The following is a 138,253-nucleotide window of genomic DNA, read 5'->3' on the forward strand; positions in this document are numbered from 1 at the left end:
GGAGGAGGTAAAACAGCTTCCTACGCCCGCCGCCGGTGAGCGACAGCGGGAAGCTGCGGCGGCCGCTCGCCCTCAGGCGGGCCCCGGAGCGGCGGCATGTTGGCGGAGCGCGCCTGGAGGTAACGGTCGGGGCGGGCGCCTCCTCCGCGCGGTGCCCCCGGGCTCGGCGGGACAGTCTAGCAACTCCGCGGGAGGGAGGGCGGTGCGCGCTTGTCTCCCCTGCCCGCTCTGCGGTGTCCCCCGCTCCCCCACACCCTGCAAAGTTGCGCGCCGCTGCCAAGGCGGTGTCCGAGCCGCTCCGAAGGCTCCCGCCGCAGCGGAGCCAAACGGGGCGGACGCCCGGTGCTGGGGCGGGTGGCGGCAGCGCTGCCGGGGCTCCGTTCCACCCAGCACGCGGGCTCCCCGCTGCGTGAGGGGGAGCGTTTTCGGCTTTGTTTGGTGGTGTTTCTTTGAGGTTTGTTTTGTTTTTCTTCTTGCCAGCTCACTTAGCATCTGTCCGCCTGCCGTGGTACCCACGCCAGCCCTTCGGCTGCCTTGGTTCTTTTCCCCCTTTCTCCCCTCCCGGACTTGTTCCGTGCGGCGCTGTTGCCCTCTAGTGTTTGCGGGCTTTCCTTGATTGCTGTGCTGGGAAGCCAAATTAGTCATCGTAGTACAGTAATCGTTAATAAGGTGAGGTGTTCGTTGCTACTTGGGCTCCCAAAACCCCGTGCATCGATGGGTGTGTATTACTGCTTGTTGCAGCAGTGACGCGACCTTTGGGAAACGGCAGAAAACTTCTGCGCTGTTTAAATCGCTCTTTGATGAGCCAGGTAATTGCGTCAGGTTTTGGAGTTGTGGTCGTCTTTTCCTTTTAATAAAACGGAAAGCGGAAGATAAGGGGTTTGTGTGCCCGCCAGCATCCCCACTCGGGTCTCTCTGAGCAATGAACTCTGCCTTATTAACTCTTTATGCTCGGGTCGTGCTTGGCAGCTGTGAGAGAGAAATAGTGGTACAAGAGAAGGGGAAGTCGTGGTACAAGCATAGACAAGAGAACGTGCCGTACTTTTTGTCTTAAAGACTTGGGTTTAGTCTTTAGATAATTATATTTCTGCAAGTGCTGAAAAATTGCTGTGCTTGTCCCAGAAAAAAATGTATGAGATGTAGTGTGTGTTAAGATTCTTTGGTAGAAAGTACTGAGTGAAGGTAAAACAGTAATTTGAAGACCAAGCCCAACCCAAAATATTTAATATTTATAAATATCTTTTAAGGTCAATTTCTTGTGTATGAATTCCTATCCTGTAAGGCTCTCCAGTAATGCATGCAGCAGTGCAACATAGAGCTAAGGATAACATAGGTACAATAGAAGCTGAAAACTGCTTGCCCAAGGACTCGAAAAGGCTTTTCTATCTGCCACGATTTTTGTTCTGCCTAAGACATTCCTTTTTCTTTTTTTTTTTTTTTAAATACATGTGAGAGAATGTAAGCCCTTCAATATTCATGTTACAGGGCTTGTTATGATACTGAGGGGTCTCAGTGACTTCCCTTGACAGTTCATGTCTCATATCACCCTCTTTTCAAGTTGAAAATGTCTTCTTATTATGCAGTTGTAAGATCTCATTCTGAATACTTCAGTCAGTAGAATAATGTCATGCATAGGGGTACTCAGTGTTTGGAGGCCAGTTTCCTATTTTCATAAATGATTTAGAAACCTGAGTGCTTCTCTCCTTCCCTGGTTTGGTTTTCAAAATCGCTTTGCTGCTTCCTACCATGTCATTCTCATATCCAAAGATTTTTATTTTAGCCACACTAGTGCAAGGACTTTAGAATGCTTCCTTTGTTCAAAGCAATTAAGTAGCATTCCAATCAGTGTAGATTTAAATAGCCATATTAATATGCAGAACAATATGTCTGGGTTTTTTTGTGCAATCCTCATTTAAAACTTATCCTTCATTTAATATATCAGTAGTGTGTTGCTAACACCGTGGTAGCATCCAGTTTGGTAAAGAACAGAACCAGAATGTAATGATGGGGATTATAAGGAGAGGAAAAAGAGACTTAAAAATATGTCCAGGTATATGTAACCAGTCAAATGTAATATAGCTGAATAATGTTGATGACTAACCAGCCTTGAACTTGCTCCCTTATTTTGGCAGTCCTTGATGAGAAGGATATTTAACAATAAATTTTTTAACAATAGTTTTTTGTGTCTGCATATAAGCATAATGTAACTTTATTGTTTTTAATCAAGGGTTACAGTAAACAGTTGCCTCTGCACAGGCCTGAGGTAAGACTAAACCAGTTTGGGTTTTTTGGGCTTCGAAAAATGTGATTAAAGAACAATTTTTCCTTTGCTTTTGGGTATTTTAGCTCAGCTCCTTGTTTTAACCTTGATAGGTTTTAACATAATGGAATTCAAGAAACAATGTTTCTTGTAGTTTTAAGAATCTTATTGATATTCATGATGCAACTCGAATTTATTTTTTAGAATTGTCTGTAGCTTTATGTGTCTGTCTTTATGTGGGTACCCACTTCCTTATGTGAACATCTATTACTGTATGATGATGTGAACCTGAAATTGGTATCATTTGGGGGATTTTTTTGTTTGTTTGTTTCATAAAACATAAATACCAGTTACGAAATGGAATGGTCAGAACCGTATTTCTTTTCAACTACTGAGCCCAGAAAACAGTATGTTTTTTCTGCTGCATGGAGAAGCCAGTTGTACAAAGCCCGCGGAAAGGAGCTGCACCATGAAAGTCTTAGTGCAGGAAATACACCAAGGAGGGCACAATGCTTGTGGGGCTTCCATGACGCTCGCAGAGCAGAGACTGTCAGCAGCTGCCCATGAGTCTGAGCCCAGGGACTGGGTTCCAAGCTGACTGCAAAGACTTCTGGGGAAGCTGCTTAGGAATTTATTATATACATTTTGCTGCCAAAACCCACAAAAATTAAGACTTAGGATTTTGTTCTTTATGTTCACTTACTGCATCTCATTAGAAACGTAAGTGGCCAGCCAGTGTTGTCTGATGCAAGTATTGCCTTTAGGGTTATTGTGCTCAAAAGATTAATAGAAGTCATGAATTTGGTCATTTATGCCTAGCAATGAACCAGCAAACTGCTCATGGTAGGAATTCAGAGAAGTCCTTACAGTGCAATTCAGCTCTTTCGAGTTCATCACGGAATTTGTCCTTTCCTCAGCACTACCTTCTTAGTGAATTAAAAAAGGAACAAATAACCCCCAAACCAACCAACCTGCAGTTGAAGATTTCTATTCTACTCCATCTGTTTCATGCAACTCTGAAGATACCTGTAAACGTGGCTCCCTAGCAGTACTGCTTGGAACTGTAAATCTTCCAGTTACTCCTGTACCCACAAAGTTTTCTTGCAAACTAGTCCTGGGCTGCAGAAACCACAGATGAGAATGATATTGAGCCTTGCTGTATTACAAAAAAAAAAATTGAAAACTTCTTTCCATGACTCAGCTTTCTCTTAGTAAGATACTCTATAGCGAGTCCACAAGTTAAGAGTGAAATTCAAAATATTCAGAGACCTTCATTTTCACAGCAAGGAGGTATTTTGATAGCTCATACTTGGAACAGCATAGGTAAAAAGTTCTGGTCTGAATTTTCAGGTGGTGGCAAGAAAATGCAAAATTCTGGAGGAGACCAAATCCAGATTCTTCTAAAACGATACAGTTCTAGATAAAAAATAATGAGGCAGCTTTTATTGCATTCGGTGGTGGAAACATACTGTGTGAATTATTTTACAGATAGAACTTATTTCAATATTGTCTTTGTGGAACACTGGATACGCATAATATGACACCTGTTTCCAGGTGCTCTGAGATATAGGTGGAACTGTACCTGCCTTTCATTGAACTCCACGTGACGCCATTGAAATCAGTGAGCTAAGACTGCTTGTGTTATCTGTGGGTCTTCTTTGTGTTTTTTCACTGAAACAATGCTAACAAGTTTGAACTCTTGTGAAGAGTTTCTAGACTCTTTGATTATTTCTTTTTCTTTGAGGCTTTTGCTTACACCTGGATTTTTATTTTTCTATTGCTGTTCAAGCTATCCATGACTACTTTATTCTTTTGTAAAATACTGTATTCTTTTTTCATGAAAGTAAGACTCCGTAAATGCTGTTCTGAAATGCTGCTTCTAACAGCTTACTCACTGCCGATCCATTCTGAATTATGCCCTTTGGTTTTACCGTTGGAAGCAATAACAGACAAAGACTATTTTCCCTGAAGCCATGTTTAAAGTTGTGATAAAGGTCACTATAGAGGTCTTGATGGGTGTGTTGCAGGTGATGCACCCCAAGGTTCTCTATACTGCTGTCAAGTTGGGTGGATGATGGCTTATTTTAGCACAGTGCTGTAAGATACCAGTGGAATATCTAGTAAGTACTGTTGTTTGTAGTAAAATGCTGCTGTTCCTCTAGGAAAGCAACTGCACCATGGCAAGGTTTTGAAAGTATTTTTATATTATTAAATGCATGTTCTCATTGTGTTTGGTTTTGGTATTTTGGTGGTTTTTTTCTTTCTGTGTAGTTGTTGAACCCTTGTCATGCAAAGCAATCCTTAAATGAATGAAAATTACATAAGCACCAAGCAGATTCAAGAGAGCCGAATTTAAAAATTGTGCCTTGTTCTCTTCCACTCCCCTTCCTGTCCTTGGGTTGCAGTCCTTCCCTACTATGTCAAACAACCATCTAATCAACCCACTCTTGCCATAAGCTTAGAGCACTGTAAACTTTTGCTGTTCAAGGCAGGGTTTTCACCTTCAGATGACTGTCAGACACATAGGGTGGTAAAGAAAGACACTGCTAAATCATGCTGCTAGAATATTTCTCTCTTTGGCAGTTTTTGTCATAAGAACACCTCTGGTTGTACCCATTTGGGATGGAGTTTCTTTGCCACCTGGCTTCTTACTGTATTAAATATCTCTGCTGCTATCTAAACTGATATTCTTTAAGCTAGTGTGACTAGCTTAAGCTAGCTTTAAGGGTTGGACATCTCAATACTTAAAATGTTCTTTGAGTTCTTCTAAAGGTTCTTCCAGGTTAGTGTTTGGCCTTTGTTCTTAAACTTCTTTCTAGATACATGTCTGTAGAAACAGAGAAACTGGGATTTGTGTTGTTTTTGTCTAACACTGATTAATGAGCCTGTTGGGGTAAAAGGCAAGTCCCCCTGTCTAAAAGCTACATGCAAGTGTTTGTGCAGCTGCAGGTAAGGTTTGAGGCTGGGTGTAAGTCCACCCAGAACAGGAAGGGTTATTGTACTGATATGCGTGAGTAGAAGGTGAAAAGAGCAGACTATATCTATAAAGCAGGCTTATCTGGCGAGATGCACGTTTAAAGGGAACCTTAATTATGAATGAGACAGATTATGTACGCTCATTCTGGGTGCTTAATTTTGCTGTTTTGATAAATAGGATACCATGTCATTTCTCTCTTTTTCATTATCTCATTTTCCCACTACTGAATTTTTACTTTGTAGTCATCGTGTACCTGGCACTGGGAGGATCAGTATTTGCGATTTAATTTAATTTGTGGAAGTTATATAGGTGCTATTAAGTATGTTGTGGTTTTTTAACTTTTTTGTAACCCTGAAGTGAAAGGCCACCTTCTTTACAACGTAGGATGAGAAGCTCTTGTGAAGTGGTTAAGTGATGTAAGCACATGACAATGCAGTTTGGTTTTATCTGGTTTTACCTGTGATTTTTTTTTTTTAATTCTTCTTCTACTCCCCCTTTATAATATGTAATAAATATTTTATAAACTTCCTTTTTTATCAGAAATGGACTATATTTTTTCTGTTACCTGTTCCCTGATTCAGGGCTGAAGGTTGTCAGCTGTTCTAGGAATTAAAATTTCCAACAAAAATCCAGTAAACTTTATAAAGGTTTACTTACAAAGCATGGGATAGAGCTTGAGTAGATACCATTTGTCATTGTGCACTCAAGAAAATTTTAATTCTGTCAATCTGTACAAAAAAGTTTGTATTTGATACTAGTTATACTCCTGGACCTTCACGGTATTCACTTTAAGCCCTACTTTATTTTTTAAAAAGCTGAGCATGGAAGGATTGAGCACTCAGTTGGGAAAAGACAACATGAATATTACACGCTTAGCTTACCCTTGTCCTGTTTGCAAACAGCAGTAGAGGTGTACTACATTGTAAAGTTATAATAGTGTGTTCTAGACCTTAAGACCCATAGTAGTTTTCAAAATCTACTGTTAATCTTCCTTTATAGCTTATGGTACTTAATTATTTTATGCTTGTCATACTATTCAGTTGTTTTACTAGAAACTTTTGACAGCAATTGTACTGTTGGCTTGAAAAAATGACTGCTTTCCTTCAGCACAAGTTAAAGCATAAATATATCCTTAGGTTATCTGCCTCTTAAGTTAGCTTTTGATTTGTTACTCCCTCTTCTCAAATTCGAGGTGGATTATTTTATGTACTTTTTCTAATACAAAGAAATACAAAGTGCTTCCAAAAATCTGCAAAAGAGTATGCAGTCCAATAAAATGCTGTTTGTTTACTTGTAATGTTGTGAGGAAAAAAATTTAATTTTCTTTTTAAAATACTCATAGAATACACGTGATGTAGAGTATATCAGTCAGTATATATGCAACAGTTAATATGTGTGTTTTGTTAGGACCTTCTTTGTTCTTCAGAAATTAATGTAAGACAATCTATTTCATCATGTAGACTGATGTTCTGCCAGCTTCTTGTGGGTGGGAGGAGGAGAGTTATATATTCGCTTCGATGTTGAGGTTGTCAGCAATTGTCTATTTGGAGTTAACTTTTTTGGTAAAAAAAAATACAGAAAAACACCAAGTCCTTTGCTGCTCTAACTTGCTTTTCAGTGCCTCATGTGGTATACCCTCTTTTAGTTGATCCTCTGGGCTGAGGTACCTTTGAGATCAAGACATTTGAATGCACGTGGCAACTAGTGGGAGCAGGGAGAAATAACACTACTACTACAAAATTTCAAAAAGAAACTATCCAAGCTTTGAGCTGTTCATTCCCAAACCTCTGTTTGGCAGTGATTTCTTTGCTTACCGTTAGTTTGTGATAATGCTTCACAAGTGTTCTGCCTCAATTAAATCTCTGTTTCTCTTTTCTTCTAGACTATACCTTCTGTAAAGCTTTGTGGAAGATAGATGTTTGTGCTGCAATGGTGACATAAATATTTCAGAGGACTGGAACGAGTTGTTGAGAATCTGTGTTTGTTTTTAATGCTGCTGTCAAGAACAATCTAAGGCAAGTAAACAACATGAGTTTTATCATGAAACTTCACAGACACTTTCAAAGAACAGTTATTTTGCTGGCCACTTTTTGTATGGTGAGCATAGTTATTTCTGCATACTACTTGTATAATGGCTACAAACAGGAAAATGAACTTTCTGAAATCTCTTCGGAAGTGGAATGCGGTGATCTTCAACTATTGCCGTACAAGCTGATGGAGATGAAGAACATGAAGCCTATTGATCCGCTGAGGACAGACCTTGTAGTGCTGGTGTTTGTGGAGAGTCAATACTCAACATTAGGCCAAGATATAATAACCATTTTAGAATCTAGCAGATTTCAGTTTCATATTGAGATTGCGCCTGGGAAAGGTGACCTTCCAGTCCTTATAGACAAAAATAAAGGCAAATACGCTCTCATAGTATATGAAAATATTCTAAAGTATGTGAATATGGACTCTTGGAACAGAGGCCTTCTAGATAAGTACTGTATAGAATATGGTGTAGGTGTTATTGGATTTCACAAAGGCAATGAGAACAGCTTGCAGAGCTTTCAGTTGAAGGGCTTTCCTTTCCATGTCCACAGCAATCTGGGCATTAAGGACTGCTGCATTAACCCTCACTCCCCACTGCTCCATGTGACTAAATCTTCTAAGCTTGAGAAAGGTCCCTTGCTTGGAAATGACTGGGCAGTTTTCCAGATTAATCATACAGCTTATCAACCAGTGATATTTGCAAAAGTAAAGACACCAGAAAACCTTTCGCCACCCGCTACTAAAGGTGCTCTCCATGCCACAGTAATTCATGACCTGGGGCTCCACGATGGAATTCAGCGAGTCCTTTTCGGCAATAACTTGAATTTTTGGCTGCACAGGCTGATTTTCATAGATGCCATCTCTTTCCTGTCTGGAAAGAAGCTCAGACTGTCCTTGGATAGGTACATTCTGGTTGACATAGATGACATCTTCGTTGGGAAGGAGGGAACAAGAATGAACACCAATGATGTACAGGTAAAGTATGTGCACCAACTAATGGTCATTGCAGCAAAGTGCCATTTTTTTTATCTTAAAGTGAATAGTTTTTAATAGTTGGAACTCCCAGGAGATGCAGATCAGTAAGTAGCAGATTCTTTGGGCTGTGGGAGATGCCAGCCTGGCTGGGTGGCTTTCAGTAGTCACTGAAGCAGTTCCTTCAACCTCCAGGCTGTAGGGAAGTCCGCGCAGTGTTGTTTGTACCCATTCCAGGAAAGAATGTATGATAAGACCACACACTAGTTACTATCAGTTGTTTTGTCCCAAGTGATACACAAGTCCCTGCTGAACTAAGTTCTATAGATGGGTTGGTGGGCACCTCTGAATTCTGTTCCCCTTAGTAGATCTGGAAAATAGTCTCCCAAAAGGAAATTGAAGACCACTAGTTGCTAAGAAACTGATAAAGTGGGTAAGACTGGTAGTGTTTACACACACACTGCACCACATCCAACATGCACAATTCTGAAGACAATTGCAGTGTATAGCTCTCTAGTCTGGCCATAGCTTCTATCTGAGCACGTGCTTCAGTGGCATTTGAAGGCTGCACAGGACTTCAAGCTGGACCCAAGAGCTATTAATATGTAAGGTGCCTGTTGCTAGACTTAAAAACATCAGGTAAATGTGGTGAGTATAAGTAAATGTCAACATAAAGTTTGAAGAACAGACTGTTTGAAATAGGTTTCAGATGTTAGGAGTTGGTTGCAGCATTTCACCTTCTTTATCTCTGTTTTATAGCTCTTGCTTGCAAGAAAGGTCCGTGTTAATACTGGTCTTGAAAGCTTGTTTTGTTGCTAAATGACTTCACAATTTTCATTTTAACGTTTTAAGTTGTATGTTCCTGAAGGTGATATTTTGCTCTCTATTGTCCTGTTCAAGTGAGTTGGTAGCTACAAGTCAATAGGCATAACATCTTAACATTATTTCTCATTATGACATTATACCTCACTTTCTTTTTGTGAGGAGCGTTTTTGCGAACAGGGTAGTTAGAGATTACCTTTAAAAACTGGTTCTTGGCTTAGAAGCTACAAATCTGTAAGATGCTGATTGTTGTCCTGTATGTGCTAAAAATAAGGGAGACTTTTCTTAGAACTTTTGTAATGGAAAGAAAAACTGGGAAAAGAAAAGGCAATGACAGCGCTGCGTGCAGTTGGTGGACATTTTTATTTAATTTTTTAACCAGAGGTTTGAAGTTTTTTCAGTGTTAATGTATTAGTCAAGCTGCAGTAACCCTGCATATATTGCTTCCTTAAAAGGTTTGAACTTGTAGTTGTGCTTTAATTTGCTTTAAATTTGCAGCATTCGCTTCTTTCCAAAACCTCCGCATGTGCGGTTATAAAGAAGATACACCTAGGTAAGCGGGGCTTTTCTTATGGAAAGAACTTGCCTGGGAGAGAGCTGGAATAAAGGTGTAACTCAATAACTGGAGTTTCTGTGTAGAACACGATGGCAGCATTTGCATTAAGGGAGTGAGCATGCTTTGAGAATCTCCAAAATTGCAGGGAAGAAAATCTGACCCACATCACTGGCAGAAGTCCTGTTGCTTGGCAGAAACACCAGCTTCTGGTAACACAATATGTGAAGTAAAGCCTGAATAAACCTCTTGCTCTGCTGTGCAGTAGCAGTTTAAAACTCTGTTTTGTATTGTTTCTCTTGGTAGAGTGACACCTTAGAATTGTCGTTTTAGGATAAGATAGAATGATTAATTACCAGAATTACTTACCAGAAAGAGGAGGCTATTGAAACAAATTTGATTAAAGCAGATACAAAAGGATAAGCTGTATTGTTTTGGGAGAATAATTTGCAGTGTGTCAGAATGTTATCTTCCCCAAATGAAACTGTCAAATTAAATAGAAATAATATCAAAGTGGAAATAACTTTTAAGTAGGATAATTTCATTTATACGGAGCTGTGTTCTGAAAGAGTGGAATCTGAAAAAGTGTTCCCTTCTGATTCTTCATCTACTTAAAGTGAAAATGTTCTATTAAACATGTTGTTAGGGCTGTCAGATGCAATGCATCTTCATTACTATTAATATCAAAGGAGTTATCCTCTGTGGCACAATGACATGTGGAGGGAATGAAATAAAATCAATTTGCAGTAGTTGAAAATCCGTTATTGTAAAGTATATTTGTGGATAAATGACATCCTATTAAACAGGAGTGTTTTACTGAGTTCTGCTGCATTGACTGTGACAGAATTGTGTGCTGCAAGTGTGAAAATAGGTTGCTAAATGTAGGCTTTGTGCAATTTTGGTACTCAAGATGAACTTATTTCTTTCATGCTTGTATTTTAAATGCTAGCATTATAGAATTTGGTTTAATGCTTTTTTGTGGTTTTTTTTTAATTTTCTTTGACATGTCTCCTATTTAGTATTTTCTGGATATACTCACATCTGGTAGGCCTGTGAGCTTGCTGAGAGTAAGGTGAATGTTTCTATATGTGCTTTGTTACTGCAAAGTAACCTAAACCACTTCAGAAGCTCCCAACATCCAGACAACCTCCACCGTTGTTTTAGCCCATTCTTCTGGAGAGGAGAAGTATGAAGCTGGAGGGTTAATGATGAACAGATAGAAAAAATAATTACTCATTAATGATTCACTACCTAAGTCAAGAAGGCAGCATTTGTCTTGGGACTTCTGAGAAAAAGGCTTCACTCTGTTGAGTGTGTAGAGAACCTAGATATGATTTAGAAGAATTCGTTAAGCCCCTGAAGTTCTGGCACAAGTTAGGTGAGCAGGTTAAAGCTATGTCTGTACTGTTCTTTGTAAGAGTTAAAGCAGAGGGCCATGTTAACACAAGATTCCCTGCATTATTGATGGGTAGTTGTTATATGGCAGTTCACATGATCACAGAATGGCTGAGGTTGGAAGGCACCTCTGGAAGTCAACTCGTCCAGCCCCTCTGCTCAAGCAGAACTATATCTAGATACCTTTTGACTGTCTCCAAGGAGGGAGATCCTGATCTCATGTAAGATCAGGTTTTCAAGGCAATTTTTTCTTTTGATACCTAAATGAGATTTGTGAAGTGGCCAGAACAGTTAACACTTGGGCATTAGGCTAAACTGCCCTCTTCCTTCAAATTTGTGAATTGGAGATGAGTGCTTAAGAAAATTGCTATCATAAGGTTAAGTGGTAGTTTTATCAATATTATATATTTACCTCAAAAGAGGTCAAGTCAAAAGCAAACCCTCTAAAATCAGTGTCTTCTGCACCTCTAAAGATGAGGCAAAGTACTTCAGCTTGAGCATTTATAGCATTAGGGACACAAGCAAAAGGAAAATCTTTGGACATAGTTTATCAACCTAAGTCCTGTAAAACCAATAAACAGTTTGTATTATTAAACAACAGATGAAGTTTTTTCTAGTTTCACCACAACATCTTCAGAGAAAAAAAAAAAGACCCAAACAACATGAAACTGTACTTAGACCATCGGATTGCCACTGTATACAATCTGGACTACGAGAACATAGTTCTTCAATGCAACATACTGAGTACCTGTCACTGTGCATTGACAATAACCATCCATCTTCATATTTATTTACTTTTTCTTCATCTGTTATAATAGAGATAATGGACGAGAACATTTTTGTAGTCTAATTGCCTCCTACTTGGAAAATAAGCTTGGTAATGTCATCTCAGTGCTCATTTTTCAGTAACTTTTTTTATCTCCTAATGTCTGTCAGGCAGGAGGGACCATTATGCTGTGACAATATTATATTTTATTTTCCTTGTGTCTTTTAGACTAAGAGCCTGTGCAGTGCAAATAATTCATTTAAATGGACATACACAGAAAATCTATCTAGATATCCACAGAATAAGTTTATCTTAAAAGACTGTGATTGTCCTGGCTGATGGTCTGCTAATTTAATTTTTTAATTATTATTACGGTTATACTTTATGAAAATTTTATGACTATATAGTGCTGAGATTTTTCTGAGGGGAAAACAGCTGATAAGGGGATTGGGGGTGGAGAAGGAGAATTTTTTTTTTTCCTGCTGACAGTTTGTGCAGTGCTGGTGATCTAGGCAGTACACTGGTGTCCTTTCTCCATTTCCCCAATACGTGCACTTTCTACATTTCCTTGAGAGCTGATCACATTTTCAAAATTAAAAATTGAAACACTGAAATTAATTAACTTTTTTCCAAATAATTAACTGTGTGATCTCCTCTTGATCGTCCTTTGCTTTTCTAAAGAGACATTTTGAACTGAAGTCAGAATGGGGTATCTCTTCACTTTCTTCATGTAAACCTCATCTTTTTCTACAGTTGTACTTTTTCTTTTGTAATTGCCAAAGAAAAAGCTTCATATTAGTGGTTAGGCAAGGCATCTGTTAGTGTGTGTGCACTGAAATGAACAATACGAGGTTGAATCTGCAGTCTTTCACCCTTGGAGTCATTGAAGAATTGGACAAAGAGCTATCTTTGTGAGTTGTCTGTGCCAGTGTTCTGATGCTAGAGAGGATTTAGCTAGAAAGAATAAAATTGTAGCATTTTAGTTTCCTTCACTTGCACAGTCTGTCATCTTGCCCAGATTGAGGTTTATGATGTAGACATCTATACACGAGCTAGTCCTCTGACTTTCTGTAGTAGACAACATAGAAAAACATCTTCAGACAGCCAGTGCTTAAGTGAATTGCACCTTAATATTATGTATTTGTTTCTTTTGCTCATAAAAGGCTTCTGGAGTGACTAACATCAAATATAAATGTTTGCATTTGGTCAGATCAATCTTCTGCTGTGTTCTGAAGCCAGTGCTGTTACTTTTGTTATTTCCTTTGTGCACTGGTAGCCTGATACTTTGTTTAGTGTAATCTAGGTTTGTTTTAATAACAGATTTCTCCTTTAAGAGAGAATTGTTTATTCACCATATTACAAATTCATCCACGCTATTCAGCACAGCTTGAATCGCCACCGTTGTTTGAAACCCACATATGCTACACACAGTGAAAGGAAATCAGAACTTATCCAAGCTCCCACTTGGATATACATTGAAAAAAATACAGTGACGTAGCTTTTCCATTACTCTTGCATAGGAATAACCTAAATAATTTGCCTCAGAAAAGAGGTTTAGATAAATTTTGTGTTAAGGCAGAATGGCTCAAAGGTGCTGGAAACTCTGAACTGCCAAAGCACAGATTGTTCCTGTCACAGGAGGAAGTCTGATTCTGTAAGTTAATTGCTTCTTTATCTATAGGATCTTGTAGAATGTTATCAGTAATGCAACTATAGATGTTTCATCAAATGTTTCAATTGCAGAACCACCAGAGATACTCATGTCTATTCAGTTACACTGAGCCATAATTTTTCTCCCTCATGGAGGTTGAAAAAACCTTTTTAGTTACCTCTTTGAGACATAATTAATTGACTATTAAGGATTTTTGTTGTGATAAAACATTCTACATTCCCAGTCCATTAGTACCTTTATGCTGTTGTTCGATGTGCTTACTCTGTGTGTACATAAATTTTTTCTTAATTTGACCCAAAGCTCCTATGATATATTATATTGGTTTGGCTGACATAATGAGTAGGAAGCACATTCTGTTCTTAAAAAGGAGGCAATGAGAAAGAATATTAACAACTGTGGTGTTTCTGTAGTGCTCTGATGCTCTAGGAAGACTGATTTAACTTGAGTGAATGGTTTCGAGTGCAGGAGCATGGAATATTATGCACTGCAAGGCAGAAGAAGTTAGGGTTAGATCTCAGAGTAAAAATGGTTTTATATATCTTGTAGGCTGCTACCAGCATATAGAATGCTTCACCAGTCAGTCATCTTAACACTGAATTTCTAAAACCAATTTGGTTTATGTAGCAACTTCTGTGAATTTCAGTGTAGTAAAATTGACAAAACTGCTGCTCATTACAGCCTGGGTTTTGTTCTTAAGAGGAGTGTACTGCTGTTTGAAACAGAAAGCTGGATAAAAGTCCTTGACAAGAGGAGGGTGTCTGCAGAGGGGTGACAGGGATGCAGGAGCGCTGGCTCTGTCTCAGGTACACCGCTTCTGGGGCTGCCAGGGCAACGCTGGGAGTTCTAGGTGTGCCACCACCTCCTGTTCTGCACCTGCATAGGGCTAGATAAAACCAAACCCCATGGTATAAGCTTGGTGCCAGAATTAATTTTAAGCTTATCCATGGTGTATGAAGACAAAAATTGTCGCATGGCAACTGCACGTCTAAGAATAGCCAGGTTCTAAGTCACATCTCTCTGGAAGGCCAGGAGAACGGAGAGGAGGCTGCCCTTTTTGTATGTTCAAATACCCTTGTTCTGTGCTTTATGTTGATCTACATCTAGGTATTGCATGTGGGAAAGACTGAGGTTCAGAAGGGTTTGCACGCAGAGCACTATCTACCTCCCTGGATGTGCATGGCCCTGCCCAGGAGATCTGTAAAGAAAGCATGAACATCAAATAGCAGTGCTGGCATGTTCGTCTGTAGCTGCACAAGATGCAGTACTTTTGCCAAAATGGTAACTATGTTTACACATCCTTACTGGTTGGCTTAACTATCCACATTGATCATCTTGTTTGTCCATGCAAACCTCCAGGCATTTCTTGCCTGACTTCTCTTTGCTGGGATGCATCACTCTTGGGCTTGGAAGAGGTGATCCTTGTGAATTCTAGCCAGCTTTCTTGGGTCCCTCATCCCTTCAGGGCTTTGTCTTGTGGTACTCTACCAAGCAGGTTCCTGAAAAGGCCAAAGTCTGCTCTCCTGACATCCAGGACAGCAAGCTTGTTGTGCACCCTTCTTGCTGCCCTGAGGACCTACAACTCCACCGTTTCATGGTGACAGCAGCCAAGGCTGCCCTTGTGATTCATGCTCCCCATTAGCCACTCCTTGTTGTTGAGAACAAGGTCCAGCATGGCACCTCTCCTCATAGGCTTCTCTGCCACTTGGAGAAGGGAGTTGTTATCGATGCATTTGAGGAACCTCTTGGATTGCTTATGGCATGCTGTGTTGTCCCTCCAGCAGATATCAGGGTTGCTGAGGTCCCCCTGAAACCGGGATGGGTGTACAAGAAGAAAATGCATGTGATGCTGCACATTTTGAGTCTTGTCAACATAAGCTCAGCTCTGGGTTGATCCATCTGGCTGTGAAACTAAAACCTGCCATTCCAAAACTTAGGAAGTAAGTGAAATACGTGTCCAGACATGCCGAATCCTCAGTATGAACTGTAAGGTATTAAAATCAACGGGATAATTTGTCTCCACTGTAAAAGCTTTTTCCATGTTTCAAGATTGACATTCTAAAAGCTGCCCTTTGTTGTGCACTGAGTAACAGTGTTCAGAGAGCAAAACAAGGAAGTTGAAAGCCCTTGCTGGGCAAAGATGTTACAAAGGTAAAGCACCAGACCCGGGTCGGGGTTTGAGCTCTGTCTGTGGAGGCATAGTGAAGAGCAGTTGCATGCTGAAAGCACCTTCCAGCCCTCAGCTATCCTGTCAGTCTTCCTTCCTTGGACAGCAAGTTCTTTTGGTCCGAGGCTCTTTTTGTTCGGTACTTTTTGTTCACAAAGCACTTTGCTAATACACATAATAATAATGCAACTGTAGCTTACCACAGAGCTAGCTCTACAGATTTGTCACTGTACTAGTGGCTGCTGCAAAGTTTGTTCTGGGCTTTTTCAGATGACAAGTTAGCCATCCTACTGCTAACCCAATCGAATAACATTTTCACAACCAACAAATAAAAACACACCGCAGATAGATCTGAAAGTCAAAGCAATTAACTGTAAAATGTGATACCAAACATGGGCCTGCTGCCCTCCTGGTCTTCAGTCACGTCAAGAAGGCACAGTCTGGCAAAAAGAGGATAGACATGGGACTCTTTCATTTGTTTCTTTTACAGTACAGCTGCATGGGAAGTATCCTTTCTTCTTACCTGTTCAGTCTGGAAGAAGTCAATGCAACTGCACAACTGTTCTTGGTGATTATGCTTACAAACAAAGTACCAGAAAAGCAGTTGGTTGCCACTGTGTATCTAATACCACATGAGGTAACAATGCCCTACGTTTTTCCAGTTCCAATTTGTTTCTCTGTATAAACTTCAGTGCTTCTACAAGGTAGAAATGTTACTCTAATTTAAAATCGTTTGACAGTGTTAATACCTTATAAATGATTTTAAAAAATATTTGCCTTTTGGGATAGTCCTAATAGTTCACAGTCCTGGAGATGAATTAATGTTGCTCCTTAAAATGTAGTTCCATATCTGGAATAAATCATAAATTAATTAACACTTTATATGGCAAAAATTATGTTACAATACATATGAAAATAGAAGTAGTGGAGAGGACAAATAAAAGCTGTGCAGAGTTAGGCTTCACAGATTTGTTCCAATTGCAGTCAGTAAATTGATGTGACAAAGGCCCTGCTATGCTGTACAGAGGTAGCAGGTCTGGGAACACCGGTTGCATTTTTGTGGAGCTAATAATTCCTACAGCTCTATATCAAGCTCCCACTCACTCGCCCTTTCAGTGTTGGCTCTCCTGGGAGTAACCCAAGTGTCTCTGCTCCCATTTTAAAGTGAACTTGGACTAAAGATAACTCAAAGTTGCCTTTGATAGAACTCTATTGGAACTGGAGAGGAGGCTGAAAAATAATTTTGCATTTATATAAAAAATGGGGTTGTATGATGTGAAATGTTTCTTATCCTTTGTCCTTTCATACTGCTTTTGTTAAAGGTAATAGAAATGTTGAAAATTGTAATCCTGTAAATATCCTAAAAGCAAGATGAATACTAAAATATCTCTGAGTTTGTAACATAAGCTGGTTGGAAATTTAAGCTGACTATCATATTACATCAGGGAAGTACTTCATCTTACTGACTGAGGAGGTGTCTAGAATGTTGTGCCCAGTTCTGCTCCACTTAACCAGGAATATGTAGAGAGTGCTTTGAGGCACCAGAATAGCTAGGAAATGTCTGAGGAAATAAAGACTAAAGAATTCGGTATCTAATGATGACCAAATCAGAAAGCAATAGGCTTCAGATGTCTGCAAGGTATAAAGAGTGAGGATGGATAAAAATATTTAATGTAAGGCACAGAGATATTTAAGTGTAGGCTGAATAGCCAATAAATGTGGCTAATATCCAAAAGGAAGTAAAGGGTTATGTAACTCTTTAAAAATTAGATTTGGCAAAAGGATATGAAATATGCTACCGGACTGAATATAATATTGGCAGGGAAATTTTACTAAGATGTATTCTCAATCCTGCACAATATAATCAAATATAGAGCTTGGTTTGGATTCCTCTGTGTTGGTTTGAGTCTGCAACTGTAGAATTTGGCCAGCTGGATGTTTATCTAGTTTCTGTAATTGTGTCTTTTAGAAATGCCAACATTCATGCAAAAATAGGAAAGGTATGAATTAATACTTCTAACAAAATCATCCCCCCGTGTTTCACTAAAGTCTTTGGGGTTTTTTTCCCTGCTGAATTATATCCTTTAGAGTCCGTACTATGTAGGAGACAATGAAACTGTCCCAAGTTTTATGAACTTAAAGTAAGTTATCATGTCTTTTCTATGTTGTCTATATATAATCATTAAAATTACGGCTGGAGAAAATATTTTATGCACGCTTATTATGCTTTCTCTTTTTCTGTCATTTGATGCTGATGTAAAAGGGGAATTTCATTCAGCAACTTTAGAATTGCGAATAAAGAGAAGGGAAAATGTAAATATTTGTGATCCTTAGCTGGGGAGCCAGCTGAAGTCTGAATTCCCAGCTGTTTCTGACTTGGGGCTTGCAGGCAGAAAGCAAACCTGAAAATCTTTTTGGTCAAAGATTTTTTTGCTTTTTCTGTCAATGAGTGGGGCCTAGAGAGAAAAAGAGCTTTTTATATGCCTCATCTCACCACAAACATAGATACTTTTAATCAGATACAGTATTAAGAAAAGCACAGGAATCTCACAAGAACTTTCACAAGAAACAAACTAAGAAATATTTGTGAATGGATTGTGTGATTGGGGTGTTGCGCAGCCTGTGGAGCACTGAGTTTATTCGTCAGGCCAGTGGTGTAGTAACTCCATTGTGCTTTACTACACAGGGAGAGCAACTGTCTCATTTATTGGCACTTTGTTCTCTGATATGTAATACGAAGCAGTAACGCTAATATTATGCTTCTCTAGAAGCATTAGTCTTACTGGGCTAGGTGGAAATTATAAGAATCACACCCCACTGTGTTTCTCTTTGATTTGTACCAACATAGCTTCTAGTGTCAAATATTTCTTCCAACCTACCCAAATAGCAGCTTGTTATACCTTCATCTGTGGATCTGAGTTTTCATATGATTGCGTAACAGAATTATATTGTAACTGTAGCCACTGTTACTCACGGATTGTTTTCTGAATACCAGGAAAATATTGTAAAAATTTAAATGTCTTGAATATTGTATACTCTGAGAAAACAGATAAATACCACCCACTATTGAGCTCTGATCATCTATAGGGTGATGTAGACAGAATTTTGAAGTCTTGTTTGTTTAAAATTCTGCTGAGCAGGAAGCATAGGCTTAAGGGTTTATGGAGACAAGTGAGTCGTAGTTTATCCAGGCTTCGGCACTGAGGACCACAGAATACTGACAGTGAAGAAAAGGTAAGACTGAATTTTTTTTGGAAGGCCATATTCACAAACTGTTGGAATTTGATGCGGTGGTTTGATCCTGGCTGGAGGCCACATGTCCACCAAAGCCGCTCTGTCACTCCCCTGTTCAGCTGGGCAGGGGAGAAAATAGATATTGAGAGGCTGAGGAGTGGATTTAAGGCCAGGGAGAGATCATTCTGCAATCAGTGTCACGGGCAGAACAGATTCAGCGTGGAATAAAGGAAATAAACTCTCTAAGTGATGACCCTGCCCTGCATAGCCAGTGACACCAGAGTCGGGTAATGAGAAGTGCAGTCAGATTTTAAAGCACCTCCACCCGCCCCTCCCTTCTCAGCAGACTTCACTTCAGCTGTGACTTTGCTCCCTTCTTCCCGCCATTGTGGCGCAGGGAGGGGCAGGGACTGGTGAAATGAGGGTTTTGGTCAGTTCCTCACAAGCTGTTTTCCTTCGTAGCCTGGGTGGGGTGTGTGGGTGTGCACACCTTCCCCCCTGCTGCACAGTGGGGGTCCCACCCGCAAGAGACAGTCCTCTGTGAACTTCTCCAACATGAGTCTTTTCCCATGGGGCTTCACCTCCTCACCAGCTTGCCCCAGTGTGGGCTACTGCTATGGGTACAGTCATAAATCATAGAATGTCTCTCAGGCCCAGACTGCTCCAGCCTGGTCCTCCACAGATTCACAAGCCTCCCCCCCAGCAAACCTGCTCTGGCGTGGGTCTTGCTTTCTCACTCATCTCTGTGTCTGTCTCTCTCCACGGGCTGCAAGTGCTGGCAGAGGCTTGCTCCAGCGTGGGTCATGGCATTTTCTGTATATCTCCACCTGCTCCAGCATGGGGCCTCTCCACAGGCTGCAGGTGGGGTCTCAGCCTTTTCCATGGGCTGCGGGGGGACAGCCGCTCCACCATGGGTTTCTCCATGGGCTGCAGGGGCATCCTTCTGGCACCTGGGGAGCCTCCTCCCCCCCCTTCCCTGGCCTTGGTGTCTGCACAGCTCTTTACATCTTCTCACTCCAGGGGGAAAAAGCAGCTGCTTGTGGTTTTATTCTCCTAATTCTGATTCCCAGAGGTGCTGTGACCACTGCTGTTGGGCTCAGCCTTGGTCAGCAATAACTTAAGCCTTGAACCAGCTGGTGTTTGCTCTGTGGGGCCTGCAGAGAGCTTCTAGCTGCTTCTTGCAGAAGCCACCCCCCCGCAGACCTTCTTTCTTCGCCAGAACCTATATAGGTATGCAACACTTTTTTTTCCCCTGAAGAAATCAGGTATTTTTAATGTCCCTGTTTTCCTTTGTCAGTCGAGCAATTAAGCAGGACGGGAGTAGACTTAGATGGGACATAAGGAAGGAATTTTTTTATGGTAAGGGTGGTGAGGCCCTGGCACAGGGTGCCCAAAGAAGCTGTGGATGCCCCTGGATCCCTGGCAGGGTTCAAAGCCAAGTTGAATGGGGCTTTGGGCACCTTGGGCTAGTGGAGGGTGTCCCTGCCCATGTCAGGGGGCTTGGAACTGGAAGGCCTTGAAGTCCCTTCCAACTCAAACTGTTCCATTGCACTGCGGGAATAGCAGTTTGGGAAACAAATCTATAGGGAACTAGGTTTTATGGAATTAATTTCTTGTTTTGTGTGCAGGCCATGGAGGTAAAGGTAACCTGAAATCTAAATTGCATCTTTAAGAGCATTGGTATTTTGGACAGAGTAACATAGCCACTGGCAAACTCACCAGAGTGGAGCAGATGGTTTGGCCCAACTGCTGCTTCCTGTGCATTCAGGTGAGGCCACTGTGGTGTCTGCTGCTGAGAGATTAAGCCTGAAAATATTTCCAGCATTGAACCTTCTAGGTATTTTCAGCACTGGGGGCTGCACAGAGCCACATGTTGCCAACGGCAAGGTAAAATGACCCAAAGAGGCAGAGCCAGGCAGTAGGCAGTGGATAAGGAAGCACAGGCTTTGCCGCAGCGCAAGCTCATGGCTAGCCTGTGCAGAGGAGGACTGTCTTTGCTTGGAGAGTAGCCCTTGTCCTCTAGCCAAACTCTGCTGTGCATGTTGGCTGTAGTAAAAACTAAAGCTGGAACTAGCATGTGAGGAAGCATTAACTAAGAAGCAAATGTGCTGTTGATAATGAATGTGGTACTAGGAGCGTGGATAATACTGCTGTTCTTCCTGAGCTGGATGACTATAAAATATATGCACCGTTGGACCGAATAGCCATGATGTTGTTTTAATTTCTATGATAAAATATTGTGCATCCTACCAAACAAGAGCTACAGCTGTAGAAGTGTGGGTTGTCTAATGAGGGGCTACAGCAATGTAAGTGTTTTGCATCCGAGGTTATTGTTTGAGCCTGAGCTTTTGAGGCCCAACAGTTCTTGGTAGCAGAACAAGCATCTACATGAATCAGTGAACAACTCTGACATTTTATCTACTGCCGGTGGCATGCAATGGAGACAAGCCTGACTAAGCAGGCACAGCGAAGTAGCCTAGAAGTGAACTGGAACAGCATCTGAACTGCTCTGTCACCCTGAGAGATGGCGTCTCGTGCTCAGAGCTGAGGCAGCTGGGTGGCTGTGTGTGTGACTTTGCAGGACGGCTATCTGAACCCTTGCATCATGGGCAACAAAACTTCGTTTCCCACTATGCTGGGCACATCAACAATCACCAGATCACAACTACTTGACTGGATAAATATGAATCTAAAATGCATTTAAAATGTCTTCATTTTGGTTTTACTTTGAGTTCTGTTATACACTGAGAGCATACCTCTTCGTATGTGGTGTTTCATAAGCAGATGAAGAGCTCTTAGGCAAAAATGCAAGAGCCAGAAAGTTTTCTATCAAATCCTGTCTGATCAAAATCCAAGGAAGAATATCATATGCAGCAGTAGGGTGTTTATTAGCTCTATTTCAATTGGCCTGGGGGTTTTTTTGACCTTCAATTAAAAGAAATGCAGGATTTCATTTCTGTGAGGTGCAGAATAGCAAGATCATTTAGCTGTTTAGTAATGGTAACCTCTTTCTTCAAAGTACCCTTTAATTAAGAGTGAATAATGCAGAATTTCAAATAGAATTCTGAAAAAACCAACATGCTAATTACTTTATTAAATACTATTGGCACCAAGTATTTAAAATCTTCAACTTACCTTGCCACAATTAGCTTATTCTCATTAGCTGTTATCTCAGCCTCCAAGAAGTGAGAAGCTGGTGAAGGAAGTTAGAAATATGTCTTGGTTATACAAATGTTTTGCTTAGATGAAAGAGCCTAATTACTTGAAAATGTGTAATTGGACCATCATCAGGATTGTTCTTGTATGTGATATAAAAAAAAACAACTCCAGAGGAAGACTCAGTAACATTAAAACAGTGTGTTCTGATTAAAACCCGTTTTCCTTAAAATCATCTGTGATACTTTCCAAAGTGGCTACTTATAATTTTAGTATCCTTTAGGGGGACTTCAGATAACTATTTACAGCATTGCTGCATATAAAATAAATGTGTGGCTCCTGGGTTTTTTTGAAAATCAGGTGCAGCATGGCTTATATTGGACATTGAAAAACACAGATGCACATAGATGAGCTTTGGCCTGGTATCTAGTCATATTGACACTTTGAAAAGAAGCTGGGTTACCTCCTTAATGGTACTTATGGTATTTATTGAAAAGATTCACACCGACTTCAACTGGAGAGTATTAGCCTTAATATTTTAGGAAGTCAGATAAGATACTCAGGCAACTGGATCTGGCAAACAGTCCAAATTAACCTGAGCAGTCAGTGGGAGCTTTGCTTGAGAATAAAGAGTCAGTTTCCAAGGCATGTCTATTTGATAATTTAAAAACAGGGTTGCTCTAGGTAGAATCTGTCCATAAACTACAATAATTTGACAGTAACTGAAACTAGGACCTTTGTTTCTTTTCCAAGGAATTTTTGCACACATTTTCTGTTATAAATTCTACCATGTCACCTGGCCCTTCGTAAATAGGCATCTTGCTAGCATGTGGTACTCTTGAAACTTTTGAAGGAGTTGGTAGACTTTTAATTGAAAGCATAACTTGTTTCTTGAAGCTATTTTACCTTAAAAGTGTTGTGTCCCTTCCCCATTTTAATTTTGTTGTACAAAGTAGGAATACTACGTCTTAAGCTTCCATGGAATCTGATATGTTATAAACTTGGACATATGTATAGTCAGCAGTTTGGCTTTTCCATCCCTGTTTCCTCACTCTTTCTGTTTTTTCTGGATTGTGTCCTGTTGGATACCTTGCTTCCACCAAAGTGCAGAGCAGTGTCTTTTCCCCACTTCCACAGTTTAGGGACTGTTCACAGTTTGTGGTCTACACCAGCTAAATACTTTCCTAGAAAAACTGAAGATTTTCTTTGTTTTCATCTCTTACCTTCTCTGTAGTGTCAGCTCTGTTAGTGAGTGCACAGTCAAAGAAGATTTAAGCATTCTTGGCCTTTTTTCTGAAAGATATTAGAAGTATTTTTTTCAGAGACACCCAGTATACCCAAATCAATTATTCTTTCTCCTGCATAGATTAAATGTTTATGGTAATGGGTGTCAAAATGCTATTCTTAGACATCCAGAAAGAATAGAAGCTGAATTTCAATGATGTTCCAAAATGCATAATTTATCATGCGGGAAACATTTTTTTTCCTCAGAAGCAAAGTAGTCTGTCTAATAAAATAATGATTCTCAGCCATTTGGGACAGACCTTCAGTGAGGCTGTCTGCTGCTGCTTCTTGCTTGGCCGCCTCCAAACACCCCAAGTTCTTGTCCACTGCCTTCTTATCTGGGATTGCTGCCAGTTTTTTGAATGGCTGCCATCACAATCTCAGTGCTGCTCACTTTCAGGCCCCTACCACACTGCTGCCTCAACATTCCTTGTGGATGGCCACGGCTCCACTTCCTGTTTTCTCCCACAGGCAGCGTCCTCCCTCCCCTCCCTCCTTCTCTGCCATCAGCCTTAGCAGTGCCAGGACAAACCTGGGACTGGTAATGACTTCTTAGCAAGCCCTCCATTCGTGCCACACCATGCCAAATACTGTCTATAATGCTGGACACTTTGAGAGTACCTCTCAGTTTAGTTACTGGTGTATAAAACATAATAAAGAACATCCTTCCCCTCTACTCTGCCCTGGTCAGACCCCACATTTCTGGGCTCCCTAGTATAAAAGACAAGGATCTCCTGGACAGAGTCCAGTGGAGGGCTATGAAGATGATTAAAGACCTGGAGCATCTCCCCTACAAGGAAAGACTGAATTAGCTGGGACTGTTCAGCCTTGAGAAAAGAAGACTGAGAGAGGATCTTACTAATGTTTATAAATATCTCAAGTGTGGGACGCAGGGGGAAAGGGCCAGCCTGTTTTCAGTGGTCTGTGGAGATAGGACAAGGAGCACAGGAAGTTCTGTACCAACATGCGGAAGAACTTTTTCACAGTGAGGGTGACAGAACCCTGGGACAGGCTGCCCAGGGGGATGTGGAGTCTCCTTCTCTGGAGAAATTCAAGACCCATCTGGAATGCCTCCCTGTGCGACCTGTCCTAGGGACTCTGCTTTGGCAGGGGGGGTGGACCTGATGATCCCTGGAGGTACCTTCCAACCTCTATGATTTTGTGATTCTGTGATCTCAGAATATATCTGGAAAATTTCAAATACTGATTGTTGAACTCTAAAGAGAAGTACAGCAGTCTAAACATTCTCATTTTTGCGTGCCTCCGATGCAAACTTCAGTCACATGTATGTTGCATTCTGTGATTTGTAATTCTCTTTTCCAAATTCTACTCAACCCTCTTCCCCTCTCCTGCCCCCTCCCTTTTTTCTTTCCCCCTTTTATATGCAAGTGGAATTTGCAATAGATCAAGTTCTGCAGAAGGGAAAGCTCAATGGAGGCAGATGGTGTGTGTACACCTGTGCAGGCAGGACTCTGTTGTCGGGGCACGGATGTGCTCAGGAAAGCCAAACAAATGTCACACAAAGCGCAATGGAAAAGGACGTTGCATCAGTTACAGCCCATTAGACCCCTACGTTAGAACTCTGCTCAGAAGTTAAAATGGCTTTAGTTCTGTTTCTTCCCTCTCTTGTAGGAGTTAAACTAAAGAGGAAATGAGGTTCAAAAAAGTTAAAGCTACCTCTGCATAAGAACTCCCATGGAGGGACTTTGTGGCTTTAATTTGTGCTCTTCCATATTAGACTTTCTATTAATTTGTTTTACCTTATCCGAAGGTCACAGAATCACAGAATCATAGGGGTTGGAAGGGACCTGGAGAGATCAGCCTTCCTAGTCACATCCTTACAGGCCCTGACAACATCCCTATATTCTTCCCAGGTGCTCAGACCCTGTTTCCACAGTTCATAAACCTTTTGCTTCCCTTTGAGTTTACTCATTAGCTCCCTGCTCATCCACACAGGTCTTCTGCCTCACTTTCCCGATTTCTTACTCAAAGGGATGCATCGTTCCTGTGCTTAGAAGAAGTGCTGTTTAAATGCTACGCAGCTCTCACAGGCTCCCTTTCCTAATAGGTTGTGGAGGAGATCAAAGTTAGCTCTTCCAAAATTCAGGGTAGCTATCCTGCTTTTTGGCTTGCTTCTTCAACTCAGGATCTTGAACTCTATCGTTTCGTGGTCGCTTTGTCCTAAGCTGCCCCCAACCTTCACCTCCCTAATGAGCCCATCCTCCTTAGTAAGGTCCGAGACTTTATTAAAGAGCCAATATGGCATTAGAAGTTTTCCTCAAAAACAAAGCCATTCCTAATTTAATGGCTCCTTTGATAGTATTGTTAGACATGAAGTAACATAGCAAGTGTTGAGAAATGAGATTCGCTTCTCAAAAAAAGGAGGAGGAGATAGGCTTTTTGGAAAATTATAAAGATGACCCTGCTTTTGTTACTGACATGAAAGCATGTACTGATCTGAAGTTTAAGATATTAATGCATTAAGATATTAACAGCCTTTTGAACTATTTTGCTTTTCAAGTGGCCAAGTTCTTTCGCAGCTTTTGAGTAGGGAAATGTTGTATATATGTTGGTATGACTACAGAAAGAAGTATCAGTGAAGCAGAGTTGAAAAAAGCATTCTTGATTTATTTGTTTGATCAGCCAAGATGTTTGGGTCTGAATATTTTTGTTGGTGCAGAAAAAAATGACTACTGTTTGTTTACCAAAGCCAAGTAGACACTAGAAAAGTGAAATCATGTAAAGAGTTATCTGAGGACAGGAGGCAGGGTGGTTTCCTGGCTTGGCGATGGGAGTTTTATCCCTGACTTTACTGCTGATTTCCTTAAGCAAGACAGCCCACATCATATGTCTGTGCCTCTGTTTGTCCTGTCTGTCAGGCAAAAAAAACCCAAATAACTGTTTCCTCTGTAAACAAAGTTGATATTTCTGAATGAAAAGTGATAAAAAGATCTAAATGGTACGGTTGTCAGGAAAGAAAGAGGCTATCTGTACAAAGGCAGGAATTTTCCTACATTTACATTGCCTGAGTATTTGAATTAAAGAACAATTTTCCTGGTTCCTTCTGTTCCATTTGTGATCTTAGAGGCCGCTTTCTCCTGAATTCTCAGTTGGTTGAGATCCCATTGGCAATTATAGCAGCTTATGTTTGTGGAGAAGCTTCATCAGAAATGAAACGGGAATAATTTAAACAGGATGATGCCAATCAGTCATCTGAGAATCTGGCTGGATTCCTTGTATTCCCTTCATTATACTATAAACTTGTCAGATACCAGGATTGAAAGAGGTCTGTTGTTTTATTGTTGGGATGACTTTTGTCTGTTCCTTGGATTGTTCCTGGGATTATATTTGACTTGTGGTGAAGAACAGGGTCTTTAATCGTATCTTGAATTCTCCTATTTGATTTCTGGGAGAAGGAATTTCCTAAACTTCATGTGTGAGCTTAGGAAAAGTTGAACAGAAAATACTCCATTGTACATGAAAGTGATTATGCAGCCAGCGTTTTATTTTCCTTATAGTACCGGTGGAAGTATAACATATGTACTAAATAATTATTTATAAACTTGAAGGCTTTACTTAACGGGTTTTAAAAATCTAATCTTCAATCCTAGTGTATTTATGTAACATCTCGTACAGCTACCCAGAGGGGCTGTTCATAAACCAGTCATAAAATATACAGAAAATATCACCAGCTCATAAAACAGCATTTAGAAATGAAATTTCAGGGGTTTCGTCCCCCTACTTTTCTCACTTTCTGTCTTTCTGATAGAAACTCACAGTAATAGGCCCTGCCATCTGCTACTATGTATTTTTCACGAGTTTTAACATTTTGTTTTTAGAACCTGGAAGATGAGTAAAATGTCAAATCACCCAGAAAATAATCATAGGCATGACAACTCAAATTTTACCTCAGATTGTCTGTACAAAAAGTGGTTCACAGCAGGTCTGTGCCTTCCCTCTTTGCAGATAGAGCAGGTGGAGTAAGTGAGCAGGTACACACCGTTGCTATTCCACCACCACAAGACTTTAGAAGATCTCCACTTGATTTTAATGAGAGTAACGTGGCCAAAAAACACCCAATAGCATTGCCTTCAAGGTTTGTTCTGTGGAAGGTGAACTCCAGATTTGCTTCAGAGTTCTGTGTTATTTGGAGTGTTTTATCGTGACCACTGGTCTAAACAAAATGCGGCCACCACGCAGTCATTAAGGTAAGAAGGTGGCAACTGCACTTGCAAAATTAACTCCCAGCAACGATATAAACTCTCTTTTGCTTTAACACAAAACCGTCAGGGACTTTTTGCTGCCCTGCACTCTTCTCCCATTTGAAAGCCTGGGTTTGCGACTCTCCTGCCAGCCCTGTAGCTGCCACAGGCACATCCCCTTCCAGGTCCTATTTCTCTTGGTGTTTCCAGCTGCTCTTCATTTTTCTCATTCTGCTTTTCCATCATGTTGAGACAAGACAGGGGGTGACAAGCTGAGAAGGTGTTAGAAAGGTACAGGATAAGATCTTCAGCTCAGAAACTGCTCACAGTTCTTAATCTGGAGGGAAAGAACTGTGTAGCCCATTCATGCCACTGTGCTGTCAACCTGCACTCAGGATCTCTTTCATTTGACAATATGTACTGTTAACATAAGAAGTGTATAGCCATATCGTTTGCCTCCTACATTTTTAACCGTGCAAAGATAAAATTATTGCACTGAATAGGTTCCCAGCAGCTCAAGGATGCTTTTCATAATAAATCCTCTGCAGATTTGCTGCCTTTCATTAGAATAAGAAGTCTCCTCGGTGATCTTTGCACTCTCAGCCTGTGCAAAAGTCCTTGTTACAGTGTTGGAAGATTTTTTCTCTTAATATTCCACTTCAGAAGTCTTGAGCTTGTTTTCAATGATCTCTATTCACTGCTTTATTTTACTCATTCCTTTAGAAAGTCCCTTGTTCGCAGGACAATTTTCAGGCTTTCCAGTGAAAGAAGATGATCTTTACCATACTTATGCTGCTCTTTGAAACTGCCAGTGCTGTCGTTGCTGGAGCTATGCTCCTGAGGACAGTGGGAGAGGCAAGTTACTTCCAGACCTGGGAGGGCCATAAGAAATAGGAGGCAGAAAAGTGATGGTTCTTTTCCAGATTTAGTGTTGAGATTAATATACATTTGACGTATATGCTTAGGTATAATATTCTGGTCTGCTGAAATGGTGAACAAGACAGGTACTGAAAATTGAAATCACTCATGTTTCGTCAGCCCTGCCAGCAGAACTCTAACTTGCAGCCCCCCAAGATGGGGACAAATGACTGTCCTGTTGCTGCTCACCAGCTCCCCTAAGCACCAGCTTCCCTGAGCCAGCCACAGCTACAAGCTCGTCGAGCTCCCTAGGCCTCAGGTATAGGATAGCACCAGAGAGCGGCTGTGTTCCTGCTTTGGGCAGTGCTCCAGTCTCTCGATGGGTCCTAGTGAAAATACTCAGCTCCGGAAAGGAAGTGCTGGGAAAGGCAAGCACAGGGCAGGGACAGATGCACCAGCTGCAGTGTGTGGCTGCCTCTTCCTGGGAACAGGGAACTCCGCTGGGCCTACTGCCTTGGGTTGATCTTGAGGCTGGTGCACAGGGGAGCCCATGCTGTTGTCACCCCTGGCCTGATGTTGCCACTGTAATGTTGTAGGTATGGTGGGGTAAGGAAACAGGCTTGCAGGTAGAGAGACAGAGTTTGCAAGTGGAGGTTATACTTTTATTGGATCCTGGAAAAGACCTGAAGCACTTACATGTTCAAAAGTTCCTCAGATAAGGTGGATACTGTCTCCATCAGTAAAATGGGTCATATTTTAAGGAACTGTAACTTGACTATTCTGTGTCTATATCTAAAGCTGGGCTTGACTTCCATGCTCACTGGAATAGGCTGCCCAGGGAGGTGGTAGAGTCTCCTTCTCTGAAGATATTCAAGACCCGTCTGGACGCCATTCTGAGAGATATGTCCTAGGGAGCTGCTTTGGCAGGGGGGTTGGACCCGATGATCTCTTGAGGTCCCTTCCAACCCCTACAATTCTATGATTCTATGATTCTATGATTTTGTTGTCATCGTCATTCCAGTTGAAAAAGGTAATTGTAGACAAATTATTCAGATCAAGAAAATATCCAAAGAAAATGTAACTAAAATATGGGGTTTAGGGCACCAAATTGTCATTGAACTTCAAGAATGGAGAGTCTAGTAGACCTCTAAACCTTTGAAAATTTCCAATGATTTGAATCTTTTTGTGCTTTTAATGCATTCACCTTTGATAACATGCTTAGAGTTACTAATTTTAAAAATAGGAATGGTTTAATCACTTTCTTAAAATCATTGTGCTACAAAGTATGTTGACTCTGAAAACTCTGATGACCTTTGATGTATAAGTATTTCCCTTTCTTTCAAAGGTACTTCATGAGTGCAGGCTATTTGGAGGAATGTGCACACCAAGTCTCGTTTCAGAAGAGGCTTTTTGCTTTTCTATGTTGTTTTCTATGTATGCAAAGTTTTATTTTGCATCAGAACACTAGTTTTCTTTGTTACTCCTAGAAAACTGAAAGAGTGAACAACAGCAGAGTGAAAGAGTTTGGGAGGTAACTCCTGAAAGTAATATGTAAATCTTGAGAGTAACAAGTCAAGAAGAGAACACTGAAATCAAAGAGTGAAGCTGTATCTGATGAGTAATAGCTTTCCCCTTTTGTCCTTCATGCTGAATTTTTGTTTGTACTAATTTAGTACAAGTACATGAATGCTGACAGCCAGCATGCTAACTGTCAGAAAAACAAGTCACTTTGGAGGAATTTAGGATTAAGTTCTCTGGTGTGGAATAGATTTTATCTAGCTTCTTTCTGTCTTTCTGGATTACTCTTTTTTTTTCATTGTCGGTGATTTTGAAACATGACTAAAATGCTGTGTATGCACTGGACCTGATCTAGAGAAACATAATTCTAATAGATTCACTGTTCACTACAGTGAATGGAGCAGTGGCTGGGGTCACAAGAGATCTGTTTCATTCCTAACTGTGTCCCAGGTTTACTGAGCAATCAGTGGAAGGTCTTCTCTGGTGTGTGTCTTTGTTTTCCTATATCATGATTCAGAGGCTAAGCCACTATTTAATAGCTGGGCATCTATGAGAAAAATAATGGCGTTTTCAGACTGTCCTTAAACTTTAAATGATAATGAAAATGTTACCTCTTTGTCATAAATAAAGATCTAGTTTTAACTAGCAAAACCAATTGGACATCTTTAAAAATATTTATATTGTTATACTAAATTTCTATGCCAGGTGTGTTTTCTACAGATATGTTTACATGGTGGGTTGTTGGTTGGTTTTTTTTTTCAGGCCCTGCTTGACACTCAGAATCTTTTGAGAGCCCAGATTACAAATTTTACTTTCAACCTGGGATTTTCAGGGAAATTTTATCACACAGGTAAGCCTGAAATGCTAAAATCACTTTATTTTTTATGGTGTTCTTTGTAGTATGAGGAAAGTAGGAATGATCAAGACTAAGGCTCTGAGAGAAGAGTTTCCTTCATAATAGGATAAGTAAAATAAAGAGTCAAGTTGTTCTTTCTTCTAGGTTGCTTTGTGATGTACATTTGTGTGATTAACTGAATCAAATTTGTCTCCTAAAGTTATTAAACTGGATTAACCTTTTGTTTGAGCTGTAGTCCTTGTGGAAATAGCCATGTAGGCAGAGTCTGGAAAGTCTTTGCAGCAATGTTTCTCTTGGGAAGAAAAAAAAAAAAAAGGAAAACCAAGAAAAGTGCTCATTCTTTGAATAATAGCTCAAAAAGTAGAGCAGTGATGTGGAAATAGGAGAGCCAGGCTGTTTCTAAGAGAAAGACTAAGCTCTTCAGAGAAGTGAGCTGTCAGACTATTAAATTTCCTAAATAAGGAATGTTCCCCCCTCCTGCTTCAAGCTGGGACATGCAGAAATGGCAGTCACAGGACCAGGAGGAGATCTTGCAAGAAGCATCCCAAGCTTGGGATGTCAGCTTTCTGTAATGGCTTTGTGTGTTGCATACATGTCATTGGATAACAGCAAAATGAATCCAGGGAGTGGAATAAACACATCTCTTACAGTTGCTTTATAATTTCACGCAATTTGAGCTAGCTCAGACGCTTACTACAGAGCCTTTCTCAGGAAGTGGGAGCCTGGATTTGGCTGTGTAGGATTTGGCAAAGGTATTGCATGTTTGTTGTATAAACTCTCTCAGTTACTGGCTGCAAACTGAACGAGTTGAACCTGTCTCTGTCACAGCCCATCCTTTGCCCTGGCTTTCTTCCTTTTTTGATATGCTTTCTTCTCCCTGATCTCACCATCATTTGACCTTTTGGCATTTGATAGCATGTGAACATCACACAATACTCTGTGGACTCATGTAGAATCTTAAAATCTAATGATCCTATAAGTGTTGACACATCATTACATATATCTGTCCACATTTTTCACTCACTGCTGTAGCTTCCTCAGAGGTAATGAGGAATAAAATCACAACAGTGAAGGTGTGTCAGACAAGGATTTCTGAAGGGATGAGTGTTAGTGAGGGTCTGGCTGTACGTATGCAGAAAGCATTGGAGCTGAACATTTGGCTAAAAGACGGAGAAAGGAGAATAGATGTTGCAAAATGAGAGAGAAAAGATTTTTCAGGTTGTTTTGATCGTTGGCAGAGTAGGAAATCACCAAAGCTGGAAGCAGGCACAGTGTGACAATGTGTTAAGCTACAGGTTGTCAAAGTTCAGCTCATACAGTCTTTATATGGCAGCCTGTTAAAGGATTATTCAAATTTGGCTGCCTTTGACAAGGCTAACCTGTCATTGAAAGTACACTGGGGCTAGGATGAACATCTGGGTTTGGGGGTGATGGGGGTGTCCTGATCCACCAGCTAATTAGACTCTGATGCTTCCCATCCCCAAGGTACACAAGCTGAATATCTGTGAGTAGGTTATCCAGAGCCAAGGCACCAGCCAAGCACTGAGAGCGGGTTGCCGTTGCCATTGCCCTCGGATTACACAAATGCTGTCTGGAGCACTTGGGGTCCTGGGCAGTCCCCACTGCCTGTCCCTGGCAGAGCAGGGCCGGGGCCTAGCCCAGCATGTAGCTAGGGTGCAGCTGCTTCTTTGCAGGCTGGGAGGATCGATGGGAGCATCAAGGTGGGCACCCAGCTCAGGGTCAGAGGACAGGCCTCACTACTGCCTTCTTTACTCCTGTAGCTACAGCAGGAGAGGGGTGGGAGAGCAGCAGGACTGTACACTGCTGCCTTAGTCTTTCCTCTTCATCGGTGGCACAGTTAGAAGTGGCTGCAGGGCCTGTTCCCTGCACCACATCCTTAGGAACAGGCTGAAATGACAGACCTGGGGCCAGAGAAATGCCTGGGTGAGCACTAGCCACCCAGTCTCTTCAAAAGTGCAGATTTCTGTCAGCTCCTGAATAGTCCATGATTAGAGAAGTTAGCAGGGAAGAGAAAATAATCGTACTATTCTGTATAATATTTTGAAAAGGCTGCTGGGGAAAAAAATACTTCCACATATTGTAGGTAATGAAAGGAAAAGAAGTTTGACAATGTGAACGAATTCAGTTTGGATAAGGAATACCAGAAAAGTGTTGCCAACTTTTTAATTTGTACTCCATATTATACTCTTGCATATAATTTCTCCGGTTCTGTCCCTTAGCTACTGGTGTTGCTGATAAGAGCACATGCATGTGAAGATAGTGGTGTAGCATGCATTCAAGATGCCATGAAAATGGGACGCTCAGAATTTACTTGGCTATAATTACTTCAGGAAAAGGAATATGTACTTGGAAACATTTAAAATACTCAGTACTTTAAAAGGTCACATTTTATTATGCTAATGTCTTTTTTATATATATTCAAACATTTGTAGGAATATAATAAAAGCAGCAGAGACTGCTTCAGGGATTCCTTTTCTTTTTCCTTTTTTTTTTCAGGCACTGAGGAGGAAGATGAAGGTGATGACCTATTGTTGAGGTCTGTAGATGAGTTTTGGTGGTTTCCCCATATGTGGAGTCACATGCAGCCTCATCTCTTCCATAATGAGTCGTCACTGGTGGAGCAGATGATCCTCAACAAAAAATTTGCCTTAGTAAGCTACATTTTTAAATTTCACGTAGAATTTAGATATTCAGAAATCATTATTCCTATGTTGTTGGAAAAATCAATCCTTGTAAAATTTGGTTTCATTTCAATTAATTGAAAAAAGGGAAAGCTTTGATAAAGTGCTTTTTGTGCTTACTCGGTTGTGTACTGGGAAAATCCTGTTTCTCTACAGTTCGGATTTCATTCTCAAAGTTTGAATATTTTTTAAATATTTCTAATTTCTGAAAAATTTTGAATGGAAAAATTCTTGCAGAATGAAGAATTAGTATGTTCTCATCTTGTAAGGTCAATACAGATTTAAATTCTTCAATTTCAGCGTTTTCCTAAATAAATTTTTGTCCAAATAACCTATTGTTTAGGTTATTTATTCCTTCAGAAACTGAAGGAATAAATACTCCATCAAAACACGCAAAATGGCTTAATGAAAACACTGCACAGTAGGATTAAAGAAGTGTGCTGCGTTTTCAAAGATGCTTTTCTGTGGTGATACCTTGTAAGATCTTACACATTCCCTTTGGATTGGCTTTATACAAACTCGCTTTGAAAAGCATTGCCTTCACTAATTATTTGATTATAGCAAAGCTCTAACAAACCATACTGTCATACCTAGTACATACTATTTGTCTGAAGAAACTATCCAGCATAAAGACATGAAGTGTTATGTCAGAATATAAACAAACATAACTTGCTGAAATACGTCTACTCTTCCAACAGCCTAATTTTACCTCTCCCTTTTCAAATTATGCTGATTGCTCTTCAGCTAGCAAGCAATGACTTTTTTGCTCGAAAGAGCAGTGTGATTTTGAAATAACCAGAACAAAAAGTATGTGCTTATGGTGGTGTGTCAGTGAGTGGAAGTAGGAAGAAGGTACAGACCTACTATATTAAGCAATTAAAACTTATATTTGAAAACTTCAGAGGGAGGTCTATGCTTTCTTAGACCAGAGATTTTACCAAGTTTGTTGTAAACTGTAGTTGTACTGAGTACAGGCCAGCTCAATTTTAATGTTTCCTTTAAAGAAAACATTACAGTAGAAGTTAAACCCATGAAAATTTACAAATCCTATATCCAAAATTATCTTTTTTTCCCCCTCTGATTCTGTGCACTCTTGCACGTCCACTGGAAATTAAATCAGTCCTTGTAGTTCTGGTGTCACCTTAGACATCTTCTGGGATTAGTCTACCGTATGTAACCATTAAAGTATGCTATTAGAGTAATTTGTATTCAGCCCTCTTTTAGGTAAACTCATCACTTTCTATTTTCTTAACTACTTTCAGTGGTCTTAATGCTTACAGATACTTTATATTAAAAGTTTTTCATGTCTGAAGCTATGTATAGATACATAGGCATGAAGCTACTCATTAAGTTTCATTCACTTTAAACATTTAAATTAATAAGAAAGATAAGTGTCCTGCTCTCTTGAAATTGTCGATGCCTTATGCATTATCAAACCAAATGTGTGTATTGTGTGTTAAATGCTCAACTTGGGAATTACAGTCACTAAGAGACATTAATACAATATAGATGATAGGCTCATAATTAGAATGAAAGATTTTAATTACATATTTATTACTGCATATTGTAAAACTTGAGGGAAACGCCCTTAAAAATCAGACATTTGTTCATAGCTGAGTGAAGGAGATTAAATGGGACATCAGAGAATGCAATTTCCTGCATGTTCTATAAAGATTTTTTTCTGATGTTTATGCATGCTTAGGGGAAGTACGAAAGATAAAAGCAGGAGGAATTAAGATATCTGAGATGGAATTAAATACTATAAAGCTGTGTAACTGCTGGCATATCCATTCTTTATATTCCCATGCAGTAAAAACAGTAGGCCAGGTCTTATTCCTACTTTGGCAGATCACACATAGTGTAGCCCAGCTATAAACCAGCAGGTGACACACTCCCTGGATGCAACGAGGTCACTGATGGGGTGTTTGGCTCTTACCCAGGAGTGCTGGTACGGCCTTCCAAGAATTCCAAAAGCTGCACCTGCCTCAAGGTGGTAAAATTTCATGCCCTGCTATGTGCACCATAAATTGCTAAAGGGAAATCTTATTTCATTAGGTTTTTAAATACAGAAAAAATCAGGTTCTGAACTGTGATTAAACCATACCTGTCTGCTAACTCATGTCATTACACTAGTTTCAAAGTAGCCCTTTACTGAGGGAAAATACAGCTTTCTGCCCTTGAAGGCTTCACATCTCTAATGTCTTATTTCTCATGTTCTTCCAGAGCAGAAGCAAATGCCTTTTTTTTTTGAGTTTGTTTTGAGGTGTTGGTGAAATTGCCATATGTAAATTCTAACAGATACTACTAAAAGTGAACCCTGACTCTTTAGGCTTAGCTTTCCTGCAGTAGACATCTGGAAAACATGAAAAAAGAATTTTACTAAGGACGTGTACCCATTTTTCTTTGAGATAAAACATACACAGGTTTTCAAATTCCTTAGTTACTCATTTATTCAAAGGAAGATACCCAAATATCAACCATTACCTTTGCACACAGAATATAATGAGAAAATATGGTGAAGATGACCACACAAATATTACAAACTCTTAAACAGAATTCAAAGGTTGTGCAAAGGCAGTTTTCCTAAATCACTGCACCACAGCATCATCCAACTCAACTATGATTCTATGATCTCATGGACTGTGTATTATGCTAATCAGACTATCAAAGAAATATCTGCTATATACTGTTCATTTGAAAACTAACCTGAAAGGAAGGAGAAGGGGTGTCAAAATTCATTGGAGTATGTTGGAAAGCAGAAACTGGAAAGAAAATATATTGAATTTCAAGAGGAGGTAACACTAGCAGGGTCAGTATGTAAACAAGATAAATGACAGGAATCTGCAAAAATAGCTGAACTACTAGAGGGGTTAGTCTGCAACATCTGCCTATTAGCCTCAGAATTTTACAAGTGGTTAGATTTTCTCCTGGTTTCAAATGACACTGAAATGGTTATGTTGTTTGTTTTTTTTTTTTTTTTTTCATACGGTTTTCTTTTCCAAGTGGATTTGAGGGCAAATGCAGTGAGTTTCTGTAAAATTCAACTAACAATCCAAGTAATTCTGTAGGGACGTGTAGTGGAAAACACATTTTCATTATTCTGACCGCCAAATGCTACCTTTTGTGTGAATATGGGCCAGGTTTTTTCTCCGAATTCTTAGTCTGTGAGCATATTCCTTGCAAGAACTTGAGAGTGCAGCTTTCTGTTTAATTTAGATTGAAGAAATCAATGTAAAATACATCTGTATCACTCTTCCCTACATACTCATAAAAATATTTATTAAAAGGGCTTTTGTATTAAAATCCCACGTTTCATCTTCACCATGCTGCCTTCCATCTCCTTTACGTATCAGCATGTTCTGAGATCACCGTTATTTGCATTTCAGACCTGTTCTCAATCTCTCACAAACAAAGGATTTGAGAAATGCCAATACATCAAGTCTCTTAGCTTTTTGAAAGCAGTCTCTGTTATGTTTTAGGAACACGGTATTCCAACTGATTTGGGTTATGCAGTAGCTCCACACCACTCGGGAGTCTATCCAGTACATGTTCAACTTTACGATGCCTGGAAAAAGGTCTGGAATATCAGAGTTACCAGCACAGAAGAATACCCCCATTTAAAGCCTGCAAGGTATAGACGAGGCTTCATCCACAAAAATATCATGGTGAGTTTTATTTTTGATGGTTTTATTATAACCAGTCTACCATTTTATGAACAATGTATTTTTAAGTGGAAAAGCACGGTATCCTCAAAGTTCACATTGTGAGAAGCACATATTGCTATGCATAAGTAGCAAGATATATTTGACAGTATCTTGTTAATTAAAATCAGTCTGTTGCTGATGATGTTACTGCTGAGGAAGGTGGCCTCCAGGCACCCTGCTGTTAACAGTTAACAGGCTGTTAACTGTTCTAGTCCTACTGTTAATATGGGTTCAGGGATCTTGAGGAAAAAGTCAACTTTGCATCTTTTAACAGAACATTATGGGTTAGATTTTTAGCAGATTTTAAATTTGCATATTACCATTAACTACAAAAGCGTTATCCAGTTTATGCCATCAGAGAATACAGATCTTGGTGCCTAAATCTTTTTTTAATTCCATTGGTGCAGTCACCCTCATTTGCTTCCTGCTGTACAGAAACGTGACCCATGCTTTGCACTGTACCTTAACCCCACAGCTCGGCTTTGGGCCCAGGAGATCGATCTGGATGCAGGGCAAACGCTCAGAAGGTTGGAGGCAAGGAATACACACACACACACACCCCACACCTTCCTCAAGGCTAGGAAACCGCTTTTTCAAATCATGCAGCTTTTCTGTGTTACATAATTTGCAGTGTTTATTTGCCAGAGGGGTTATGCACAACTGACTCGGAAGGCGTTTCGCTAATACCATCTGGACACTGGGGCGTAGGCTACTTCTGATTCACATACTGGCACTATTCTCTGAGAAGTTTCATAACAACTTTGCAAAATTCCTTGAGGATACGTTCTTGAGGAAGTTTTGTTCTGGACAGTGTAGGAGAGCAGTGAATGGGAAGATTCCCAGTGTGTGCTCTCTGTTATACCTCTGGATGCAAAAGCAGTTTTGGAGGGGATTAGTGCAAGACTGACACTTAGTTTAGAACAGAATTCTCGTATTGGCCTCAAGTTACCATGGATACCACTTTCCTAAGCAAAATAATATTTTTAAAGTTTTGCTCTATTTTTGGATGAAGCAAACTGAAATGATCTCCAGACATTCAGGAAAAAAGTTGACACCATACAGATCTGAGCTGCAGTTTTTTTCTCCTCAAAGCAATAGCTGCATGTAAAATGATGGGTTTGTGGATGTGCTCGGGGGGGGTGTGAAGCATTTGAAGGAGACTTATTGACTCTCAGAATCTCCCAAAAATCTCTTCCATAAATTTTTGTAAAAACATGTCATTTGAAGACATATAGTGAGATTTAACACAAGGACACTGGGGCCAAAAATCTATTTCCAAGAACAGTTGTACAAAACCACCTGTTCTGAGAGTATTAAGCTTTCAGTTCTCCAGGGCAAATGCATTAATATTTTACATCTGCAGGCTTATAGTGATTAATACATTCAGTAATAAAATTGTTTTGTGAGATTTGCCAGAACATTCCCGTCCAGTACAGCTTTATTCCCTGCCTCTGTGAAGAATTATTCTCATATTTCATCAGTGGAATCCACAGGTTTTTAAAATGTATGTGCAAGTTTCTAGCAAACACACAAATTCCCTACATTTTCTGACAACACAGAATTTATGATCTGTGGTCACAGTATCCTGTGTGTTACAGAAAAGATGTTGAGAAATGAAACTACAAGAAATAGAGTATCTACAAAACCACAGTCTGTGTCAAGGAAGGGATTTGTAGGCTTTAAAAGTTTAAGTTGTTATATAATAATATTCTAAATTGGACTAAAATGTTTAAGACGATCACAGTTTAAGAATTATACATGAACATCAATACGCAGCGCTGATTTTTTGTAGAAGATAGACATAGTTGAGATATTCTCCAGTGAATTATTTTCTGAAAACAATGGAAAATATTTTCAAGTTCTGCTCAAAGACTTAACTGAATTTATTAGTTATTTCTATTCAAAAGATTTTTTTCCTTACATGTATTTTTAAAAAGCTTTTGTTTATGTTATTTTTTATTGCAGCTGGTCTTGGAAAACTAGCACAGTTGAAGGAGAAGCAAATCTTTTTATAATGTGAGCGTTACTGGCAAAATTCTTACCTGTCAGTGTAGAATTATTATTGTTGGTCATGCCTAAGCAAAAATGTCATTACTTTCAAATTCCAGTCTAAATTTACAACAAAACCATCGTTCAAATGAAACATGGAAGTGATAGATTGATAATATTTTAGGTTATGTGTCATTATTTTAAAATTTTAGAAATCTTTGGTGATAAGACTTCAAATACTTGGTGTTAGGAGCAGCTGTTAGAGGCAAAGTTAGTTTGAGGAGGTTGCTGAATTGTAGCTTACCGATTGAGATCAATCTCCAGTTTTAAAAAAAGTGTGTTGAATTTTTGGGTGTTCCGATTTCACTGGTAATGTGAATGTTATTTCTTCAGCAAGCACTGTTTATTGATCTGCCAGCATATTAATTCAACTAGATCATTACTGACTTCTGGCAAAGTTATGATGCCAAATCTACACAGAAATGGTCACAAAGGAACGTTATCAAATATCTGTTACTTGTCTGACATTTACTGCCTCATTAAAAGTATAAACATTTTTGGGTTGTGAATTTCACTTGAATATTTTTTTCCTTTTCTTTTTTTTCTTTTCTTTTTTTTTAATTAAATAAATCCAGGTGCTTCCTAGGCAAACCTGTGGCTTATTCACCCACACAATTTTCTATAAAGAGTATCCTGGAGGCCCAAAGGAACTAGACAAAAGTATTCAAGGAGGAGAGTTGTTCTTCACAGTGGTTCTCAATCCAGTAAGTACAGTGTAATTTTGAAATGTTTTTAAAAAATATTTAAAGGAGAAGTTACTGAATGCTTCAAGGCTAATCATCTCCGTCTCCCAAGTAATGTTTATTCACAATGAGCTCTCTGACTTTTTCAATTAACATCTAATATTGTGTGTTTTCTGTTAGTTGTACAAATATAATCTCTACTTTATTTTGAGAACTGTTTTGTTAGTAATGCAGTAGTAGCAGCCTTTCTTCTTTACTTTTGCATGAAACAAGAACTCTGAGATTTAATTTTTAAAAGAATTCAAGCATTAAGAATTTATGTTACTCTGAGACGAGTACTTCAGGTGAAGTCCATTTTCCTGCTCTGCCAAATTTATAATCAGAAATGTTGGGAACACTCTTTGGTTCAGGAAAGTTGTGAGCACAGAACTTGAACTTAAATGTGTTTTGAGAATTTTCAGTTGCTGATTCATAATAGCTTCAAAGAAAAAGATCCCAGTAAATGAACCGCATAGTTAATATATTCATTTCTCTTTAATGGAAGAATAAACAACAAACCGGGCTATGAAACTGCAGAATACAGACAGAAGAGAACAGGATAGTATTCAAAACGGCATGGGATTAGGTCAGTTGTATCAAAACTGACCTTTTAGATGAACTTTGAGGTGAGGTTTTTGTCTAAAGTCTAAATGAAAAATAAATAAAAACTACCGATTTTAAAAATGTAATCACTCGGGCTCATGTTTTCAGAACACCAAAGGGAACAAAACAGCTTTCTGCTCAAATCCTTTGGAATAATAGCCTAAATATTTTGTGCCTTTTTTTATTCTTCCGTAATTTAATGGAAGACCAAAGAAAAAAGCTGCTGTCTTCAGCAACTTATATGTGGGTCTGTTTTTTCAAGCCTCATATTCTTTCCATGTATAGTTTTGGTTCTTTGAGAGCAGTTACTGTGTTTTGTTCTTTTTCATGCTCACATAGCAGAATTAGGAAATAAAAACATCGCTTCCTCAGGACACTTGGTCTCCCTTCTAGAGGATGGCCGTACTCCCAGTCCTAGCTTTGATGATATATAGCATTTCAGGTACAGCATGTAAACAGATGTGAGACCTGCAAAATTCCTTGGATGGAGGATATCAGTACCATAGCAGTGCTTTAGCAGTATATGGATTTCACCTGAGAGTTACTAGCGTAATGAATAAGACTTAGAGCAATACGTTCAGTAACAACATTTTGAGTCAGGACAAACTGTATTCTGTATTGAAACACAGCTACAACTTAGTCAAAAACTATTCTACTGCCTTACAACAGTGATGAAACATCAGGTTTTAATATGGTTGCTTGGGACATAAGCCTTTTGAATTAAAAGACCTGAAAGAATAAAGGGGAAGACAAAATAAGCAGTGAAAAAATAATGATTATTGGTATTAATCATAAAAGTTGTATCATGCCTCCCTAATATCCTTAAATATGAGTATGGTAACGTCTTTTTATATATTACATTTTTATCTTCAATTTGTGCATTAGAATGTAGACTGTATTATCACCTCATTCTGAAAAATAAGACATCCTCAATATAGTACAGGCTAAAAGAACAGAAGTTAAATGCACTATTTTCAAAATTTGCCCACGACAAATTGTTGCAGTCCTTTTAAGGTGGTGTGTCTGGTTTTAAGTGTCTGCTGATAAACAGCTTCTAAAGTTCTAAGCATTAGCCTGGCATGTAATGAATTTAAAAATTAGGGTTTGCATTTGTGGTTTTTATGTAGTACATGTATTTATACCATAATTTGCAAGTCATAGTTGGGCAAAGATTAGGCATTAAAATGAAAACTAAGTAGCTTTAGGAATTTGTCTAATTATGAAGTGGCATTTGGATTTCATATGCTTTCCTATGTTCTTTAAAACTGCAGGGTTTTCTTAATGGGAAGCACTCAGCTTTTCAGAAGATGCAAAAATTCCATTATGGAATTTTATAAATCTTATTTTTCAGTGATGCAAAACTACAAAGCAGAAACTTTTAGCTAGGAAACTAGTGTCAACTAAATAATATTCTCAACACTGAGTACTCAATTTAGTTGCCAAAAATGGAAAATGTGAGTGTAAATTAAATGTAAGTCACAGAATCATTAAGGTTGGAAAAGACCTCCAAGATCATCTAGTCCAACCGTCCCCCTACCACCTATACAACTAAACTTAACCATGTCCCAGGTACCTCATCCAGTCTGTCTTTGAACACCCTGAGCGATGGTGACTCCACCACCTCACTGGGCAACCTGTTCTAATGCCCAACCACTCTTTCTGTAATTTCTCCTAATTTCTAACCTGAACTTTCCCTGACACAACTTTCAGCCATCCCCTCTTGTCCTATCCTTACTTATCTGTGAGAAGAGGCTGACCCCCAGCTCACCACAACCTCCTTTCAGGTAGTTGTAGAGAGCAATAAGGTCTCCCCTGAGCCTCCTGTTCTCCAGGCTAAACAGTCCCAGTTCTCTCAGCTGCTCCTCATAAAACCTGTGCTCCAGCCCCTTCACCAGCTTCATTGCCCTTTTCTGGACAAGCTCCAGGACCTCGATGTCTTTCTTGCAGTGAGGGGCCCAAAACTGAACACAGTATTAGAGGTGTGGCCTCACCAGAGCTGAGTACAGGGGGATGATCACCTCCCTGGTACTGCTGACTACATTATTACTGACACAAGCCAGGATGCCATTGGCATTTCTGACCACCTGGGCACACTGTTGGCTCACATTCAAGTGAGTGTCAACCAACACCCCCAGGTCTTTCTCCTCTGTACATCTTCCCAGCCACCCTGCCCCAAGCCTGTAGCACTGCCTGAGGTTGTTCTGACCAAAGTGCAGGACCTGTAGGACCTGAGACATGTTGAACTTCATCCCATCGACCTCTGCCCATCGATTCAACCTGTCCAGGTCCCTCTGGAGGGCCTCCTTACCCTCTGCCAGATCGACACTTCCCCCGAACTTGGTGTCATCTGCAAATTTCCTGAGGGTCCAATCAGTTCCCTGGGGAACACCACTTGTGACTGGTCACCAGTTGGATTTAAATCTTAACAAAGACCTTCATTACATTTCCTGGTTTAATTTGGATAACTGATGTTAAGTAAATACAGTTTCTGAGGTGTAAGTTACTAGGCTGAGGCTTTTGAAGCTGGGTACCCAACATTGAAATAAATGCCCCCGAGAATAGAGCCCAAAATTTCATTGTAGCTTGTCTGTGTAATGGTAGTTATTTATGAGGGAGGCTCTGCTTCCTTATAATATGCTAGATCAACCACAGTCTGTGGAATAAATCACAAAAAACCACAGGTCTGTATGTGCATCTGCAAGCTTTTGACATGAGAACCAGCATGACTGCCTTGTTCCCAGGGCATTGTACAGTCAGAAGAGCTGCAGGTAAGAAAAGCATCAGGAAATCCTGATCTGCAACTGATCTTTGCTAGTTATATTTTATATGGGAGCTAAGAGTTTGTTGGCATAGCTAATCCTGTGGTTGGCAAGCTGTATTTACATGGTATGCACTTAGATCCCCACACTGCTGGTTTGATTACGATCTGATGGTGGCGGTAAAGTGATCTTGGCAGCTATGCCCGTTGTGTTCATAAGGCATCTAGAATGCTGAAGTGCCACCAAGTTGAAAAAGAGCCTAAGTAGTAATAGAACACACTATCTACTCTTCCAGCCAGATTTTGTATGTGTGTTCTGTTAAAGATCTTGCTGACTTCAGCAGCCCTTAGGCAAGATCATACTATATCAGGATCTCACACAATATGTTTTACAGAAGAAAAGAAGAGCCGCAGCCTTCAGCAGCCCTGTATTATTAGTATACTAGCATTATTTTCCCCACATTATCAGTTGAATAATTGACTTGGAGCTTCTATGACTTGTGCTAATTTAGCCAGGCAATTTTGTTTCAAAGGCATGCATTGTAGATGTCTTTAGTGATAAGCATCTTATCCAGTCAGACAGCTCTTTGTTATTTGAATTTTTTACTATCTTCGCTAGCACAGTACTGACTTTAAGCATTTTAGGAAGTATTTTTCCTGATAAACTTACTGGACTCTTCAGTGAATTCAGATTCATCTATATCTCTCTGCAGTATTCAGTGAAGTTCCTGGATTAATAAAACAAATTTCTGTTTAACATCTCTTAGAATGCAATTCTGCTAGTCTAGGAAGTGAGCAATTAGATTTTGAACTATATATAAGGATGAGGTAGGTATAGACACTGCCATCAACTGTATGATTTCTTCTCAGGTTTGCTAGTAAATCTCTTATCAGTACTGACAAGAGTCTATTAATACTTCCAAACCACTCTGAAAATAATTAGATCTAAAATCCAAGCCAAACTAACCATAGCTGACCTGAACATGCCTTTATAAAAACTATTTGAATGTTTCTTGGTCTGCCACTGTATGTTTTTCCTCATCTGCAACAAGGAACATACATACATATTGTATGTCTGTAGTAGTTACCTGTCTGTGCCATAGCCATTATTTCTCTAGGTAGTTGATGTGGGACATGTAAAATAAAAGAACCGAAGTAATAACTGAGACCAGAACAGTACAAAAAGCACTGATATACTAATATTTTCAGAAACCTAAATTAATAATGAGCTTCTTTTAGCTTACACATGTGTTGCAGCGGATTTAAGTATCAAAATTCGAGTAATTGTGTAGCTAAGGCTACCTATTGAAAAATTATTTGGTATGTGACAGACCTGTTCAATCATTAACAGGCACTTAGCACATCTGACTGTCTTGGTGAATAGCTATACATTTTCCAATAACGAATAAACATACAGGCTCTTGTACACCCTTCATCTTTCCAGGAAAAGTAAAAATTGTGACTGGAACAGAATTCTGCTAAGGACAGCAGTGCGTATCGCAGCATTTTCTCTAATGATGTGCATGTTCTCCTATGAGAGCAGCTATTAGAGGTGAGCTATTAGAGCAGCTACTGTCAGATGGAACACTTGAGATTCACTTACCTGCCCCTCGGGGCTGGTGGAGGTAAGGGGCAAACACACTGAACACATCTTGAGGCTGCTTGGCCAGCAACCTAAGCTGACACAAATGGTGTGTGTTAGCTTACTCTGTGCTACAAAGACAACAGGAAAATGAGTTCACTGGTCTATGAAAAAACTTGCTTATAGTTAAGCCAAGTTAAAAAGGCATTATTGTAAACAGCATGTTATATCTCAGTAAGAGGGGAAAAAAAAAGGGTTCTTATCTGTGGGTTTCTATATTTGGATTCTGTGGAGTATACTGTGGATCTGCACATATTGCACAGCAGTCAGTGGGTTTTTTCCCATTTCTTTTCCAGTGTTGTTCCTGTTAGTGGTGTACTAGGTAGGTGTATCCATGTTCCTCATTCTTTAAAGCATTGGCACACTATGGAAGGAGAAGAGTTGAAAATAATGCAGAACTTTGTAATGAAGTTGTGGAAATCCGTAGTATGTGTTCATCCAGAACACTCTGCAGACTCAATCTTATGTGCAGAACTGGAAGCAGTCAACTGAAGAGGACTATGAAGGACTGAGACTTCAATTTGGAGATAAATCAAAATTATCAAAATTGATTATATATGGAAAGAGATTAAAAACAGAAACAGCTATGAAACTGCATGAAGAACCTAGACAATTAATTAGTGTTACCTGTCCTGAAACATAAAATCAGAAGATAGAAAATTAAATGAGGATGAGAATTTTAATGAGAACTGTATCAGGATCTTCTTCCAAGGTCGTATTTTGCTATCAAGAACTGACTAAGATTTGAAATACAGAATAAAATTTGATTGGATATTCATGCCTGTAGTAGTTGGTAAGACACGAATTCCTTCTAAGCTTCCATTCTTTATGTAACCCTGGAAAGCTGAGAAGACTTTCATAAAGGATTGTTTTTCACACATGTCCCAGCTGTAGAGTATCCTGTACTTCCCTCATACATACCTGCCATCTGCTTCTGTAGACAGCATGTGGCACTAGATGAAAAGGCCTAATGCAGGACAGACCTACTAGTTTTGTTCTTTCTTTTAAAATGGAAAAGCTTACTCTTTTTCTAAGTGCAAAGTTTCAGTAAAAAAAATAAAATTCAGGAAGCAGATCAGCAATATGAAGTATATTTTATATGCTTTCTACCAGTTCTTCAGATATTATTCCTAAAGTTTATTCCAATTTCTTACCTGTTTGGTTTACTTTTTAAATGATGATGTGGAAGCTATATTTTGATTCTAAAATCCAAGTGGTCTAGTAACCCAAATTTTTCTTACTATAAGACTGCAACTTGAATGAGAGACATGGTATAAGTCAATATTGTATGCTTCTCCTTTTCTAGTAGCATTAGTAAAAGTTCAGGTGTCTCAGCTTAACCTTCTAGAAGGCACACAGAAACCAGTCCTACAGTATCCTTTGAACTATGGAAGACACAGATCGGGAGTTTTGCTATCATATAAGATTCGTGCAGAGGGAAAACAAAGGCTCATGAAAATCTTCTATACCTTTTCTGCCCCCAAGAAAACAAGCAGAATAAAATACAGTAATTGCATTGCATACACTTCCTTACAAGGTTCTGTGTGTCTGCAGAGCTAAAGAAAAGAGGAAAATGCCCTGTGGAGAAGAATTTGGTGAAAGCCTTCAAATGGTTGACAGCTCAACAATGAAGCTAATGTGGAGCCAGCTGTGTTCTCCACATACTTTGCAGCAGTACTGATCAAGGGGGAAGACTGTGAATGGCTTAGGCCCTGTGTCTGATTGACCTTAAAATAATTGTAATCTTTGTGTGCATTCAGTTCTAAGTATTATGTTCCTCTAATTTTTACCTCTCCCAAGTTACAGTGAGTAGAGCTGTTATTAAGCTAATTAACTTGCAGCAAGGGAGAAATTATCTCCTCTAGCACTGAAAATGAGAGGATTTATACGAGCATCAGCAGAACCTACTGTATCTTAATGTGACCCTGAACAAGACAAATAGTCGGGCTTTGGGACTATGGGAAAACACAAAACCAAAGGCATTAAGGCTCAAATCTTCCCTTTCTGTCTCTCCTGCTTTGCACTGTCTTGTACTTAATTGTACTGAGTGTGAGAGGCAGGAAAGATGACAGATGTGTTGAGAAGCATGCTGATGTGCAGATACCTCTCTGACCTGTGATGTGTGGAGTTCACTGTGGGCATCCCATGGTAGCACCATTGGCAGCATAGCCTGAGCTCTCTGGTGGGCTGGTTCAGGTCAGCAGGCTTGGCCGTGTCATGGGTGAGTGTGAAAGGCAACTGTTTAATCTCTTCCCTGTTCTCTCATCCTTATTGTAGGAGTTCCCAAGACTTCCTAAAATGATCTGGGGAGTTGCCATGAATTAAGATGGGGGGAAGAGGGCAGTCAGTGCTTCCTATCTGTTCTTCAAAGCCCACCCATAAAAAACATAGTCTTGTGTTTTCTGCAGGGAATAGACAAAGTAGAAAGAACCCTAAATGAATGAGCAGCGTGGAGAGACTGCGTAATAGACACATTAACTAATTAGAGGCAGCTCCTTGTGACAGCATACAGTAAATGCACTGAAGAAAACTTTGCCATTCTTCAGAATTCTCAGATGGAAAGCCCTGTACAAGTGGTTTACAGCCATTAGTGAAGCAAGTCTTTTGGATGGTATTGCCAGTTGGGAAACTGAGTCACAAGGGTAATGAGCAATTTACAGAGAAAGACAAAAAACCCCCTTTGTGCAACAGCTGAAAATAAATTCAGGTTTCCTGACTGTCAGATTAATAATTTAGAACTATACCAAATAGGTAATTTTATGTGATTTTATGAATCTTCCCTGGCTCAACTAGTTGGCTTGCTGTCTTTCCAACTGGCCAGATCCATGGCAACTGTGAAACCAGCAGGGCAGTCTCAGAACAAAAAGGGAGTTCCAGGCTGGAATCTCTCTGGTGGAATTGAACACAGCTTTTTTGGTAGCATACAAGTCTGAAAGGAATATCTTTCACAACTATTAAAAATACATATTCAAACATAGCCTGAAACCTAGCTCATTATTCTATCACTTTGTTAGTCTAATGGAGCAAAAACAGCTGTTAAAGAGTCTCTGAGTACCTGAAACAAAACTATGCTGAGTAACGCGGAGACAATATCAGAACTGCAAACAGAGTGTGCACAATGCCAAATTAATTGGCATATAGGCGTTCTGAGAGTTAGACATACTCTTGTGGCCTGTAAACATTTGTTCAGTAGCAAAAATATAAGCAATATACTAAATCGGTAATGCATCTGCTTCCAGTGCCTAGCAGCGATCACCTAATTAATTGTCAATCATAATTTAACTTCATTTTAAAGTGTTGTGCTTAAATTCATTGAGTTGGGAGGCCTCAATGCTGCCTTTTAATGTTGTTGCACAGATTGGAGGGTGACACAGTGCCCATGACAAAACTACATTGATGACTGATTTACCAGTAAGAATTTATTCAAGTTGGATTGCCTGCAATAGATTTATATGTGGTGAGAAAATGAAAGATGTACCCAATCCATATGAAATGTTTATTACTGATTTTTTTTTCTTACACCAGCTCTTCTAGTTCTAGATTTAAAATGCCAAAATAATAATAAATCTACTTAACAACATCAATGCCACTGCAAGTCTGAGTTCCACTTCCCTGATGCTTGCCAAAGAGGGTGAAGATAACCTCTGCAAAAGGAGTCTTCAGACCACACTCTTGCGGTGTGGTCCAACCCTGACAGCTTAGTGCAGTGGTCTCCAAAGTGGGGTATGTGCACCCCAGGGGGTGTGCAAGGTGATCCATCTGAGCATGAGAAGAAAAGATTGGAACTTCAGTATCAGAAGTACATAACTTATGAATAAATTTACACACATTGGGGGTGCATGATCAAAAGAATTTTAGTCTAGGTGTGTGCAATCGATCAAAAAAGCTTAGAGACCACTGGCTTAGTGGACCACTGGCTTAGTGGACACTGTTCTAGCTTTTTGCTGTTCTAGAGGCTTCTGTGCTTAATTTGTTTCACTCTGCCCTAGATATTGCTGCTTCTTTTTCCCCTGCATTGTTACTGAAACCAGATTGGCAAGTCCTGATGCAGAACATCGTTGGGGAGGTATAAACAGAAAGAGTATGAAGAAGAGTAATAGTGTGATCCAAGTGCAGCCTAATCATCTGCAAAATGTTTGCATAAAATGGAGTTGGAATATGAAGCAAGGTACATTTTGCTTGTCAGGATCTATGGAAGGGGGTGGAAATATTTGCAGGTTGCCCAGCACAAGATAATCACTGCTGTTTTCCATCAGAGGAGCTACTGTTGTTCACCATAAATTATTTCTGTCCCAGCATAGAGAAGCTTCATAATTCACCCTTCCAGACCTTCACAGGGAGGTTGGTGAGGTGCAGGGGGAGTAATCTTCCCACTATCCTTGAATGGTTCTTCTCACCTGTCTTTCCAAACACGGAGACCCCTCAACTCCAGGCAGAGGAAGGCTGGAACACAAACATGGCACAAGCCAGCAGCTCTAAGAGGGGCTTCTCACGCTTGGGGATGAAAGGTAATGTCATTGCTTTGGGAGGCAGGCACCTCTGGTTTTGTCAGGAAAACATTAACTGTTAGCAAGATTGTAGAATCTTAGTTAGTGGTGTCCTTATTGGATACTTTTGATTAATGCAGCATCCTAATATTGTTGATTTTGTAGGGAATGATAGTTATTAAAATACCCAGACTTGTAAAATAACATCTACTGCTAGAAGCTGGGCATCTTACTGCATTTTTTTTTTTGCATTTTGTGTAATTTTTTGTTGAGCATTTATAGTTTTCTCTGTTCTTGATACATAGATTATGGTGGTTCATCTTTTCCTGATAGACCTGATTTAATAGCAGCAACTCAAACTCAGCTCTCATTTATTGCTGTAGAAGCTGTTGCTTCTGATTAGGAACTGGTGTTGTAGTTAGGAAATAGGCACTGTGGAATGAGCATTCAGAAAGATAAAAGCTGTTTCTCCTGAGTATTTGTCCTCATTTCCCTACATCTCTGCAGTACTAGCCAGAATCTCAAATAAAATCAGGGATTGGGAAGGAGAGCGAGTCTGCCCTTTCATTCTGGGGAAGGAGGAGTGCAGAAATGCTGAGGGGAAGCTGAAAGGAGCAGGTCATATGGTTGTAAGGCTCTGTGAAAAGGCAGAGTAAAGCACTTTGCTGCTCTGATCCAAAGATAGGTGGGAGCAAGAACAGAGCTGCTGTCTAGAGGCCATATTTAGTCCCAAAACATCATTTAAAAAATCGTTTGCATTCCAGTTCAGTCCCCTCATGAAAGATAATAAATCCCGGGGAGAGTGTGCATTGAAGTGCAACCAAGACGATAGTTTGTTTATAAGGAACAGCTAAAAAGGGTGAGTCTTCTTGCACTGTGATAAAGAAAATGCTGAGATGCCCTGAAAGAAATTATTTTAGAAGAGGACTGTGATTTCTGTGACTGGAAATAATAAAATCAAATAAGCTCTTTTTAACTGAAAGGGAGGCTAAAATGCTTGTTAGAGTAAATATAAATCCATTCACAGATGCTTCCCTTTTGAAGGAGGAATAAAGAAATATATGTAGCTCTATTTCTGTTTTACAACATTTCCCAGAGGTACACGATTATTGAATAAATGCTGTTGTTTACTGGATCTAGTCTTCAGAGATGCCCACAAAGGTTTCATTTTGTATCTCCTCATCTGTGGGTTTAAGAGACTAAATCTTCAGTAGCATAGAGTGCTAACTATTAGCTGGCACAGAAAGAGTAATCGTTCTCATTAGTTAGGACTTGTTTGAACGAAACAGAATGTGGTACGACAGAACAAACCAAAGCATCATAACTCAGTGGGGAAGGCAAGAAGTAATATTTATGTTTTGTCTTTGTGTGAAACTACACATCTGCACATGGAAGGGGAACGATATGAGTTTCCATCCTGCTGCACAGCTTGGTGGGAAAGCAGGGAAGTGGGGAACAATGCAGCATCCCCTGCAGCGGGGCCAGCGCTAAGGTGAAAACCCTCCAACTGGCACTTGGATATCATTTTCCTCCTGTAGCCAGGGAAACCGGAGGATCAGCTTGTACATCTCTCCCAGTGCTGGGGCTGTGTAGCTGCTGTCGGCAAGTTCTCAGGACCACCCCTAGAGTAGAAGCAGAGGGCTGGCGGTAGAGTAGAATCATCACGTGCTGTAAGCCACCTCTCATGGGGATCCCTGGCCCGCAAAGTGGTCCAAGATCCTTCTCTGAGAAAGGCGAACGCGGCCATTACAGCATCGTGCTCCTATTAGTTACACAGCTTAGCCTGTAAAGACCATCTGCAGCTGAAAGCCAGAGCAAGATGGTTCTCAGGCCAGATCAGGTGAATTAAGCCCTGCATCGGCAGTATTTCATTGTTCTAGGAAGTACAGCATTGTAGTGTGCTGATTTTACACAGCTAGTGGTAGCAATTTTACTAGGAGCTTGTACAGTATCAGCAGGAGGGGAAGAACTTCAGTTTCCTGGATCATTGTCTCAGCTGATCTGTAGTATTTTTGATAACTGTAGCAGTAAAGGAGACTTTTTCTATGATGTGAAGTTGTATATTGGATCATGTATTTGGTTACATAGATTTCTTTACAGGATTTAGTCATTTATGTTTTAATTCAGCATTTGATCATCTTTCTTTTCATTGTAAATAATTAAAGTGTTTGACATTAAAAAAAAAACCCAAACCTGCAAAATGGGAACTAATGTCTCTGATACATTTTTCCCCTTCATTGACACAGTTTCATATGCTGGAAATTATTTATGATGATACATTTTTCAGCCTCCACTCTTGACATTCTTTAAATCACAGTGATACTCCCTTCAGGGAAAAAGTGATACCTATTTTCCCCAGACTAGCAATCTTTTCAAGTTCTTTTGCTTTTTTCTTGCAGTGCAGTGCTGGAGTTGTTGGCAGGTGAGGAGTTGCCGGGAGGTGAACTGACATTATATATGTCAGAGGTCAACCCGTGTGTAGGAAAGCAAGAGGCTGTCAAGGAAACAAGTTAACCTTTTTTTATGGAAACACTGATTGTATTTTTATTGAGAACAACGTAGTCCCAGCAGCTGGGTTCTTCCTGCTTTGAGACCTGAAATAAAATAGGAAACCTGAAAAGGTTGTACATTTGGAAAAATGCTTATTATTGGTTGCCTAAAAGTGAGGGTTGTTTCTTATTTTTTTTCAATCTCACAATCTTTCTTTTCAGATAAGAGTATCCCAGTGATTTATCAGTGCATATCTTCTAATTTTACTTGACTCAGACAAACTGAAGCCCTCAGCTGAATTTTACAAGCCAAGAGATGTCACCAAATGACACTGCTAATAGAAGACATTTTCTGAGTCCATTCACTGCAAGTACTCAGTAGCATTAATGTTTAGGTCCTCAAACACAGAAGTTCAATAGCTTTGAACATTTGATATCAAAGGAAGCCAGTGTTTTAAATGCCTTGAAACAAAAGAATACAGCTGTAGATTTTTTTTTCATTCTTTTCTTTTATTTTTTTTTTTAAATTGAAGGCTGGAAATCCTTTACAAAAGATTAACTTCAGTTCTTGAACTAATTTCAGAATTATGGCTATGATAAGCCTTTTCCTTTTTAAAGTGGCTTACATCAAGTTTTACTTTAAATAGAAATTGCCCATTCATGGCATTAGCAGATTTATTTATAAAAAGAGTTGAGTTTCTAATATTTTAATGGAAATTAGTGTGGAGAGTTTATTTTGGGAAAGTTCTCCTATTTAAAAAAAAAACAAAAACCTTCCAAACCCAGTCACTGCTAAAGAAGCAGGGGTTTGCAGATTTTAGTGTGAGGACAGGCTGTTTCATCAGTGAAAAACTGCTTTGAAAATGGATCATTTTGCAAAACAGAGGTTTCAGTCTTCAGCCCTTTCCTAGTCCCTGCAAGGCCATCCGTGCAGCCTGTGTATTCCTGCTCTGATTACCAGCACGATTTACACACATCCAAACATCCCCTTCCCGCGGGGAACCTTGGTGGGAAGCGTTGCTTCTGTGGGGAGCAGGAGGGTGCATAGGGACCAAGGGATGCAGAGATTTATCGGAGTGGCAATTTCACAGTAAGTTGTTGGAGGGGCAAAATACAAGCAATCCTAGAATCAATGGGCTGCTGACCTTTTATTTCCCCACTATTTTATGCATTGTATTGAGTATTTTATGCACACATACTCCATCAGGTTTCAGATTTTGTTTCTGCATGTGATTCAACTACCTGTCCAGTGCTTGCAGGACAGCTTTGTAGGAGAGAACAGATACTCATCCGGTAGAGCTTTAGGTTGGAGAAAGCGGATTTAAATCACAGCGACAGAGGTCAGCTGTCCTCTTGGTCTTTCACCTATTTACTCTTCCATGACAACAGAAATCACCTTTTTAATACTGCATATGTATTCTATTTGAAGTAAAGCTAGGGGTGTCGGTTTTGCTGTATTCCTCATGAAGTTAATTTACATAAAGATTATGTAAATACCATACAATCCCAGGGTAGGGCTGCATATCCTAGTTCACACAGGGCACATGCTGCCTGTTCCACAATTTGCTTCATGGATTGCATTGAGCTGACTTGAGGAGGAGGATGGAGCAAGGATGGAAAGGTCTATATGAATGTGATCAAAGTCTTGCAGCTGTAGTAAGAGCAAAATGCCAATTTAAATTTATATTAACTGTGGTTATACTGCCATCTAGTGATAAAAGAACCAACGTCTGCTTGCTTTCTTTTTTTCCTAAAGATTAGCATCTTCATGACACATTTGTCTAATTATGGAAACGACCGCCTGGGGTTATATACCTTCGTGAATCTGGCCAACTTTGTTCATACCTGGACAAACCTGAAACTGCAAACTCTTCCTCCAGTTCAGCTGGCTCACAAGTATTTTGAACTATTCCCTGAACAAAAGGACCCTCTCTGGCAGGTAGGCAGGCTTGCTGGTGAAGAGATTGGAAAAAATTATCTTGATGGTGGGGGTTTTTTTGAAGTTGTTTCAGTTTCTTGTAGAGAAAAGCAGTAATGTTTTTAGATTTAGTGGTTGGAACAGCTTACTGAAGCTTTAGTCCATGTGAATATGTTTTCCTGTCATTTAAATCTCTATAGAAAGGTGATGAAACTAATACTTAGTCTTTAGATGTGTAATTAAAATTATTTTTAATTAATTGTATTTATGATTGTATTGTATTTAGAAATGTGGGAAGTGTGGGAAAGGCATAATGTGTTATTGTTCTTTTGGATCTAACAGGAATGAAATATTTGACTGAGAGGTGTATATGCATCTTTTAATAATTGGCCATTAAAGAAATGAGCTTTTTTCCACCTCTGTGAGGAGAAGAGGGCATTCAAAAAAAAGAGCATTAAGACCACAGCTACCTCAATGCTAAAACTGAGTAGCCAAGTAGAAATAGAGAAGCTAGATTAGAAAGTTACTCACAGAGGGCTGAGAACTGCCCAAGCAAGAAGTTTACCAACACTTAATACATCGATGTTACCAACTCTGCCCCTTGACTATCCTGCTCTCGTAAGTGAGCAAATTGAAAGTATCAGGGATGTGAAGACCTCCTAAGGCTGAAGCTTGCACTGACCTTGCAGTTGACACATCTTCAACCCATCACCCAACGATAAGAGCGGAGTCCCCGAGAAGAAACTACCGCACCAAGCGCTGAACACTCTCGTGTTCCCTTTGTCTCGGTGCAGTGCTGCCAAATAACAGTGTCAGAAACTGTTTGCAAGTTGCGTTTCCAAACCAAATTTAAACTGCTTCAGTTGTAAAGCAGCACATGAAAAAAAAAGGATTCAGTATTATGTACTGATTTGAACTGGAAGATCAGAGCATGGATCCTTAAATTATAATTAATTTACTACTTTAGTTTAAAAGCTACAGCATGTAAAGGGTGGTAGCTGTTTCAGTAATGTAAAAGTCAGTAATTAGAGAGCTCATTAGCAATTTTAAGTCTGCTTAATTTGTATGTAATTATCAATTGATTTTGAATGATTCCCACATCTTAAGTGTCAAAGGATGAAATTTGTCTTTGGCATAATTCCACTGAACATACTGACATTTCATGGGAGAAATTATCTTGTCCCGGGGTCTGCTGGGTAGCTCGAACAACTATACATATGTAGGAATGAGTTAGAATGAAAGCCAGGTTTCTTGTAGCATTAAAAAACCCAAAGAAAACCAAAACACTTCAGTGATACAGTTTCTGGCCTGGTTACATTGCACACACATTTCTGAATTACTGAAATAGATCTTGATATATTATATTATAGCATGGTTTTCTGACATAAGGGAAAATTATATGTTTTGGTAGGAATATTTTTACATTGGTGAAAAATTGGTATTTTACAGAAATGTAATTTGCGAACCTGGTCAGTTGTGATCACTGATGAAATTCTTATTTGTTCTTCTCTGTTTCAGAATCCCTGTGATGACAAACGACACAGAGATATCTGGTCTAAAGAAAAAACCTGTGATCGATTACCAAAATTCTTGGTTGTAGGACCCCAGAAAACTGGTGAGTTTTTATTGTATTTCAACAAGATAGGCTATGTGTAAATGCAAATAATAATAATAATACTGATTAAGCACTTCTTGCTCCAACAGCTACATAGAGAGCTTTATCATCTAGTAGCATTTTTAAAAATGTTTGGGTTTTTCCTCCATATAGTTTAATAATTTAATCTACAACAGCAGGCAGTACACATGCTGAAAATGCAGGGTTCCGGTGTGTGTCGGAGTTTTTTGGCTCTGTGTCCAATGAGTAACACAGTGATAAAGAGGTCAGTGAGATTGACACGATCTTGTCAAAGCAGGAAGAGGACAGGACAGCCACTTTTCGAATGGCACAGATCCTTCACCTGCAAGTTTTTCTCTGTCCTGCAAGTGTCTTGTTTATAGAAACTTGTTTAACATATATTTCAAGTCCGAGAAGTTTCTATTGGGTGGTTTGAATTGCAAGGTTGTCATAGTTTATAAATTAACTTAATGGTTAATTTTCTTTGTAACCAGAAAACTGCATGTGTGCTTCCTTTCATCTTCACCAATCCCCAACAGCTCCTGAGTGCAAGATTTTTACATTATTTTTGACAGTCTCATAAAAAACAATAATTACTTTTAAAACACAGTTATTAAAAGTGTGAAAAAGGGATTTCAGCATTGACTGAAACTCCAGTTTCTGTCTTAACTTTGCAGTTCTTTTTAAAAGCAGAGATACCACAGAAGTGGCATAAATCAGCATCCCCTCACTGAAATGAAATGGAATCAGCATCCCCTCACTCGTTTTGTGCATCTGCAGATATGACCAAAAAAAAAATGTGTGTGTGTTATTTTTATTTTATTTATTTTTAAATCTTGGACTTCTATCCTATTTGCAGGTACCACAGCCTTGTATTTGTTCCTGATCATGCATCCTTCCATCATTAGTAACTCCCCCAGCCCAAAAACCTTTGAGGAGGTACAGTTCTTTAATAGAAATAACTACCACAGGGGGATTGATTGGTAAGATGGGTTATTAGTATAAATATAAAAGCTTATATATTGTGAACAATATAAAAATTACATAACTGTTGGTAATGGTAACTGTTTATAGACAGTGAGATAAAAAATAACCTTTAGTTTTCTTCTAAAATGACAAATAAATGTGAATAACAGTCTTACTACAGAATATCAAAAATGCACTAACTTTTGTGAGGCTTTTTTGTAAATATCCATAAATTAATACACAGATAACAGTAACAAAATGTATATTTACATGTGCCTTTGAAGTTAGGGCAGTGGCAGTTGTTACTTGGATTTATTGAGGCAAAAAATATGTTCCTGTTGGAAGTCTTGCTTCTTAGAAAAAAAAGTAATATCGTGGGGAGGCAATTTTTTTCTTTAAATAGGATTTAAAAATAGTAATCACGTAATTTCAAAGGTAATTAGGAGAATGTTACTGTCTTTCTGGGGTTAGAAAGAGGAGTTAAAGGTAAGTATGTATCACAGCTGCCATGTTCACTGTGGCTAATCACCAGATATAGCTACACACAGAAGGTCAGTCTTGATTTCTCTGTCAGAAGGTGTTGCAGTGTAAAGCATAGAAGGTGAAAAGCAGTAACGTGACATAGTGGCTGGGGAGCACCAGTAAAAGATTATTGATATTTTGTCTTGTTTCTTTTTTGTCCCTTGGTTTAAGAGAAAATAGTTTTATTGCCTTTGACTTTGTATTCATCCATAAAATTAATGGGGTGAACACTCTTATGTGGTCTTAGTGCAGATACGTCGGATCCGATTTATTTTTAAAACCCTGTGTTTTTAGGGAGTTGTAATTGTTACAGCAGATTCTTATTACAAAGTGTGGTGAGTCAGCCTGTTATTACCAATAGAGAGGTGCTTGCTGGTGGACTGGGAATTGGAAAGCTGACTCCTTGCTGTAGAGAACTTTGACGTGAGAGAACATGACATGCAAGCGAGGTACACGAGGTCCACACCGATGGAGACAGCCTACCTATAGAGAGACAATTCTTCCACAAAATCGATGTTTTCATGTTGCTAGAAGACCGCTTTGCTGCTTCTCTCATTCTTCCTGGCATAGCCACTTAGCCCTAACACAGAACTACAATTTTTCTGCTAGACAAGCGCCAAACTACCTTCATCTTAACACAGCACTGCTGCGTAACACTCCCAGCAGTCTGCCAGCTCCTTGCTTTGGGCAGACACGTGTGGCTGTTTGTCTGTCTGCGCTACGTGCCCCGCTCACCCCTGCTGGGTTCTCACAGATAATTCTTGGATACTTGGGCCACCTGTTGGTGTGGTTGCTTAACTCTTAGATTTGCAGACGGGTCTCTCAGGCCTCCAGTCAGATAGTGTGTATGTAATGAGCTTACCAAATGATAATTAGATACAAGGTCTCTCCTCATTAGTCCATTAATTGGCTAGGATTCTTCCAAGGCAAGAGTATTCAGAAATAACAATCAGTTCCATTTCTTTTACGGTTGTAGAGATGCAGCTTTTTCCCAGAGCTGAGCCTGACTCAGTCTTTGTCTGAATGTGCATTTAGACCAAGGCTGACTACAGAAGCAGGAAAGGGTTCTTTCAGCCCCTGGCAACCTCAATACTGCTGTCTTGAAAGAGGTATAGATGTATATTGTAGTCTCCCAGCAGAGATGACAGAACAGTAAGATGAGAACTGATCTTTCTGTTGTTGAAATGGAGATGTCTGAATAAATCAGTCATACATTTATTTATGTAAGCATTGTTGCAGGTTTCTTAGACAAGTTGTTCTAAAGCCTTCCCAGCTTTGCTCTTCTTGAGAATTGTTTCATGCATGAGGAGCTGAGTGAGAGTTCTGGTCTGTTCAACAGAAATGCTGAGCCTAAATTTTTGATATACCACTTCATCCAATCTCTACAATTTTTCAGTGACCCCACATCAACTTCTACTTTTTTTTTCCAAATTTGCCATGTTCTCTAAAGAATAGATTAACTTTTTACCAAAATTTAGTGCCATATTTAATGTTAAATGTTACCTTATAAGGTTGTAGTACTCACTGTCTTGTATTTACTCAGTCTACTGCCAGGACTTCGGTCCAACATCATAAAGAGACAATACACCATACAGAGCAGATTTGCCTGTAGCTTCTTTCAAAGCTGAACTGTTTCCTTTGCTAGTGATGTTGTGGTCAAACATTCTGAGTCATTAATTCTTAATAATTTTATTTGTGATCAGAAATTGGTCTAGCTTCATCCTTTTCATCAAATCAGTCCTAATTTGGGGGTGGGGGGGTGGGTGCAAATAAATTTCATCGTTCAGTTAAACAGTATCACGTTCCCAGATAGCTGCGTTGCTATTAGGCAGATATAAACAATAAACTAGCAAGGCAGTGGCAGCCTTTCATTCTGTTCTGTTCAGTTGTCCTCTTATTCCAGCTTTTTTTTTACATAGAGTCTGCATGTGAGACTAGTAATACAACTTTGTAGCAGTATTTTTGAATGTGACCTATGAGCATATTAATCAGGGACCTGCCTGTACATCAGTGTTTCACATGACATCGTTTCGATCTCTCTGATACAACATAAACTACCAGCTGCTACTCTTAAGACTTTGAATGAATCAACTATTATTACTTATATAATGCATAGGAAATAGCCATCTGAAGGCCAGCCAGCTTCTCTTGCACAGTTCTGATGACAAGTATCCATTCACGTGCCAGAGAAGCACAAAACAATAGCAATGTTTGCTTACATATGCATAGAAGTCATAGAGTTCAGTTTCGTTGAACCACTGTAGATTCCTTCCTTTTCTGTAAGTATGTTGTAATCAGTGGCTGTGTGCTAATCATCATCTTGTGAGGTTCCTGTCCTAAAGAGAAGTGCAGGTACCTCAGTCAGTTCCATCCAGCAAGTTTTCTGGCATTGACTACCATGGTCATGATTTCAAAGCCAACAAGAGTGCGTCATTTGTATTAGCAGCAGCTCGCTTCTATGCACAGAACAAGGCCTAAGCACTGGAAGAATTCTCAGTCCTTAGGCATGATCTTCAGAAGAGGTTGTTTTAAATGGCATTTATTTTCTCAATACAGAGTTTAAGCAAAATATCAAGACAACCAACATTTCTCCTTTATTCTTTTTCCCAATGATAATGAAAAGTGATCTGAGGGCCATGGATAAAGAAGTCTGTTTGAGACATAAGAGATTGGTGGAAAAAAACCCTGCAACTTCATAATGGATGAGAAAAGCTCACAAAGAAAACTAAAAGGAATACAACCCATGTTTCCACAATAATGTGACTCATAGAACAATAAGTGAAATATGCTGTCACAGCTTAGAAACCTTAACTGATGAAGCTGTTGGGGATTTTTTTCGATGCATCTTTCCCACATAAACAAGCTCTCTTTCTCTTCTGCACTGTGATCCATGTCAGCAAAAGGCCAAATTTGCAAAACTCATTTTCTACCTTTGACTTTGATAGGAGTTTATCCTGACTGAAAACTGAGAATTCACTAATTTTAATTGTAATGTTTTCATCCTGTTAAGAAAAAAAAAAAAGCTGCAATGTCTGGTTATATGTAGTGAGGAGAAGCAAGCTACTACCAAGTAAAATAGGATCAAAAATATAACATAAACTTCTGTTTGCTTTTATATGGCAGTTGGGCTGTTATTTGAATCAATTCTTCTAGAATAAAACATATTTAACAGATTTGTCAACCTCTGTGTGATGCTTAAGCAATTCTGAGTATGATGTTGCTTTCCTAGGTATATGGATTTCTTCCCCACTCCTTCTAATGTCACCACCGACTTCCTCTTTGAGAAGAGTGCCAACTATTTCCATTCTGAGGAAGCTCCCAAGCGAGCTGCTTCCCTCATCCCCAAGGCCAAGATCATCACCATCCTCATTGACCCATCCGATCGGGCATACTCCTGGTACCAGGTATGCACTTGTGCTTTGAAGAACACAGACGGCCACAAATCAGGGTTTCCACCTTGAATCCTCTCTGTATCCTTTCAGTACATACAAATATAAAGGGTTTGGATAACACAGGCTTTTATTTGTCAGTCAGCACACCATATATGATCACTCATTGGCTGAGGTATCTGTCAATGTAAACCTGAAAGTGTTTCACAGATTAAAATACCAGAAACCATCTTTTCAACAGTCTGCCTGTTATATAAGCATGTAAAAATGTGTACTTACTCGATTAATTTGTGTAATCAGCACATACAAAAATTAGCTTATAGACACAGCTCTCTAGTTCATTTCAAAAATGCAAGATAAATTAGAAACTTTTCTTATGGTCTGCAGATTCCACTGGGAATTTGGCAAAATATATTTTTTCAAAAGGATACAATTCTGAAGGGAATAAAGTTCTTAGAACTTCTGTGACTTATTTTATGTTATTTTTTTGATGAGATGTAATTACAGCCCTGAGTCTGATCCCATGGCTTACCCTGCTTTGGACAGGAGGCTTAACTGGAAACTTACTGAGATCCCTTCTGACCTGAATTATCCAGTGATCTTCAAAAATACCTGTATTCAAACTTGCCTTTCCTGTATGTTTACCTTATGTAAGCTTGAAAAAGAAAATATGAAGAGCTCCTTGAGAGTAGCCCTGCTGGGAAGCACCTGGGTGTCATGGTGGATGAGAAACTTAACATGAGCCAGCAGTGTGCTCTTGCAGCTCGCAAGGTCAATGGTATCCTGGGCTCCATCAGAAGAGGGGTGGTAGCAGGGACGGGGAGGGGATTGTCCCTCACTACTCTGCCCTCATGAGGCCCCATCTGGAGTCCTGTGTCCAGGACTGGAGCCTGCAATACAAGAAAGATGTGTAACTGTTGGAGAGGGTTCAGAGGAGGCCATGAAGATGATCAGAGGGCTGGAGCACCTCCCCTACGAGGAGAGGCTGAGGGAGCTGGGCTTGTTCAGCCTGGAGAAGAGAAGGCTGCGGGGGGACCTCATTGCATCCTTCCAGTACCTGAAGGGAACATAGAAACAGGAGGGGAATGAACTTTTTAAAACAGTAGAGCATGGCAGGACAAGGGGGAATGGACTAAAACTAAAGGAAGGAAGGTTTAGATTAGATATCAGGGGGAAGTTTTTTACGGAGAGAGTGGTGAGGTGCTGGAACAGGCTGCCCAGAGAGGTGGTGGATGCCCCGTCCCTGGAGGTGTTCAAGGCCAGGTTGGATGGGGCCCTGGGCAACCTTGTGTAGATCCAGGCTGGAGGTTGGTGGCCCTGCCTGTGGCAGGGGGGTTGGAGCTCTATGATCCCTGGGGTCCCTTCCAACCCAAACCATTCTATGATTCTATGAAACTGCTAGAAGCAGAGCTTCTTAGTATTTGTGTTTATTATGCCTGATTCATTGGTACATAGCCTGCCACTTGGTTCATTGAAAATAATTGCTTAAACATTCTGTTTTGTTATTGGTATTATCAGTCTAGTTTATTGTTTCTTTTCCTACAAACAATTGATACAAATACTGTGTACCCCAGCATTTTCAATTAATTAATGCAGATGAGGACTTCTTAACTTTAAGTAACCTTTAGTGTAAATAATTATGCATGGCAAGGCCAGCAAGGCCAGGTCAGTAAGAGCAACCAGTTTTGGCTTATTTTCCCAACTTTCATGGTCTGTAAATTTCCAATGATGTCAATTCTTTTACAGCATCAACGATCACATGAAGATCCCGCAGCTCTAAAATTCAGCTTCTATCAGGTGATCACAGCTGGACCTCGAGCCCCATCTGAGCTTAGGGCTCTCCAGAAGAGATGCCTAGCACCTGGATGGTATGCTACCCATATTGAAAGATGGCTAACTTACTTCCCACCTTATCAGGTGAGTAAGATTGTAACTTGACATCCTAATCTTACAGATATGTATGTGTATATGGTATCCTGAAAGTTTACATTAGGTAACGTTTTGCCTGCTATTACTGATCCTCAGCAACATGCTGGATCTACTAGAGCAATTAATATGAAAACATATTTCCTCCCTCCTTTTCATCATTTAAGCATGATGGAAAAAGCAGAGGTATTTCCATGACAGGAAACAAATACTTGGCTAATCCATTTGGGACCCTGCTTCTCTTCCAAATTCACTAAGACTCCAGCTTCCTGCACTGTCAGTTGGTTATTTAGGCATAAAAAACCACATTAAATAAAATCCTCAGGTAGAGCCTGTTTCCCTGAAGATTCATCTCCAGGCAAAAGGGTGGCCCTATCTGAAGTAACCTACTGTGAGCGTGTAAATGGTTAAGCACTTGAAATGAAGGAAAATAAATTGCCTACCTGTACCTGGCTTTCTTACAGAGGTTTTGCATGCTCTGCATCTACAACCCTGCCGTAAGGTTCTTGCAACATCTGCCTTGATTCATATTCTCTAAGACATTTTCTTCATACAATTACGTGGTGTTGTCTGGGTTTAGAAGTAAGGCATTTCATCTAACATCTACCTAGTGGTTTCTGTCTTGCTGTCATTTCCAGTGACAAGCTCTTCAATGTTATTGTGATGAATATAGGTATATGTTTGTGTCTATGAGAATTACAGATATTTCGTTAGACATTAATAACCTTTTTCTTGGCTGGACAAGTCTCACTATATTTCTGGCCAATATGTCTTCTCTTTCTAGATCATGCTGAAAGGAGGAGAAATAGAAGTGCTATTTCTCTGTTGTCACAACAGCTTCCAATTCAATATATTCAGATTTAAGTAACATGCCATTTACCCTGCTCCCAGGTCATTAGTGATGATGACAATTAAAACTGGACCAGTTACCGTTCTCTGGGGCAGTACTCTCCATATAATGAATGAGTTTGACATAGGTAGAAGTTTCAGTTTGAAGCTTGAAATAATGCATTTTGAATTAAACTTCCATTTATTTTTATTTGTTGTAGTTGCTAATTATTGATGGACAGCAGCTGAGAACTGACCCATCTACTGTAATGGATGAAGTACAGAAATTTCTGGGAGTCTCTCCTCATTATAATTACTCTGAAGCCCTAACGTGAGTTAATTTAGTCATAATTTTTATATATACCCACATTCCTAAAATACCAGTTAGTCTGTAAGTAAGCTTGCTGCAAAATAAAGCCTCTCATGCTTGTCCTTGGAGCTGTCAGTAGGATGTATTCTTCAGTGTCTGAAAAGAATACAATTCAGGGTTAGATGTTCTGTGAATCGTTCACTGAGCCACTCAGTCTGGAGCTCAACTTTTACAGAAGTAGACCTCTGAGAAAAGAACAAAGTAAGTATTGTTTGGTGATAAATGCATAAAATCAAAAGGAATTTTATTTCCATAAGTGAAACATGGAATGCTGACGTGCATATACAGAAAGGAATGAATTTCTCTATTTTTGACATGAGCTGCAACACAGTTTCAGCAGTATTAGTTTGCTGAGACCACACCTGGAATATTGGGTCCAGTTCTGGGCCCCTCAGGTCAAGAAGGACACAGAACTCCTTGAAAGAGTCCAGTGCAGGGACAACAAGGTGATGGAGGGAGTGGAGTACCTTCCTTATGAGGAGAGGCTGATGGAGCTGGGTCCCTATAGCTTGGAGGAGGCTGAGGGGTGACATCATTAATGTCTATAGATATGTAAAGGGTGAGAGTCAGGAGGACAGAGCCAGGCTCTTCTCAGGGATGGCCAGTGATAGGATAAGGGGCAGTGGGTGCAAGCTGGAGCCTATACAGGAGGTTCCATGTGAACATAAGGAAAAACTTTTTCACTGTGGCGGTGGCAGAGCACTGGGACAGGCTGCCCAGAGAGGCTGTGAAGTCTCCTCTGGAGACATTCAAGCCTGCCTGGACATGTTCCTATGTGACCTAACCTAGGTGATCCTGCTCTGGCAAAGTCATTGAACTAGACAGGGTCCCTTCCAGCCCCTAATATTCTGTGATTCTGTGATCAGTCATGAATGTAACATCCACTCTGTACATCATAAATGCACATGTACACAAATCCTGTGGATTCTGACATTCAGATTTAGTTGCCCTTAAAATAAGACTGATACATTTATATTTAGTTTTTTGAGTCTTCAGTCTAAAGTTAGGAGATGCATCCTCCTTGCAGTGCCTCACAGCCTTTACATTGCAAAATACTTGTTTCAGGTTTGATTCGCATAAAGGTTTCTGGTGTCAGCTCCTGGAAGAAGGAAAAACAAAGTGTCTTGGCAAGAGCAAAGGTAGAAAATACCCACCTATGGATTCTGAGGTAAACCATCATGCTTGTTGACATTGTACAGGGATTCAATTGCCACATATGGGACACTACACAAAGAAAATTAAGTAGATTATAATCTCATATAATGTCATTACCTTTCCCTACAAATGCAAGTTTCAAGATAGCTCTGGTGTGCATAGACTTTTTCAGTTCTTTATTTCAAATGTGAAGAATTTAAGTAATTAAAAAAACAACCTTTAAAACTCAGAAGCCCTTAGAGAAATTAAATTGGTACCTCTGATTTCCCTGACATTCACTGATAAATCTGTCCCCTTTCCCTGCGTAACCAGCAGAGATTCCACAGCACACAGGGCTGTTTTCCCTCAGTCATGATCAGATATGTGTATTTGTGTCTGGTCCCTTGTCTTTGAGAGTAGCTAGACTATGACAAGTAACACAGACTCTCATATAATCCAGTTTCTACAAACTTTATAAACACCTTCTATTCTAGCTGTAATGTTTAAGTTTATTCTGTCCTGTGCTCCCATTTCATTGGACATTGAAGAGCAGTAACTGTTAATGTGGAAAGGAAGTTGAGATTATGTTTTTTCTCACAGTACTTAAATTATAAGTAAATTTACATCACTGGAATCATACTGATACAAAATCATGGGGTGAGAAGGCTTTTGGACAGAGATAAGACAGGACTGTGTTTGATTATTGTTGTGGTTTTCAACTCTACTTCTGGAAATGGGGTTACTAATTGATGCACACTTAGATATGAAGAAATTTTAGAAGCTTTGGTTTTAACCACCCTTGAATAAATTCAAAATAACTACATCAACTTCGGTGTGATTCCTAATTTACATGACTACCTGAGAGTAGAATCAGATCCTTTGATTTCAGTGTCCATTTTGGACAACCTTTGTTTCTCTTGAAATTCTCTCGGAGTTCAGCTCCTAACTGAAGAGCTTAAACTTGTGTGCAGTAGATAGCATAAAACAATATAAATTTCATAAGAGAAAGTAAAGTTTTGGCACAGGTAAAACAAACTTTGAAACCTAGAATTCACAGCAACTGCAGTACAGCATTTTTTTAAAATAAAAATATCTCCTTTTGTACCCATCAGTGCAGGGCTTTTCTGTCAAGCTACTACCGAGATCACAATGTGGAACTGTCAAAACTCCTACACAAATTGGGACAACCCCTGCCATCGTGGCTGAGACAGGAGCTACAGAAAGTAAGATAGCATTGAAAAAAGGCTTTTTGAAATCTCTCTTCCACACTTCAGTCATCATACCTAAAGTCTCCAGTAGCTACCAGAATGTCTTGTAAGATATACCTCTTCAAAATAGAGTAAGAGATAGAAATTATTTCCATATGCTGGCATGTGGATTGTGAAAATACATGTGTTTCTTAGAGCTCTGGTGGGCCAAATCTTTCTTACAAACATTTCTGGGCCTGCGGATTTGTGGACTACTGTGCACGTACGTGGAAGTTATTCACAGCCGGTATTCACAGCTTCAGAGGTACACGATCTGTCTTATTTCATGGTAAATATTTACATTTTTATGTATCAGTTGAAAAGTATTGTGTCTCATGTAGGTTTTGTAGCCCATTGCTAGACCACTGACAGTTTTTCTTACTATTTGATTATTGTCTTGCAGAAAATAAGAAAACTTAACGTAGCACAAAACACCAAGTGTACTTCTGCCTTTGGAATCAGCTTGCTAATACCCAAAGTTAGATACTAACAAGGGTGAGAAGTACAGTTACCCTATGATTTGGCTGCACACAGCAACAAAACAGGTGAAGCAAAATCTGGAAGCCACAGGCAAAATCAGTGTAGAAAAAACCCCCATACTAACTAAGTCCCATTACCTATGATGATAGCCTGGAACAACAAACCTTTATAATGTGGTAAGGACCCTTTGTCCATAATTACTATGTTTGATTTTGTACCAACTGAAGTGGCAGCAGAATCTAGCTGTTACCTGCACAGAAATTTAGTTGGACATGTGAAGCACAGAATTTGCAGTATAACCTTCATGGACAGTAATGTATTTTCAACAATTGTGAATCAAACTCACGTAGTGCAACGAACAGTCTTTCACACCTGGCTTCTGCGAGCAGCCAGCTCTGGATACTGCGCTCTGGGCTTACATTGCTGTGAGTCAGGAGCCACGCCACTGAAATGAATGAAAAACTCATAAAGAGCAGAAACAGATCAATACTTAGATTGCCTTAATTCACACCACTGTTTTTTTCCCTAATTTATTTGCCTTCAATCTAAGCTTTGAGTATTCCAAGTTCCCTCAACTTGATGAAAATTGTAGCATATTTCAGTAACCTTTAGTTTGCATCAGCTGCAAAATTCCATCAGATTTCAAGATGAAAATACTGGTTCTGGTTCCCGACATTGTAGACTTTTTTGGTTTGGAATATTAGAAATAAGCTTTAGGGGAAAAAAAAAAAAAACAAACCCCACTATGCATAATCATTGTGGAAAATTATGCTCTAATCATGGAAAAAGCAAATACCCAGCCTTCTGTTCATGTGATACATTTCAGTGCTGCATCTCAATTTACCAGTTTAGATGTGAGGTTAAGTCTAATTAATGCTACTTAAAAGTCAAGAAAGATCAATGAAAACTTCAGCAGAGCATGGCCTTACTGCTTCTCCACTGAACTTTGGCTCTGAGTGTTTCTAAAGGCATGAAGATGTAGTGAAAACAAGAGAGATCTACGGTACTAAATGCGATACTTTTTACAGTAGCTTTCTAATGTTGTAATAATTTGTTTTAGGGTGAATAGTTAAAAACACGCATCAAATGGTGGAAAAACTTTGTACGTCTCAGTGCTGTTTTACAACATTGATGTAATCATATAATTTAACTTTCAGAGTAATGGAATGGAAACCAGTCTGTTATTCCCTAAATAGAAAACAGATGTTGAGATCCTTACTGTACTTCTAACTGGTAATCTTTCTTATTTATTGATTTTTGTCTGTGTAATACCTGGTTTTGATAGGCCTGTAAAGAAAAAAATCTAGACAAATTTGATGTATATAACAATATTCTTTATGCAGCACATTTTTGCTAAGGGAATATGCATGATTAATGATGAGGACCTACTAGAGTAGACATTTTTTAAGATGAACATCTTTATTATTTATTATACAGAATTTTCATTTCACTTTAAATATTCACTGTCATACGGATTCATCCTAAAAGCTGACTTGTGTTAAAATACTTGTTATTTGATAAAAGAAACACTCTGGATTCTGAACATCTGTAAAAGCAAATGCTTTGCATGCTGTGGACAGCTCATGCATCCTGCAAGCATCTGTATGGATTTGCTGCAACTAAATTGAATAACTGGAGAAAATACCTGGGGTTTTCATCCTGGCGTGATTGATATTACCCTTGATATAACCCGATGTAACATCACTCAAGCATTTTTTTAAAAATCCACGGGGATTGCACAAAGCTGCTGTTCGTGCACTGCTGCCTCAGTTACTCTATGTTCTTCAAAGAGGCCATTACAAAATAGAAGAAAATAGAAAAAACCTTAGGTTTTCATGGTGAGAGGACCCTCTGCACACAAATTTAGTGCAGGAGGAATGGGCTTCAGCCATATTCATAGTTCATTCTTGGTTTTGAGAACTCCCTTTCAGTCTTTCTCTGGGAAGTCAAGGCCCCCACATTGTCCCAGTGCCCTTCCTAAGGGAGGGAACTGGGAAAAAAAACAATGAGTTCCTAGGGAGACCTTCAGTGGGTTCCTGAGGTAACTTTACCCGAATCAATACCATGAAGAAAGTAACTCACCTTTTTGGTCGGGAGCTGTGCAGCTGGATGGCTGTGATCTTGGGACAGCAGAAGTCAAAACTCCTGCTAAGAGGCAGCTGCTATGCACTAAGGTCTTTAGATATGGGATTAGCTGCTTATGTACGAGGCGAGCTAATCAGACAAAAAGGATAGAAAAGCAAGGGCAACTGCTGGCTCTTCGCAGGTCTGAATTTCTGATGTTTGTTTATTATTTGTTTATACAAAGATGATATGAAGCCACTTATTTTTTCTTTAGAACTGTTCTATTTAAAGATGTTCTTAAATTTAACAGTTAAAAAAAAACAGAGTGACTTTTAAGGTGCCGTCAGCTTGGTGAAGAACGGACAGTCTGAGCAAAGCATGCAGATGACAGCTAGGTTTGTGTTTCCCCAAATCACAGGATGTACATGAGTACAGCTGAGGAAGCAAGTCATACAACATGAATTATCTGTCAAAGCTTAATGTCTTCTATTGACAGTTTACCTACAACCAGTGCTTAATTTACAGAAATAGATCATTAATATTAACACTCTTAAAAAAATACTGACTCAATACAACAAATTTATATTTGCTAATCAAAGTCGGGTGTTTTGTTGTGGTTGGTAACAAAGCCATGGTTTCTGTTCCCCTGGTAGGTAACTGCACAAGCAATTTCTTTAACAAATGCTTGATTATGTGAGCTTCACCTTTATCTTCATAAATACAATTGTGAAATTTGCTTTCTGCAGACATCCATGCCATTCAACATCAACATGTGATTATGAGCAGAAAGTGGCCGTGGGGGGAAGGAGGTGCACACAGAGCCTGATATGAAATCACTTAATTATTTGAGCAAACATTCCTGAAAATACTGTGATATTTTCCCAGTTCTACTTGTGCAGAAAGAATTAGTTTAAATGATTTGCAGACTTTCTTGTACAGAATATTCTTTTTCATTGCTTAAAAATGTGAAACTTCCTCAGGAAGAAATTAAATAGATATTTCAATGTTTATAGATGTAATACTCTTGTCATTCACATTGAATGAAAATTGCTGGAAACATTTTTCTCCAAGTTTTTTAAAATAAAATAGATATTATTCTGATAGTAGCATGGTATCTGAAGTGCAACAATAAACTCTGATAAGAAAATGTAGTGCTGTGTGGAAGTGATTTTTATGTTCACAAAAGTTGTCCTTTCCCGGGTTTGTTAGCAGCTACTGCACCTTGACACTGAGCTACAACACAATCCAGGAGCATGGGAGCAGCACGAAATGTTTTCAGAAATGAAAAATATTGCATGCTCTCTCTGTGAGTGACAATTACTGCTTTATGCAGCTGCTTGTCTTACTGCCTTTGCTTCCTGCTTACTTTTTATTTCTTGTGCCAAAAACTGCTCATGTGCTATGGAAACACTTCCAGAGCTTGCTATTTTTACGATAACAGGCTTTATCAAATTATTTGCCTCGGGGATTCAGTTGTGCCAATGCGTCCACAGGCATGAGAAAACCTTTCTTAGGGGAAACCTCTAAAGATGGTATGAAGGTCCAACAGAATATTCCTGTCCTCAACAAATTCAGAACAGAATAGAAAAGTGTACGATCTAGCTGGGCAAGAGCTGCTTCCTACCTTCATGGAGGTGCTGAAAATAGGGAGCCTGTATTAACAAAATGTTCTGTACGTTAGGGAGAAAGGATGCAACCTATAATTTAGAAGTCTAAGCTTCTTTTACAATATCCATCTGTGTAATCTCTAATAATAATAAAAGGGGAACAGTAAAGTAACAGGTACTAAGGAAAGGGGAAAGATCCTTGCTACAAATAACACCGGCCTGACCTCTGTCTCCAATTTATCTGCTTCTATTGAATGTTTCTTTTCAGTTTTTCCTGTCCCAAAATCCTTAGTGCTCAAAGGCAAAAGTTACTTTTTTTCTTTCTGGACCACATGGATGAAGCCAGCACAACAGTCAGCAACAAAGGACAAATCACAGGAACAGGAAAGTAACTAACAGCTGAAACTAAGGGCTAAGGAAACCCGAATGGAGGAGGAATTCAGGCAAATTAAGGGTGATGGATGTGAAAAGAATATGGTGATCTTGAGTCTTCACCACTCTGTTTTCTGTCAGGTTCTTTCTTTCTTTTTTAATACAGTATTTTCTTTCTTCACGTCCCTTTTTCTGCTCTGGTCTTTTCTTTCTCTTAAGAAACTGAGATGGGGAATAAGGCTCCTGTACTTTCAATTGCTCTGATGTCTATCTGCTGAGAAAAGACGTCAATCTAGTAGCACAAAGTCATTATCAGATCTCATAAGAGGTGAGAAACAATAGTGGCCAGGTTAAAACCATGGGTTAAGGGCTCAGTTCAGAGCTGGTACAAATCCTGTAACCTATTTTACTCAGATCAAATAAATGGTCTCTTTTCAAGAGATGATGAGTCTGCCTCGATTGATGAGGATTGGGTCAGGGATGAATTAAGCTGTCTGGACATCCATAAATCCATGGGTCTTGACAGGATGCACGCAAGGGTGCTGAGGGAGCTGGCAGAAGTCATTGCTAGGCCACTATCCGTCATCTTTCCTAAATCCTGGAAAACAGGAGAGGTGCCTGAGGACAGGAGGAAAGCAAATGTTACTTCAGTGTTCAAAAAGGGCAAGAAGGAGGACCTGGGTAATTACAGACCAGTCAGCGTCACTTCCATCCCTGGAAAGGTCCCTGGAGGTCCTGGGGGGCAGCAGGAGGACCATGAGCCAGAAATGTGCCCTTGTGGCTAAGAAGGCCAATGGCATCCTGGGGTGTATTAGAAGGGGGGTGGTTAGTAGGTCGAGAGAGGTCCTTCTCCCCTTTTACTCTGCCCTGCTGAGACCACACCTGGAATACTGTGTTCAGTTCTGGGCCCCCCAGTTCAAGGACACAGAACTCCTTGAAAGAACCCAGCTCAGGGCCACCAAGATGATGAAGGAACACCTTCCTTATGAGACGTTGAAGGAGCTGGGTCCCTTTAGTCTGGAGGAGATTGAGGGGTTCCCTTATAAACCTTATTAATCTTTATAAACATGTAATGGGTGAGAATCAGGAGGATGGAGCCAGGCTCTTCTCAGTGATGACCAGCGATAGGTCAAGGGACAACGGGTGCAAGCTGGAGCAGAGGGAGTTCCATGTGAGCATAAGGAGGAACTTTTTCACTGTGAGGGTGACAGAGCCCTGGGACAGGCCCAGAGAGGTTGTGGAGTCTCCTCTGGGGACATTCAAACCTGTCTGGATGTGTTCCTGTGCTATTTAGTCTGGGTGATCCTGCTCTGGCAGGGGGTTGGACTAAATGATCTTTCGAGGTCCCTTCCAACTCCTAACCTGTGACTCTGTGAAGACACTCCGTCCTACTAAGTCTCCCAGTACAGCTCCTTTCTTCAGCTGCATTCTAACCTATTTACTCCTGTATGAAAACCAAGACCAAAATAGAAAAAAATGTATTTTTTTTGCATAACTTCCCATACAAACAGTACATCATACGTTATCGGTATAGGACTCTGGAAGGAAAACACCCAATCTAAGGGCAAGAGTCTGTTCTTTTATGCATGAGGCAGAGCAGAAATGAAATTCCTGAACACCAGCTGGGCAAGGTGAGACCTACTGAGGTCACCACACAGGTGGGAAAGACTCGGCTCAGGTCTCTCGTATGATCCTAGCAGCAGCTTCGTAACTCTACACTACTGCCTGGCAGTCAAATATTTGAAGCAGCAGTGTTACATCATAATCACCTGAAAATAGTGAAGAACACTCAACGCAGCAGGGATGTCTTAAATAATTTCCATTTTATCCGGGGGGGGGGGGAAGGTAAGGAACGCAGATACTAAAAGAGGAGCCAAAGGGCAGCTTCCCACACTGTGTTGCTCAATCACCTCCAGCCTCTTCAAAGCCTCCACAGCTATTCCAATATAAGGTCATACCGCGGGAGGGGAGCGAGCCCGGCTTTCAGTCCCTTGGCTGCCCTTGTTCAACGGCGCCCAGCCTGAAGCAGCCCAAACCCGCGGCCCGGCCTTTATCCCGGACTCGGGACGCGAGCTGACCTTCACCAGACCGCAGCTTCCGCGGCCATGCCCGGCCCATAACACCCGCCATGGGCGGAGCCTGCAGGCCCTGCCCTATCGTCACGCAATTACGCCGTCCTAAGGACAAATGAGGTTCCTCCGGCCGTTACCCAGTCCCCACCCTCGGGGTACGGCCCCGGCGGGCGTTTCTTCTACGGCAGCCACGCGTTCCCGCCGCCGCGTGGGCTCCGGTCTGCTGCCGTGGCCGCTGTCGGCGGCCCTTGGCGAGAAGGGGGCACGGGGGGAAGGAGGGGCGGCGGCAGCAGCAGCAGCAGCAGCAGTAGCAGCAGAGGTGCTGCCGCCGAGCGGGCTGGCGCGACCGTGGGGCGCCGCGGCGGGCTCCTGTCCACAGGCGCTGTGGGATTCGGCGGAGCTGCCGCGTGGAAAAGAGGAGAGGAGCCGAGCGAGAAGCGGGTGAGCTCCGTGATGAGTTGAGGGGGGCATGGGGTAGGCGCCGGGGTGCGGGAAGGGGGTGAAATGGCGGCGGGGCCGGGGTGGGGGGAGGGGAAATGGCGGCCGCCACGTGGTGGGGGTGGGAAGGGGTGATCCATGACTCCATGGGGGCTGCCGCCGTGGCTGTCTCCCTTCCTAGGCATGGAAGAGCAGTTGCTTGCTAATTGGCAAAACTTTTACCCTTTTGTGGGTATTAGTCGTTGACTGTGGCGAGCTACAGGCCGAGTCGGCCGAGGTGTGCGGCGGCGTGGGGCTGGCCTTCCCCCGTGCCCTCCTTCCCCCTCTCCCCTGCTTTTTGGTAATTTGGTTTTGTTTCCTCTACCCCCCCCCCTTTTTTTTTTTCTTCGCCAATAAGCGATTAATGTTTTAACACGTTCTTTTCTCCCCCCCTCCCCCTCCTTCCTGCTCAGGAACGCGGAATCCGAAGGTACGGAAGCGCTTCTCTTGCCGTTGAAGATCTTCCCGCCAAAACTATGTGACTGGGTACGTGTTACGTAATAATCTCGTAAAACTGAGGCTTTGGGCGGGAATAATACCGATTTGATACCTTGGTTTGGCGACTAGGTCTCAGAGTCTTGTCTGTCGAAATCGAGGTCTAGGCTCGATGGCTGTTAAGGCACGCTGTGTTTATGTGCCTGTGTTTTATCGACGGGAAAATACAGCCGCCTGTGTGAGTCAGTGTGACAGGCAAGCACTGGGCCTGGGTGCAATCGCGTTAGTTAGATAAAATGGAAATACTGCATTACGATAAAACATGGTACTGGCGCTTTTGGCTGCCTAACCGGGGATGTCAGAATCTAGTGCTGCCTTGGAGGAGAGGTCTGTGCAAGAGGAATATCTTAATAAACGTGTTTCTGATTTAATTAAAATGAATTCTAAGTAATCGGCTACTGCAGGAGCAGATGGAGTTTCAAGTTAATACAAAGAGCCTTGTTTCAGAGGGGGTTACAACTCAGAAGGGCATCATATTGTAATAAACCGTGTATAATCAATTTGTTAATCAAACCGGTAGACGGTTAAACTATGTTAACCTTTGTAACCTAGTGACTAAGCTGTCTTTAATCGCAGTAGCCTGTTCGGCAACGCCTATAGTCATCCCCTGTTAAGCAACGATTGCAGTAACCGAGATACGGGCTAAGTAAGCAAAATGTTAAAGTCCTGGTTGCCTTATCAAGAGGACAAAGCAGAGGAAGACTACTGTCTTCATCTCTGACCACCAAAGAGGAAAGAAAAGGCCCCCTAGCAACGAGAAGTAGAACCAAAGAAGCAATCAGAGGAAGCCACTTCAACCCGGAGTTTGCCCCGGAACTAAAAGACTGTAAGAGGACTCTGGCGGGGGTGAGGCGCATGCCGTTGGTAGAGTGGAGATTCCCTGGCTGCCCAGTGCTGTTTGCCTGCTTATTGCTTGCTCAAATAAGTTCTATTAGGATGCTTTTAAATGAGAGTGAACAGTTTAGCACTGCTGTTTATAACAATATTATTCATTGATGTTTGCTGTTTTGTACGTGTTCCTGGTAGCAATATTAAACTGCTTTCAACTTGTTTTTACAGGGAAAAAGCACTCTTCAGTTGCGATGACGGAAGATGTGGCTAAATTTCACATGTGAATTCTAGGAGTAGCTATGACTAGAATTTTTAGGTTTTACTTAGGCCATGGGGTTGATCTATCTAACCTTCTGAAATTGATGCCTTCTGCAAGCAATTACATTTCTGGTTATCAAGCGGAGATAGCAAAAGCTAATTTTAGGCTAGGTCTTAATCTCCCTTTAGCCTCAACAGTTTTTTTTTAATTCAGACTTGGAAGTCCATCTCTCATCTCTGCGAAGAGGGGCTGGAATGTAGTTTGCTGTGCCTGAAATTAGACTTTAACTGCCTCTACACTACCTGATTTTGTGCTGCTTTCAGAGATTTGCTGCTAATCCTATCTTTAGGCTCTCACCAAGTCTTAAGCAATTACAGTAATGCTCAGTAGTTTAGTGGATAACGCTGCACTCCTGTCATGGCTGACTGTACTGCAGTATTACTAAATCCCAGTAACTTGCGCCTTCAGTGCAAATTCTGCTGTTCAAATGTGTTATAAAGGTTGCTCCAAGGAATACGTGTGTACTGCGTAAGCTGAAGGTAAGTTCGTGAAGTCTAGAAAATGTTTGTGAAATGCATATTCATAATTTGAATACATATGCCAATGTAAAACATTCAGATGTATCAATAAAGACACATCAACTTGAACTGCAAGTGTTGCTGCTTCTGACAAGACTATTGATAACCAAGGCTAGACCTGCACTCGGAACTGCTGACCCATGCCAAGTCTGCCTGTTGGTGGGATACAGCACATGGTATCTGGGCCTCACATTTGTGACCCTCATAGGCACAAGCTGTGGCTGTGCTGATGCATTGTCTGGGAGCCATTCCAGAAGTTGCATGATTTCAATCAGCGGTTGCTGTTGGGGGGGGGGGGATGGTGCCTCTGATTTGCTGCTCCTTCAGTCACAGCTGCTCAGAGTTCTTTTATTTAATCCATATTCAGTAGAAGAATATAACAAGTTCCAGTAGATGGAGAATCATTTCAGAATCAGAACAGATACATATTTTACTTGTAAGTAAATTTACTGTCTTTGCTAATACCTGTGGCATATTGAAAGGCACAGACTCCAATTGTGGTGGGTTGAAGACAACTTTAATAACAACTGAGCAAACCTTTACACCCGCTCATGGCTGATGCAGCAGCCTCGAGTCAGGTTTCAGAACTTTTCATTAATCTAAACCACAACATTCCTGTGCAGAAGGTTGTCCCACCCTAGGGGACTCCTGCTGTGTAGGAGTCTTTTCCGTTTGTACCTTCCTTTACCATGACAAAGCACACCCTGCCACCTCCCTGATGAAGTACACACCAATTTACATCTAAACCACCTTTCCTGTATTTTTCTCTTGCTTTTGCAGATGTTCTTCAACAAGCATAACTGTCTTTTCTAGGGCCACTCTCCATTTCCCATAAATCCCAACAGTTCTGGTATAATCTCTTACAGAATATTTTCCAGATAATAAGGATTTTCTTTGCAAATTACTGCAAACTGGAAAGTAAGGAGGACTTTGAAATTCAGACTTAGAAATAGAATCTGAAGCTAGGTAGGACTGAGATCAGTAGGCAGTGCTATTACTGCGGAGTACTTGGCAACTGAGGGGAGGTTTCCTGTTTGAAGTGCATGGGGGCAGAATTGTAGACTTGAATTACATCCTGGATTAGATCTAAGGAAATTACTTCCAATGGGCGTGTTAGTCATACGGAGGAGGCTGGTGAGGAGATCAGGGGGCTGTCACAGGAAACCTGGTTTTGTTTTTTTTTTTTTTTCCGACTTGTACATTTCCTGCCATTGCCAAAGTATGGCTGAATGTATATTCTCTCTGGAGCTATAAGTGGTGCTACACCTGTTTAATGGCTGGTATGTGATGACTCTCCTTTTAAACAGATCTGTGTGCAATGCTATCACATGGCATCTTTACTGCTTAGGATTCCAAGTTTGTGGCTGCCAAGACTGGTAGCCAGAGACGAACTGAGTTTTCTTTTATGAGTGGACTTCTGTAATAAGCTTTTAGAAAACAAACACGTTTACAAGTTTGGGTTTTCTGGGTCTAGGTTTTAGTATTACACAGATAAGGTAGTTTGATGTGTTACCCAATTCCCTTGACTGTTGACTGCTACTTTTATCAGACAGCAGTTTAAACTATTTTAACAATTTCAGTGTATAATAACTGAATTGTCTTGTTTGTTTGGTATTTTGTTTGTTTTTACAAGTTGCCCTTTGCAAACTGACTGCTCTCTCTGCCTCCCATAGCAGAGGATCCTTTCCTGTGAAACTAATTTTGTAGAGGACGGTGTAGCTGTCCTGCCAGTCGACTCATTGTGAGCCAAGTGATGAAGTCACTGGGATTTCCCCCTGAATAAATTGGCCTGGTGGCTTGACCTGGCCTGCAGGTTAGATCTGTGAAGATTAAACTTCGAGTTCTTTAATAAATGTTTAGTGCTTGCAAAGATAAAACAGTAGGTTTGAATCAAGGGAAATAAATTAGTTTTCAAGGTTATCGTCAAATACAAGTGTGAGAGATAATGTTGGTAGCTCCTCCTAGTTTTGAGTGCTCAGTGGAGTTACATAGCCTTTCCTAAGACCAAAGTTTTCCATGAACATCCAGTCACATGCACAGAGGGCAGTGAAATCCATTTTCCCTCACTACTTCAGTACAATAGAGGTATTCTTACAAGATCTGGCTTTTCATCTCCATCTGGAAAATGGCTTGCTTTTCATGATTTCTCTTAAAGTTTAATTCCTGTTTTTGGAACAACTGTTCACCTGTCTTTGCAATCTTCCTGGAGCACCTTAGCTCTTACCTTTACAGAAGCTCCTTTTTCTGCACCCTGACCTATCTGTAGTTATGTCTAGTATCTTAACAGCTCTCCAACTTTCACCCAAAACAGGTTGGTGGTTTTTGATATTTCTTTTTTCTTTACATTGCTACAAAGGTAAATACAGAACAAACTTCAGTCTCCTGAGAAAATGGCCCAAAGCTTATATGCTATGAAGAAAATATTCTCAAGAGCCTTCCTTTTAACTTAAGAAAGCTCACATGAAGTTTACCCAGCTGGCATTCCTGCAGCATCCACTTACACGTTATCCACAGGGTTAACGTATAAAAGGTAACAGCGTGGCAGGTTTTATTGCATACATTTACATCATCAGGCTCATTGAACAGAAACCACAATGCTGTAAGACAAGAGAATTTCATTTTATGTTAGAAACTGGAAAGGCATGCTCTCTGCATTAAAAGTGGTGTGATATTTCAAAATGTGTTCAAGCATCCTGTTAAACTACTAGCTACTGTACTGAATCTATATGTTTACATTTAGTTTGCAGACTTAATTCCCTCCCATCCCCCACTACCAAGTATTGTATTCCCATGGTGCAGCATCTAAAAGAAAGTTTCTTTCCCCTGTACACAAATCTGGCATTTAGTGCACTGTATAGTCTTCTTCAGAAGTCTCAAAATAAGGGGTCTTGTATAGCCAGCTTTGATGGTACAAGTAGGCATATTGTGACAGATTTACTTGCCCTGTAATTAAATGGGCTGTGCATAAGTAAAATTTAAACATTTTTAAAGTTCACTAGCAGAGTGTTTTACACAGGTCTAAGAGCAGGTTGCCACAATATGTTTTTTCATTGATTTAAGTATTTCATACAGTTTCAAATAGTGTGGAATTACAGAAAACCAAAATACGTTAAAGCACCTCATGTACTAGTTTAGCACCAGTTCCAACAAGATATTTGGACTACACGTGACTCTGGAAACTAAGCTTGAGGTTGCAGAGAAATATGGGCCAAATCTTCAACCATGTGGGCTTCTGCAATCCCCACTTTTGTATGCAAATTGCTTTGTCTTGGATACTTGTTGCAACACCAGAGAGACACAAGACCATATAGAAACCAAGGGCTGCTTCCTACTTAGAGTGTGAATGCAAGGTTCCCACGTTGTAACACTGTCCTACCTAGAGTGTTAGGGGGTAGGGAACAGGAAAATAGTCACTGGTGGTCACAGTTTGCAGAGTCACTATGTGGTGATGTGTATCTGCCGTGCTTGTCACACTGGTGCATTTCATGGCCTCCAGAGCTCTGTTTCACCTTTTCAAGAGGCATGTCTGTTAATGCAATAGGTAGGGTGCACATGCAGCCTTCAACAGGGATGGCAGAGGTAGCCATGAACTTTACTGTCTCGCTGGTTGAAGGTATTTTGAGGACTGACACTGTTACTGTTGCACTAAGGTGGCGATCACTTCCTGTGTTCTGTGTGGGAAGTTCAGTGGGGTGGCCCTTTCTAAAAGGGTAATAATTTGTCTTGTACAGGAAGAGTAACTTTTTATCAGTGCAGTTTTATAGACTGTCAAGGATTTTATAGTGTGGGGAGCAGTGTTTATAACAGGAATAAAATGGAATCAAGATGTGTCAATACTTTTGAAGTCACTGAAAACCATCTCTTAACTTTCCTGTAAGTTAAGTCTGAATCAGTGTTGCAACTAAGCAGGGAAGAATTGTCTAAATATTGATGTGTAGAAAACAGTAGCTTGAGACTTTACAGACAGGTTTTGGCTCAACATCTCCAGTATTTGCATTATACATACGTACACCTTTGTCTTGCAGTTTAACAGGCTCTCGGTGTTCCTTGAGTAAAGGCCCTCCAAAACCAGCAATGGAGAGGATTAGGATGTTTGTTAGTCTGATACTGTGCTGACAGCTAGTGGCGAATATGAAAAGTAAATTCTCTCTGAAACACTGTATCTACTAAAAATGATGAATTTCAGAAAGAAGAAAGATGATACTTACCTAGAGGATAGGAAATAAGAGGTTGATTGGTTTTGATCTGGCTCTTGCAGCTGTGCAGGTTGGTTGTGGGGAAACTTAACTTCCAGTGTGCTACCGGTTTTATTTAGCAGTGTATCCAGACTAAGCTGTCAGAACATCTATCAGAATAGCTGGGATCTGATTATTGACAATTTATTTCTTTCTGATGTTTAACACATGCTCAGAATTACTTACCAAGAATCAACCTGCTAATCTCACATTAGCTAACAAAACATGAGTCAAAAGTAGAGGGCTGAGCGTAAGATTATAGGAATAATAGGAAAACAGTCAAGAACTGATCAAATAAAGTAGACTGAAGATTAATTTTGACATCTGTAATTAATTCTAGAGAAGCTTGGGAGCATAAATAGCTTGGAGCTACTACAGCCTTCCGGTGGCGGTGGATCTCATAGTGAACTCTCCAGCTGTCCTGCTCCAATGTTACTCTAAACTGGCTATCACTTTTCCCTTATCTTAGATACATGGTAACTTGTTCATGCAATATATATAATCTTCCTTAACACAGAGGGATTTTGTTTGGATAGTCCCTAACTGGAAAGGTTGTGTGTTTGGATTTAACAAAAAGAAAAAACACATGAATTGGGAAAATGTGTCTGTTTCCACTCACTGTGGGCCCCAGCTGTGCACTGTCTGTGCTTTTCAAGCTGTCCTGTCTCACACTTTGTTAAAAAGTTTGGTTTTCATTACAGATGTTCATAGTTTGGTCACACTTTTTATCCAGGGTACAAAAGATGATACTTTTGTGTAGACGCCTGGAGAATCTTTTACACCGCAGCCATAGCCCCAGGAGGTCACACCATACACAACCCAGCTTTCCCCTGGACGTTCACACATCAGTGGTCCACCACTGTCCCCTTGACAGCTATCAACACGTTGCTGTTCCTGGACGTTTCCTGCACAGAGCATTCTTCCTGTGAATCTTCTTTTGTAACGCTCTTCGCATACCCTCTTGGGAAGTAAGGGGATGGCAGCCTGTTGCAATGTTCTTGAATAGGCCCTTCCTGAAAAGAGGACCCAAATTATTGTCACATTACAGTGGTCAGTCTTGGAAACCTAAAAGTGATATAATCCAATTTTTGGTCTCAGTCCTTCAAACTGTTTTGTCATTAAACAAAAAGACAGACAATAAAACTAAATACTGAAAAAATAAACTGTGCACTAAGTAGAATGCTAAAATACTATATAGATATTCTCAATATGGAATAGATTTTTTTTGTAAATACTTTTTTAAGAAAAAAAAAGCTTAAAATTTAAGATATAATTTTATTGCTTGGATATTTCCAAGGCTAGAGGGTCATCTACAAGAATGTATGCCTTAATACTTAAATGGGGAACATTTTTGGGAGTTTTGAGCTGTAGAAGCTGTTCAGTTCTAGGGCACTAGTTCAAATCTAGTCTAACTCAGCCTGACAGGTCCTGCATGCTCGCTCAGCCTCCAAGTGGAACACCCAGGAAGCCATCACACCTACGTCCTGTAAGTGCATGCGACTTTGCTTGTCCCTTCAACCGAGGAGCTAACTTTTTGCTGAGCCCAAGTGTAATCTGGTAGAGATTCGCAGCGTCATTTGTAATCCTGGTGGCAATGGTTTCAAATTCGAGCACCAGAAGTTCTGCACCAACATGCAGAAGAACTTTTTCCCTGTGAGGGTGACAGAGCCCTGGGACAGGCTGCCCAGGGGATGTGGAGTCTCCTCTGGGGATTCAAGACCCGTCTGGATACCTCCCTGTGCAACCTGTCCTAGGGAACCTGCTTTGGCAGGGGGGTTGGACTCGATGACAGACATGGGCAGTGAATTAGCAGTTGTATTTAGCAAAATCCCACCCTACAAGTCTATCTCCTTTATTGGAATACAGTGACCCAGACATCTGTGCACAGATTTAATACATGTAAGGAGGAAGAACTGATATTTGGCCTCGTGACCTTGTCTCCTTGCCAGTTTGAGTCAGAGGAACAAAGGTGGTTGCTGTCTTGCAATGTATTCAGCACCATAAAAACATGAAAGTAAAAATGGTTATTAATTTGTAAAACATTTAAAGGACAAAGACCTTTGAAGAGCAAGAATTTTGCATTGATCTAAAAAGTAACTAGCTTGTTCCAGAAGCTGGATTATAGATTACATTGTGGCTTTTCAACATACTGTCAAAATTTCTCTCATTTAAATCTAATTTCTGATTGAAAATGTTAGTGGTAACAAGAGAGACTAAAAATGTCATTTGAAATTCTATTGGGTTTGTATTTTATAGCCCTTTTCCCTGCAGAAACAGTGTTATAAATAACCTTTCTAAAATACTCATTTTACTTACCTTAAAAACCTTTAACACACTGGAGCTGTTATGTTGTGAGGCAGGGGGTGACAAGCTGCTGGGCAGGGTGTGCCTGGCAACAAATAAGCTTTTCATTCATGCTTGTCAGTCTTAATGAGGCCATTTTACTGGCTGGTTCTGTGATTTAGAGTGACATGGTTAATTGCCACTTTTCAAACACAAGCTAACTTTGGTAAACAAAGTGTTGTCATTCCTGTTTAAGGGTCAGGAGAGAAAATAGTGCCCTATATTAAAATTGTTTGATTTTGGCTGTTTTCTTACATAAAATATTTGAGGCTTGGGGTTTGTTTTCTGTTGTTGCGGGGGGGTTTGTTTGTGGTTTTTGTTGGTTTGGTTTGGTTTTTTTCAATAAAAAGCCTTAGGTATCAAGATCGTGGATGGAAGGCATTAGAACATTCTTACCTGTGTCACCCCATCCAGTGATATAACAGTTGGGAGCAGTTTTCTGTGGTCTCTCCCTCCTTAATGGCAAACAAGCAGGTAAGACGTGGGTACTAAATCTGGCACACTGCTCCTCCGGCCCCTGTAGCCTCACTAATGCAATATCATAGTCGCTGCTGTCAGGCCTGTATTCTTTATGCATCACAATCTGTTGCACTCCAATTTCTTCCTCATACTCTTCTGGTACCAGCGTGTGATAGTCTCCAACTCGCACGGCATAGTTCCGAGTGTTGTTGCCATACCTGAGGTTGAGGTGAAAACAAATAGGGCTGGCTCATGCGAAGTCAGGTCCTGAGCATGCAAACAGGTTTGATCAGCACCTATATTGATCATATAATTAATGATACCTAAACTTCTTTTTTTAAAGAGTAAAATTCCTTTCTCAGATATTAGGTTGACATTCAAGTGTATCCTAAAGAATATAAAAAAGGTTCTCCTGAAGTTTAGGGCTGGGCTATGTTCTTTTCTCTGTATTTTCACAGGCAAGGCCATCTGCCGTGACTGGCACCTATCTCAAGGGTGCAAGCAAGGTGTGAATTATAGATGTATTCAGTAAGGGTAGCACGAACTACCAAAATGTAACATCACTGCAATGCTGCAAATAGTTACTGAAATGAAAACCGTGTTCAAACTTGCTTTGTAGACTGGCTGAGACATTCTAGAGACATTCTAGAGGCTTAGGTGTCTTGATAAAAACATCTTATATTAAATTAAATTATAATAGGGAAAACAAAGCTTATGTTCATCACACACACTACTGTCAAAGAGACAGAAGACATGTAAATCTTAAGACTTGTTTTATAACTAGTATGGCCCCAATTTCTTTCACGTCACAGACTAAATGGTAGATGCCTTAGATATGATTACTGTGGCTGAAACAACATTTTCTGTCCATGACTTTGGAGATACTTAGATTACAGGACACAGTCCTCAGGGAAATACAAACAAGGTAGTACTGTTGGGTACATTTATTTATTTAAAAATCTAATTAAGCTAACCCAAATATTTTTCCTTTGACTTCTCCCTTTCCTTCATAGCCTTCAACAGGAAATTTGTTAATACATGCACAGAAAATACCCCATTCCATCACCTTCAAACCCATAATTAATGCTTTTTATACCCTCCACAATAGTGTATTTCTTAGAACTAGAGCTTAAAGATTTCTGAATTGGTTGCAGCAAGAGAAACTACCAAATCAACAGCAAGTGTATTGATCACTTAGGCCATCTCTTTCATGGACGCAGCTGTAATGTCGACTGAGAGAAAGCATGCTACTGTGGTATAGAATACTGTTTGAATACACTATGAAAACCAAACTAACAGACCCTGGTAGTTCATTTTACTGTATAAGTTAATCAATGCATTGATCCCCTGTGAAACTCTTGGAACAAAGGAATAAACCACCCAGCTATAGAATACTTTACACGCTGACAGCACAGCTCCTGTGCCCTCTGGATGAGGTCTGCGTAGAGGTGGGTGGCTGAGTGGTCAGGGTGCATGGTATCAAACAGTGTTTCATTTTTACAAAATGCATTTACAGAACAGATGTAATGCTCAGAACAAAAAGAGTGCACTAACACGGGGCAGGGGGTGTGGGTGTGTGATGTTACATGGCCAGCTAAGTACTTCTCTGCTGTCACTTCTTCCATGGGTGTGATTACAAACAGTACTGGCTGATACATTAGCCAACTTTGTAAGATGTATTTTTCCTCAGTAATTTAGAAAGAAGCTGATCTAGAAAGTACTTTATTACTATTGCAGTAAAATGGCTTTGTATTATATTCATTTGAACTACTCTAACTTACACGCAAAATCCCCACTAAAATAGATGGAAGAATTGTTTTTGTTTCTGATGTTTTAGATACATTTTTCTGCTCAAATTTCCTGTTTGCATGATGGTGTTCCACTAAAGAACCTCAATGATATAGCAACTTGAGCCTAAGTAAAATTATGCTGTTTCCTTTGCCAGTTCAACAATATTAAATAGTTTAATAATTTTTGTCATTGTTTGTAACTGTTGATCTCATCGCCTATAAAACTTATCATAAATAGGATTCTGTACTCTAGAATGTATTGCTAGATAATGATCTTGGAATGTTTCATAGTAATATTTCAACAATTTTTGCTATTCAGGTTTCCCATTAGAATACAAACGTACAGGATCATTAGGATTAAATATATTTGCCTGACATAATCGGACAAAAAGATTTCCAAATGGTCACTGAACATACGCTCTCATAATTTATAGATAAACCTTTGGCTGTGTGCAGCACATCACCTGTTAGTGATATGCTGATAGGATTAGGAAAGCTTTTTTGCGTTCAAAATATATTTGCCCATTTGAGTTAACCATTGTGTACATTGACATGCAAGTTTTGTGTAAAACCACAAACACAATAATAATAAACAAACACAATCACAGCACTTGCAGATGCGTACTATCAGTGGTGCAGTGGAAATCTGCCTCTCAACTAGAGAAAGGTAACTTTACATAGTATAAATCTTTTGCATTTTTTTTCAATGTAGTGGTTCTGCATAAGGCTATAGGCCTTATCCATGGCATAAGTTACAGAATTTACCATATACCTTATGCATTATCTTTAATGCAATTTGAAGGGGAAAGAGGTTGTGTGTTTTTTGCATACATTTTTTTTAAACCTCATGGAAGTCAGCTTACTAGAATCACAGATGTATTAGGTGTTTGCAATTTAGATTCAAAAAGAACATAATGCCTTCCAAAACCAATTTAATAATCACTAGAACTTGATTTTTAATTGTTTATTTTGATTTGTAAGCCTAAGCATGAAGTTGTTTATGACTAATGATGATTGCTCTCCTGTCAGCCATGTATCAGATAGTACAGCAGAAAGCTTGCTGCTTCTATTTAATGTTACATCCTTTATTTTGGCAAAAGGAACAGTGTTCCCTTTAATAGGTTCCTGCTATTTTTCTTCATTATGAATGATGGATAATTTATAGCTGAATAATGAGGAAAGGAGATCCAGGAAAGCTTATCTTAATTAAAAGTACTGATTTTAGATATTTAGTAGAATGAGAAGTGTTGCTTCTCATACAAAGGTATAATAGCAACAAGGCTTCTAGTGAGACACTTAAGGAGCTGTCTTTGCATAGCTTTACTGTATTTCTGTGCATGTTCACACACACAAAGCTTTCTTAAACTGGTTTTTTTTTTCATCTTAGGCAATTATATTTCTTCCCCTGTAGTAGTTGGCATTTGTCAACTGTGGAGTATTGTAATAGAGTACATTAAAAAAGCAAAGTAGTCTAGCGCAGGGGTGGCCAGTCTTCCTCATGTAAGTCACCTGTGACAGAGCCACCACACACACATCACTGTGAGTGCTTCGTGGGTGGAAGCTGTTGTTGCTTTCCGGGTATTGCCCCCCTGTGGGATGGCTGTTTTGGGCATTCTTTAAAGTTCTACTGCAGTCTGGCAATGTTTGCCTTAGCACCTCCTGGCAGGTTAATTTCCCAGCCAACTGGAGGATGGATTAGTCATCAGCTGCCATACTATACTGTCCTGCTGCCAGTCAAGTAATGTACTGACATTGAAGGCACACCTGATTTCATGTCATCATTCATGATGAGTTTGAGAAAACAGCATTGTAATTCTGGTGTCTACATTGGTTTCTGGTGTATTACTAGGTGTTTTGTTGCACTGTGCCTCAGGGTCCCTAGTTCTCAAAACAAAATTGCCAAGACTGTGCTGAATTATACATGGGTGTTCAGGAATGCCTAAAGAAGCACTTAAATAAAAGTTATGTTATTATTTTTATAATGTTCAAGTAACACTGTATTTCCTAAAATTACATCATAATCATTACAATATCTTTTTTGTATGACTCATATTTCTAAGTATTTTATATGTGGAGACCTTCAAATTCCCAGTAGTTCTCAAAACTACTTGTTAGTAAGATTGATGTATTATGAGATTTTTGATCTTAAATTAAATTATGTGTCTATAAAATTACAAAAAACAGTAATGCCGCTATACTACTGGTAAACAATTCCCATCATCATGCATAAAATTGTATTTAATTTTTATCCATAGTATAGATGAGACCACTTTTGTTACTTAAGCAGCGTCCCAATTTCCAGGATATGAGAAATGATATACTGCTCTTTCTCTTGTCTGTGTGTGGAAAATATGTAAAGAAGGCACTTGATCTATAGATAGCTCTTGGAAACCTAGCCCTTTAGAATCACCCTGAGGTCATGAGGAAGTTCAGCCCGGTCTGTCCAATGCCAACTTAGAGCTAAAGGTGCCCTCTCTTTTACAGTACGCAGAAGCGCATCCATAGGCTGTTGGAATTGCATGCTTAGATCTCAGTGGCACAGCTGTAAATGCAGCATCGGGGCAAAACGCTGCTTTGCTCCGTGAGACCAGGCTTTAGGGGAACCTGCACCAATCTGGAAGTATCACAGTGCTGCAGCACGGTGCGTTGTAGAGAGGTGGGCGATGGTCTCTTCAGCCAAGTGACAGGTGATAGGTCAAGGGGAATTGGCACAAAGCTGTGGTATAGGACAGGAACAGTTGGACTTGATCTTAAAGGTCTTTTCCAACCTCGTGATTCTGTGCTCATCAAAGTCTCCAAAATGGGCATGCTTTGGCAGCAGATTCAGTACTGACTTCGGGCTCCAGCTATGTAAGGACACGTTTGGGAAGAACAGGCAATGCATTCTGTGGGGAGCGCTTACTGTAAGGATGCACTGCAATTGGAGCAGCACAGCAGATAGTAACGTGCTTCACCAAACATGGTGAAAGCCTTCTAATAAGGGGAAGAGTTGGGTAATTATGATCTTGATTTGCGCACTGAAGAGTTAAGTGGCTTCCTATCACCTCCCTTTTTCTTTCCTGAAAGAGGGCCTCTGAGGTAAAACAGCAGAAAGGACTGCCTTGTTTTCAGGCCTTTAACCAAAGGCTTTTTCAAGAGCTTAAGTTGCATCCTTAGTAATCAGCATAGAGATGATGAACAGGGATCTATTTTCCTTAAATTTTGATGATAGCAACTGGAGTGCTTTTGTAATTCTGCAGAAACCACTGAGACACCAGTAGAGGTAGGCAGAAATTTTATTGAGTTTGACCATTTCATCTTGAAATACTACCAAGAGAAGTCCTCCATGACTTTCAGGAAACATGAAAATGAACAGCTGTGTACCTGGCACTAAGCAAAGGAAATGGTTTCCATCCAAGTAAAAGTATATCTGACTCTTCTTTTTAGTTATTAGTGTGCTCAACATGAAATATTTGCAGCCCACTTGAGCAAATTCTAGTAAATGTGGTCAAAACTGCAATGCCATTCTTCTATGCTTTTATTCCAGTCCATACTGCAACCACCTTATAATAATGCAGTTATTGTTATCAGAAGCTTAAAATATTAGAACAACTCCCTTACTGTGCAAATTGGTGTTTATACTACAGGACCTTCATTGGCAGTGAGTTCCTGATGAATAACTGGAGAAGGGCTATCATAAAACCTGAATAGAAGAATCATCACGAACAGAGTATCTTTTTCTGCAAAAAATGGGAAGACATCTAGAAAAGCTAGATAGTAGCTTAATAGTGAGACTTGCAGAAGTTAGACCAGGTAGATCAAGTACAATTTACAGGGGAGTGTGAATTTCTAACCTTTGGCTAAAAAGGAGCTGAATTTGTCACAGTTGCCAGTGTCGGAGAAGTGTACCAGTATAACCACTTAGACAATTAATTGTCTTTAAAGAGACCTTTGTTTCAATGGCTGCAAAAGACTCCTTATGTACTGTAGGATACTGTAAGGCAGTTGCTCCAGCCTATTTGTGAAGAATTAGGAAAAGAGCTCTGTCTCACTAGCATCCAGTGTAAGGATTTACTTTCCTATCAGACTCAGCAAAATATGTAACAGTGCTTTTACCTAAAATGGGTTCATTTAGTCACTGCAGTGTTACAGTAAAAATGTCTGTCACTGCAAATAGCTGTCATTAGCAAAAAGAATCTGAAATATTAGAGTGCCTGTGTTTAATATTTGCTCAGCTGTGTTCACTGCAACCACAAGCTTTATTGGAACAAAAAGCTGTGCTAAAATGTCAGAGGTATGGTCTACATTTTTTCATGGAAATGCAGAATTTGTGAATATGAATCTTGTAACTGATGACACCCAGGATAATTTCAGTATATGAGCATTTTTTGTTTGGTTCTATTTGGAAGGAATGGACGTTGGTTGGTAGGTTTTTTAAAACTAAAGACCAAACCTTTGCAACAAGTTTTCAGTGAGCCTGAACTGGAATATTTTTGCCCATACACAGAATAAGTACACTTTGCTTCTGAAGAGACACTTACCTTTTAAAGCAGTGTGCAGCAGTGAGGACCCAGCAGCTGCTGATGAGAGTAGCACCACACAAGAGTCTTCCATCACCATGAGAGGATTTCAGTCTGATTGCTACCTGCCATGGCCAGCCGCCCCTACAGAGCGCAGAAGGCATTATGTTCAGAGTGCAACAATGAAAAAGGAAAGTGGCTTGTCAGCTACCTACCATGTAAATCCTGTTTAGCTTCTTTGACTGACATCGCTTTCAAACTGTTATTTATCAAGTAAGTTGAGAATACATTTATATTCCTACAGCACTCAGAATTCCATTTAACAATGGTCAGGATTACTTTATGAATTGTTTGGGCATCCAGCACTCCGAGTGCTTCTTCCCACTGTCAATTGTTTTAATTTTCCCTTCTCAGATTGCATTTATCATGCCAAAAATACATTTCATGGGTTCCTTGCCAAATACCATCCAAGTCAATAAAACAGAAATTTCCTGTCAGAAAGAAGGGAGTTTCTTGAAAAGCTTAAGCCAGAATCCTTTCCTGTCTGCATTAGTATTTTTGTCAGTTCTGAGTTGCTTGAAAAGGGAAGCTGGCCAACCAAGAGGTCTAAAGCAACTGTAGAAACTACACATAATAGATGAGTGCCTTTCTTCAGCTTGTGTTCATCTGTTTTAGGATATAGTTGCAGGCCTATGAAGACAGGATAGATTATTTTTCACTGGTTTAATAGATTAGCAAAATACAGAATCAGAGAGATGGGACAGAGATGCACCTTGAGCAGCAGCAACATCCAAGAATAAGCAACAGGTATGCTTAACTGTTTTCTGACTACTGACAACTTTTATAGGTATGCTTGTGTACAAGAGCTGCCCAGGAGTATCTAGTCCAGCATCCTATCTCAAAGTTGCCAGTGCCAAATACTTTAAAGTTAGGTGGAGGAACTTAATTCCCATAAAAAAATATAGTTACTTTTAGTTTTGGAAGATGGGTTTTATTATGGCTTTCCAAAATGGGGCAATTTGGACAGCTTTGGATTTCCTGGTATATGTTCTTTTTGAGCTTTGTCAGGCTCTTTGTCTTAATGACTTCTTATGACAACGAGTCCTTTCATACTCTTCATATGTCCGCTTTCTTGATTTTGAGGCATTTCTAAGTGTGCTATTGGATTTCTCTCACCTTTTTGCTCATCAAATGTCCCTGTTCTTATTTATTACAAGATCAAGTTTCTCGCTTTTAATTGTGCAATCCATTATTTGTCACCGTTTGATTTCATCCAGTGTCCTCTGTACACGTATTCTGAGGACATATAAAGCCTATACTTCTGATTCTAACATCTAGCAATAGAACTAGTATTCAGTTAATCTGATTATATTAACTACATGTAAATATTTCATTAAAAACTAAGAACAAAGTGTTAACAAAAAGCCAATATCATCATCAAGGCTTATTTTGCGACGGAAAGTCAGGTTTCGGGCAATGAATCATACTGGGCCTGTTCTTTGGTGCAGGTAGCTTTTTTTTTTTTTTTTTTTTTACAGAATTGTAGGGGTTGGAAGGGACCTCAAGAGATCATCGGGTCCAACCCCCCCTGCCAAAGCAGCTCCCTAGGACATATCACTCAGATAGGCGTCCAGGCGGGTCTTGAATATCTCCCATGATGGAGACTCCACCACCTCCCTGGGCAGCCTGTCCCAGGGCTCTGTCACCCTCACTGTGAAAAAGTTCTTCCGCATGTTGGTGCGGAACTTCCTGTACTCCAACTTGCAGCCATTAAAGACCTTGTACTCTATTCATCGCTGTCTTCATGTAGCTTACATCCAGATATCAAGATATCCTTTGAAGAAAAGTAAAATTATTTTGAAAATAAACCATTTAACCCTAGCAAAGACTAAACCCATAAGATTTTTAACTAATGCTGCAAGTATTTCTCAATGCATGTTTTTATTTCCTACCAAATTTGCATTGAATAGATTTCTGCTTCTACCTCATGACAAGCCAAAGGAAAAACAAACAAGAAACTTACAATAAAACCATAAATTAGGCAAACTGCTTATGCCAAATACATGTCTTAGAAGCTTTATATTCAAAATTATTTGTCTTTACCAAATATTTACCGTAAAGAATTTTTCCCACCAATTATTCTCTTTTGTCGACGATGTAGTAGCCTCAATCCACAAACAGAAGCAAGAGAATCTGGACCTGAAAGGGAGATGTAGACAGCTTTAAACTCAAAATGAAAAAAAAAAACATTTTGAGAGTTAACTAAAAAGAAATTCCTAACCACAAAGGCTGAAGTTACTGCATGTTTCATGGTAGTTTTTAACAACCAAATTTTGCCTCGGAAAATATACAATTCTCTCAGATTTACAAATTCTTTTTAGCTGAATCTTTTAGCTGAGCTTTTGACTGTGATCATGGAGCAATTTGCACATTTGTGCTCTGCTTCTCAAGTGTAGGATTCTTCTATAGCATTCTTCCTTACTTCATGTAAGTGGAAGTAGAGCTTGGCATACCTCATAGGCTGCAGTCCTCACCGGAAGATAAACTATACCTTGAGTAGCTATCTAGGTTTTTGCACTTTCATGTCCTTCATGGAACTTAAGAAACATGGCTGTCATAAACTATGGGAGACGAATACCCTGTAACATTTAAATAATCTTTATGATTCCTTTGCTGGCACTGCAGTAAGATCACACAGCGTAGACAGTGAGGCTCTCCCACTATTTATTTGTAGAAATCTTTTGAAATAACTGTTCCCTCGGGGGGGGTGGGGGGTGTCGTTTAAATCTGTCTCTTCTGCCACTCACAATGGGCATTCACCTTTATTGCTGTTCCCAGGGGTCTTCTTGCCTAGGTGGTCACAGATCACCCCCGCGTCCTCACTGTGGCGGCAGTTGTGCATCCCAATGTCCTGTTTAATGCAGTCTGCCAGGGATCTCTCATTTCCTGTACATTTCACGTTATCCACGTGGATCGGGCCTTTGCCCTCGCCAAAATATGCCATTGTCCTTGCTCTAGCCGGACCTCTGGAAACAGAATGTATTTTTTGAATGAAACAGTTTGAGGCATTATTCTGTGTTTTACTCAGCTGAAACATTTCAGTGTGATTAACAAAAGGCACTGAGATTTGATTCCAAGACTGTCGCTGATTCACTTGATTACAACTTTTCTTCTCATTGCCTCTGTTACTTTGGTATTAAGAAAAAAAGTAACTGTAACAATTTTGCCAGGGTTCATTAACGTTTAAAAAGTGGGTTTATGTACCTAGTTAGAAGGCACTATGCAAAGTATTTTACATTGTAACCCCCATTACAAATATCTATAAAGCAAAATATGTGAAAGCTTCTTTTTCATAATCTCTTTAATCCTGATATATAAAATGAGCAGCTGTGAATGCTAAAAATAATTTGTTCTGATCTGATTCCCAGAGAAAGATGGGCCAGTTAAGTACAGGGCACTTGCAGTGTAGTAGGAGCTATGATTTATCAATCCATTAGTTGTTAATAGTAATTAACATGTTTGGTTGTCATGCCATTATTGTAAAGCGCCCCATGGTTGAGCTCTAAAGCTGTCAAGGAGCTGGAGAAAGACCAACACAGTTCAGTCTCAGCACCCACCTTTTCCTGGAGGAACACAGCACTTTGTGCTTGTGTAGCATTTTTGTTTGTAGGCCTCAAGGCACTTTACCAAGAAGGCCAGTAAGGTAAAACTGTGTTTGTGTAAGTATCAAAAGTGTTTTAATGTTGAACTTAGGACATTTTATTACAGTTTGAAGTCCTGATGCATATAGCTTGTCTGTAGTGCCATGCAGCTTCAGCAGTGACTGCAGTGTCAGTTGGATGAATGGCCTCTTGTGAACAATGAACCTTTTTCCCAAATGCGGGATGAACAAATGCAGTAAGAAACCAATGTGACTGGTGTGTAACCATCTAATTTGGTAGCTTTATGATAGACGTTTACTTTTAATTACTTAGGATAATGAAAAATACATGGGGTTTTGTATACATTTTAAGCATCAGAAAGAAATGTAAGTGGGAGACCATCAAAATGGCTAAACAGATAAGTGGGGCAATGTTGTAGTTCTACATGGCTGGGTTCTGGTGGAGAAGGGGGGCTGCAGGGGTGGCTGCTGCAAGAAGCAGCTAGAAGACTTCTGCAGGCCCCACAGAGCAAACACCAGCTGGCTCAAGGCCAGAGTCACTGTTGACCAAGGCCAAGCCCAACAGCAACGGCCACAGTGCCTCTGGGAATCACAGTTAGGAGAAAAAATGCTAGCAGCTGCTTTTCACTGCCAGAGAAGGGAGTGAGAAAATGCAGGCACCAAGGCCAGGGAAGGAGGGGAGGAGGCACCCCAGGTGCCAGAGAGAAAGATGCCCCTGCAGACTGTGGAGAAAGCCATGGTGGAGCGGGTGTCTCACCACAGCCCGTGGAAAAGGCTGACCACACCTGCAGCCCATGGAGAGGCCCCACGCTGGAGCAGGTGAAGACATACAGGAGATGCTGTGACCCGCGTTGGAGCAAGCCTCTGCCAGCACTTGCAGCCCACGGAGAGAGACAGAGACACAGAGATGAGAGAGAGACCCACACCACAGCAGGTTTGCTGGGGGGAAGGCTTGTGACTCTGTGGAGACCAGGCTGGAGCAGTCTAGGCCTGAGAGACTGAGAGACATTCTATGATTTATGACTTCACCCATAGCAGTGACCCACGCTGGGGCAGCTGGTGAAGAGCTGAAGCCCTGTGGGAAAGGACTCACACTGGAGAAATTCGTGGAGGACTGTCTGCCGTGGGTGGGACCCCACATTGCAGCAGGGGAAGGGGGTCAGGAGCGCCCTCTTCCAACTAAGAAAGAAACCAACTCCTGAGGAACTGACCGAAACCGTCATTCCCTGCCCCTCCCCGTACCACAATGTGAGGGAACAAGGGAGCGAAATCATTGCTAAAGTGAAGTCTGCTGAGAAGGGAGGGGTGGGGGGAGGTGCTTTAAGATCTGCTCACACTTCTCATCACCCGACTCTGGTGTCACTGGGTGTGCAGGGCAGGGTCATCACTTAGAGATTTTCTTTCCTTTATTCTGTGCTGAGTCTGTTCTGCCCGTGACGCTGATTGTGTAATGATCTCTCCCTGGCCTTATCTCACTTCTCAGCCTCTCAATACATATATTTTCTACCCTGCCCAGATGAACAGGGGAGTGACAGAGCAGCTTTGGTGGGTGTCTGGCCTCCCGACAGGGTCAAACCACCATAGGCAGGAAGCCACAGCCTCTTCTAGGTGTGCCTGAATGACAAATCTACATAGCAGTTAAGAGCAATGTACTGATATTTTATTGTGATAAGAATATACTGAATACTAGATAACTAAAATATTGTGCTATATCGTAGGTTTCCATTTTAAAGGATATTTCATAATTGAATATTGTAAAGGACAATACTTCTGTGTATACAAAAGGGTAACTGCATTGCTGGAGTAAAGGAGGCACCTCTTTTTGTATCTCTTTTAATACCTGCAGTGTTGTGGAAGATAGCTGTGAATAGCATAAAGAGTCTGGATCCCTTCATCAGCTAGTGATTCTCTGTTGGGAGAATTTTGATTTGTCATACCATTTTCAAAGCTTTGTCATACTACAAGCATGGCTGGATCATACTCAAGGAATCCAGCCATCAGATGCCCATATCCATACAATTAAAACATGAAAGTAACACATACAGACTTCCTACTTTTTTAATTTGCAAATAGAAGGCCTTGTCTGTTTCGAATTTTTCTTGCCATGTATTGAAGGTTGTCTAAGTAGGAACGTTGGTTAGAATGCATGAATTGTAAAAAGCCAGGAAAGAGAAGCAGGTGAAACATTTGACAGAGATGATACCACAAGGTCATCTGTTCTTACAGTTTTTTTCATTTCCATGGCTAGAATGTGTTTACCAGATAATCCAGTTTCAAGTGACTTTGCGGAATAGTATATGGCCATCTTTGCTTAATGAGGTTAGTATGATTTAACTTGTCAGTCACAAGCAATGTGTCTCTTCTTGCTCCAAATATTTTTCTTTAGTGAATGATACTCCAATGACAGATCGCAACAAAAAATGTCTAATTCTCCAATACCCGTAGGGAGCAGATGTGTCCATACAGGTTATTACAAAATAGTGAGCCAGTACATGCACTTGTTGCAAATTCTCACCATGTTTTAGTATCTCTGTGTCAAAAAAACAAAGTTTCTGCTTTAAAGCATTGTTCTAAAGTTCCTCAGGATACTGATAACTACTTTGCTGTAAAGCACCACAGCATTAGCCTTTCCCAGAGAAGTATTTATTGTCATGTAGAACAGAATTGTCTCTGCAGACCTACTGGCTACTCAGAAGAGCATTGCCTCCATTGGCTTACCAGATAAATCTCAATGAATACACTGACATCTATGAGATCATAAATATTTTAGGCTAAGGAGATGTAGAGAGCCAAAGATGAAGGAGGGACCTTAGTGCATTATGGACTGCAATCATGCATTGGCATGAACTGAAAAAATGGATGAGAATGTTCCAAAGCAGGATTTTGTAAAATAAATGCACAGATAAGCATTAACGGTATGAATAATGTATGCAGGAAAAACTCAGTCCATTTTCCCAGTCTTTACCCTTTGCTTGCACAAGTCTTCCTTTCTAAGGCAGTGTTTTCTCCCATTTGTAGTAAGAAATATGTGAAATTTTTCCCCCAAGGAATATAATTCCTCAGTAGGAAGGACTTCAGAATTAGACATAGCATTGGACAGGGAGTTGAATAATACTGTTTAAGTCTGTGATCACTCCTAATGAAAACTGATGTCAGCTTCAGTACTAGGTGCTTTTTGAATTCCTCCCAGGAAAAGGTCATAATGTGTTTATTTCTAAGGAAAACATTCATCGACCCTCAAGCGCAGGTGCATGAACCCAGAAGCCCTAGCCTGGCTTTGGAACAGTCAGGTCAACACGGAATATAATTTGAATTTGAACAACAAGATCTATGTGTGAACTTCTAGGCCCAGAAGCAATTCCAGCTCATCAGTGCACGTACTGGCATAGTCAGGTTTGTGGAATGCAACTGTCTAGACATAGGGTCACCAAGGTCCAGCACTTCCAACAAGCTCTCTCAATTTCTGGAACATAATTTTAGATTTCTAAAATGTGTTTATCCCTAGTCCTTCAGGAAACATGTGCTCTGTTATATCCTATAATCTGAACTTCCTATTCTGACATGGAAAACTGAAAATTCAGCCAACTGTCCTTGCAGAGATGTAAAACAGAAGGTGGGGATAAGTGGTTGAGTTTGATCATCTGCGGGACATACATTAAAGGCCAGAGAGACTGAGGCTGAAGCAGATAAGAGGAGTGGTTCAGTGGGAGATGATAATAAAAGCTGAGTTTTGTAGTTTGGAATCCACAGTCTACTAATACTTCTAAGTATACTTTACTGAACAAATACCAGACAATTTTTAAAAGGCTTACATTATGTAGTCAGACATAATTTGATGATATGTGATTGCATAAACTTTACTTTGTTAGACACAGCAAACATATAACATGATTTGTATTTCTTAAGCTTGGAGTTCTTTACAGAAACACTCAGAAGACATTTCAGTAGTTCTCTGTTGTATTTAACAAGTTTTTTGGATATTTTTCAGCTCATACTAAATCTGCTATTTACATGTCTGCCTACTATAGTCTTTACTGCCCTTAGGTATGCAGAAAAAATTGCTTATGAGTGATATAAGAAAGTGACGACCAATTAAGTGACTTTTAGTTCAAAAGTGACACACAAACATTGTGGTGGTTCTAATTGAGGATTTTTTTTTCCTGTCAGATTTATTCCTATATTAAATGAAGTTTATTCAAATTACTGTCGTGCAGGCTGAAGCCATAATCCTTCATGTAACATTTTAATCAACTCTTTAAGCTACATCAAATCAAGCCAGATCAGTAAATGAAGGAAAAATCCCATGAAACTAGGAATTCAGTAGCTGGTGTGACTATATCTGAATCTGCAGACATCATACCCACACCTTGCAACAGTGGACATTGACCTGTTGCTATACGTAATTAAAAATGTTGATAGTTATGTTTGAACCTGTAAGGATTTCAAAGTAATCATTAAGGATCACTCAATATAAATATTAATAGTATACGAAATTATTTGAGGTAATAAAACCATTACCCTGGAAATTTTAGCCAAATTCCAGTCAGTTTTAGTAAACTGTGGTAAACCAAGTTTATCTCTGAGAATTTGCATTTTCTTTGCTAGTGTAATGAATAGGCATTTTAAATACCTCAAGGTTTTTCTGTGTATACTGTTAAATCACTGGTGCACTAGCATTTCAGATCCATGAGTTTTTCTGTGTTGAGTAAATATGACTCAATATAAAAATTGTTAGAAGAATCAAAATTGTCACTTAACAAAGCTCTCACATAACATCAGAAAAAAACCAGAGAACCCTCGTAGTTCACAGATGATGTAATCTGTGCTATTCTAGATGTATTAGTTTCCCTCATTTTTTCAAATTAGAAACTTCACTTGAACTTTTAAAAATGTTTTGAAATCTGAAAACAGAACATGAAAGAACTCAATTAAAAACATTTAGAGTGCCAAAGTTCACACAGCAGCTACAAATTCTCTTCTCAGTTACTTTAGCACAAATAAGTGTAAATATATAAAATTTTAAAAACAGTGTACTATTTTTATATCATATAGACATGTAGCACCATAAGTGACAAATAAAATACAGTATTTAATCAATAGTTTAGTAATTTGGAACACTTAACTTCTAAAAAATATTTAATAACTACTATTACCTCACATTTCATTTGCCAGTCATACTATGATGTAACTTTGCATATTAAAATTCCTTTTCCCAGTTATGCCAATTAATGAATGTTCCTTTTGAAGACATAGCCTTACTACTATTTACATGTCATAAAGACATTTTTGTAGAAGAATGCCGAACAGACAAGTTTTAAAAGGCATATCAGACATGTTGGGGATACTTGGTTGCAGAAACTTAACATTTCTAGATACAGCAAGCAGATAACTCAAGAAACAGCTTAATGAGTTTTCTTACTTGTAACCAAGCTGTCGACAGACTACAGCTGCATCCTTATCAGACCATCCATCATCACAAATTGTGCCCCACTGGCCATTGATAAAAATCTCTACACGTCCTTCCTTCTTATTCTCACCATCCATCAGCCTGATGGGAGGACCTGGGAATAAATTGCTGCTGTCAACTCACCACAACACAAGCAAGAACTAGTACTTTAAGTCATTTTCATCACATTTGGTATATAACATCAACTGATGTTTATGTTCAACAAGCCTAATATCAGCTGTTAAAATAGTCATATTTTTCCTGGCTGCCAAAGGTTAGCAAGTACAAATTGCAAGACAAGTATAAAGTACTACTGTACTTTGAGCTTCAGAGTTCATCTGGGTCCTTCACTTCATATGCGTGTGACATAGCTCAGAACTTGACCACAACGGGCACAAAACATTTCCCCCCCTAAAGGTAGAAAACACTTAGGATATCTCTATGATACCTACACAAGCTGGACGTGTTTTCCTTGCACAAAGTTTATGGGTAGCTTTAACTATAACTCAGTTCATAAAACCACTTTCAAACGTGTGGCTACCACTTCTCTTAACCAGTATCTTGGCCAAAAAGTGCAGCACTGTGTTGAACTTCAGTTCCTACTTACCGTTACACCTGCTGTTCTGTACAGTATTTTGAGTGACAGCATAATGTTCTGCAATGTGTTACCCTAGACTAATACACAATTATTCTTCTAGCAATTCAAACTGATTGCTTATTAAGATATATTCATAATACAAAATCTCACTTACAAGAATTAGTCAGACTTCATTAATCATGGTCGTTCAGTGTTTGGCCTGGAGTTAAACTTTGAATCATTTGATTCTCACTTATGTGAAAACTGCTTTAAAGCATGCAAGCAATGCAATGGCCTTAAACCAGTTATGGATTCCTCTGAGTCCTCTTTGTAATGCTTAAGAGAGAATCACCTTCTAAATCTTTTAGTATGTCATACTTTATAATCCTTAATACACTAATGAGTTTCTGTTTAGAATAAATGGTAAGACTGTTACTCATTCTTCTAACCCATCCCTAATCTTTTCTAAATCTGTATGGATGAGAAATTATTTAATCAGGCTTGGAAATAACTCTGTATTTTGAGACACATGCATTTGATATTTAATTCAGATTAATTGAGGGTATGAATAACTTTTGTATATCAAACCTTCCTCTAGATCAGAGAAAGTTAAATCTGGCCTAATTCATTAATTAAAAGAGAAAAGATTTTAAAACAAAATTAAAGTCTGTTTGCTTAAAATGTCATTTAAAGCATATTGTTTATACTGGAGTTTATGCTGTCTGGGCAGTTTCATGAGCTACATTGTCATGATCTTGCATACTAAGCAAATACTGTTGTAGTTACTGAAGTGTATCTCATTTTTAGTGTTCCTTAATGTCTGTATGCTCTCAAGTCATATAATTTCTTATGTTTTCTCACTAAATTCATCATTACAAGGAGAAAAAATGCTTTTTTGACAGGCTGAAAAGGTGGGCTTGGGTGAACCTAATGAGGTTCAACACTGTGAAGCGTGAGGTCTTGCACTTGGGCTGGAAGAATCCCAGACATAAACACAGACTGGGAGAAGAGCTCCTTGAGAGTAGCCCTGCTGAGAAGGACCTGGGGGTTCTGGTGGATGAGAAACTTAACATGAACCAGCAGTGTGCTCTCGCAGCTCAGAAGGCCAGTGGTATTCTGGGCTCCATCAGAAGAGGGGTGCCCAGCAGGGACAGGGAGGGGATTGTCCCTCTCTACTCTGCCCTCATGAGGCCCCAGCTGGAGTACTGTGTCCAGGTCTGGGGCCCCCAACACAAGAAAGATGTGGAACTGTTGGAGAGGGTTCAGAGGAGGCCACAAAGATGATTAGAGGGCTGGAGCACCTCCCCTATGAAGAGAGGCTGAGGGAGCTGGGCTTGTTCAGCCTGGAGAAGAGAAGGCTGCAGGGGGACCTCATTGCAGCCTTCCAGTCCCTGAAGGGAGCATACAAACAGGAGGGGAATCAACTTTTTAAAAGGGTAGATAATGGCAGGACAAGGGGGAATGGATTAAAACTAAAGGAAGGAAGGTTTAGTTTAGATATTAGGGGGAAGTTTTTTACAGAGAGTGGTGAGGTGCTGGAACTGGCTGCCCAGAGAGGTGGCGGATGCCCTGTCCCTGGATGTGTTCAAGGCCAGGTTGGATGGGTCCTTGGGCAACCTTGTGTAGATCCAGGCCTGGAGACTGGTGGCCCTGCCTGTGGCAGGAGGGTTGGAGCTCTGTGATCCTAGAGGTCCCTTCCAACCCAGAACATTCTATGATTCTATGATTTTCAAGTGTTGGGAAATAAATGGTAACAATAGAGCCTTTGTCCGCTTCCCAGTCAGAAGTCATATAGGAAATGTCAGATACACTGTCTTCATTTTCTTGTTGAAATTGTGGGTTATTTTGGAACAATTTCATTTTGGTGAAAATTATATTACTGAGCTAGAGCCATGGGATATCATATTAATGATAAAGTATCATTATTTTATTGTTATTTTCTGGTGGTTTAGTGTGTATGTATATATGCATACATTTATGAGCACAACATATGATTTTCTGGTAAGGCGAGATATGAGAATGTTACCATATGGATGCATTTAACTGAACCAGACCTCTTTCAGCTGAGATTATATTTTATAGGAATTTGGGCAGGGAAGCACAGATGGTTTGCATCTGTAAAGACAGCAGTCATGATCTGAATTCCTGTTATTTTTGGGCTGAGAAAATTCTTCCTACTAAATAGCATTTGACATCATCTATACATAATGAAGCTGTACTGCAACATAAAACATTCAGTGGACTCTGAGAAGGTCAAAAGGCTATATAAAGAAAAAGCCTATGAAGAGGGGGAGGCTAGAAAAGGAAACGTGGAGTGCTGATTGTTGTTACAGCAGGTAGCAATGTTGTGCAGTAAATCCATGTCTTAGCTAGCAGGATAGAGCTTCGCTCTCTAATTTCCAGAGAACTTTAGGCATACAAATCCATGCCATTTCAGCAGATGCTGTAAATCTAGCTCAAATAGTTACAATGCTATTTTCAAAATCAGCTAAAATATCCTTGGGCAAATAATGAATATGGGCAAAGATTTTGTAACAGGCTGACAAGCTACAAACTTTATATGTAGTAGATTTTAAAAATGGAACTTTTTCAGAATTGCTAAGAAACACATTGTTACCCTGTAATTTTATCTGTGCATATATGATGGTCAGAATTCCTTGTTAAATCATCTACGTACATGTGCATTTATTTTTTTTTTTATTTCGTTTGTACATATTTTGTTCTACACTGTCACTATGTACTTAGTATTTTTTTTCTTTTTCTTATCTGTCTTTTTATTCTTTTCTTATACAAGTTTCAAGGCTTTTTCATGTTCGAACTGGCTCTTTGATCCGTGTTTGTAGTATCATTCTGTCCTGGTCAGCAAGTGGGTCCCATTCATTTACCCATGCATGACAGAAATGATAGGCAATAGTAATACAGAGATAATTCCATGCTTCTCAGCCTTCTTTCTTGCCATTTCTGAACTTCCCCTTTTTCTCTGTGTCTCATTTTGGATTGTCTGATTGTAAGGCTGTAGGAGAATATACTATTGATTTCTATTTGTCTCCAGCGTTTGATAGCATGAGAGAGTTAGTTAGAAGTTGGAGGGTGCTGAGTGAAATGCAGTATACCATTAGGAAGTGCCAAGTAGGTCCAAAATCTAGAGAAGATGGAGAGAGCAGGATCTCTGCAATCTGACTTTGTTACTTTACACATTTCGTTAATCTAGCTGTTCATGTTCATTGAAGGAAAGCTTATTTTCTATGATCTTAAGCAGAAAAGTGAGCTTTTTTTGCCTTTCCTGTTCTTTCTTTGCACACAACTGCCAAATTCTAAGATTCTGAGCATCCTTAAGTATACTCTGCTTTGCTTGGACCTGCACCCAGTGCAGTACTCATACGGTGACTTTACCAAAATGATGGCTTACCAATGGAGAGTTTATGGCTGTCACTATCCGGATGGCAAATGAGTCTGACATCCTCCTGATGGTTGCAGTCATGCTTTCCCCACTCTCTCCGTGAGCATTGCAGAAGGTTTGTCTCCTTCCCTGAGCAGCTTACACCATCCAACCAGATGGGCCCGGAGCTTCCTTCTGAGTAGCTCTCGGGTACACTTTTTCCATACCTGTGTAACACATACGTATACATAACTCTTTAGCCCACAGCGGCTGGAAGGCATGTGATGCCTAAGCACTAGAAAGGAAATAAATTATTTCTTAAGAAATAAAGGTTTCTCAAGTGGTAACAGTAAACATTGTTAACCATGATTGAGCAGGTTCCATTATCATTAAATTCAATGAGCGCACCATATGCTGCTTCTTTGTCAATGTTGTGGGGGTTTTTTAAGGAATTAATCTTACATTAATACAAACTTGAGAATCTAATACCTTTGATTAAGGCCTCCCTTCTCCTAACCATATGGCTGCCTCGCTGACTTTGAGACTTAAGGCATGTTCTTAGAATTATGTATACATTTAAATGTCACGGTCTGGGGAAAAAAAAGATCAAGTTCTTTTTTGAATGTGAGCTGCTGTATAATCTGAAGGCAACACAACAATCATCTAATGAGAGTATATTTTTGTAGCCACAGTCAGAAGGAAAAATGGTGAAGAGTGAATGCAGGAAACTGATGGGATATTTTTTCTAAAAAATGCTTTCTAATACCTAACAGTGTTCAGGGCCAGACTGCAGGTGTTTCTGAGCTAGATCCAGAAGAACTTACACCTTGAGAGTATCTGTGTTTTTTTAATAACTGTGTGACAAGGAAAGGTTCTGAAGGATCAAACTTTTATAGGCAAAAAAGGATAAAACAATTCTGTTTTATTCTATAGCATATGCATTGATCTCAGACAGAAGAAAAGATTGGAAGGAACTCGGTGAATAAAGACTGCTGAAGCACAAAGTTGAAGCTTTTTCTCCTTCCTAATCTGAGGCCATAAGTACCTCTTCCAGACTGAGGGAAGCGGGCTTTAATGGATTTTAACTCAGTAGTTTCTATGAAGCAATTGGCTAATAGCAAAAAGAGAGACTCTTGAATAATGTAGGGTTCACGTAAATGTTTGTCATCGTTGTGAAGTCAAAGAGTCAGAGATCTAGTATCAAGTGATCTTACTTAAATCCCAGCTGCCGGCAAACCACCTGTGTATTCAGCTCTGTCCACCCATCATCGCAGATTGTGCCCCACTGCCCAGTATAATAGACCTCCAGGCGTCCCTCATGACTGCCTTTCCCACTTGTTAGTCTTAATGCACCATCTGTGTCATTGACAAGTAAGGAAAAACAAAAACAAGAATCAGTTTTTCTTAGGTCCAATGATTGTTCTAAATCACATCAATAACATTGCATTTACTGCACCTGATCAGAAAATTAGACTACTAACTCTAGTGCTGATCAGTAGGGGTCATGTAATTGGGAAGGTAAAAGAAACGCCACAGTGCACCCGGCCAGCTGTGTTGTGTAATGTAATTGCTTAAGTGCAAGAGAAATAGCATGAGATATTGATCACCCCAGCCCTCATTACATGCTGAGTCCTCAGGAGTGGGCTCTGATTACATGATTTCACTCTATACACACCTTATCTCTGTCTTTGTATGTTCTGTTATTTCCCACTGCTTTTACACTGACCTGCTTACTGCCATTGAGAGATGTAATACGCAGTTAAGACATGCCCCATGTAGTAACTGGGAGTTAGGAGGTTACTGAGGAACCAAGCCTTTGTGTTGGCTAATGAGATTTTCTGGAGGGCTGTAAAATTCCCACAGCCAACAGCTGGTTCATTTTGGATACGTTATTTCTGGGGGGGTTGTGCTTGACAAATTCCCTTTGCAGAGTTGCGAACTCTGTGTTTGTCACTGTTTTCCCATGTGGTTGTTGGTAACTGAAGTACCTGTGAGAGGTGTGCAGGAAACACCAGCATCTTCTTTGTGGCCACAGTTGTGTTCTTGCCAGGAGCTTTTCGGACACTGTTCTATTGATAATTCATTTCCCGTGCACTGTACTTCATCTAGCAGCACCGGGCCTGAGCCTTCTCCAAAGTAAGCCTGGCTCCACGCCTTGGCAACACCCCTGTCAAAATGTCACAAACACCCAGTCAGGAACAAGCAAGCTGAAGAGTCTCTGCTCAGTGGGAAGAACTAGGTTCTGAAATAGCAGGCAACTGTCGAGGTTCTGAAACAGCAGGTTGTGTTGCCGGAATGGTGGCTGCTCTGGAACTGATGGTGCAGCCATCATGTAATGGGATGTGGTTGAACTTCAGTCTCAGCTGAGGCTATAGAGCGACTTAAACACACCACAGCTGCAGCTTGAACATACTTAGAACATCAAGCTTTGTTGTTTTATATCTACATGATTTTGCTTTTCTGTTCCATTTGATTTTTAAGCACAACTTTCCACAAAGAGATTATGAATTTACAGCTTGGGTAAGAGGATTCTAATTTAAAAATTCATTTAATGCTTATATGTAGTAAAAATAATCCTGTATATTTCAATAGTGACTTTCATTTGCTATTCTCAAGGCACATCAATCAAATTTAAAATACTCAGAGGAGGCAGACAAAAGTGCTCAAATACCCAGTCTAGTTTTTATAGGAATATTCTCAACATCTGTCATCATCTTCAACTTGTAAGACTGAAATGTCTATCTTTTTAGTGTAATGAATTACCTGTCTAAAGGATTATTTCAAATTAATTGACATACAGTTTGGGCGTGGGCCTCTATACTAATTACTAATTTGCTTTAAAGAGAGTTTTCCACTACCAGTCATATACAGTCACGTAACACCTAACAGGAATAGTATGTTCAGCTTATAATGAAAACATGACCAATCTTGACTGTTTTCTTTCTGTATGTAACCATTCAGACTCTTAACCAGCTTTCGGGACTGTGTGTCAGAATAGTACATTGTTGTGATTTGTATTTTCTTTTTATTGTAAATTGCAGTAGTTCATGTTTTTAGGGCACTGACTCATTAATCCATGGATTAGATAGATGTGGATTTAATTTCTAGAGCTTTGTATAAATATGTGACAATCTCTGTTCTCACTTTTTTCTTAAAGGAAAACAATACTAAATCTATAATTAGGAATCATACAAATTCTTTATAAAGCAGTAAAGGGCTATGGGAAAAACAACAGCAGATCAGGAAAAAGTTCTAATAAAAAAAGTTGAATTAGGGTCAGGGAAAAGTTCTATTAAAAATAAAGGTTGAATTAGGATCAGGAAAAAGTTCTATAAAAAAGAAGGGTGTGGAAGTTCATGGTAGACACAGTGTAGATGATAGTGCTCAGTAAATGGAAACAGATGCCTGAAAAGCAAAGTAAATAAACTGTGTTTTGCCTTTCCATTTTGCCTAAAATTGGTAAAATTGGTTTTAATATTTTCAAGCTAATGTACTTCATTAATCTTGAAAATGCACTGTTAATTTTCAGACTGCCTTTGATGAACAGATGCTTTCTTCAGATGGTGGAGAACATGGAAATGCCAGATGGAAAAAGTCAAAAAACAGGTCTTATTTACTGACTACGGCAAAGAGTTGTAATCTGCAGTTGCTTCAAAGAAGCAGGTAAGCAAAACAGAAATTCCTCAAACACTCATCAGGCAACATTTTAGCAAAACAAGTAGCTTCAGTCTGAAGTTAGTATCTTATTTTTGAGAGATTTTTAATTAGCCATTACCTTTTCATCCAAATGACATTCCTAGTCCCAGACAAAATTTTAACAGAGATCTTGCTCTACTTTTTTTCCTTTAGCAATGCAAAAAAGAATATTTATAGATCAAAAATTGTATTTTTCACTGAGCTTTGCAAACATTTCCTGATTGCCTTTACTATTCTTTCATTTAGTTTTTTTAATAACCGTGCATTTTTATGTTAGCATTAAGTTACTGAACACTTGTATTTTACAATCCTGGTAACGTGAAAAAGAGCTGTGTCTTCCATCTCTTTTATCTCATAAAGAGTTGTTTTTCAAACTGGTTGAAATGGTGAATGACCATATAGTAAACTACTTCAATCCCATTTATATTTAAGCATGTGAATAAATAAAAATGCACAGGTTTTCCAATTTATCTTTCTCGTGTACCAGGACAGGCTCTGTGAGTTCTCAGCACTCTTGTAGCACACTTGTAGAATTTAATAAATGTGGACTGAATGGACTACTTCAGGATAGCTGGTTTTATTAATATTACCCTAAATATATTACAGGCTTATCACATAAAGCCCAGTTAACTGGTAGTTTTTAAGATTATTTCACTTTGGAACATTTAAATGTATAAGAGATACTATCTTCATTTAAGTTTATTGAGGAGTGTTTGCATATATACAAACTTTACCCACAGAGGAAATGCTTGTATATAGCTTTCAGGGTTTGTATTTTTTTAATACTGCTGGTAGTAAAACTGTATAGAAAAAATTAGGAAAAAAAATACTTATTCCTTAATAAGTTGGCTGAAATGAAAGATATAATGATTCACTACCCTGAATGTTGAAAGAAAATTCTACCATAATCTGGTAAAATTCAAATAAAGCAGAGACAACGCATCTCATTACTATAACAGGGGTAATCTTTATCAAGCAAAAGTTTTATTAAGCCTAACAATAAAATAAATTACTATTTTTCACCTATTAATGATAGATAAATATTATGAAGTTTTATAGTAGTACTACAGAAAAGTTGAAAGGATATAGAAAGCTACTTACTGAGATGCTTTGCTTTCAAAATTTATGGCACATTTCCAGATAGTTTAATAGTATGCAAATTTAGATTATTTTTATTATTTCATAACTGGTGTGGCTGCCACTGCTGGTAAAATTTCACTTCACAGTACTGAGCACATTTGTTAAGACATCTGGATTTCTTGGGAAATTCTGTAAATCTCTAGACATATTTCAGAAAGACTTAGCACCATCCTAATACAATTTATTTACTCAGAAAAAACAAATCAGATTAGACACACCTCAGACCTGCAGTTTCTGCACATTAAATATAAGCAATCAAATGTTTTAGTGGAATCAGTAAGGAGACAGGGTAAGAGCATAACAGTTGTCATTAGTATACAGAAATGTGAGGTACAGCTTAGTAACTCCCCAAACTTACTAACAGCAGCCTAATTCAGAAGCAGAAAAAGCTTGTAAGAAGACAGACTTTCGATTAGGCATTCCCATTGAAAATGTAGAGGAATACAGAAATATAGTGAAAGTAAACTAGGGAAAAACTGATGTCAGAGGAGCATGTTGATTCCCACATGGCTGACCATGAGGTCTAGAAGTTTTGTGAGCTCTGTAGGGCTCACAAAGCTGAGCTAATTTGATGGCACCAGCAGTCCAAGGCCTCAGTTTCTGGTTACAAACTGTGGTGGTCACTCATTAATGCCACAAAGCTTACTGCCTTCAACACCTCTTCTTTTAATTCATGATAATCCTAGCAGGGTTGAACAGGCAAATTCTGTCCCAGTCGCCTCTGCACTGACCTGCTTAGTTTTCATCCAGTCTGTCCCAAATATAATCCCTTTCTCCTCTTTAATATCTTCTCTGCATCTTTCTCCTAGTTCTTTCCCTCATCACCCATCTGACCTTTCATCTTAGTTGTCCCCATCTCCTTCCTCACTTCTTTAGCTTTGCATCTCAGTTCTGCAGCATCTTTCCTCTAATACTGATTACTTATCTTCTGTGTGGTATCAAAACCACCCCTGGCTCTTCAGAAGAGGAGCAAGAAAATCCTGTTTTGCTTCTGTGACTACGTTATGGGCCATGCTTAGTTCAGACAGAATCGCTGACAAGCTTCAAAACTTCAAACAGATCTCTAAGTCAGTATATGCAAACTGATAATCTTCAGTGACTTGTGATTTAAATCTTGAGAGATTCACACAGGCATGTCAAAAAACATTCCCTTTCTGACAAAGCAGTGTTCTTACTCCAAAGCAAGGAGGCTGTTACACTCTTCAGTAAAATGGAGGTGATTTTAACAGTAAAACAACTTCCTTTTCTTCATCTAGGATTTTTGGTTGAAACTTTACTGAAATTGTAGTTAGTTTTCATGAAAAAGTCAGCATTCTGAGACACATCCTTTGTCTGTCCTACAGACAAAATTGCCCCTATCATATGACACTGAAGACTGGATCCTAAAAATCAAAGATCTGGGGAAAAGAAAATAATAATACTGTACCTGCACCTTCTACAAATAAACTTAGTTACCGCTTCAGAGCATTAGCGCAATTTTAAAGGACCATCTTTTACAGCTCCAAGGTATGTATCAGACTAACTCCCCCACTTTGCTGCTGGAGTAGAAAATACATAGATAAACAAACCCAAGGCCAAGCTGCCGACAGACAACTTCAGCATCTGCGTCATCCCACTGATCATCACAGATGGTCCCCCACTGGCCAGCATGGTGGACTTCCACTCTTCCTTCATGAGCATTGTTCCCACCAGCCAGCCGGATCGGAGTAAAGACAGAGGCTGTGATCAATCACAGAATACAGGAAAAGGTCATTTCTTTCCCAAAACATTATCTTGATAGTAAAGAAGAAAGAAGGTGGGTTAATAGTTTATCTGACGCCACTGAAGAACCACACTTTATTTTTCCTAGTTAGATGGAAAACTTGAAGTCAGACTTCTTAGAAATTAGTTCCTATAGGTTCCACTCTCAGTAGCTGAAGAATATTATACAGACAAGTAACTGTACTGATCTTGAGTTACTTGAGTGTCAAAGCATTCATGGATACTTAGGGCTGCAAGGCCAAATACTGCAGTCAGTAAATCTGTATTTCTACCAGTAAGGGCAATATTGGCTCTGTATAGGCTTGGTCACAGAGGTTAAAATCTTAAGAGGTGAAAATTCTCTCATTGCCACAGAACTAGAAATTCATCCTCTTGTTTTCTCATTACGTTGATAATTCCAGTCAGAGCAGTGAAATCTCATTGACTGTTGTCTCACTTTGATTGTGTAAATATTGTTCCTTTCCTGCTTCTGAGATATGGTTTGATTTTTGTTCTTTCCAAATCATTAGCCTTTTTCTGGTCCTGCAAGGAATTATCTTGAAAGTATCATTTCTGCATAAAGCTGTAATAATGGAAACAACTTCAAACCATATAAAAATAATTAGTACTTAAAAGGTTATTTTAAAGTTTCACCTTATCTTACATCTGAATGATTTAAAAAATGATTAATTTTTGTGTAGGCCTTCCAACCTGTTAATGCTACGACTTCATCTATTTCCTGGCTTAAAAAAAAAAAACAGGAAAAAAAAGAAAATGTCTCAAACTTCTTCTTGCTGTTCCACTGTTTCATCTATTTAAAAAGGCAAGTTGCAGTAGAACCTGCAAAATGCAAAAGCTTAATCTAGTCTGCTGAAACTGGGTATCAATTTCAATTGCTGCTCCTCTCTGCTGTTCAAGAAAAGCTAACAAATTGACATGTAGCATATGTAGCTATGAAAAACCACCACCACCTAGACAAATAAAAATGTATTTTTAAATTTGGGGGGGAAATAATGCTACTTTTACAGCCAGAGACTCTGACTGCTTCACCCCGTCTCACAATCTACATCTCAAAGCAATAATTTCCTTGTTGATTATAGAAGGCTAAAAAGTGGTTCAGCTAGTTGCTGCTTGCACAGCACGGAAGGATTCGAAACAGTTAATGATATGATGATTTAATCTGTTTGAATTCCTATTCCAAGAAGTCTTCTTTTTCTTTTTTTTTCTAATTTAATAATGAGTAATGAATACTACTTCTATTTAAATAAGGAGTTAACCAAACCATATGTGTTTCTTTTACCTAGGGAAGAGCTGCATATGACACCAGCTGCCATTTTTTGAGGACATGATCCATCCTGCCAGATGTCTTTTTCACATAAGAGTATATTTTCTTCATCACCACGACAACGCACTTCACTCCAGTAAACAGGAATAAGTCCCAGTCCGGAAAATGGTATGTGTTTTGCTGTACCTTTTTCACTGTAAGAATAATCAGGATAGGAGATTAGAGTGGGAGGAGGGGAAGTGGAATATTTTGTCATATATAAATCTTGGAGTAGAAAAGAAAGGGCTTGCTTCAGCTGTGTAAATTCATCGTATTTTCATACAGTTCAGCATTGTCTTCTGCTCAAAGAAAAGTAACAGATGTGACCCAGTTCTCACCATTTTGTTGTCGGATATTTCAGTACAGTGGTCTGTATTGCTGCAGGGCCAGCTACATCCTTGTTGTAATTCTTAACTACAAATATCAGTAGAGAGCTCACAGTCCATAGGTGAATCTACAGTACCATCCCACTGCAGCTATACATGCAGGAGAAGTTATGCTCACAGGCCTTTCACCCTTACCCTCTCCTTTACCCCATTAAACCATACTAGTGCTCTGCCCATACATGTCATATAATTTGGTTGTGACTATGGAGCAATGAAACCACCTCATACTCCATCAGATCAGGCCTGTGTCCTTTATTCTGTATTCAGCCAATCCCATCCATCCAGAACTTTTATAAAAGAGCTTCCTTTCCTCCCAGTACTGAATCTACAGTGACAGTTAACAAGCTATCTTTTTCTTCCATATAATGCCCAACAAAACTAAATGTAAAAACAAAGCTGAAATGCTGTAAATTCATAGGAACAGATAGACAGAAGCAACTGAAAAGCATCAGTAATACCTAGTGAGCTCACCTTGTGGTCTACAGATACAAATTTCTGCCAGAAATTAATGCTTAAAGAAACTTTCAGCTGCTGTTTCCTTGGGGCTTTTTGGCCTGGATTCAGATTTAAGCCATTTCTGTTGAAAAGACCAAACCGTTCACCCGTGTCACTGAACTACTTTTGCTAATAGCGGTCTTGTTCACTGAAATGTTTAGGGTATGGAAGGCAAAAAGAACTTATTTAGAAATGAGGAAAGGAGACATTGCACATAGACAGCTGAAGTCTTAAGCAAAATCGGTCTCCAGATGGCTGAACTTTTATCTCATCTAATCCTCATATTTTCATAAGTTGGCACAGTCTGTCTAGATTAGTATTGAACATTATAAACCAGCTTAGATTTAGTTTTGGCTAGCAGTCTTCAAAAGTGGAATAATCATTAGGAATGTCACAGTGCAAGTGTGCTATAAAAGCCCGTTACTGCTTGGTAGCAAACAAAATCACTGCTGTGGTATGTGACTGAGGGAAATGGTAGAAAGGCAATAAAGCCAGCCATACTTTGTGGCTTATTGAAGAAGTGCAAACTGAACAGGGTACTAAGTGGGGGGATATCCAGGTAATTTGCCTGCTAACTTCAACAGCAATGGTTTCATTAGAAGCTGGAATTGCATTTTATTTTAAAACTCCCTTTTGGTATGGTAGTTTTCTTCCTTACCTCAGGTTAATGTTACTATTGCAATTGCAGTATCACTGTAGGCATTACCTAGAGTTTAATGGCCAATTTCTGTTAAAGAGTCCTGTTAACTCCATTCTGGCAGCAGCAGGAAGTAGTGGTCAATGAGGACAGTGCAGGGACTTGCAACCTGTCCGGTGTTATAGCTCTGTAAAATGTCTCCATGAAAATGAAAAGCTGCAAAACTTGTCTGGTTTTGAGTTTTGTTATCGTTGTGCAACTCTGAAAGTAAACTGTACAGATTGTCTAGCTCCATGAAGAAATGCACAGGAAAAATACCACATTTTCAAAAAACTGACGATGAGTGCCAGATGGGTTTTGGCAAATAGAATGGATGATTACCAGGGTAACCCCATGCTCCTGAGAACCAGGAATTTTCCTGTGATTAGCTGCCCACGTAGGGTCTAATTCTGGCCACATTTAGATTTTCATAGATTCAGTAAACTCACTGAAGCTGTTCTTAATTGATACCACATAAGTGAGATCTGGACAGACCTCATATTTCTGCCCTTGTGGATATCTCCCAAATGTCTAGCAAAGCAGTTTTTGTTTCCCCTAAGCTTTTCTGGCCTGTTCACACTTTTCACTTGGAAAGCAATGCATCCTCCCAGGTCTGCCCCTCTCCAGATCCCTTATGCAGCTTTCAAACGAAATATTGATTCTCACAGCAATCTCTTTGAAGTACAACATATTTGAAGGAAACAAAGGATTCTGGGAAGAACAACTTCAGCATTCAAAAAATTTCAAATTTCAAAACAACCATCAAACACAAACAGCCCTCGGGATTTGCAAACCAGATTGGCCTTTATGCTGAAAGATCATTAAAATAAGCTGACTGATTTTCACTCAGACTGAAACTTACCCAAGCGCAAGCTGTCGACATATGACTGTTGCATCACTGTTGTCCCAATGGCTCCCACAGATTGTCCCCCATATTCCATTGAAATAAATCTCCACCGTACCTTCAAACTCATTCTTGCCACCCTGTAGTCTCACTAACCCTAGTTAATAAATAAATAAAGAAGCAAATCAATAAATAAAGCCTCCAAATTACTCCATTTCTCAGTTACTGTGCCACACACAAAAGATTCCAAACTTTTCCCTCTGCAGAGAGAATTCCTGTTCTCTGTCTTACCGTCTTTGTGCTCTTTGGGTGAGCCACTGCTAACAAGTACTCTGGCACATCTAACAGCCTTACATGGTGTTACACAAAAGGAGATAGCCTTGTTTTTTACAGGAGGAAAACATTTTGCTGCTTCTATTCAAATCACATTCTCTATCCTTCTGAGGCTACAGCTTTCTTAACGATCTAACAAACAAATGAAAAAAAAATGCATGTGTAGACTACACATAACTATTTAAATGTGGTTACCAGTACCCAGATGAGCAAGCATATATATATAGGTAACTACAAGTACTATATTTTTATCTTCCATGTAATCCCATAAAATTTAAGGGAATGGGATTGCATAGCTTTTGATCTGGCCTATGAAACATTATGCATGTAATGGATGTTAGCAGTTTATTTTAGCCAAAGAATGTATTTGTTCATACTTGTTCTGAGACAGAAAAACAGTGGATGCAGCTCTATTAATTCATGAGAGGTCTTCATCACATTCTTAAGACAGAACAAGCTACAACCATAAGGAACTGTGTAAAAGAAATTTTAAAAGTCTGTTTTTTGAAAGCTACGGAACACAGAAATCCAAGAAAACTAACAGATTTTGCATTTTTTTATTACAGTAGTTTTACTTGAGATGCCAGGTGTGTCTGCTATTGAAGGTAGCCAAGTCCCGGGGGGGTTAAAAGGCTCTTCTTAGGTAGAACTCTACACAGAAGAACAGAGAGTCATACCAGAGAACTAATCCAACAAGTGGGAATAGATTTCTGTTACCTTATCAAACATAGCCTAATTGTATGTGTTAGTATTGCCTGAAATCTTAGTTAATCCATCTGCCTGTGTTCTGTGAGCTGCTTAAAATCAGAAGCTACACCATCATCCAGTTTGCAGGGGTATTAGCAGCGGAGAAAGCAGTCAGTGTTTGTGTCTGCATTTAATTGTGTATATGTTCATGTATGTGTTAAAAAATAGATAAATTAATAAAATAATAATAGTAATAAATAGAAGCAATTTTTCCTCACAGTTTTCATTCAGATTGTCCTCATTTTAATTTAGTTCAGCATATCTTATAAAACCACAAAGCCAAATGGCTGCCAAATAACTCGAGGAATTAATTAACCTCAGACTCCGGGTTGTGTGTTCCTTTTTGCCTCCTATTTACTTTCTCAGCAGTAAACTTACTGTGCAGTAAATTACAAACAAAATGTATTCAGCTCATGTTACAGCATCATTAATGAGATAATTATAACAATACTGTAGACAAGTTGCACATTGTTTAGCTGTCTCTAAAATTTTTTCTTTTTAATTTTTTTTTGTCACATGCAGACAGTCTGGAATTTTGTTTATTTCTACTCTTCACTAGACTTTTGTATAGACTATTATTTTAACTTGAAACATCATCTGCAATCATAGCAAAGTGATTCCTGACATACCAGAAAGCAATTTTGAAGATGTCATCTCTAAATTAAGCTTATTTTTGCACATGATTGCTTACAGTTTTGTGTGACACCTACTGAAATCAATACAGTGCTTCCTGAGTACACATTACATAATATTTCTATTCAAATATTTCAATAAGGGAGTACTTGAAGAATAACATTCTTTTCTAAGATCTCCATGGCAGACTTTGCCTCACTGCTCTTTCTGCATGTACAGAATTCCCAGTGATAGCAGTGGAAGAACTTATTCACATAAACAGCACAAAAGATAGCACAAGAGATATCTTGTAGGCACCAGAACCTCTTTTTCCAACAATTAAAAGTAAATCTAAAATCTTCTGCATCCCTGGTAGAAGAAACCTTAGGAAACAAGTTTGAAAGCACAGAGTTCTCACTTCAGACTAGTACCATTAAATAAAAAACCCAGCCTTTCCCTTGCCACCCACTACCCTCAGAACTCCAGGTGACATCTGGTCCCTTTTGATGTGGAAAACACACTACTACTGTCAGTTGGTAGGAAAAGGAAATTGACTGGAAGGGACAGCGACTTTTTCCATGTGCCTGTGGAAAAGACATAGATGAAAGCAAGAAATACAGAATTTTTTTAAAAAAAATCATCAAATATGTCAACAAAATATTTTGGTTTGTTTTTTTTGCTGTAGGTTTACATCTGCGTGTAGGAACATCAGTGTTTTATGAAGGGCAGTACCGTTCCTATCAGATGTTCGTTCATCTCACAAGAAAATATGATGAAGAACCAGCTTCTATCATATAGAAAACACCAAGGTGATTATTAAAGGTAATTTTGTAACAAATTTAAAGTATTCTTGATTTTCACCTGATTTAGTTAATGTAAAAAGACAATTTTAAAAAGTGTATTTTTCTATGCATCTAATACTAAACTTTTTATTATACTTGCTGCTTAGCAGAGTTAACCAAATATATGGTATAATAATTCTAACATCTTGGTTACATTGACTCACTACTCATAGAATAGTAGTGATATGTTAATCATAGTAGCTATGATTAACCTAAACCATCCAGGACAAAATCCAGTATTCTGTCCTCAAGCAAAACAACAAGTAAAACAATTTTTTAAAGAAAAGTTGAAATTGAAAACCCTCTGAAAAGATAGTATCTGCAATGTATTTTTCTAAGGCCAGTCTAAGTGCTTCTAGCTCAGCCTTTCAGCACCATATCCAACAAGAGTAAAATGATACAAGATTTTTTGTTTCATATGCACTTTGAAGTATGCATCAACCAGTATCATTTAACAAGTCATAATTACGTAGCAAACAAATCAAAGAGCACACTAATGAGAAAGTGATTTCTCTGTTTACTCAAAATGTTGCAGTGTTCAGACCCCAGTAGTTATTTTACCTGAACAAGAGATGCATTAGTTACAGTAACATGGATACCTCATAAAACAACAGAACCTTAAAATACAGACTTCCATTTCAGTAGCCTGTATTTTCTTTCCAGAAGATAAAACTCTTACTCCAAAATGAAACACAGATCTGTAGGGAATTGCAAGATGACTAACATTATCTGCCATTATGTATGTTTATGATTTATTACCAAATATCTATTTATTACTCATGATTTACTCTTTGTATTAAGAACCTGTTAGTACCTTAATCGCAAGATAAGTGCATTGTTAAAATGACCAGGAAACACATTTCATTTCATAAGCAGCAGGAAAACTAGTACTTAAGCATGATTAAAAGGATGCTGGTTAACTCTTAATTTCACTGGTTAAGTCTTCTACTGTTGCATTTTTATAACTCAAGCCCATACTTGCACCTCATTGTGCGTGCCCAAGGGGCTTCCTTCTGTGCTTCCCCTAGGATACTAGAAGCTCTGGAGAAGAGAATCTGAATTATTTGTTAAAAGACAGGTCTTGCTTAAGTGTATATGTTGGAGGCTCTAGGTTTCTGGAATTGTAGGTGTATGGTAGCATCTCAATTTTTCAAGCTGTAAGTCTCTGGCTCTTCTAGTTGATGAAGAAAACTAAACACGTGGGGTCAATGTGGTAATATCTACTCTGACTTTTATGCCATGCTCTGAGAAACTCACACTCTCTCCCCTCTCCACCAACTCAATACAGTGTGGAGCTTCTGCTTAAAGTCCTTATCAAGCCTTCACTGCCTCAGCACAAAGCTCAGCACCAGGGAACATGCGTACAGGGATCCTGCCCATAGGGCAGTCCCTTCCTTAGCACTGGTCAGGAAGAGGAAGGATAAGGAGAGGTGAACTGACCCACAAGACTTAGAAAGAAGGGCACAGGACCACAAAGCAGGCTGTAGGATACATACTGTGGTCTTATGACAGACTTAATTCAGCCCTATAGTGAAGAATACAAATCTTCTGTCTTAACTCCTTCATTTATATGCACTCAAAAAAAGCGTATATTTTTCTTCTAGTTATGTTCTAGCTGAGGTTACTGACGGTCAATTCATGGTGTTTACATACAGTCTGGTCATTTTAGTTGCCCTGGTATCTGCCCAAGTCAGAGTCTTTCCTATCTGCTATCCCTGTTCAAAAGAGATTAAGTTATACTTGCAAATGTAAGGTAGTAAGGGCATCCAGTGGGTGCTGCTGAGACTTGCTCTGCAACACCTGCCATATAGGCTCAAGATGAGACACACAGGAAAAAGGGGAGAGGAAAACCTCTCAGCCAACTTTTAATTAACTCCAAAAGCTAAAGAGCTTCAAAGGAATTGTGCTGTTGTGCTTGGCCTCTTTTCCTTTACCGTTCTCATGGCCAGAAGTGCTGGGGTAACTTCAAACCCTATTTTATTTTCTGCATTTGACTGAGAAGCAGCACTGTTACTGTGTGTGGCTGTATTGCGAATAGAATCACTTCCACCTCTGCTGCCAGTGCAAGTGCTGCAGCAGTGGGGTTTATGGTGCTGGTTAGAGGTGTGACAGTAGTTTTTTCATAAACACCTCTGTCCAAAGGTTTGTAATTTGACTGTAAATGTAGACTTGGAAAAGAGGGATCAGAAGTTCATTCTGCCTTTCACCCTGGTGCTGGGTGCTTTGCAACTGCAAACTTAAAGCAGAGCAGAATAAGTAGGTTTGAATTTTAGAAATATGTAAAAACAACTAATACTTTCATTTCTCCTTTTATTTTCAAAGGGTTCTAAAATAGGATAGTGCCACAGAAAGGCCTTGCACTGATAATTCATCTCTGCTGCCTTGTAGTCAATTAGGTAAATCCAAATTAACATCTGTGAGAGTCTCTGGTTGATACACACTGTATACCCCTGCTTACTCACAGTATTTCAGAACACTAGTGGATGAGTCACCATACATATAAAAGAGCATATCCCAGTTTCAGAATGAAACCAATTCATCTGTTTCTGTGAGCTACTTGTAAAAAGCTACCCATGGCGTAGGTCAAATCTAACACCAGTTCAAGTCAATGGAAACTTTTCCTCCTTTCCAAGATTAGACCTTGTTCAAATCAAAGAAATTAATTCTGTTGACTTCAGCAAAACTATGGATGATGCTCGCTGCGATCAATGAATGCTGTTGTCTATCACTTTCCTGAGCGCTGCTTTTAGTCTAAAATTATAACTATTTTCTCTTGGTATTTTAACCTTGAAAAAAGGGTGCATCCATTAGAACTATTTTTTTAAGAACTATCTTGAGAACTTTAGCAGATAGCAGTATTGCATACTCATGGATCCTTATATTCAAGTTGCATAACTATTGTATATATTAAGTGTATAATGTGCTGGATGGGTTCCTCTGCAGCAGTGAGACTCATCGTGTCAACGACCAATGGTTTAAGGCTCTGAAAAAATAAACTGAAGTGTTAGGAATGTAACAGGCTCTAAAGGACTGCCGTTGTCTTATGTGGTACAGAGCTGTAGAAAATGAAGGGTCTCATACTGTGCAGCTCTAAAAAGAATTATTCCAGAAAAGCTGCTTCTTAGAAGGAAAACACAAGACATTTGTGTTTGATTTTTCATCTTTTTTTTTTTCTTTAACCCTATTAAAAAGCCCCAAACCCCAAAAGACCTTCAATCAACTGCCTGGACTGTAGTCTAACAGGTAGGGAGAATAATCTAGTCTTTAGACTGTGAGCCTGAGGCATGACTCTTCTCTCACAAATGTTGGCATTAGTGGAATTACCCGATGAGAAAAGCAAATTAAATGGGAAGACTACAATCTCACCATTCTGGAGATGTGTATTTTATTTCCAGTTGTGCCACTGATTGGTAGTGTGACCTCTGGCAAAGACACTTACCCTCTCATGTCTTGCTTCCCCTTTGTAAAATAAAGAAAAACAGTTAACCCACTTTTCTCAAAGAGCTTTAGATAGATAACAATGTATCCATGAACAACACCCTATGCAGAATGCAGTAACTACAGGCCACATAAACACTGATTGGCAGCAGTTGCTTCCAGATACTGAGGTATGCTTCTTTTCTGAACCGTGAGTACGTTACAGGGAAGTTGTTACTAGCTAGTTGTTACTTAAACGCTAAATTCTGCTGGACTTACACTGACTCTGTGTAGAGAGTACTCTCACACTTACTCCCGTCCCTCTATGATTTCCTTGGTAATGTATATAGATTTGTGTTTGCCTTACTTGCTTTCAAAGCATGAATAAATAATATTACCCAGGTGTGTCTCATTTTAGAAGGAAGGAAATGAAACACCAAAATCTATTATTTTAAACTGTAAAACTGATTTTACACTGGTGCCACATGGTATAATTGCAAAGGTGCTTTTAAAATTATTTATCATTGATAATGTTTAAATATAAAGCAGGCTAATGTATACACGTGCACACAGTCTAGCCAGCTAACCTTGCAGGTAAATCCTGATGTTTAAGCTAGAAAAGCCAGGAGATTTACAGTTAAGACTTTGAACATGGTATTGTGTTCAGTTACTGCAGGTGCCTAACAATGAGTACAGGCTTCCTCAGCTGATGTACTAAAGCAACAGATGCAGTGACTTTATCTCTGAATACCCTGTCCTTCTTTAGCTATAAACTGCATTGTTGCATTTCTTTGCTTTTTTTAAGAATAGAACTTACTTCAGGATGAATGTTTTAAAAGTGTGTGTTTCTGGGCAAATGGCTTCATTTATTTCCATGTTCCACCTTAAGCCATCCAGCACACTTTATAATTCTTTCCTATCACCTCCACAAAGGCTTTTGGACAGGCATTTGCCCTGTTGATGTCACTGAGTCCAAAAGAAGCAGATGACCTTTCAACTAGAAGGTATTGGCTATTGTTCAGTAGCTATGTCCTCCCTCTTAACAGGGACCAACCTGGGCTCCCTTCTTCTGGGAAATAAAAAGGCAGCATTCTGAAAAGATGGGAGAAACACTGCTTATCCCAAACCATGCCTTATTTTTTGGCTTTTTTTTTTTTTTTAACCCAAATCATGTTCTGGATTTTACTTTAATAAAGTGCAAGATTGGGTTCTTAGCATTAAAATGATGCATTATTCACTGTAATGCATTACACCAAGTCCTCACAAAGTATTTGAGAGCCAGACTGAAGAATGATGAAAAGCTATAAATATGATGGGCTAAATCAAAGAATCAACTGTGGGACCCCTTCCCAAACAGACCAGTTAAAGGATGTGAAGTCCTCAGTATTTTTTTTTTTCATCTGTGTGTAGTTAGTTGTTTTCTCCTCTGTGGCATCAGCTGCCTGGTATTCTTTCCAGGGTAGCATCAGTAATGCATAACATCATTCTGTCTTGTTGAAGGAGTACAACGTTCGACTTGGAACACAGCTTTGAAAGCTGCATAGCTGGGGTTTTTAATGCATAAATGAGCAATATGGACCTTAGTGCCTCCTTATGTTCTTCATAAATACCACATTGGTTTTCCTGTGATATTTTATACCAATATGTATAATTATCACATTGTTCAAGTTATTATCTTTTTTTTCCACACAGCTTCAAGGGCTATTGTTGGAAGATAGCAGTCCTCTTCAGAGAGATGAAATTAAATTAATGAAAAACACACCCCTAAACCATCTTCCACAAGAATGGAATTACTAATATTAAAGATCAACTACCCTTGTGGTATTACAAAAGATGTAAAAGGAAGGGCAACAAAGAAGGGATTTTTTCTTTTCATTGCAGCAATTCTGCTTGATCATTTTTAGTACAGATATAAATAGGGCGTAGTTCTTATTTGTGTAGGAGAGAATACCAGAGCAATGCAAGAGAAAATGTTACATCATTCCAAACCAGACTGTAAATAAATGTATTTAATGCCACCACTGATGAAATGTAAAGCTTAAGGGCTGAATGCTGAAAGTGCTGTTCAGTCCTTACACTTGGAAAACTTGTACTGGAGTCACTGAGAGTTTAGCTAGGAGCGTGGCAGGGGGAAGCACGGGTCTCTTGGCTGGGTTCACAGATCTCCTCATGCACCAGCACTAACTTGTGAACCCCATTAATCCAAGATGTTAAGGGGTGGGGGGAAGAAAGCAAGAGATAATACGTGAGCAGGTCATGTGTAGAGCAAGGTATCCTTTTGCTCTTCCATCTGCTACTTCTGCATCCCGAATGCTTCCCAGAGAAGTAAGCCTGGGTATGAAAAGGGGAATGCCAGCCTCTGCTAACCAAGCCTGCTGAACACTTAGGGCACAGGTTCCTAACGCGATTTGCCTAGTATAAAATAGCGCCGAAATAAAACAAGGAAGAACCTTCATCATTCCCACGCATCTGAGGATGTACAGGTGTAAACTCTCCTCTCCTCACTTTAGAAAGAGGTGTCCGTGTGTCGTGTCCCCCCCCGCCCCGTCCCCTCCAGCGACGAGGAACGGGGCACGGGATGGTGAGGACGCCGCCGCCCGGCCGAGGTTCCCGGTCCCGCGGAGCCACCCGCGCACCATCCCGCAACGCCGCTCCCGCCGCCCCGCGCCCCAGGCGGCGGCCGCTCGCCCCATTCCCGCCGGCCCGGCGCCCCCCGCCCAGCTCACCTCGGTCGCAGTCAGCGCGGCCTCGCTCCGCCCGGTCCCGGCCGCCCCCGGGGGCGCACCCGGGACGCGCTCGGCCGCCGGGCAGAGCGCAGGAGGAGCTGCGCCGGCCCCGCGGCGCCCGGCCCGCCGCCCCCCGCTGCGGGAGGGCGGACGCCCCGGGTGGCCAGGGGCGCTGGGCCCCGGCCAAGCCCCCGGAGGGGCAGCCGGCGGGGGGCGGCGGCGGCGCCGGGGCGGGTGGCTGCGGGAGGCGGGCGGCCGGGAGGCTGGCGGAGACCTGCCCCAGCTCGCGGGCTCCGGGTATCGTCCCAATAACTAGCGCCACGACGAAGCCGGCGAATGTCATGGTGCCAGTCCCGCCGGCTCGGGTCCATCTCCCCCTCTCATCGCGCCCGGGATGCGAAGGGGGAAGGCGGGGCCGCGGCGTCCCACTAATCCCCCACGCCGTACACCCTTGCCGCCCTCCCCCCGGTTCCCCTGCCTGCGGGGGCAGGGCGAGCGGGGCGCGGAGACGCGCAGACCCCGCGGCGCGGCTGGCGGCGGTGTTTGCAGCTACCTGCCGCAGCCTTACCGAGCGCGGGGGCGAGCGGCCCTGTCTAGCGGCCGCTCCGGCTGAGGTCTGGAGGTGACCGCGCATCGACCTCTCTCCCCGGAGTCCGGCCTCGGGGACTCCATCCCATTCCCCCTCCAGCACCGGACTCCGCCACCCCTGTACCTCCCCAACCACCCTTCGGGTTCATCGCTGCCCGTGGTCCCGATCCAGCCCAGCAGATCCCCCACCACGCCGCTTCTCTTTTCTACGTGGGGCTCCCCTACGAGCCGCCACCTTCTCTCCTCTCGCCCCCATGACTGCGGTTCCCCCGACCACTCCGACAGCCTCCCATAGAGCCGGAGGAGCTCGGGCAAAGCCTGGCCTGGGGAACAAAACGGCGGCTGGGGAGGTAGAGGGATGCAGAGAGCCCCAGACGTGACTGCGGGAAACAAAGGGGCTGGAAACAAATGCCGCGAAGAGAAATGTCTTCGAGGGTTTAGCTTTATCCCAGCCCCATGTGCTCTGAATAGTAATCTGCTTATTGCCATCCGCTGCGGCGTTCTGCATGACCTGATCATCTCTGATTTCCTTTCCCTACCAGGATGGCTGTCAGTTAGGTTTGCCTCTGTCACACCATCCAGTTGTTAGCTTGGGTTACTTATTTTTAAATTTACTGCTGGTTTTGATCTATGTTGTTCATATTTTGCCAAGTCCAACTCTGCCTGATAGAGCATGCACCCTTTCTGTGGTGAGTTGTCTGTGATTTGAGTCTGTAGATTCACCTCTCCATAGGATCTTTTTTTCCTTTTTTTTTTTCTGGCTGAGAAGTGTTAATCTGTTTCCTGGTCGAGCGCATCAATATTTCCACAACCTTCTGTTATGACCTGTGTCTAAAAGAGACCATCCTTTCTGCTCCCTGTGCAGGATCCCTGGTATACCCAGTGAACAGTGTCCCTTCAGCAGCCTCCAAACTGTTCAAAAGGTGCAAAATGCAACTTTGCCGTTTTAGGTTTTTGTCCACGAGAACAAGAGAGTTCCAGTGCCAAGGAAAACCAGATCCCACGGCTTTTGGTATTGCCTGTATTCATTTTAGTTGTGCTTATCTGTGATTAATTTGCTATTGCAACATTTCAATTCGTATTTTAATCGCGAAGTTAAAGAGTACTCTGCTGGGGTTTCTGCAGCAGCATGGTAACTGTGCTGTCATGTGTCTGATGCGTTCCTTTGTGGACATAAGCACACACTTTTTTCTGAGGTTTCTTTGGAGGTTATGTATATGCATCACTTTAGAAACTGCCAGGACTGGCAAAAAGTTTTAATTTGTTTTCAGAATACTCGAGTATACACAAGATGTTAACCTGAAAGCAGTTCATTATGGCCATTTTTAAATTGCCTGAAAATTTGTTGCTGTCATGACAAGTTGGTTGCTTTTATCCTTTGGAAGGACCGGTTAAAAGCATGCTCAGCCTAGCTGGTTACAGTTTCCTTCATTGCCTAGTAAACAATTTTTGGCATCACTGTAAGAGCAACATTTCATTTTCCCTGACCTAAGCTCTTCCTCCCCCCATCCCCCCACAAGCCTGGAAGCTGAAGGTTCTGCTGATCAGCGCAGGAGAAAGAGAACAGATGAGTCTAAGGAATCCTGCAAAACACTTCAGGCAAAGCTTTGAGCCTGGCACTTTATGCATATATTCTGATTTAATCCATCTCTGCTAGGTGTGTGGGCCAGCAGGAGTCTTACTTGCAGCACGTTTCCTTTGCCTATGTAGGGGTTCCTTTGAGGTTGCAAAATGGTACCAAGTGGCAGGGGGGAGAGAGGGATGGAGGACTGCGCAGGGAAAAAGGAAGGAAGTAACTGGAATTATAAAAGAAGCATCAAGATAAAAAAAAAGCAATTGTCATAATGATTCCCTCTCAGCTTGAACAGGGTTCAGGTTCAATTGAGCGGTGGGCAGGTACAGATTCATTCCTGAGCATTTTAATTTTTATCGTGACTGTGATATTTTATATATACAGAGGATCAGCATTACTTTGTTTTAATAACTGTAAAATTAGCTTTGGCTATGATGTGAGGCCTGTTAATGGTACAAGAACCAATGCTTTTGTGGGAATTTACAAATTAGGGATGTGGTTTGACTTCGTTCAAGACATTGATACCAGTTTTGCTCTGAGCGGGAGGGGCCCTTTTCCAAGAATAGCTGGAACCAATGCAGTTTGTTTTTTCTCAGGATATATGCTTTTTGGTTGCAGCTTCTGTCTTGGCTGGAGCGTTTACAAGAGTCTCTCCCATATGGTTTCTCTTGTGTTTGAGCTGTGTGAGCTCATGCTGCAGTTTTCCCTTTGGCTATGGTGCTTACAGGTGTTGTGTATAAAAACACTCTGCTTGACTTGGGGGTGTTGGTTGACTGACGACTGAATATGAGCCAGCAGTGTGCCCAGGTGGCCAAGAAGGCCAATGGCATCCTGGCTTGTGTCAGAAATAGTGTGGCCAGTAGGTCTAGGGAGGTGATTGTGCCCCTGTGCTGGGCATTGGTGAGGCCACACCTCGAGTACTGTGTCCAGTTCTGGGCTCCTCACCATAAGAAGGACATTGAGGTCCTTGAGCGAGTCCAGAGAAGGGCAACCAGGCTGGGGAAGGGGCTGGAGGGCAAATCCTCTGAAGAGCGGCTGAGGGAGCTGGGGGTGTTTATCGTGGAGAAGAGGAGGCTGAGGGGAGACCTTATCACCACCTACAGCTACCTGAAGGGAGGTTGTAGAGGTGGGCAATGGTCTCTTCAGCCAGGTGACAGGAGATAGGACAAAGGGAAATGACACAAAGCTGCACCAGGGCAGGGTCAGATCAGATGTTAGGAAAAGATTTTTCACTGAAAGTGTTGTCAGGGCCTGGAACAGGCTGCCCAGGGAGGGGGTTGAGTCACCATCCCTGGATGTGTTTAAAAGACGGATAGAGGAGGTGCTCAGGGATATGGTTTAGCACAGGACAGGAATGGTTGGACTTGATGATCTTAAAAGTCTTTTCCAACCTTGTGATTCTGTGACTACTTTTATTAGGAAGCTCATTATCTGTGTGACTTCTACCTCGGTCACATTTCCTACATTGGTCAAAAGTCATTGGGAGGAGCAAAGGCAAAACCACAGTGACATGGACAGACTGTGGTCTGTCTCTTTCACAAATTTAATTAAAAATGAAGAAGGAAAAAAAAAGTGTTTTCTCTATTAGGAAAATAAGCAAGTAGATCTTTGGAAACCTCAAAAGGTCTTTATGATCTGGGTGTTATTCACAGTTTTGGTTCTGAAATTACAGTATGCAACTTCTCAGAATTTTTTTTTCCCAAAATGTTGAGAAAACAATCCTTGGAAATGGGTAGTTCTACTCCAGCAGCAGCATTGCAGGTTTTAAAGTTAGTAATCTGTTTTTAACAAGGCCTGCTTTGGTCTTTCTCGATTGGCAGAGAAAATGAATCCATGCAAATTGTGTTACTGTGGATGAACTCCAGCTGAAGTGCATACATAGCAGTTCTCCCTTTGGCAGAACGTTATCAATACTTAATCTTAGTATTCATTTTGTACCTCCTATGCACAGAGGTAGTACCTGGTGACAGCAGTCCCATGGAGGTCCATGGAACAATGCTCGCAACAGAACTCAGACAACTTGCTCTGCAAACCTGACAACTCCCATGAGAGCAGCTATAGGAAATCAGCTGCTAGAATAGGTCTTAACTTCTCCACAGTTTCACAGGGTTGGATGCTTTATTCTCTCCTGATATTCAACAGCCCAAATACCAAACTGTTGATAAAAGAAAGATAATAAATAATTCCTAAGTATGAACTGTCCTGATGACTCCAACACACCTCTCCCCCCCACACACACCAGGGCTGATTATCTGCCCAGAGATTCCTCAGATTATATGAGAAATTAAAATTTCAGAGATACTCGCATAATACAGCAGCAGCATGGGTTGTTCATATATGCAAGGCTTTAAAGGAAACTCACACAAGAGCTTCCTTTATCCTAGTAGCTTTCTAAAAGCACTTGAGAGTTCTTCCCTGTCGCTGACTCTGATTTTGCACAAACAGTGTAAGAGTACAGGTTATCAGAGGACTAATTTTCAATAGAAGGTGCTTGTGAATAGGTGAAGGTAGCTGATGTGTGGGTTATATATTCAAGAACAGTAGCTCTGCATTTCAAAAACATTTAATACCAAGCATTTAAAGTTCAGCTGGAGAAGAGGGCTCATTCTGCTCCCATTTAAATCAATAGCACAATTCACTGATTAGCCTCTTCCTGTGTTCAGTGAAGCTGCTTACCTTTATTTTCAAGTAGCTCCCATTGTATGCTCTTAGTATAGATGTCAGAAAAGCTGAGCACTCCCAGCTGTTGGTGGAATTCAGTTAAAATACTATTGACAAGTGAGGGCCTGAGTCAGTCCCATCTCACCGCCACTGGTAGCCCTAAACCAGGGTGTTCTCTCCTGCCTTCCCTCCTGACAATGCCATGTATGAGAAGTTCCCCTGGAAAGTAAGTACAAGTACCAAGCAGAGAGAATGTAGCCAAACAACCAGGCACAACATACTGCGTTGAAATGATTTTTCAGTCTATCCATCTAGTAATTTCTTGCTATTCTTTCTTCACATAGTGAAGTATGCTGGAGCCAGTAGGTCAGCCGCTGGAATCAATGGGAAAGCTTATGCCTATGACCTACTGGCCACTGAGTGAGATCAAACAGCACCAGAGAGAGGCTGAAATCAGGACTAGAATGAAAGGATTCGCATAAAGGAGATTTCCATGTGGAAAATGAGCCACAGAATGGGTGCTGTAATGAGTCAACATTTTTAAGATGTAAGTCAGCACTCTTGTAAAATAATTTTATTCATTTATCTCATTCTTTTTAACAAATACAGGCAGCAGAAATGGAAAATCCTGCCAAGTCTGACTCAGAATTAACTTGGGTTTGTGCTTATATGGAAGAGAATGGTCCTTTTGTCTGCAATTATATATAAGCTCCATAGGGTGACCCTGCATTACACAGGATGTAACTGAACAGCCGGTAATTGATGGGGTTTCCATTACCACACAGCACAGTGCTCACAGTAATGAGATCATAGAAAAACCTATTTCAAAGTGTGAAGTACTTACTTGTACAACAAGCTGAGTTCATATTATAAGGCAAAAAGAAACCTGATTTCCTGGAACAAGGCAATAAGAAACTTGATTTCCTGCAACAATTCAATACATAGGTGTATGTGTTCCTAACACCAGATTATACAGACATGATGAAATATTTACATTTCAAACTGAAAGGTAAACTGAATCATGGAAAACTAGTGAATGCTTGTAAAATATCTACACATCATTTAGAAATAATCAGAATTTTGTACAGAAAAAAAAAAGGATTTTTGGATACTAAGGCTGCAGGGGGACCTCATTGCAGCCTTCCAGCACCTGAAGGGAGCAGAGAAACAGGAGGGGAATCAGGTTTTTAAAAGGGTAGGGGGAATGGATTGAAGCTAAAGGAGATTAAATATTAGGGGGAAGTTCTTTACAGAGAGAGTGGTGAGGTGCTGGAACAGGCTGCCCAGAGAAGTGGTGGATGTCCCATCCCTGGAGGTGTTCAAGGCCAGGTTGGATGGGGCCCTGGGCAACCTTGTGTAGACCCAGGCCTGGAGGTTGGTGGCCCTGCCTGTGGCAAGGGGGTTGGAACTTGATGATCCTTGGGGTCCCTTCCAACCCAGGCCATTCTACATGGAGATATTTGTTTGGGGGGGGTGGGGGGGGGTGGGGGGGGGGAAGCCCTGCATTTGCTAAAGGCTCTAATTCTGCAAATATATATCCTCATTCTTAGTATGCAGACATCTGCCTACTGTGATGTCTCCGTGTGTAGAGTAGGCTACATGAGTACTATGTTGTAAAACTTGGAGGACAAGAGATACGATTCGTTCCTGCTGTTGTTACTATGTCAGCAACACTCAGCAACATGCATACAACTGGCACAGCATATGGGCTTGTTCAGGCAGTTGCAGAGTGATGGTGTTTGAGGCTGCGTTTCTTATTGTTCCCATGAGCATCCTCCAAGCACTCCTTTATGTTCTTCTCCCAGGAGGACCATTTAGCAGATCCCAAGTGTGCACTGCCATGTGGCTGAGTGGGAGGTGGGACTCAAGTGTGAGAGTAGGGGTGCCCCAGCATGACTGTGTAAATACAGATACAGCAGAAGTGCTACTTTATTTCCTGATGCTTAGAATAGGGACTGAATGCGGGATCACATATGTTGCAGTCTGTTAACTAGGTGAAAGGTGAGTTTGTGTAGCCATTCTATAAATAAGCATATTTAAAGAGGCAAGAATATGACAAAGAGGCTATTTTGAAGAAATTGAGTGGAAAATGGTAATTGTTAGGAAACAATCCTAATGTTTTACTAAGAAATGGAACTTCAGTTCAGAACCTGATTACCTTGGGTGCATGTGGGTTTTGGTATTTGATTCATTGAGTCTGTCCTTTAAGGGAAGCTCTGTATGTGAGTCATTCTGTGATCATGCTGGAGAAACAGCCCACTCCAAAAAAGATAAATCAATGGGCAGGCTACACCTTTGTAACAATATTTAACATCTGCATAAATGTTTAACATTTAGGATTAGATCTAAGAGAGAAAAGGTGAAAAAAGAATGTATTTTTCATCATGAAACATGCATTGAGGACACTTCTTCATGTAGAAAGTGGCCTTTACTAATCAGTCAACACCAGCTAAGTCCGCCACAGAGTAGGATGAAGCCTTATTTATTCAAAACACACACGGTCAGTGAGGACAACAGGTTCACAGAGCTGAGATACATGATCTTCTACAATTTCCTCTGACATTCGTGTTGTAGAAGGTTCCCTGGGGTAACAGTGTTTTATAAAAGCAGTTGTTTAAATGAGTTGTTCTCTTGCAAATAATCCACTTTGTCCTCTTCCAATTATTTATGTCTGGAATGGTAGCAGTTGTCTCCTCTTTGTTCAGAGTTCATCTTCCAAAAACATCCCCTAATAACTCTTTCAGAATTTTGCATTTCATTGTTGTGATGTGGAAGTGCAGCGGAAATCACAAACTACAGGAAGATGAGTCAAGCAGGGATGGTGTTTTCCCCTTCTGTCTAACCCAGTGTCACCTTCCCATTAGCAGCAATGGAACGAGGCATGTCTAGTATTTCCCACTGGAATTTCTCAGTGTCCTGCACAATATCCAACAGCAATGCACATACAGTGTGTAAATAAGACTTGTTTTCTCAGGAGTTTCAGAGGGATGGATGCAGGAATTACTTTAGTGCTGAGCTAAATACATACAACGACCCTTCAAGTATTTGATTTACCTTTATAAACGTAAGGTTCTGTTACCAGCAGTGAGAAGGGATACAGTGAGTTACAGTCCTGCATAATGCAAACGTGTATTGCATGACTATTAAAACATCACCATAGCTTATTAGAACAAGTAACATAAGCATAAAAATATTTTGTTGAATCAGGAATAGTTTTGTTCATGAAGCCATATTTAACATATTATAGACTTTGAATTTCTAAGTTCTCTTGGTCTTGGAAAGCAGCAAGCACTTGAAAGTATCCCAACCATTACCATGAGGGCAATTGGTCTACAAATTGAAGTGCAAAGCGAGACATGTTCTTTTTTCCATCTTTCCCCTGCTATATATGTATAGAACTATAATCTGGCCCATATGCTTTAATTATTTAATAAGATATTTTAGAGGAAACCCATTTTAAGCAAAAAAATCTAGTTTATACATCTGTAATTTGCCTGTATGTTCCTGCAGCGTGGTCTTAAAATGTAACTCCATAGGCATGACTTCTAAGACTTTAAAATGGCCTATTAACATAAAAATACTGCAATATTTCTCAAAAAAGATTACATATTAACATGTTTCAATACACATTTTCTCAAAGAGGCACAGAAGAATCACATACAAATCCCCTGTATCTTACCGCTAGTTAGGTTGGCCTTTGTCCAAGCGCTGGGCTAATTTGCAATGTAAAGAATTTTGCATATTTCAGAAAGTCTGTTTTACAGCTATGATTTTTAATTGGTTCACAGATAGACTTTTTTAATGATTTCACCATTGTATGCAACTTGAGAAGTTTATTGCAATCAGGATTTTGTCACTTTTTATTTTCAGTCACAATTCTCTTACTGAGATTGGTCTATACTTCTGTGGAGATATCCATATATCCCTTTTGGTAGGTCTTGTATACTCTGGACTGAAATAGGTGTTTGGTCAACATTATGGAAATACAGTCCTACTGCTTTTTTCATCTCATATCATTAGTAATGATTTTGGACAAAAATATCATTATCTCATTATACCTGATGAAGGGGAAGCTGAAAAAAAACCCAGCTTATAACTCTTTGACTTAAGGAGGCTGAGATTTTTAATTACCTGAAGAAACTAAATGAATAAAGAAACTAAATCTCCAGAAGGGATTTAAGAAATGTTCATTCTCATCACATAAGGGAAACGGAACATCTCTTGCAAGTTACAAGCACATGTTAGTAACACATGATCTTTGTATGTTCTCTTTTGGGGCTGTATTGGAAGCACTATGACTAATTTAAAAATATTTTTTTGTTTTACTTGCAACTTCAATTAGCTGAAAAGTTTAGCTCTTAAGGAGGGGAGTACATTGCTGACTGTTTATAAACCATGGCCTGTTGGCTTAATGATTTCATCAGAATCAGCAAGTCTTCTCATGATAGTGAATAGATTTTGTGCATTATGAATACAAGCATTAGTTTGCCCATATTGTTACTGTTTAAAAAATATACATCTCTACTTCCCAGCTTCCTTTTAAAAATATATACAAAGCTGGTGTAACCATTCCACAGTGTTTTATGGACTTGTATTTGTGCCTCCTTTCAACATTTTAGTTTAAATTTTAAATGCTTTAAAATAAATAAGGTGAGGATACTGGCTGAAATGGTGAGGAGATTTTGAACAAGATGGGATCAGAGGTGACTTTGCACTAGTGAACTATGACTCTTGTACTTAGAACAACACTGGCATGCAAACCTGTAACAGACATTTGCACTTAGATCGCCTTCATTACCACAGCATCTGTCAGGAGCATCGGAAAGGGCAGGGAGGAAGGGTGATGGATGAAGAAAGGGGACAAAGAAGACAAGGTCCACTGCTGTAACTATTGGCAAACCAAACTGCTTTCTTATAATCTTCATCGCTGGCTTATTCATCCCTTATTCTTTCTTGAGTTTTGAGGTCCCTTTCTTATCTCTTCTGATGGCTCTTGTCCCATCAGTATTTCCCCATTGCTATTTTTTTTAATAATCTAATGGCGATGTGGAATTGCACCATCCAGCTAACTATTTTCATGTTTATTCATTTTAGCTGAGATAGTGATTTCTCAACTAAAAAGTAAACATTTAAATGAAACCCACTGAATTATGAAAAGCCACACTGCTGTGGATATGGCTACACAAAAGATACACAGTGACTTGTCCTGGTTTTATATTGATCTGCATAGCATGCCATTTATTTTTGTGAATAAACACTGTATTGGAATAAACGCCACTTTTTGTACTTTAGACTTCTGAACTTTGTTATTTTACCCAGTACATTCTAATAGTTTGTAACAAAATCCTGCTAGACCAAATAACCAGTCACATTAACTAGAATAATACTGCTAAGTTTATTAATTGTAAAAATCTCAAAATCTTTCACTGATTTTTTTTATTTTAAATTATGATTTTTATCCTGTTTTGGAAACAGGTCTCAGAGTTTTCCTATTAGTTTCAACAGAACCTTCGTTTTAGCCCTTAGAAATCTGCTTTTGCTTGGAGCTATAGGAGATGGACTTAATATTTTGAATCACAGAATTGTAGTATACCAGGTTGGAAGGGGCCTCAGGGTGGTCCAGCACCCTGTCCAGACAAATCTTTAAAATGTCTAATGTTAAAAGCATGTTATAATCACTTCTCTGGAGAGGTTATTCCTATGATCATGAGTATCACAGAATCACAGAATCACAAAGTCTAACGTCTAATCTGAACCTGCCCTGGTGCAGCTTGAGGCCATTTCCTTTTGTCCTATCTCCTGTCACCTGGCTGAAGAGACCATCGCCCACCCCTCTACAACCTCCTTTCAGGTAGTTGTAGGTGGGCATAAGGTCTCCCCTCAGCCTTCTCTTCTCCAGGCTAAAAACCCCCAGCTCCCTCGGCCGCTCCTCATAGGATTTGCCCTCCAGCCCCTTCCCCAACCTGGTTGCCTTCTCTGGACTCGCTCAAGGACCTCAATGTCCTTCTTAGGGTGAGGAGCCCAGAACTGGACACAGCACTCGAGGTGTGGCCTCACCAATGCCAAGTACAGGGGCACAGTCACCTCCCTAGACCTACTGGCCACACTATTTCTGACACAAGCCAGGATGCCATTGGCCTTCTTGACTGCCTGGGCACACTGCTGGCTCACATTCAGCCTGCAGTCAACCAACACCCCCAGGTCCCTCTCTGTCTGACAGCTGTCTAGTCCATATGTCCACATTTTTTTTCTGTTTGCAAAGGATTTTCTTCATGAAAGTTTTTTTCTGAATTTCCTAGAGCACAGGAGAAGTAAAAAGCAGCAGAGCAACTTCCTTCTCTAGGATTTAATTGCAAGCCAGCCATCTTCTGGAGTAACATTTTGCACAGCTTACTGGCTTTTTTCTCTACTTCTGTTGCTTGAGAAGCTGTGGTTTGCTGCAAAATAATCCAAACTGAGTTAAAAGATCAGCCCAGTCTTTTTCCTGATCTGGTTTATTACAGGACCACACAGGAAAAAAAAAATGGAGAGCAATCTGGCATGAATGTAGAAATTCATGGCAGATCTAGGAGCTGTTTAATTTAGTATGCTAAATACTAAATACATTAAGATGTATTGAAGAATGGAATATTCATGGAAGTGACAGTTAACTGGTAACACTGTAAATGCTCTGGAAAACATGTAAGTAAATGGGTAAAAGATGAAAACCAACAAATTCAGGGATGTGTTTTATATTCTGTGCAAATAATATGCTGATGCAAGATACTCTGTCTAATTATCTATGGAGGTATCCAGGAAAACACTAAATAATACTGAAAACAAACTTAAAATGGAAAAGTACTGAGTATGTGAGGTAATCTATACAGATGAGTTTTCTGGAATACAAAGCCTTTAGACATATGTGGTTTTCTATATACAGAGAGACCATTTATTGTAATATTCTGCACAGTATCATTATCTCGTCAACCTTATTGCTATTTACTACAACTAGAACAGCTCTCAGACAAAGTAAGGGTACTGTGATCACATAAAAATATGCCCAAGTGCTGTATTTAAACAGAAAAATGTATGGGATTGTTTTGCAAGTGTAAGGGGATGCAATTTCTGACTGGAAGATGAAACTGGCAGTGTAATTTTAATATCTTGTGTGAGAAACATAGGGAAAGCAGGAAAATGATACGCACTGTTTTCTGGTGTCTGTGCTTATAGAGTTAAGTCTGTAAGTCAGTGAACACTGAGGTGTATGGAAATATGTCTCTTTGTTGTTCAAAGCACAACAAATTCACACTTGTTTAACACTTTGATTTGTAGTAATAAAGCCAGCAGCTGTCATGTAATTAGACTGCGCTTGAGGGGGGTGGATCAAATTCAGCTCAGTGTTAGAACAAATAATAGCACTGAAATGCATAGAGTTATTAAGAGACTCGCTCCTGCCCTGCTAAGTGGGCAGTGTTAAAATGAGGAGTAAATACAGGGCTAGAACGAAATACAGCACGAAGCTGCGTTCCATCCCCTCTTTTTTGAGGCACATTCACAGACATTTCAGTTAACAAGCCAGTTGTATTTTAATGCATTCTCTGAAGGCAGTGGGAAGCCAGTAATGCTTGCTCTCCAAGTGAAGAAGGTCTTGGGGGCTTAGGGGGCTGTTTCAGCTAATCGTTTTACTGATTGAGGACTGTCAATTAGTTGCCATGATTGAACTTGTCAAAAGAAAGAATGTGTTAATCTCCTTGTTAAAATATGGGTGCAACTTTTGGCAAGCTATATGGGTAACGAGAGCATGCAAGGTAGCATCTCTGACTTGTGTGGAGCCAGGAGTTGGACTCAGTGATCCTTATGGGTCCCTTCCAACTCAGGATATTTTATGATACTGTGATCTCAGAAATCACATATGCCTACCATGTAAATCTTCATAGCGAGATCCCAAAGCACAAGTCATTATGTCCCCAGAAGAAATATGCAACATCCTACAGCGATGAAGCTTGGGTCATACTGTGCCAGCGTGATTCACTTTTAACAGCCTTGCGCTGTCTGTTCTGTGTGAATAGTCCCCATGACGGCAGCGGAACTCTAAACGGTGCGAGCTGCGGTACAACTGGCTGTGTCCTCATGAGATGTACAATGCTCAGATTGTCTGGGAACTATGGGGAAACTCTCCATGCTGAGTCCCGCTGCTGGATAAGGCTTTTACCTTAGAGCAAAGGTACCAGCTTGCTCTTTTTCCCACCATCCCCACCCCCCCAAAAAAAAGGCTACATCTCACCTGTTGGCATAGAAAGCAACATCTTATATTTGGAGAATAGAACAGAACAAAGCAGAACTATTTCAGTTGGAAGGCACCTACGAGGGTCCAACTATCTGAACACTTCAGGGCTGACCGAAAGTTGAAGCACATTGTTAAGGGCATTATCCAAATGTCTCTTAACTGCTGACAGGCTTGAGGCATCAGCCACTGCTCTAGTAAGCCTGTGCCACGGTTTGACCATGCTTTTGATAAATGCTTCTGCGTGTCTAGTCTAAATACTTTTAGATAGAATGTCTTGAATTAAGAATGTATTTTTAGTAGTTTCACAGAATCACAAAGTTGCAGGGGTTGGAAAGGACCTCCAGAGATCATTGAGTCCAACCCCCCTACCAAAGCAGGTTGCCTAGGACAGGGCACACAGGTCGGCGTTCAGACAGCTCTTGAATATCTCCAGAGAAGAGACTCTGAGAAGTTTGGGAGTGACACTTCTAGAACAAAACATGTTGATCAGAGAAATTTTCAAAAGTGGGAATAATTTTCATTCTAAGAAATTTAACAAATTCAGTTCAAGATCTTAAAACGCTCTCTTGATTGGCCCAGCCCTGTTTTACAGCAAAACAAAATTCAGTTTCTTGAGCTCTACTCCAGTACTGCTGCTGTTCGGCAATGTTGGATACTGCCTGAAGAAGCCAGTACAATGTTTTGCTCAGAACATTTAAAAACTAAGTGTGTTCATTCCAGATAGGGGAATTAGAATTAAAAAGAAAAAATATTAAAATTAAATGTCTGCATTATTTATTCTTGGTGACAAACCAGAATGAAAAGCAGCGCTGTGCAAAAGCAAAGAAACCAAATAATCTCTTTCAAAATTCCTTTCAATGGTCACTCCCAGATCAGTAAGGAGGCTAGAGGCAGCAGGTCCTGTGCTGTGAGCAGCATGCCACATCAAGGTCTCGTGTCCATTACAAAGGCCGTGCACAATGCTGCATCACATGGTAGTGAAATTTGACCTAGATGGAGTGTGAGACTGCAGCACATGCCTCTCAGATTATCCTGAGCATATGATGGTGCGTTTCTGCTGTGTGTTGGCTTAGTAAGGACAAGCAGTACTGGCAGTACTGGCCTAATAAGAATTCTGCTGCTACCAAGTTACTTCTCGATTTTTAAACAACATTTGACCTTGTATCCATTCATGGTTGCAGTGTTTTTACAATATGCTCTTTGAGCAGATTTTCCATCTTAGAGCCTAAGGCAGCATAGGAGATAAAGCAGGAGAGAGAGGAATGTGTGCACAGCCACAATCATCAGGTGTGGTGGATACTATCAGTTACTCAAAACAGGCCCCAAAGTAGAGGTTACCAACTTCTAAAGACATTTTAAAAGAGGTAGATCTAGGTACTTGACCAAAAACATGGGGAAAAGGGACATGAAATTGTAAAAGTGTGATGTTAGTCAATGCTAACCATTTTCTGCTTCTCTGTTGTGTGTTCAGAGAGAAAAGTTCTCTAATTTCATCTAACTTACAAATTTATTGAGCATCTACTTGGGCATAATTTATTTTGAGGTTTGTGATGGGAAGAACAAGGTGAGAGAAGTGATAAATGAAGCAGCTTGGGCCTACTTCACTGTCACTTCAACAGTTATTTCTACTGACACAAGATAAGCCAGCAGTTTTCTGCTAAATTTCATAGACTTGAATATATGTCAGTACAACACAAGTCCCAAATGGGCACGAAATTCTTCTGTTATTTGCTTGTGTTTTATAAATATGTTATAATGCTATAAAGGGTTAAATAAAGTGGCATAAAACATCTTTGGAGATCACCACATGAAGTTGGAAGTGGATACAAGTATGCTGGGGGACAGGATATGAATTCAAAATGATCAGAACAATAGAAATAATTAGAAAGATTGAAAGCAGGTCAATAAACAGCAATGCAAGGTAATGTACCTAGGAACAGTCAGTTAAATAGAAACAGGATGAGAAAACAATCAGCTTCATAAATATGAAGGAAAAAATCTGAACAATGGATCAGATTTGAAGGCAGGCAGATCAACAAAAGTCATTAGTTCTAAACAGAAAACCACCCCCAAAAAACCCCATATCAAACAAACAAAAAACAAAACTGCACTGAGATCCCCAAACAGGTCAGTAGCCTACAGCACACACAACATCATGTCTGTAGTTCAAACAGCCTTGGTAAAGGCTTCTGCAGCTGAAAGTCTGGTTTGGGGAACAGCCATTCCAGGAGGAGCTGGCTTGATTAGGTGTGTTTCCAGCACTGCATATTTGCAAGTTTGACACCACATCAGGGATGACATCAGGATATGATGTTGGATTAGAGGATTCCCTTCTTGTTTGATGATTCTATAAGGTTTAAGGCTGCAGAAGATCATGATGTAATCGAAACACCAATATCAGTTATCAAACCCAAACCTATAGATTGAATTATGGTACAATATATGTGTGTGCTTAGCTTTTGACCCCAGATGGGGAGAATTTGCCCAGATTCTTAACAGAAAACACCTGAGCAGAGGCTGTGTATGAGGGTCAGAGAGCCGAACCCCCAGAATTTCCTGGGAGGAAGAAAGGCAAGGACCAGCCTGCAGAAATACCTTTTTATCTTGAAACAGTGGATGTATATAGCATAACATCTTTCATAGCTATTAGTTTTTGTAAAGATTAGCTCGTCTTAGCAACCAGTTCTAAAAACAGAGTACAGGCTCACACAAGCATCATCATATCACATCCAGGAGGAAGTGATTTTGTTACTGTGCAGGGACAGTATTCATTACAGCCAACAGCATCAGAGAAGCATGCAGTAGTATGAGATAGCATTTCTTTTTCCATAACATTTTAATGGATAGGACAGTGTAACTACCAGTGTGTTTCCTAAGGAGGTAAAAAAAAATCACCTCTTGGTATTTTGGTGTTTTAGCATTTAAAAGCTCCGTCATTTTTCTAGGATGTTCTATCCCTGAGCAATGTGAGCACCTGGAAATTGTTTCTTTCTTCATTAGCCTGCACTGCTCTGATTTCCTTCTCTTCACAGACCTTTCTCAGTTTTGACCTGGGAAAATTGGTCTGGTTTGGGACAGCAAACATAAGCGTTAATTATAGCTGCCAACATAATTTGTAATGTTTCTTTATTCTTTTGTTAGCTTTCCTTTTGTGAGATGCTAGGAGCTGAAGTTTATGGCACAACTTTTGCATCCAGACTGTGGCCTTTACTAGTCTTCATTCTTGTTGTAATACAAATAGCTGTCAAAATGAAAATCAGTGTAAAATATAAATTATGTACACCTGAAACCAGACAAGATGGGGGAGGGGGGGAGGGAAGAAAAGAGGAAAGACACAAAAAATCATATGAAAATTGCTTTAGTTTTCCTCAAACCTTAACTTTTAAGTGGGATATAGAGGATGTACCAGGGTGAGAAACATGTAGGAGCGAAGCAGCATGCTGGCCTCAGAGCATAACAGAAAACTCACTACCAGCAAAACTAAGCTGCAGGCCTCACTATACCATGAATTGCTGTAACCCAGCACAGCTGCCATACCCCGGAGAGTTAACTGTGTTCTTCTCAGAGCTCACCAAAGATTGCACACAGCTGGCTGGCTGGACGAAGTGATGAATCATAGAATGGTCTGGGTTGGAAGGGACCCCAAGGATCATCAAGTTCCAACCCCCCGGTCACAGACAGGGACACCAACCTCCAGCCTGGGTCTACACAAGGACCCATCCAACCTGGCCTTGAGTACCTCCAGGGATGGGGCATTCACCACCTCTCTGGGCAGCCTGTTCCAGCATCTCACCACTCTCCCTGTATGAACTTCCCCCCAATATCTAATCTAAGCCTTCTCCCTTTTAGCTTTAATCCATTCCCCCTTGTCCTGCCATTATCTACCCTTTTAGAAAGTTGATTCCCCTCCTGTTTATATGCTCCCTTCAGGGACTGGAAGGCTGCAATGAGGTCCCCCTGCAGCCTTCTCTTCTCTAGGCTGAACAAGCCCAGCTCCCTCAGCCTCTCTTCATAGGGGAGGTGCTCTAGCCCTCTAATTATCTTTGTGGCCTCCTCTGAACCCTCTCCAACAGTTCCACATCCTTCTTGTATTGGGGGCCCCAGACCTGGACACAGGACTCCAGCTGGGGCCTCACAAGGGCAGAGTAGAGAGGGACAATCCCCTCCCTGTCCCTGTTATCCACCCCTCTTCTGATGGAGCCCAGGATACCATTGGCCCTACGAGCTTCAAGAGCACACTGCTGGCTCGTGTTAAGTTTCTCATCCACTATGACACCCAAGTCCTTTTCAGCAGGGCTGCTCTCAAGGAGCTCTTCACCCAGTCTGTATCTTCGTCTGGGATTCCTGTGGCCCAAGTGCAAGACCTGACACTTTGCAGTGTTGAACCTCATTAGGCTCACCTGGGCCCACCTTTCCAGCCTGTCAAGATCCCTCTGGATGGCTTCCTTTCCTTCTGTTGTGTCAGCCACACCACTCAGCTTGGTGTCATCTGCAAACTTGCTGAGGGTGCATTCAATTCTATCATCCATGTCATTGAAACAGATGTTAAAGAGCACCGGTACCAAGACAGACCCCTGGGGGACCCCGCTTGTCACCGGCCTCCACCTGGACACAGAGCCACTGACCCTTTGTGTGCGCTCTTATCCACTGGATGGGACACCCGTCAAACTCACATCCCCTCAACGGTGAGAGAGGATGTGTGTGTGTAGGGGGGGGGGGGGGGGGGGGGCGTGTCAAAGGCCTTGCACAAGTCCAGGCAGATGGCAGGG

At 40.2% G+C, this 138,253-nt stretch overlaps 2 protein-coding genes and 1 long non-coding RNA gene across 3 annotated transcripts; 2 read left to right on the forward strand and 1 right to left on the reverse strand.

Annotated features, from left to right (window-relative positions):
* Window positions 1-7,265: 7,265 nt before the first annotated feature.
* Window positions 7,266-65,779, forward strand: LOC311190942 (bifunctional heparan sulfate N-deacetylase/N-sulfotransferase 3; the record flags this gene model as incomplete). Its single annotated transcript, XM_084263014.1, has 13 exons — window positions 7,266-8,246; window positions 30,630-30,717; window positions 33,241-33,395; window positions 36,905-37,090; window positions 39,754-39,882; window positions 53,636-53,818; window positions 55,316-55,412; window positions 56,272-56,395; window positions 60,130-60,304; window positions 62,036-62,206; window positions 63,265-63,374; window positions 64,479-64,581; window positions 65,660-65,779. The coding sequence occupies 13 exons, from the start codon at window positions 7,266-7,268 to the stop codon at window positions 65,777-65,779; spliced, it is 2,622 nt and encodes an 873-aa protein (XP_084119140.1).
* Window positions 65,780-72,711: 6,932 nt separating this feature from the next.
* On the forward strand, window positions 72,712-75,090 carry LOC311191289. Its single transcript, XR_014617272.1, has 4 exons — window positions 72,712-72,830; window positions 73,280-73,352; window positions 73,938-74,187; window positions 74,421-75,090. It is a non-coding gene; the product is annotated as an uncharacterized lncRNA (long non-coding RNA).
* Window positions 75,091-79,969: 4,879 nt separating this feature from the next.
* Window positions 79,970-120,739, reverse strand: PRSS12 (serine protease 12; the record flags this gene model as incomplete). Its single annotated transcript, XM_084263434.1, has 13 exons — window positions 79,970-80,277; window positions 82,004-82,284; window positions 88,377-88,499; window positions 90,470-90,548; window positions 91,176-91,381; window positions 97,436-97,577; window positions 101,449-101,645; window positions 102,633-102,774; window positions 103,407-103,585; window positions 107,823-107,973; window positions 109,295-109,473; window positions 111,738-111,876; window positions 120,397-120,739. 13 exons carry the CDS (start codon window positions 120,737-120,739, stop codon window positions 79,970-79,972), a joined length of 2,469 nt encoding a protein of 822 aa, XP_084119560.1.
* Between the last annotated feature and the right edge of the window lie 17,514 nt (window positions 120,740-138,253).

Source organism: Gallinula chloropus, assembly GCF_964237585.1.
Source record: "Gallinula chloropus genome assembly, chromosome: 4".
Lineage (NCBI taxonomy): Eukaryota > Metazoa > Chordata > Aves > Gruiformes > Rallidae > Gallinula > Gallinula chloropus.